General features: G+C 39.6%; 4 protein-coding genes and 1 long non-coding RNA gene across 9 annotated transcripts in view; 2 read left to right on the top strand and 3 right to left on the bottom strand.

Annotated features, from left to right (window-relative positions):
- Positions 1–19,501: 19,501 nt before the first annotated feature.
- LOC143885230 (uncharacterized) lies at positions 19,502–23,581 on the bottom strand. The gene is made up of 2 exons (XR_013253171.1): positions 22,946–23,581; positions 19,502–20,001 (listed from the first exon to the last, which is right to left on the bottom strand). It is a non-coding gene; the product is annotated as an uncharacterized LOC143885230 (long non-coding RNA).
- A 46,743-nt stretch (positions 23,582–70,324) lies between these two features.
- LOC143885229 (putative aldo-keto reductase 1) lies at positions 70,325–76,940 on the top strand. The gene is made up of 7 exons (XM_077389300.1): positions 70,325–70,481; positions 73,215–73,382; positions 73,764–73,967; positions 74,381–74,553; positions 74,822–74,918; positions 75,054–75,207; positions 76,613–76,940. The coding sequence occupies exons 1-7, from the start codon at positions 70,425–70,427 to the stop codon at positions 76,693–76,695; spliced, it is 936 nt and encodes a 311-aa protein (XP_077245415.1). The 5' UTR covers positions 70,325–70,424; the 3' UTR covers positions 76,696–76,940.
- A 748-nt stretch (positions 76,941–77,688) lies between these two features.
- Positions 77,689–101,969, bottom strand: LOC143885228 (putative aldo-keto reductase 1). 2 transcript variants are annotated; one of them, XM_077389297.1, is made up of 8 exons: positions 101,823–101,921; positions 97,629–97,658; positions 90,883–91,050; positions 90,301–90,504; positions 89,715–89,887; positions 88,336–88,432; positions 88,047–88,200; positions 77,689–78,107 (listed from the first exon to the last, which is right to left on the bottom strand). In XM_077389297.1, the coding sequence occupies exons 1-8, from the start codon at positions 101,877–101,879 to the stop codon at positions 77,929–77,931; spliced, it is 1,062 nt and encodes a 353-aa protein (XP_077245412.1). In that variant the 5' UTR covers positions 101,880–101,921; the 3' UTR covers positions 77,689–77,928. The 2 variants fall into 2 exon arrangements, with proteins under 2 accessions (XP_077245412.1, XP_077245413.1); XM_077389298.1 differs by lacking the exon at positions 97,629–97,658 and having other exon boundaries at positions 101,823–101,969.
- A 1,821-nt stretch (positions 101,970–103,790) lies between these two features.
- On the top strand, positions 103,791–135,903 carry LOC143885225 (2-oxoglutarate (2OG) and Fe(II)-dependent oxygenase superfamily protein). 3 transcript variants are annotated; one of them, XM_077389295.1, is made up of 15 exons: positions 103,791–103,950; positions 104,016–104,093; positions 106,801–106,884; positions 107,026–107,199; positions 110,771–110,839; positions 111,498–111,624; positions 112,341–112,413; positions 112,602–112,718; positions 117,330–117,449; positions 117,622–117,640; positions 118,697–118,778; positions 125,322–125,704; positions 131,981–132,096; positions 132,182–132,275; positions 135,620–135,903. In XM_077389295.1, the coding sequence occupies exons 1-15, from the start codon at positions 103,861–103,863 to the stop codon at positions 135,716–135,718; spliced, it is 1,725 nt and encodes a 574-aa protein (XP_077245410.1). In that variant the 5' UTR covers positions 103,791–103,860; the 3' UTR covers positions 135,719–135,903. The 3 variants fall into 3 exon arrangements, with proteins under 3 accessions (XP_077245410.1, XP_077245409.1, XP_077245411.1); XM_077389294.1 differs by having other exon boundaries at positions 112,599–112,718; XM_077389296.1 differs by lacking the exon at positions 107,026–107,199 and having other exon boundaries at positions 112,599–112,718.
- Positions 135,904–143,132: 7,229 nt separating this feature from the next.
- Positions 143,133–144,179, bottom strand: part of LOC143885224 (protein indeterminate-domain 12-like) — a 4,668-nt gene continuing 3,621 nt past the window's right edge. For both annotated transcript variants that reach the window (XM_077389292.1, XM_077389293.1), the window contains exon 3: positions 143,133–143,923. In XM_077389292.1, coding sequence (XP_077245407.1) covers positions 143,239–143,923 — 685 coding nt within the window. In that variant the 3' untranslated portion in view covers positions 143,133–143,238. The remainder of the gene's footprint in view (positions 143,924–144,179) is intronic.

Here is a 144,179-nt window from a genome sequence, read left to right as displayed (position 1 = left end):
CAGGAGTTTATCCTCTTATATAGGAGTTTACCCTTAGTGTTGTTGTCACTCCTCCTTGATTAGAGACTAACTCAGTCTTATTAGAGCTTTGCTTACTTAGGATCTTAGATCGTTTTCTCTGTTCTTGGGACACTAGTTTACGTGGTGTTGTTTGTCTCTTTGAGACACTAGTTGCTTATTCGGGGTTTTCCCTTTAGATTTAGGGCTTTGCCCTAGTTGTGGTTGTGTTTGCGTGTTCCCTTTAAGAGTGAAAGCATTTAAAAATCCAAAAAAAATATTGAAAAACTTTTTAAACTCAAAACATTAGAAATTTGAAATCCAAAAACATTGGAAAATCTTTTAAACTCAAAAATTTTGAAACATCTGAAAAGTGTTAAAGATTTTAGAAGCATACTGTAGACACCCCCATTTTGCTCCGCTTTATCTAACAAAGGATTTCATTAGTTTTCATCGTGATTGGGTCGGTTTCGTGAGTACTTTCATTCTCCAGGACAATTTTCGGCCATTTCCCTCGCTTTCCCTCGCTTTACATCCAATATTTCTCATCTTCCAAAGTTTTTTTTTCTTTCTTTTCATGAAAAATCAAGATTCCAAAATGTTGGAATTTGATAGGAGATGGGGACCACTCTGTATTTTTTAAAACTAAAATTCAGCCATGTAGGTGATGGCCCGCCAAATGGACAGTTAGGATCATCCCACAGAAATGATTTACGAGACACAACCAATTTGCGTTGTGTCCCCTCAATTTGGCTGTTTGGATCATCCTATGGGCATAATTTGGAAATGGATTCGAAGCGCTACAAATTTAGGTTGTAGCCCATCAACTGGACGATTTGGATCATCCTATGAAAATAATTGGTGGGGCACAGCCATTTCACATTGCGACCCATCGATTGGGCGGTTTAGATCGTCCATGGAAATGATCTTCTAGGAACAACTTATCCCGGCAAGTGGACTGTTTTGATCACCCAATGAATTGGGCATACAAATACTTTTTAATATATATATATATATATATATATATATATATATATATATATATATATATATGAGGAAACTGTTGGTGAGCTTAACCAAACTTATGGTGAGCTAGCTTGCCCAATCGCATGGGGGCCCACTTTGTTAGGATGATCCAAACCATTCATTTGAAAGTCCCTTACATAGATGGGGGGTGTACCAAAAATCAGCTCCATAGGATCATCCTAACCCCTCCATTTGTGGAGGACAAAAATGGACAGACACAAATCTGCCCCATTTTTGTCCTCCACAAATGGAGGGGTTAGGATGATCCTATGGAGCTGATTTTTGGTACACCCCCTATCTATGATAAGGCCTTGCAAATGAATGGTTTGGATCACTCCCCAAAATGTGGGACCCATGTGATTGGGCAAGCTAGCTCACCAACAGTTTCCTCTATATATATATATATATATGAGGAAAGTGTTTCTACTCGGCCGAGTAGAAAAGCTTATCTACTCCTCCCTTTAAAAAGTACAGTGGGCCCACACATTGTGGATGATCCAAAGCATTCATTTGATAGGTCTTATCATAGATAGGGTGTGCCCAAAAAATCAGCACCGAAGGGTCATCCTAGCCCTTCGTTTTGTTGGGCCTTGTAGAAACAGAATGGACGCATCTTACGTATATGTATATATACAAGATTGTGCAGCCTACACCATGGGATGACCCTAACCATCCACTTAATGGGAAAGAGTCCCAACCGTCTCTCTCTCTTCACCTTCCCCAGACTCTCTCTTTCTCTCTTATCCAAAAAGGCAACATCATGGTTGGAAACAAGGCATAAAAAAAGCAACATCAAAATAGAAGGGAAGAGCCCGGTTGGAAAGCATGCAACATTCAAAAAGATATCTTGAACTATCTTTCTCTAAAAGCGAAGAAAATCAAAAGGGCAACCAACTCTCTCTCTCTCTCTCTCTCTCTCTCTCTCCTTTTATTTTTGCCAACTTGCTTTCTCTCTCCTCATATGGTGGCCCCACACGATTTTCAACATTGGAAAGCGTGTGGCGTCATATATTTCCAGCCCCATGATTCCCAAAGACACCCCGCTTTGATGGTTTCCATAGAGTTCTAAAGGTGCACAAATTTGAAGAGATATATGTTGCCCAGTTTTCTAAAAATTGAAAAATCTTCTTTCCCCCTTTATAATGCACGTTTTTTAAGAAGGAGATTTGCTGAAAAAATTTGTTTCTAAAACTCAAGCATCTCATTGCCACTTTTAAGGTTACTATTTTTCCAAGAGGCATGCTTTTTTTTAGCAATGTTTACACTAAAAGATCTTTAAATATGTAGCAACAATCTAAGCCATCCAAAGGCATTGCTCAATATGGAAGGTGATCCTACCCGCACATGTCTCTAATCACTTCGGCAATTTCGGACATCCCAACTCCTATATAAATCGATGCATCCCTCCTCTTTGAAAAAAAAAAAAAAAAGGTTCTCAGCCCTCTCCCTCCCTCAAAAAAAATTCGTGCAATTCAACCCTAACTTTGGGTTGAGTTTGCCCAACCTCTTTCTCTTTGAAAACCCTCTACCACCATCAAAACCGATCATGAATTGCACTATCAAAAGGAATCAGGGAATCATTATTGAAAGATCATCGAGGAATCAAAAGACTATCGTCTAAAGATAAGGAGCGGACCATCTTCAAAGAGGTGGGCCAACTTTAAGTGTCTCTTAATTTGTTCTAAAGGAAAGCCATGTGAATTCTTTCAGTCCCTTCTTGAATTTTCAGATTTGAAGAGCTTCACAAGTTCAGATCTATGAATTTGCGAAGGTTCAAATTTCGAATCCTCAAGAATTGAAACCCTCCGTTAGTTTTGAAAATTTTATAAAATTTGAACAAAAGGGAAGGAATTTGCATGGAATTTAATATATCTTTTATCGTCTTCCCTTCATTCCTACCTAAATCCTTACTCGGCTTTCTTTAGACCCCAAAACCCTATTTGAAACCATTATGCCGCACCCTTACCCCTGCCTGAACCTATATGGTTAGTAGCTGTGAACCTAATCCTACCGAAGCCTCAACACCTGGGCCTGAGTTTCACTCGAGTCCAACCCAAACCCGCACCCCAAACTGGAACCCGAATCTTAAGCTTGAACCTCACCCGACCTAACCTGGCCCACGCCCAACCCAACCCCAAACGTAACCCAAACCTCCCACCCCTATGGTCATTCGGTCACACTCAATGGCCATGAGGTCATCCCATCTCCATACATCAATTACCACACCCATTTCCATCCAGACCTTATACCTCCATCCATGCTATCCATATCCATCCTTGACTATCCCATCCAGCCATATTTTTTCTCCACCCCTATAGTTTAGCCGAACCCCTTTTCCCCATGCCAAATTAATTCCCATAGCATTACACCCATACCAATTCCATTACCCCATAGCCATCATACCTCCTATAATCAACAGACTACTTCTTATTTAAATCCATCATGTCAACCCCAACCCATACCCCATTTTATGGCATTCGGCCATTGCACCCTATGGCAGCCAATTACATGCCCATCATAACCCTCAAACCATTACATGGCGATGTCCCATACCCCATTACCCAACCTAAATTAATCCAATAACTTAACCCCATCTATCATAACCTGAGCCAAAACCACCTTCTCTTCAACCCGATCCAACCCAAATGCAACCCGCCTTACTCAAGTTAACCCGATACAATCCCATCCAATCGGACCCAATCCGTCCCAACTCGGTTCAGCCCGAACCCGTAATCCGAATCCGAACCCGCACAACCACCCACAGTCCCAATCCCTAGCCCAGAACTGCAACCTGAACCTAATTTGACCCGGTCCAATCTGGACCTAACCCAACCCAGCCCGACTAGGACCGAGATTCAGCCCCAACCCAAGTCAAACCCAACCCGGTTCAACCCGAGTCAAGCCCGAACCCGCAACTCGTAACCCCAATTCACTTGGACCTCGCTTAAGCCGCGATCCGACCCGAGCTAAACCGGACCCACCAACTCCAACCCGAGTCAACTTGGATCACACCGGTTCAACCCTAATCCAAACCGGAACCCAAACATGAACCCGACCCAAATTCCAAACTAGAACTTGAGCCTACCCTCAACCAGACCCAAACCCAGTCCATCCATGCCCAAACTCATATAACCGACTCCACTTCATCATAGCCATAGCTACATGCCCATCCATGCCCTATTCTTATGCCTCCTCACCAAACAGATCCCATCTCCTTGGTCATTCCCATACCCTTCAATAAAATTACCTCATCAGATTTACACTACCCATTAATCCCATGACCGTAAACACATCAGCACCCCATACTCCCATCCGATAATGTGCATCCCATTCATAACCCATACACCATGTCTGCAATTATATCCCATCAGATCCCTCACCCATTTACACTGCACCTTATCCTATACACTAGCAGGACCCCATTTAAGCTCACCCGTTAAACCCCTCACAATAACCGAGCCTCACTTGCACCTTATCCAATGTATAAGTTAGCCCTCACCCCTTAGTTATAACCATATCCGTACATGCCTGTAACCCAATACTCATTAACCATGTACCTAATCCTCATGCTCAACCTACATGCCTTTGAATACCAAAACACATGCCAATCTCGCCTATGCACCCTATATCCCCAACCCGAGTTGCGCCCCTTTGACTCACTCGAGTCATGCACCTAATTCAGCCATGCTCGCCCTTGTCCAACCAATGTGCACCCCTTTAACCTCAGTGAGTCATACCTCTTTGACTCAACTGTGTCACGCACCGTTAGCCCTAATCAAGTTGCACCCCTAGACCCCAATCGAGTGGCACCCCTATGTCTGAATCTATTTGGCCAAATTTCACAAGTCCACCTCTTTCAAATTCCCAAAATGAAGTCCTTGTGACTCAATCCATGCTTCAAATCCAAATTCCCTATCCAAGTCTCCAATTCCCAATTCTAGCTTCTAAAGCTAATCCGAATCCCAATTCCAATTCTTAATCTCAACCACCCCAATGGAACTACGTGTGGCTTGATCCCCACCACGGGGTACGTAGGCAACTTGGCACTCCCAAGTTCAGTCGCACCTTTCCGTACCTTTCTCCATCCTTCTCGTTCCCCTACACCCTTCTTCATCCCTTCCATTCCCCTATTCACCCTTGCCTTAAACCTTTTTTGCATGTTAGATGTTTCCTTTTGCTTAGTTGCATGATTAGCTACATGTTTAGATCTCTTTAATTGTTCTTATCGTCTGCTTAAAATCACATGCTAGTTGTTTTGCTTTGCTCTTTGCATGTTTTAGTATTTTGCTTGCTAGTTGCTTTCTTTGCATGATTAGTTGTGTTTGTTAATTTGGAACTCAAAAGAATTCAAAAATCTTAAAGAATCTAAGAACTCATAATCATCTAAGATGGAAAATCCCAATCTCCCAAAACATAAAGTTCTAGCCTCTAAACGTAGAGATCACACTCTAGGTCCTCAAAATAGAATTCTTAGAATCCAAAGTTCACAAATATACTAAAAATGCAACTTAGGTCCATTGCATTAGATCTAGGTTCATATAGCATAGGTCACCTCACCTCAAATCAATCAATCTAATTCAACTCAAACCAAATCTCATCAATCTCATAATATGTCAAAAACACTCACATAGGCACATAGGCATGTAGTTGCATATAGGATGCACTCTTGGCCCGCATGAGTCTAAACTGTGAACGGCTAAAAAATTAGAATGCATCTAGGTTAATAAAGTTCACATTCACCCCCTTTGTTAAACCTAAATAATTAAAGCTTGTAAAAGTTAGGCAAGGTCGGTGCTGTACACTTCGTGCGGTACACCTTCCGACTTTGTAACCAGGTAACTTACCCAGAACTCAAAACGTAGACCAAATTAACAGAGTTAATCATGGGTCCTAGATCCCTAATCTAGGTGGCGACTCTGGTCAGTTGCTTCTTTTCTTGAAGTTAGGACTTTTATCCTAAATTTGTGGAAAAAGCAACCATATTCAAATCCAATGGACAAAGGCGCTATCATCATCATAAAAACCCACACCCTCGTGGGCCACCCCCTCCCGGACGGGATCCACACATACCAGAAAAGTTTGTTTTCTAACTACGTTGGCTTGATCCTCTTTCACGAGGTACGTGGTGCAGCTCAGGATTTTTATCCCAAGTCCAGCCAAATTTTATAAATAAACCTTTTAACCCTTGTAAAAGCACAAAAATCTTTTATAAATTATTTTCGAAATGATCTTCCTCTAGAGTTAGGAGTATGTCCTAGATAGAGTGTTTTGACTGTTATGTGTTTGTGTTAGAGTTAGGGGTTTGTCCTAGCTAGGAACGCCTCCATCCAGTCAGTTGGCGTTTCACATTGCCGACTGATGATTAGAATATGATGCGTTAGTTTGCCTACTGTTTTCCTTAGGAAGCACAGCCTAGTACACATAGGTTATAGGATACACCTGCATTATTTTAAGGCTAAAACCTTGCATTTAGTTAGGGCATATAGAGAGTCCTAAAATCTACAATCTACTTTAACCTAAATGATATCGCTCAACAAGCTTTAACAACAAGTTATAGTCCGGTCTTCTAGGTTGAGTTTACTTTAGTGGTCTAGATGTCTTAGGCATAATAGTTTAGAATAGGTGTGAAGAACTACGTGGCTTTGATTCCTGTAAGAGGCGGGGATACGTAAGCGGCTTCGGATGAATACTAGACCATCCAAAGATTCGGGCCAAAAAATTAGAGTCTTAGGGTTTGTCGTTAGTATTTTACGGTTTGTATTTGTGTTTATTTCATTCTTTTGATCATCTTTATCTCTTACACATCCTTACATGTTTACACACAAACTTATTTATAGTGTTAAGTTGTTTTCTTTATTGCTCTTTGCATATTTAGTTGTAGTGTGTTTATTCTTTTATTATTTTTCTTACTACTTATTCACCTGCTTAGCTGTAGCACTTACCTGCTTTGATTGCCAGTTAGCTGTAGCACTTTACTGCTTATCATATCTGTCATTTACTGCTTTTTAGATGTGATATGTTAGAATCTTATATTATATTAGGCGCTATGTGTTCACCCTAATTTATAGGCGCTATATGTTCGCCCTAATTTATAGGTACTATGTGTTCGCCCTAATGTATATAGGCGCTATGTGTTCGCCCTAAGTTCTATTTTATTCTTTTATCTGTCTAGTTACCTACACACTACCTTCAACTACAGTGGGGGCCCACATTGTTTGGGTGATCCAAACAATTCATTTGAATGGTCCTCACATAGATAGGGTGTCCACAAAAAATCAGATCCATAGGATCATCCCAACCCTACGATTTGTGGATGTAAAATGGACGTGTATAAACCTTCACAAATTAGTCCATTTTTTGCCTCCATAGTTTGAATGGTTAGGATGATCCTATGGATCTGGTTTTTTGTGGACACCCTATCTAAGTGAGGACCATTCAAATGAATTGTTTGGATCACCCAAACAATGTGGGCCCCCACTAGGGGTGTAAACGGATCGAATTCGAATCGGATATGACTATATCCGAATTCGATTACAGTGTACAGACCTTATACCTTTAGCTGTAGTATGCATGTGCTTGTCTACCAGAACTTAGACACCTATTAGGCATGCCACTCATAACCTAGCAATGCTTAGGTGACACACTTCTTTCATTTATTTTGTGCATGCTTATTATTTTATCCCCGGATCATGCATGTTTAGGTAGACGTCCACTCGGGGATATTTGTTCCCATTTCACATGATTTTCACTCAAAACTCTTCAAGGTTAATAATAAATGGCATAAGAGACCAGGTGCTAGCACTTGGGTGAGATGGGTGCCTAAACCCTTCCGAAATAGTAATCAGGCACGAACCCATTCATTTATGGTTATCCATGGTATACAGAGCATATTTGTTTATGGATACATGGCCGTATACCATAGATGACAACTCTGAGTTTATTTAGGTACGTCTCGAATCTGAACTTGTTCCCGAATCGAGAGGTATCTCATTCATTTTGTATCGCCACTCGTGCTATGCTGCGAAGGTGGCATCATTACGAGAGTTCCTTTGTAGAGCTCTCCTTCACATGTGGAGATCTTTGAGGATTGCAGGGGATCTCGTGTCCTCAGTACTCGTCCTTGGGATCGGGGTCCACAGGCTGGCGACTCTACTGAGGAGTTCTTGAAATATTGACTAACTCTGTAAGATATGCCATTTTTACTAATTTTGAAGAAATTTGGGCCAAAATCAAGTTAAATGGGAACTCTTTCGCTTAGAATCCAGGGGCACCAGATAGGTGCGTAAATAAAACGAGGGAATCACACACTGCACAACATGTATTCTCATATTCTTTATCTCTTTCATTCTTTTAATTTTATTATTGGCTCCACGGGGTATATACAATGCGTGCCAGATGGGATGTCATTACCCTGATGGTGCTGTTGAATCTATTTCAAAGCTATGCGCCGGTGCTGCTCCCGTAAACACTCGGTGCACTTGTGTTTACTGCAGCCGATGAGCAATGAAGCATACTATGTATAACCCTCGGTGCACTTGTGTTATACATTTAAAGTATGGATCATATGCATAGTGCCCGATAGATTGAGTTTGAAGCCCTACTTTATTTCATATATTATGTATATAAATATACTTGCTGACTTAGTGAAACCCAATTAGGAAGTGCATGTGTTTATATATATATATATATATATATATTGCATTCATATAGGGATGGACATGTGTTGCTTACACATGTGGAGCCTAGGGTTAGGAGCCTTGTCCCATTTGTAGACTAGGGTAGCTCATTTTACATGGCTACAGTGCAGTCTTAGTACACTCACTAGTCTGTCACGAGTCGAGACTTTCTTAACTCCGCTAGATTAGATTAGGTCTGGTGGCCCTGGTTAGTGTTTATTTATATGTATATAAATGTATGCCTAGTGTATTATTCTTAGATTAGGACCTATCTTTTCAAATAAGGTTTCTTTATCTATTTCAATCATACCGTTCTTTCAGACCTGGTCGATGACCCTTGCTCTTGCTTGGTCATCATCTAGATCACGGTCTACCCTGTCATCTTTATCATATGATTTATATCCGTTTTGTCGGCTATTAGATTAGGGCCTACTTTCTACTGAGGTTTTCTGGTCTATTATCACTAATTAGAGTTTGTTCACTATTTCAGTCTTGGATCTAGCCGATGGTTCTTGTTCACCACCTTTTATGACCATGGTCCATTTCTTGATTCATCGTTATCCGCTTCACTTAAAATCTGTGAACCTAATCACTCATTTGATAGCTATTAGACCAGGACTTGTCCATCAGTAAAGTTTTCGGGTCTAACTATTAGCTTTATTCTTTCACCCTCCAGTCCTCTAACCTGGTCAGTAATTTTCCTTAGTCGTTATCTTGGCCATGGTCTATGTTCTGCTTCTTGAGTGTACAGTTGTGTCATTCCTTTGTACATGTCTTATTTGCTGAGTCGATATACAGTTTTGTCATCTTCTTGTACATACCCTATTTGTTGAGTCAATCGTTTAGATAAGGACTCATTTTCAGTGGGTATTCCTGGTCTAATGCATCCTACTTACATTCTTTCGATATGGTGGGTGGCATTTCTTTTGCCATTGTTGTGACCATAGCCTGTCTTTTCATTCTCGGATTGTATAGATCTTTTGTGTATATCCTGTTTTGTCAATTGATTAGATTAGAATCCATTTCTAGTAGAGGATTCCTAGTTTAATCAATTATATTTACATTCTTTCAAATTCACCTGATTGATGGCCTGTACCTGTCGTTCTCATGGCCATAGTATATATTACCCTTCAATTGTATACACATTCTTTTGTTATGTCATAGATTCATATTGTGTATACATTACACATTCTTTTGTTGTGTCATAGGTTCATGTTGTGTATATGTTACTCTCTGATTGTGTACCCATTCTATTGTTTGTCATATATCTGTATTGTGTATATTACCCATTAGGATTAGATCCTGGCTTGTTTGTTTGGTTTGTCTTAGATCTGATCGATCGCTTGCCCGCTGTCTTTATGACCACAGTCTATAATTACCGATCTCCTTGATCATACAGTTATTGGTATCCATCGTCAGATTTAGATCTGGTCTATGACCTACTCCTGTCATTTTGTGGCCATGGTCTACCTTTCTGATCTATTGATCATCCTTAATCATTGATGAAAAATTATATGTCATCAATTGTATCCTTCCCATATGATTGATCGTTAAATTTATCCCTGTCATTTATTTATACTAAGTTATTTCCATTTTCTCATAATCTTATCCTATCTCTATGTTATGTTTAATCATGTCAAACAATGTATTGAAGGATTGGATAAGTGAGGCTACCAAAGCTCTTCCGCGTGAACATGAGAGGAGCATGGTTGATCGATTTATAAGCACATTCAATCATTTGAGCATATCCGGTGTGAATTGAAAATTTCTCCAAGCAGCTGCAAAACTTTGGGATCCCACCCTTCACATTTTTCGATTTGGTCCCTTTGAACTTTGTCCAATCTTCGAAGATTGGTGCGCCTTGTTAGAGATCCCACCTGAAGGACTCTCCTAATTCCCTCTTCTGTGAGCTATTCAAAAATGATACTGTTGACGCTCTACCTTGTTTCAAGGGCACAAACGTGGAAGTTTATGACCTCATTAAACTCTTTTCCAAAAACGTCAACCCTGCTAACTCCCATTTTTAGAATTGTAGGCGTAGCGCCTTAATCTTTGGAGTTCTTGCGCGTCATGTCATTCGTGGAGACTCCCGTGCTGCCCTGTTGGCTTTGCTTGGTGTAGTATATCAAATTAACGAATGAAGGAATCCTGTTCCTACTATGCTGGCATAAACCTTTTCTGGACTAGACCGCATTGACCATCAAAAGGTTCAAAATAGTTTCTATAGGTGTGTCAAATTGTTATACGTGTGGCTTTGTGAAAAACTCACTATCCTCCAGCCGCAAAGCCACGACAAGTACACCCTGAAGGATTTTCTGTCCAGGCGACCAATGGCCAACTAACCGCAATCCATTGATGAGTGGCGTAACTGGTTACAGCACGTGGAGTAAAATCAGTTTCATTGTGTGAGTCATTTTTGCTTACAAGTTATCACTAGCACTTACCCATATCGATTTGTGTATCTCATGGGTTTAGAAAAGTCAACTTTTATGCACCAATCGGTTTGCTTCATCAGATCAAGGGATATCCATGTCCTCTCGCAACTGTAACACCTCCTCCTTGTGAAAAGCTGTCTCATGATCTCATCAAGACCATTGTAGCTGCTTGGAGAAATAAGGTCGTGGAGAAGAGATTTGCCTTAATATCTAAGGTCCGAATTACCAGAAAAGCTCGCGGGCAAGAGAGCTTGGATTGGAGAGCTTTGATGATTCTTTTTCATGAAATTGTCATTTTAATTTCTTCAAATTTCATTGTAAATAGTTACTTTCATCCAATTGTTATCAAAGATTAATGTTTTGTTGATTGTAACTACAGTTTGACTTGGAAAAGTGTTCATGATTCTCTCTTATCTTTATTGGTACAGAATACTTTATCTCAATTGTTATCGTTTTAATTTAGTATGCTAATTTCCAACACAGGATACTAAAATCGAGCAAACATCGCTCCCTCAAGTGTCAGTCAAACTGCGTGGTCTAGACTCATTCATCAATTTGAACCGCTAACCTTACCTGAGCAATCTGCACCCTCTTTATCTGAGTCATCTGAATCCTTAGAATCTATCCAAATGGCTGAACCCAATGATGCGCTAGCTAAAATTCAAGAGATGATGATCAATCTCACCCGAGATATGGCCATTATGAAAGAAGAGATGGCCCAAATGAAAGCTCTGTCTCATGAAAAGGTCTCTACTTCTAGAGCACATGTAGTTCAACCCCCTTCCGTTATACCTGCAAATCCGAACCTTGCAAACTTGAACCGTCCTTTTATTCCACCAGTAGATGTCGACTTGGAAGAAGAGCAGTACGTTGAAGAATATTGCATTCCAGATCTTGCCAGGTATAATAAGGAGAAGCAGATAGCTGATCAATTGGAGAAATTGACAAAAGACATGGAAAGCTTGAAGCATCAAATACCAAAGCAGTTCGATATATCAGAGCACCTTGCCCCTGTGGTACCCTGATCCCGCGAGAGGGGTGTGGGGCGCGAGCCGCCGCTCTCTCTCTCTTGGTCTCTCGTATCCACGCGATTGGCGTGTGCATTTTATTATTGATTTGAATTAATCTTTCCTGTGAACTTGGGATCACTAAGGCAATCCGAATTCCACACGAAAGAGACTGACAGAGTCGCCACCTAGATGTGGGATCTAGGACCCGTAATTAACCAGAAATCTAGACTCGCTACCTGGTTACGAGAATGGAAGGTATGGGGAGTTATCCACCACATGCACCATTCTTGCCCGATAATCGGTCTTCGATTCCAAAAGCTAACTCTTTTAAATTTATTTTAAATGGCTCATTCAACTCTATGTTAATGTGCGAACTAAGTGACATGCATCCTATGATCTAATTTCAATGTGAATCCTAAATGTGTATCTTGATTTATTAATTTGTCTGGATTCAATCTAAGTGAAAGTTCTCCTAAAATTCTAATTTCATGGAAAGTCCTAAGTGATTTGATTAAGCATTTACAAGAAAAATAATATACAAAACACCACAATTTGTTGTGGTGCCGACTCGCGGGTGGTATGCCGTCAGACATCCAAGCTGCCTACGTACCCAAGCCTCACTGGGATCAGAGTCGACGTAGTTCGGTGCACCTAAGCTAAGCTACATATGCCTAACTCAACTAGGACACCGATCTAGACGGGATTGACTGTTTCAACAGTTTTAAGAGAAGTTATTTAATTCAAGTTGAGGATTTTATTATCTTAGGATTTCATCAAAGATGCTATATGATCCTATCTAAATGCAAGTTGTCCCTTAGACTAATGCAGGTTAGCCTACATCCTAGTTTACTAGGCTTGTCCTAGGGAAAAACTGGATGACTAGTGTAACTTGACCTATGGCACGGTTGCTATACATAGCAAGCGTCCGTGATGAGGCTGGACTCCTAACTCTAGGACTCCCTAAAACTTAGGACACAACACGACACGACACCATTGTTCCTAAATTGGGCTCTAAGGGTTCTTACGACGGAAACCATAATCCAATGGTTCCGAGAGACACGAGATGAATCGAGATGATGAATAGTGTGAGGGAATGGGAAAGATAGAGAAAGGTGCGACTGAACTTGGGAGTGCCAAATTGCCTACGTACCCCGTGATGGGGATCAAGCCACACGTAGTTCCACTGGGGAGGTTGCTTGGATTTTGGAAGACAGAATTGGTATTTGGATCTGGAATCGGGTTTGTATTTGAGCATTGGACTTGAGATTCAGAAACATTGATCTAGCAATGGGATTTTGGAATTGGGAATTTGCATCAAAGAATTGAGCATATAGGAATCATCAAGGGTTTGAATTTTCGGAATTCAAAGTGGGCGGGCTTATGAGATTTGGCCAAATGGATTCAGACATGCGACTCGGATTGTGTTGGGATATGACTTGGTTGGATTGGGTTAATGGTTAGGGTCAAGTGAGTCAGGTCTAAGTTAGGAGCAAACCCGAGACTAGCCATGGTCTAACTAGGAGGAAGCAGGGTACAAACCAGGGTGCGGACCAGGGTGCACCAGGGTGCGAACCAGCAGGGAACCAGGGTGCGAACCAGCAGGGAACCAGGGTGCGAACCAGCAGGGGAACCAGGGTGCAACCAGCAACGAACCTGGGTGCAACCAGGGTCTAACCAGAGTGCGAACCAGCAGGGAACCAGGGTGCGAACCAATATCGAACCAGGGTGCGAACCAGTAGGGAACCAGGGTGCAACCAGCAGGGAACCAGGGTGCAACCAGTAGGGAACCAGGGCGCAACCAGCAGGGAAGCAGGGTGCGAACCAGTAGGGAACCAGGGTGCGAACCAGTAGGGAACCAGGGTGCAACCAGCAGGGAACCAGGGTGCGAATCAGTAGGGAACCAGGGTGCAACCAGCATCGAACCTGGGTGCAACCAGCAGCGAACCTGGGTGCAACCAGGGTCTAACCAGAGGCTAACCAGGGGGAAAACAGACCCTACATGCTTCCTAACATGGTTTTTCTTTTAAAGTAAAAGATATGTATGAAAACAGACCCTACATAGAATTGAAATAAATGCCTACCTCTTTGGAAACCCACTTTGTGTTTGATTTTTCTTTGATGTTAATTCTTTGAAGATGATTCCTTGCTTGATAATGACTGCTTTTGATATATATCACCCAACGTATAAAATCACCCGATCCGGCAAGGATGGCCGAACCCTTGAAGAGATGAGGGAGAGGGATGAATTTTCTAAGAGAGGGGTTCTTTTTCTTCTCCTCTTGGATGGTGGGATGAGAGGGTATTTATAGGAGAATGGGATAGGAGGTTAGGTGAGGTTAGGTGGTTTTGGATGGTTAGGATGAGAGGATGAGGTTAGGTAAGGTTAGGTGGGGTTAGGTAAGGTTAGGTGAGGTTAGGTGAGGTTTGGATGGTTAGGATGAGAGGAGAGGTTAGGTGAGGTTAGGTGAGGTTTGGATGGTTAGGATGAGAGGAGAGGTTAGGTGGTTTTGGATGGTTAGACCCAGGTCAAGATCTGCCATTGATCTAACGATTTACGGAAATCGGGTCTCGGAATGGAATCAGGGTCCGGGCTATGAAGTGACCCTAGCTTATTTTGTCCCGATTGATGATCCGTAAAGTCAGATCAAGATATTAATGACCTAAAACATATAAATCAATGATAGAGGGGGTTCTCACATGGATTTAACACACTAATTTATTTGTTGATTAAAACAAAACAAAATGGGGTGTCTACAGATGCCCCTCTTTGGTAGAGATGACGTAGTCATTGAATACCAAAGTTAAAAATGACAGAACCATTTTGCGTAGCTTTAATCGACAAAGGACTCTCTAGACACAACGCACCTTACCATAATGCAAAACCTTAGATGAAACCCTAGAACTTGAATAATAAAAAAACTCGATGCGGCGCCGTTCACAAACGGGCAATTAGAGAATGAGATATCATTTTCGAATGGATTCTGAAGGGAAAGGACAAAGATCGCTCTCAAACAGTTTTTAGAAGGAGATGAGACGCCGCTCACAAGCGGGTTCAACGAGGATAAGAAGCATTCCCAAATGGACTTGGATAATGAGGCACCGTTCACAAACGGCCTCAAGGAGGATAGAAAACCATTCACAGATGGACTCGAGAAATGAGGCACCGTTCACAAACGGGCTCAAGGAGAAGACAAGACCATTCACAAATGGACTCGAGAAATGAGGCACCGTTCACAAACGGGCTCAAGGAGAAGACAAGACCATTCACAAATGGACTCGAGAAATGAGGCACCGTTCACAAACGGGCTCAAGGAGGACGATACCATTCACAAATGGATTCGAGAAAAGAGGCACCATTCACAAACGGACTCAAGGATAAGACAAGACCATTCACAAATGGACTCGAGAAATGGGGCACCATTCACAAACGGGCTCAAGGAGAAGACGAGACCATTCACAAATGGACTCGAGAAATGAGGCACCGTTCACAAACGGGTTCAAGGAGAAGACGAGACCATTCACAAATGGACTCGAGAAATGAGGCACCTTTCACAAGAGGGCTCAAAGAGGACATGAGACCATTCACAAATGGACTCAGAAAATGAGACACCGTTCACAAACGGGTTCAAGGAGAAGACGAGACCATTCACCAATGGACTAGAGAAATGAGGCACCATTCACAAACGGGCTCAAGGAGGACATGAGACCATTCACAAATGGACTCAAAAAATGAGACACCGTTCACAAACGGGTTCAAGAAGAAGACGAGACCATTCACAAATGGACTCGAGAAATGAGGCGGCCCCGTTCACAAACGGGCTCGAAGAATTTAGAGATTTTTTATGAACTTGAATTTGACGTAGGATTGGATTTTTTATTTTTTATTTAATTAAGGATTTGGATTTGATAATTTTTTTTATTTTTGGAAAATGAGGTACCGTCCGCAAATGGGCTCAAGGAGAAGATGAGACCATTCACAAATGGCCTCGAGAAAAGAGGCACCGTTCACAAACGGGCTCAAAGAGGACATGAGACCATTCACAAATGGACTCAGAGAATGAGAAACCTGTTCACAAACGGGTTCAAGGAGAAGACGAGACCATTCACAAATGGACTCGAGAAATGATGCACCTTTCACAAAAGGGCTCAAAGAGGACATGAGATTTTTCATGAACTTGAATTTGACGTAAGATTGGATTTGTTTGAATCGGGGATTGGATTTGATGAATTTTTTTTATTTTTGAGAAATGAGGTACCGTCCGCAAACGGGCTCAAGGAAAAGACGAGACCATTCACAAATGGCCTCGAGAAAAGAGGCACCGTTCACAAACGGGCTCAAAGAATTTAGAGGTTTTCATGAATTTGAATTCGACGTAGAATTGGATTTTTTTTTAATTAAGGATTTGGATTTGATAAATTTTTTTTATTTTTGGAAAATGAGGTACCGTCCGCAAACGGGCTCAAGGAGAAGATGAGACCATTCACAAATGGCCTCGAGAAAAGAGGCACCGTTCACAAACGGGCTCAAAGAGGACATGAGACCATTCACAAATGGACTCAGAGAATGAGAAACCTGTTCACAAACGGGTTCAGGGAGAAGACGAGACCATTCACAAATGGACTCGAGAAATGAGGCACCTTTCACAAAAGGGCTCAAAGAGGACATGAGATTTTTCATGAACTTGAATTTGACGTAAGATTGGATTTGTTTGAATCAGGGATTGGATTTGATGAATTTTTATTTTTGGGAAATGAGGTACCGTCAGCAAACGGGCTCAAGGAGAAGACGAGACCATTCACAAATGGCCTCGAGAAAAGAGGCACCGTTCACAAACGGGCTCGAAGAATTTAGAGGTTTTCATGAATTTGAATTTGACGTAGAATTGGATTTGATGAATTTTGGATTTTTTTTTTTTTTTTTTTTTTTTTGAACTCAATGAAATCGGGGACATTATAGATCGTGCCCAGTAAAGATATTGGAAACCAAGACTTTGACGAATGATGAGACGACCAACCTTATGAACGAAGAACCATTAGTAACAAGAATGGATTAGGAACACTTTTATGAAACTTCAACAAGATTTTTCTCAATGAGACTGTTGGTCTTGTCTTCTGGGGATTTTGATAACTGAAACCTTGAACAAGACATTTGAGATTGGTAATTTAGAACAATGGCTCTCTTGGATATAATCATGGAAAAGTGGGATTTGCCTCTTGACAGGTGTTTAGATAAACATTTATTGACCAGGATAGTGTTTAACAAACTGGAAGGAGATTCCGAATTTTAATGGTTCATCTTTCTGAGAAATTGGCTCAACCACCATTGCATCTGGGGCTCTTCCAAGCTTAAGGTGCCTTCCTGAGGTATGATCTTTTTACGGAAGCTGGGCTTTCTGATGTTTCTACTTCTGAACTCTTCTGAGTTGATCTTCTTTGAAATGTAGCTGTTTGACTAGATTCTTGAACCCTTTCAGGTATAATTGCAGGGAGCTGCCTAGGCCGGGCCTCCTTCACCAAGACAGTTACATCATTTGGACATAGGAACGACGATTGACTCTTTCTAAAGAGAAAACTTAGATGAAAGGCACTACTCAAAGGATTGAGCAGCCCTGAAGGAGTGAACTTAGAATGACAAAGATTGACTAACTACACTGACAGACACAGTAATGCTTCTGACTTAGTTAACGTTTTATTTGGTAAGTCTATCCTTTCGAGGAATGCTTTTTTTTTTTTTTGAAATAATAAACACTGGACTTCTTCCTTGAAACAGTAATGCCTCAAGAATTTAATTACGACCCCTAAGATTGCTTAGCTTCAATGCCCCCAGTTTTGAGGATATCACTTGAATTTGCTTGAACTTCAGTTGATCTTCAGTCTTGATACCGGCTGTAGCCTTCTTGTAATGATTCTCTTACCGTGACCAAGTCACCTCTTCGGGGTTTTTAACTTGGCGGACCGCGCTAACCTTAACTTTTGCCTGAACCACCTTTCTAGGTTTTCGATCCAGCAGGCTATCCCCTTAGCTTTTGCCTAAGCCTCCCTTTTGGGTTTTCAACTTAGCAGGGGAATGATCTTAAATTTTGCCTAGACCGCCCTTTCAGGTTTTCAGTCTAGCAGATCTTCAAACTCCGTTCTTTTTCTTATTCATCATTTTTTTTTATTGTGTCTCGGGATCTAGCTCATTAGTTCTGAACACCGGAAGGACTTTATAGGTAGGATAGGGTTTTTCAAAGAATGGCTTAAGGCTCAACAAAGATTTCGACCGAACCTGTGAACAGGTTGCCTCCATATCCCCATGTAGGAATTAGGACGTGTGTAGTTCAGGGCAAATGCCCCTAGTTTGAAAATAAATTGTTTGAAGGTTAATTGATTTTTCTTTTTTTCTTTTCTTTCTGGAATAATTATCTTCTCTTCTTTTGGAACTTGTCCCTCTTTTTTTTTTTGGAACGATTGATTTTTCTTTTTCTTTTTCTTTTGAATCGACCGAACTCGGTTTAACCGAGCTGCCTACGTACCCTAGTATAGGAATCAGGTCTCGCGTGTTCGGGGGGATGCCCCTAGTTTGATGGGTTTTCAAGAAAATTTTATTCAGGCTCGAAGGGTTTGCAAACCGGTATTCTTTTGACATTGGTTCTGATTTTGGGATTTATTCGGCCAAAGGGGGCCTTCCGATGTTCAGATTGACTAGAGTCCGTCTGGTACTGATTATTTTTTTCTTTTTTGTTTTGTTTTGTTTTTTTTTTTTTACGGAGTTTGACGGCATTTCCAGGTAAGAGATAATGGATCTTCTTCTTCCAAGATTCTAAAGTGTGCTTTCGACTTTCATAGAGCGAAACTTGTTCTTTGACATCCTCCATCTATGGATTCGTACTCTCGATATCTGATGATCACTTTTCATTGTTTGCTCTTGAACTTTTCATCTTGAATTTGTTGGCTTTTTGCTATGAATTTGAGAACCAAGGTCATTGATTGGAAATATGAAAGTTGTTTCCACTCTATGCCTCTTGTATAGCATATATCTTCTCACTTTCTTCATTTTCTTTGAGCTTTCCATCTATGTCTTGCCCCTGGTATCGGTTGTAGCTTTTCTAGACAATCTTCTTATTCTTGAAATAATTTTATCAATTCTTCACACTCTTTAGAGGGTAATGTATTTTCAATCGGCATTCACTGAATCAAAGTTTCAGTGCCAGTGTTTATCATTTCAATTTCATCTTTGAAAGGTTGGGATTGGCGCTCCTCCTCTCGTTCAAGTAATTGCTGTGACTCAAGTGGAGTTTCGTCAATTTTGTCCTCATTTGAAGAGGGAGTCTTATTTTAAGATCAGAAGCACACTTAAGAACAGACACAAGTGAACTTTTTGGAACTGACTGAAATTTTATTTAAAGAAAAGCTATTACATCAGACGACCTATCCTGAACATGCTCAGGATTCACAACTCTAAATAAGAAAGGGAAACAGAAGATAACTTGCCTGGACTAGGCATTGACCTTTAACTGTAAGACCGGACTCAACAATTATACTGACCATGATGACTGACTCAACATAAAATAGTAAGTGACTAAAACTTTAACTGCTGCAACTGTTTGGCGTTGAAGGCTCGGCGAAGGCTGGTTCGTTCTGAACATCATCATGGCTGATACTTTCAATTTTGGACAATGATGACTGATTCGCATAGGGAAATGCCCCTAGCTCAAGGATTCTGAGAGTGAACTCTGAAGGACTTAGCAAAATAATCTTGAAAAAGGTAGCCCCTAGAGGAGGAACAGACCAGGGGTACAAGCAAGATTGGATTATCTGGACCAGGCATGATCAGATCATGAGAACGCATAATCGAAAGATTGTGAGATTCTGCATCTGCCAGTTAGGGGATGGCATGAAGATACGATCGAATCGTATGACAGAAGAACGAAAGACGCACGATCAAAAGATTAGATGAGATAGCATAAGATTGCTTTCAACGGATAGATCATGAATGACTAATCCTATGAGATCTTTGGAAATGATGGGATTTATATCCTAACTCAAAGGGAATTTTTTTTTCACATATTTTATCAGTGTTACCTGAAGGCATCAACCCTAATCCTAATCTAGCGGAGTGGAGATAGGATCTCAACTCATGACTTTGTTTGTGTACCTAGGACCGATCGTAGCCATTGGAAGATGGACTACGGTCTAATCTAGACACAAATGGGTAGGATATCCTAAACTAGGCTCACACATGTGATGCACATGTGTTCGTATACTACATGCATGTGTGGGTTAATCTAGGGGTAAGGCCAAGAGTTCCCTTAGCGCGAATCCATGTTCGATATACTGTACCAGTGTCCGGCGTATCAGTACGTGAACAATAGATCCGTTTACGCACCATAAAGGTACTAGGCTAAGGGTGGAATGCTTCTCTAGCACAGAGGCACCAGGTGATGAAATCCCAGTCAACCATGCTAGATAACACTCCGGGTTCCTAAAATAGGACGTGTGTGAATGTGAGATGCAAGGGTTTAGATGCAAGTGATGTAAGTGTGTGCAATAAGTTCGCGCAATCTATGATGCCTTCAGGTTTTGTTAAATTAAGTTCGAGTAAAATGTGATGAGAGAAAATAAAACAAGACAAACTAATCTAACAAGTATAGAGTTTTTATGAGCCAGTTAAATTAAATTCAAATGAATTATCTTTTGAAATTTTAATGAAGTTAGGTGGTCCCCAGCAGAGTCGCCAGACTGTGGTACCCTGATCCCGCGAGAGGGGTGTGGGGCGCGAGCCGCCGCTCTCTCTCTCTTGGTCTCTCGTATCCACGCGATTGGCGTGTGCATTTTATTATTGATTTGAATTAATCTTTCCTGTGAACTTGGGATCACTAAGGCAATCCGAATTCCACACGAAAGAGACTGACAGAGTCGCCACCTAGATGTGGGATCTAGGACCCGTAATTAACCAGAAATCTAGACTCGCTACCTGGTTACGAGAATGGAAGGTATGGGGAGTTATCCACCACATGCACCATTCTTGCCCGATAATCGGTCTTCGATTCCAAAAGCTAACTCTTTTAAATTTATTTTAAATGGCTCATTCAACTCTATGTTAATGTGCGAACTAAGTGACATGCATCCTATGATCTAATTTCAATGTGAATCCTAAATGTGTATCTTGATTTATTAATTTGTCTGGATTCAATCTAAGTGAAAGTTCTCCTAAAATTCTAATTTCATGGAAAGTCCTAAGTGATTTGATTAAGCATTTACAAGAAAATTAATATACAAAACACCACAATTTGTTGTGGTGCCGACTCGCGGGTGGTATGCCGTCAGACATCCAAGCTGCCTACGTACCCAAGCCTCACTGGGATCAGAGTCGACGTAGTTCGGTGCACCTAAGCTAAGCTACATATGCCTAACTCAACTAGGACACCGATCTAGATGGGATTGACTGTTTCAACAGTTTTAAGAGAAGTTATTTAATTCAAGTTGAGGATTTTATTATCTTAGGATTTCATCAAAGATGCTATATGATCCTATCTAAATGCAAGTTGTCCCTTAGACTAATGCAGGTTAGCCTACATCCTAGTTTACTAGGCTTGTCCTAGGGAAAAACTGGATGACTAGTGTAACTTGACCTATGGCACGGTTGCTATACATAGCAAGCGTCCGTGATGAGGCTGGACTCCTAACTCTAGGACTCCCTAAAACTTAGGACACAACACGACACGACACCATTGTTCCTAAATTGGGCTCTAAGGGTTCTTACGACGGAAACCATAATCCAATGGTTCCGAGAGACACGAGATGAATCGAGATGATGAATAGTGTGAGGGAATGGGAAAGATAGAGAAAGGTGCGACTGAACTTGGGAGTGCCAAATTGCCTACGTACCCCGTGATGGGGATCAAGCCACACGTAGTTCCACTGGGGAGGTTGCTTGGATTTTGGAAGACAGAATTGGTATTTGGATCTGGAATCGGGTTTGTATTTGAGCATTGGACTTGAGATTCAGAAACATTGATCTAGCAATGGGATTTTGGAATTGGGAATTTGCATCAAAGAATTGAGCATATAGGAATCATCAAGGGTTTGAATTTTCGGAATTCAAAGTGGGCGGGCTTATGAGATTTGGCCAAATGGATTCAGACATGCGACTCGGATTGTGTTGGGATATGACTTGGTTGGATTGGGTTAATGGTTAGGGTCAAGTGAGTCAGGTCTAAGTTAGGAGCAAACCCGAGACTAGCCATGGTCTAACTAGGAGGAAGCAGGGTACAAACCAGGGTGCGGACCAGGGTGCACCAGGGTGCGAACCAGCAGGGAACCAGGGTGCGAACCAGCAGGGAACCAGGGTGCGAACCAGCAGGGGAACCAGGGTGCAACCAGCAACGAACCTGGGTGCAACCAGGGTCTAACCAGAGTGCGAACCAGCAGGGAACCAGGGTGCGAACCAATATCGAACCAGGGTGCGAACCAGTAGGGAACCAGGGTGCAACCAGCAGGGAACCAGGGTGCAACCAGTAGGGAACCAGGGCGCAACCAGCAGGGAAGCAGGGTGCGAACCAGTAGGGAACCAGGGTGCGAACCAGTAGGGAACCAGGGTGCAACCAGCAGGGAACCAGGGTGCGAATCAGTAGGGAACCAGGGTGCAACCAGCATCGAACCTGGGTGCAACCAGCAGCGAACCTGGGTGCAACCAGGGTCTAACCAGAGGCTAACCAGGGGGAAAACAGACCCTACATGCTTCCTAACATGGTTTTTCTTTTAAAGTAAAAGATATGTATGAAAACAGACCCTACATAGAATTGAAATAAATGCCTACCTCTTTGGAAACCCACTTTGTGTTTGATTTTTCTTTGATGTTAATTCTTTGAAGATGATTCCTTGCTTGATAATGACTGCTTTTGATATATATCACCCAACGTATAAAATCACCCGATCCGGCAAGGATGGCCGAACCCTTGAAGAGATGAGGGAGAGGGATGAATTTTCTAAGAGAGGGGTTCTTTTTCTTCTCCTCTTGGATGGTGGGATGAGAGGGTATTTATAGGAGAATGGGATAGGAGGTTAGGTGAGGTTAGGTGGTTTTGGATGGTTAGGATGAGAGGATGAGGTTAGGTAAGGTTAGGTGGGGTTAGGTAAGGTTAGGTGAGGTTAGGTGAGGTTTGGATGGTTAGGATGAGAGGAGAGGTTAGGTGAGGTTAGGTGAGGTTTGGATGGTTAGGATGAGAGGAGAGGTTAGGTGGTTTTGGATGGTTAGACCCAGGTCAAGATCTGCCATTGATCTAACGATTTACGGAAATCGGGTCTCGGAATGGAATCAGGGTCCGGGCTATGAAGTGACCCTAGCTTATTTTGTCCCGATTGATGATCCGTAAAGTCAGATCAAGATATTAATGACCTAAAACATATAAATCAATGATAGAGGGGGTTCTCACATGGATTTAACACACTAATTTATTTGTTGATTAAAACAAAACAAAATGGGGTGTCTACAGCCCCATAAATTCAAAACCCCCGATTATGACAAATATCATGGGACTGGGTGTCCCCGGAATCATATGAGGTGGTTTATTGAGCTGTCACAACAGTATGGGCTAGCTCCTGAGCAAATGGCCAGGGTCGTTCCAATGTCTCTTACTGGGGTTGCGAAGAAGTGGTTTCTGCGTCTGAAACTCGAAGAGGTGAAGACCTTGCAAAGCATCTCCAACAAATTTGTAGAGAAGTTTTTTATGGAGGAAGGAATAAGGTTACCAAAAGGGACCTTAAGCAGTTAAAGCAAGGTCCGCTGGAGACCTTTACATTTTTTATCCGTCGTTGGAGACGAAAGTCTGCACAGCTGAGCAAAAGGCTATCAGAAGAAGATCAGATCAAGGTGGTGATTAAGAGTTTGTCGCCGCAGTATTTCCATTTCATGTCCCCTCAGCATTATACCAACTTTGACCATTTGAATAAGACTGGGACGAGGATGAGGATGCAATAGCTAAGGGTCTGAGGGCCAGACTTCCATCGGACATTAGAGAAGGAAAGAGACCTATGGTCGTACAAAAAGAAGTAGACCAGGTGAACTATGTTCGATCGGCGGCCAAGACTGTAACGAAAGTGGCAAAGCCAGTGCCAGCACCAGTAGAGCAGAAACCTCAGAGGCACTTTGATCCACTCCCGTACCCTTTACCTATAATTCTGAAAAGGTTGATAAGGGATAAGAAAATTAGACTACCTGAAATTAGGCCAGTACCAGATCCGTTGCCCCCATACTGGAGATTAGACCAGTATTGTGAATACCATAGAAATTCGGGTCACCTCACTGAAAGATGTTTGGCTTTAAAGCATGCGCTCCAGACTATGTTAGAGAAGGGAAAACTTGAGGTGGAAATGCCCAATGTTACTCAGAATCCCCTTCCTAATCATCGTGCTACTCCTCCTACGACGAATGACATTTTTGTCGAGGAGCTAGTTTTTGACCCATCCGCTCTCATTTGTGCAATAACTTCTGATGAACCTTATATCCTAAGGTTTGACCCTGAGGAGATCGAAGAGATGGAAAGAGAAAGGTCTCATGCCTTCTTGATGAGTAGTAATGGTTTGGCAGAGGCGTCCTCTCGACCGTATGTCCTTCGATGCGAGGATGTTGATGCAGAAAAGGAAACTCCTTATGTTCTAAGGATTGATGATTTTGAGGAAGAAGAGAGAAATGAAACTCCATATGTTTTGAGAATAGATGCAGATGATATGCTTCTATTAGAAGATCAGTGTGACGAGCTTCGTCATGTTACAAGGGGTGGCCGTGTGTTCAAGCCCGCAGAGTTGAGAGCAGAAAATCCTGCAGAAGCAGTAAGAGTAGCCGAGAATCGAGGGCAGAATAGGCCGAGGCAGATGAGGAAGAAGATAATCTGTTGAAGCAGCTGAAGAAGACCCAAGCAAACGTTTCCATTTGGGGTCTACTTATGTCTTCGTCTAAGCACAGGAAGGTTGTACTCAGAGAGTTGAACGCTGCCCAGGTGTCAACTGAGATTACACCCGATGAATTGGTAAGCCTAGTCGCTGTGGCTAAGGCTTCCAAGGCAGTATCTTTCACAGATGATGATTTACTTCCAGAAGGAAGAGACCACACCTGTTCACTTAAAATCACTACAATCTGTAACAAGAAGAGGGTACCCGAAGTACTAGTCGACAATTGGTCTGCTCTGAATATTTGTCCACTGAGTACTGCCACGACTTTGGGCTTTGGGCCCGAAGATTTATTCCTTCAGAGCAAGGTGTATTAGCGTATGATGGCACCCGGTGAGATGTCATCGGAACCCTGGCCACTGAAATCCAGATAGGGGGAGAAGACTTCTACATAGAATTTCAAGTATTGGACATTAAAGCTTCTTTCTTGCTGTTATTGGGTCGACCTTGGCTGCATAAGGTCGAAGTTATCCCCTCTACCCTTCATCAAAATTTGAAGTTTATTCATAACAATAGGGTGGTGACTGTAAAGGGTGACCCAGATTTAGAGATTGGACAGATTTCACAGGAGCTTATAGCTGGGAAGGTAGCCGATGTCAGTTTGACAGGTTTTTCATTGGAGGTGTCGATCATATCCATAGAGGAGGCCATGGGTGAATAAGTTTTCTTCTTGACTAGTACCAACTCAAATGTAGTCAGAATGATTCGTAAACAAGGCTATATTCCAGGAGCAGGGCTGGGCAAGTATCACCAAGGCCCTACTGAGTGGCCTGAGTTTAGAACTTTCAATGGTCTTTTTGGCTTAGGATATGAGCCGACCGAGCAGGAGGTAAGAGAAATGAAGAAATATATGCTGAAGTGGACAGAATGTCGTCGCGGAGGACTAGCAGTGCTGATGGGGCAAATCAATCAGACCAGAAATGGTCGTTTCAGAAAGGAGGGGGCGGATTTTCCATTTTGTGGGTTTGCAGAACCATGGACCGATGATGTGACAGGACAGAGGCTTCTGGGCTTCGAAATTTTCTTTGACTTAGAATTAGCAGAAGAGCCAGTGAGTGCGCAGATTACAGAGGTAACACCGAAAACTGATTGGGCCAATGTTTTAGAGCCAGGCTGTCTGAATGGGATGTTTCAAACTGAATATCCAGTGGTAGCAATGGTTAGCAGTGAGACAGAAGCATCAACAAATTGCGTGATTAGCAGTGAAACCGAACCATCAGTGGTGGCAGTGATTGGCAGGGATGCATTCATTCTGAACTTCGCAGATTTAATCACCCCAGCCGAGGGACCTCTGACCAACTAAACCTCCCAGGTTTTACCTCAAGTAGTCTTTCAGTATAGTCCTGTTTTCTCAAAGAGTCAGTGGTTTTTAAGTATACATCTACTTCCGAGTCTGATATTGAGTTTGTTTATTCTAACGATTCTTTTGATGCAGGTACCATAGAAGTTGAATCTGGTTCCGGAGCCGGTGACGAGTCTCTTTCCAATAAAGTCGAGTCCAAGAGTACTTTAGATGATGAGTTTAGTTCTTCAACTGCACTTATGCCAGAGTTGGCTGAGTTTAATGTTGAGTTGTCTGTTGAGTCTGTGAATACATCATTAGAGTCTGTGAATACATCATTAGAGTCCAATATAATGCCTGCTGTGGGCTGTTCCATTCTTGATGTAATCAATTCTATGAATGAAATAAAAGACTCTTTTACATATGTTCCTGTTTCTGTTTTTCCTGTTTCCATTTCAAGTACTGAATCTGCTCTTAAAACTGATAACATTAATAATGATAATCAAGATTCCCCCTCAGATAAGGATGCCGACGAAACTCCCCTTGAAATCAAACATATGATTCAACAAGAGGAGAGTCGCCGAGCAAGACCACTCGAAGAGAAAATTGAAACTGTAAATATAGGTGACGAAACCTTAACTCGGGGAATACGAATTGGCAAAACTTTATCTCCCGAGGAGCGTAAGGAATTAATCACTTTACTTAAGGAATTCAAGGAGGTGTGCAAGCTCTGATTATGTAGTTTGTTTTACAGGCTCCATATGTCCCTGCACGATGTTCGCCATCGTGCTTTAATAAGGAGATGCGGAGTATACAGTTCCGGCAGTGCCCACTATGATGCTATAGGCAATACCTCTTTGAAGGACTTCATCCGCCTAGAAGAGAATCCCCTAGAAGAGGTTGTCATGTTGTAAGCCCAAGGGTCTATCCTCCTACCTTGTTTTGATGATTCTAAACTAAATTGATTATGTTTTTTAATACTAATCAATTTGCCTTGAAGTGTTATGTTAAGATAGATTAATCATGGAAGGAACCTACACACCACTTGGTCATGCTTGATGATGAACCAAACAAAGGACAAAGGAGCTAGAGCATACTTGGAAGAACCACATCGTGAAGGATCAACCAAGGAGAAGCCCAACACCATCATCTCAAGCAAGCACGCAAATGGAAGATCTATGAAGACCAAGACCAAAGAGAAGTGTAGCTACACTTAGATTCGTTGTACATCCTTTCTCTTTGGATTTCTAAGTCAAGGCAAGCTTTTTAAAAATATGTTTCCAAAAAGACTAACACTCCACGTATTAGAACTTAAATGGTTAAGTGAATGCTCGTGAGGTGGACCATCATATTTGGACCCTCATGACATTCCATTTATCCTGTTAAAATTGAGTTCCAAAAGCCCAAAATAAATCAGCAATAAATTCAGAATCTGCTGAATTTAGGCTTCTCGGAACTCCGAGATTTTTCTCGGAGCTCCGAGCTCGAAACTCCGAGAGTTCCCTCGGAACTTCGAGAAATGGTCCAGGGAGTATATTTTATACTCTGGACGATTTCTCGGAACTCCGAGAATTTTCTCGAAACTCTGAGAAATGGTCCAGGAAGTATTTTTCTAGCTTCTAGTCATTTTCACGGAACCCAGAGAATGTTCTCGGAACTCCAAGAATAGTTCTCGAAACTCCGAGAACGTCGCGATAGCAAAAAAAATAGCCGTTGGGTTTCAAATAGAAAATTGATTTTTAGGGTGTTTTTGTTATCTCCACCTCCAAACGCTCATATGTTCATGTGGGCTTATAAATACACTTTCAAGAGGTTCTTTTAACTCTCTTGAATGATTGAAAAACCATCTTAAGCATTTACAAAGACTTGCAACCCATTTTTGCTTAAGCTTTTATTTTTTCCAAACTTGCCTTGCACTTGCAAATCTTTTGAGTTTGGATTTAGGCTTCCATCTTATTATCTTTGAGAGCATTCAAGGAGACTTCATTGTGCATTAAGCCTTAGAGGAAGGCATTGCAATCTTCTTTCTTCATTGTAAAGGTGGCTAGGGCATCCTATTCTTAATACCCTAGGGAGAAGCGCTTAGAACTCGGCGAAGGAGAGTTGGTGTAAAGGTGGCAAGGGCATCATTATTTAATACCCTTGGGATTGTAATCGCCTCGGAGCCGGGCATCGTGAAGGTCTCAAATAGTGGAAATCCTTGAGGACGATCTCAAGAAGAGTGGAGTAGGGTTTTACCCGAATCACTATACATCAGTGTGTTTGTTTCTCCTTCTTGCACTTTCATTTTTATGTTTTGGTTGAATTCCTAGTTTTTATTTTTGATATTGTTGAAACTAACCAAAAACTAAGTAAGCAAAGAAATTTTAATTAGGTTTAATATTTGAATTTAAAACAAGGATAAATTTTTGTGAAAACCAATTCACCCCCTGATGGCGTCTGAATCCGGGTTTGCGATCGCGCGGTCGGTAGAGGGCCTCCGTGGGGTCTGTAGTCACAAATAAGAGGGGATCAGGGGGTCTGGGGTGGGTCCCGGACGACCACTTCGACACCCAAGTCAGATCCTTCGACCAATCAATATAAAGAACAGCGAGAGGGGAAGGGGTTTTAGTCAGGGTTACCAGGGCCAGTGCGCGAGATCTTTTCTGGGTGTGTGAGCGAGTGGGTCGGAGGGGAGTAGCAGGGAGAGTAGGATTGAGTTCCTAGCCTCCTCTGTTGTTGCCTCGCCTCTTTTTCCGGTGTTGTGGAGCGGAGAGTGGGGGAAGTCTTTTCTTTTAGAAAAAGGTGGATCCCCCCTCTTCGTCCTTTCCCTCCCTTTAAAAAGGGAGGTGTGCGGCCCTTTTCATCATTATGGAGAGAAAATCTTCTTTCGCGGGATTGGGCCGTCCCCCTGCCTCGCCGGCGCGTGTGGCTTTGGCGGTCATTTCCTTCCATAATTTGTGATGATGAGGCCTGGGCGGCGAGAGGGCGACACGTGTCATGATTGTGTGGTCTTTGCCGTTTTCCAACGCCTTTCTTCATGATGGTTGGGCTCTACTCGTGCATGGATGACATGTGGCGATATCTGGGAGCGTAGCCGTATTTGTGTCCCATCATAACTCCCCCTTACTCCTTTGGTCCATTGAGTGGGCCAAGGGAGTAACGTTTTGTTCGAGTGAAATCATGATGAGGACATTTACGAGGGCTCCGGGGTACGAGGAGACGTGCCGTTTTATCCGGTGGCCATCCCCGGGTTGGGGTGGAGCTGGGTGTGACGACCGCCCTTCCTGGCAACGAAGCTGAGTTGGAGGGCTATGATCGTAGGGCCCTTGGGGCTCAGTATTTTCAATGAACATCTTGCATAAGTACTGGGTGGCCGGTTTTCTATTTGTACGTTTCTCTCTGTGCTATTTTGAGATCGTACGTTGGAGATTTTCTGACAGGTTGCTTTTGCAGTCCCAGAGCTATGCCAGGAGGATGGTCCAGTGCCTGCTCGAGGATGAGGCTGAGATAAGTGCTTTTGAGGAGCGAAACCGGCAGCTAAGCGAGGACTTGGACAAAGCCCGGGCGGAGAGAGCGACCTTTGATGATACTGTTGCTCGACTTCGGGATGACCTCCGGACAACCATGGAGGGGAGAAGTCGTGCGGCGGACAAATTGGCGGTGGCTCGACGAACGCATGCCCGGGAACTGGCGGAGGCGCGGGAGGAATGGCGTGACTCAGTGGAGTTCCTTAAGGCCGCGGCCGCGTTCAGTGTGGACGTTGAGATCGATGCTTTTTCTGAATGCCGGCGGCGTGTTCTAGAGGTCGATCCTTCCTTCCCTCTTGACAAGCTGATGCACGAGTCTGAGGTCGATCCTTCGCCGGTACCGACGGAAGTAGTATAGTCGGCTGAGGAGGTGGTGGCTGTCTCGGTAGATCGTGTAGTCACTGAGACTTCTGAGGGGGCTTAGTAGTGTTTGGATGCCTTAGGAATTTTGCTCTTCCCTTTTTTTTTGGTCTTACTGTCGCATTTGGTCTGTAATAACATTTGAACTATCTTTCCCCCCCTTTTTTTTATATATATGATGTGCTGCGAGCTCTTTGCGCTTTTGGTATTGCTCTTTGAGTGCACCCCGTAGGGCTTCTTTTTGTGGAAGGACTATCTTCCCCTCGAGTGATCAGTTCGAGGTTAATGGGTCCCGCCTGCCCTTAAAGGGGAGGTCTTTTTTTCATGGGGAGCGTTTTAGGGTATTCTCGGGGGGATCGGCCCCGATGCTACCTCTGTCTCATTCCCTGTCTTTTGTTTTTCATGGGGAGCGTCTTAGGGTATTCTCGGGGTGGTTAACCCCGAGGTTACCTCTGTCTCACTCCATGTCTTCTTTCGGGTCCCTTATTTATCGTGGGCCTGAAAGTGGAGATACGCGCTGCTTTGGTAGAAATTCCTTTCTATTAATTTGTTGGGGAAAATACATCTTTGCTTCTAGAAACACAAAAAGGAAACAAAAACACTCGTCATAGTTTTAAAGGAAAACACGGAACTTACCCTATCTTTTTATCGGTAAAACTCTCGGAGGTTGTCCATGCTCCAACTTCGAGGGACTGGGGTCCCATCGAGGCGTTCTAGTTGGTAGGCCTCGGGGCGGAGTGCTCGAACGACCCTGTACGGTCCTTACCATTTAGGTGCGAGTTTTCCGGTGTTGTGGGGGTCGGATACCTCCGCACGCCGTAGACAAGGTCTCCGGGTTTAACCGAGCTCTTTTTTACCCGGGCGTTGTAGTACCGTGCCACCTTTTGCTGGTAGGAGGCTGTTCGGAGGAGGGCTTGCTCTCGTTTTTCAAGCACGAGATCGAGGGTGTTCCGGAGGAGCTCGGAATTTTCCTGTTCGTCATAATTCACGGGGCGGAAGCTGGGGAGGCCAACTTCTAGCGGAATGACCGCTTCGGCCCCGAAGGTTAAGCTAAAAGGGGATTCTCCAGTCGCGGTTCGCGGCGTCGTTCGATAGGCCCAGAGGACACTAGGTAGCGCTTCTACCCAGTTTTTCCCAACTTCTCCCAATCGCTTCTTGAGGCTCTGAAGCAAGATCCTGTTAGTTACCTCTACCTGCCCGTTGGCCTGCGGGTGCGCTACGGAGGCGAAACGGTGTTCGATGCTTAGGTTATCGCAGAATCTGCTAAACTCAGCACTTGCGAATTGGGGACCGTTGTACGTTACAAGTGTCTTCGGAATGCCAAAGCGGCAAACCACGTCATGATAGAAGAACTTCTCCGTCGCTTTTGAATTGGGTTTTACCACAGCTTTGACCTCGACCCATTTGGTGAAGTAGTCGATGGCGACGTACAACATTGTATGCCCCCCGGGGGCTTTTGGGAAGGGTCCAAGTAGATCCATGCCCCACATGGCGAAAGGCAAAGACCCTGCTATCGCGGTGTATGGTGTGGCCGGTTGGCGGGGGGTGGTCGCGAACCTTTGGCATGGGCCGCATTTTTTGACGAACTCCTTGGCGTCCCTGAGGATCATGGGCCAGAAGTAGCCGTGCCTCACGATTTTCTGAGCCAGAGTCCTGCCGCCTCCGTGGTCTCCGCAGATCCCTTCATGTACTTCTCGTAGTGCGTAGTCTGACTCGGAGGGCACCAGGCATCGGAGATACGGCCAAGTGTATGACCGTTTGTAGAGCCTGGGCCCGTGGACGACGTAGTGGGCGGCTCTTACGGTTAGGCGCTGGGTTTCCAGCTTATCTGTGGGCAGTATACCGTCTTTCAGGTATCGCATGATGGGGTCCATCCAGTTTGGTCCAGGTGGAATCTCCAAAACTTGCACATCGTCGATGCTGGGGTGGGGCAGTATTTCTGTGAGCACGGTACCGAAGTCATGGGTCTCTTCGGCAGCCATTTTTGACAATGCATCCGCTCAATTGTTCATGTCTCGCGGTACCTGGAGGATCTCTACCTCTCCCATTGCCTGCAGCTTGTCTTTTACCTTCTGGAGGTATCTCTTCATTCTGAGGCCTTTGGCTTCGTATATTCCGTTCACTTGGTTGACGACGAGCTGGGAGTCGCTATGGACTTTTAAGTTTCCCGCGCCGAGCTCCGCGGCTAGACTCAGTCCTGCCAGTAAGGCTTCGTATTCAGCCTCGTTGTTAGAGGCTTTGAAATCTAACCTGAGGGCGTATTCCAGTGTAAATCCTTCTGGGCCGTGGAGGACCACTCCCGCCCCGTGCCCTTTTTTGCCTGCTGAGCCGTCAACGTGCAGGGTCCAACGAATCTCGTTGCTTTGTTCCGCTGAGTCCGGCGCCACGTTGCTGCGAGCCGTCTGTTCGGTGGGGCTCTCGCCGCTCTCCATTGTCGCTGGTTCAGCGGCCAGGGCCGTGGGTTCTACTATAAAGTCAGTGAGGGCTTGGGATTTGATAGCTGGCCTCGGGCGGACTTGTATGTCGAACTCTCCCAACTCGACGGCCCAACTTACCATCCTACCCGAGGTCTCTGGTTTTTGGAGAATCTTCCTCAGGGGTTGGTCGGTCAGAAGCACAATGGGGTGGGCCTGGAAGTAGGGGCGGAGCTTTCGGGCGGCGCTGACGACTGCGAGGGCGAACTTTTCTATGTTTAGGTACCGGATTTCTGCACCATGGAGAGTCTTGCTCACGTAGTACACCGGGTGTTCCTTTTTGTCGCTTTGCTTGACCAACACCGCACTCACCGCCGTGGGGCTGACGGCCAGGTATAAAAATAGCTCTTCCCCCGGCTCGGGTTTGGCGAGTACGGGTGGTGTCTGAAGGTATTGCTTCAGGGAGTTGAAGGCCTCTTAGCAGGCCGGGGTCCATTCGAATTCCCGTATGTTTTTTAACTATTTGAAGAAGGGTTGGCACTTTTCTCCCGATTTGGGCATGAATCGACCAAGGGCCGTGATTCGTCCTGCGAGCCTCTGTACTTCTACCGCTGTTGTCGGGGGTTCCATGTCTAGGATGGCTTGGATGGGTTGGCCTCGATCCCTCTCTGGCTGACCATGAACCCCAAGAATTTTCCGGAAGTTACCCCGAAGGCGCATTTTGCAGGGTTTAGCTTCATTCGGGTTCGTCGTAGGGTGTTAAAAGTTTCCTGAAGGTCAAAGATGTGCTTGGAGGCTTCCAGACTTTTTACCAGCATATCGTTGACATACACCTCTACGTTCCTGCCGATTTGCGCCTGGAATAGCTTATTTACGAGCCGCTGGTAGGTGGCGCCCGCATTTTTTAAGCCGAAGGGCATAACAGTGTAACAGTAGACGCCCTGATCGGTGATAAACGCTGTTTTCGGGATGTCTGGCTCGTGCATTTTGACCTGATTGTAGCCTGAGAACGCATCCAAGAAGGTGAGAAGCTCGTGCCCGGATGTGGCGTCGATGAGTTGGTCTATGCGTGGTAGGGGATAGGGGTCCTTTGGGCAGGCCCGGTTTAGGTCTGTGAAGTCTATACAGGCCCGCCAGCCTCCGCTAGCTTTCTTGACCATGAGGACGTTTGACAGCCACTCGGGATACCAGATTTCTCTGATGAACCCGGCTTGTAGTAGTTTTTCCACTTCGGCCTTTATGTGAGTTTGACGCTCTATCGCGAAGTTCCTTTTTTTCTGCCGGACGGGTTTAAGGGTTGGGTTCACGTTTAACTTGTGAACGGCCAGTTCCTTGGGTATCCCGGGCATGTCCTTAGCGGACCATGCGAACATGTCTTTGTTCGTTCTGAGGAAGTTGATCATCTGGTCTCGCAGGGGGCCTTTTAGTAGGGAACTGATCCGGACGTGTCTCTCCGGCTGATCTTGGGCTATCGGGATGGAGTCTAGCTCCTCGGCGGGCTCTCCTCTGATTGTGCGGGCCCGCTGCCGGGAGTCTTCGCTATCGATCGTGAAATTTTCAGCCAGGGCATTGGTTCCTCTCAGGCTTGCTACGTAGCACTGGCGCGCTACCATTTGCTGTCCCCGGACCTCCCCTACTCCGGTTGGGGTGGGGAATTTCATTTTGAGGTAGTGGGTGGAGACTACTGCTCCCAAATCTCTAAGAGCGGGTCGCCCAATAATGGTGCTGTAAGTAAAAGGTATATCCACAACCAGGAAGGTGGTCAGGATGGTTTTTTGGAGGGGGTACGTCCCAAAGGTCACGGGTAAGTCGATCTTGCCGTCGACCCGTACGGAGGCACCGGAGAACCCGTAGATGGAATACTCTGCGGGTCCCAATCTTTCCCTGCCCAGTTACATTTCTTCGAAAGTGCCGAGGTGCAGCACGTTGACGGAGCTTCCTGTGTCGACTAGGATTTTTCCTATGTCGAAGTTGGCGACGACTAGCCTAATGATCAGTGCGTCGTCATGCGGGGCTTGTAGCCAGTCGAGGTCATCGTTGGAGAAAGTGATGATCTGGTCCTCACGGGGCGGATCTGTTCGGGCCTTTTTGGAAGGCATGTCCATGGAGAATACTCATTCCGCATATGCCCACCGACCGGCGGTTGTTGGCCCTCCCGCTGCCGGCCCGCCCGTGATGATATTGATTTTCCCGATAATGGTGGGCGGCTGTTCGCGGGCCTTCGGCTGCTCGGGGGGCTCCTCTTTCCGGGGGCGCTGATGGCAGTGCGTGTCGTGTCTGCTGCGGGATCGGCGTTTGCTTCGTGAGCGATGCCTGCTAGGAGATCGGTGTCGGCTTGTGGATCGGCGACGGTTGTTGGACCGTGTGGTACCCGGATCCCGCGAGAGGGGCGGGGCGCGAGCCGCCACGCGCTCTCTCTTTTGGTCTCTCGTATCCACGCGATTGGCGTGTGCATTTTAATGTTGATTTGAATTAATCTTTCCTGTGAACTTGGGATCACTAAGGCAATCCGAATTCCACACGAAAGAGACTGACAGAGTCGCCACCTAGATGTGGGATCTAGGACCCGTAATTAACCAGAAATCTAGACTCGCTACCTGGTTACGAGAATGGAAGGTATGGGGAGTTATCCGCCACATGCACCATTCCTGCCCGATAATCGGTCTTCGATTCCAAAAGCTAACTCTTTTAAATTTATTTTAAATGGCTCATTCAACTCTATGTTAATGTGCGAACTAAGTGACATGCATCATAGAATCTAATTTCAATGTGAATCCTAGATGTGTATCTTGATTTATTAATTTGTCTGGATTCAATCTAAGTGACAGTTCTCCTAGAATTCTAATTTCATGGAAAATCCTAAGTGATTTAATTAAGCATTTACAAGAAAATTAATATATAAAACACCACAATTTGTTGTGGTGCCGACTCGCGGGTGGTATGCCGTCAGACATCCAAGCTGCCTACGTACCCAAGCCTCACTGGGATCAGAGTCGACGTAGTTCGGTGCACCTAAGCTAAGTTACATATGCCTAACTCAACTAAGACACCGACCTAGACGGGATTGACTGTTTCAACAGTTTTAAGAGAAGTTATTTAATTCAAGTTGAGGATTTTATTATCTTAGGATTTCATCGAAGATGCTATATGATTCTTATCTAAATGCAAGTTGTCCCTTAGACTAATGCAGGTTAGCCTACATCCTAGTTTACTAGGCTTGTCCTATGGAAAAGATCGGGTGACTAGTGTAACTAAACCTATGGCACGGTTGCTATACATAGCAAACGTCCGTGATGAGGCTGGACTCCTGACTCTAGGACTCCCTAAAACCTAAGACTCCCTAAAACTTAGGACACGACACGACACGACACCAGTGTTCCTAAATTGGGCTCTAAGGGTTCCTAAAGGAATTTTGAATCCACCGGCTCTTGGGAATCTCGAATTCTTTTGGGTTTGTGGAAACTTTTAGAGTTTTCTTGAAGCTTTTATTATCTGAAGGTATTTAGTGTGTTTGGTAGCTTTTAAAGTTGGTTATTTAGAAGGTTTTAGTTTCATTTGAAATTTTTAGTGGTCTTTTGGTTAATGGCTTTTAACGGATTTTTATCAGTGGATTTTAAATGGGTGAATTTTAGTTTTGTTAATTTTAGGTTGGATGTACTTTAGATTAATGTCTTTCGATTTTGGTTTGGAAAATGACGTTAACACAACCAAGTTTTGACAATTGCACAAATTCGACAAACCATTGACCATTAAAAGATCTGACAAATGCAGCCCACTAAAACTGTCGTAACTCTTTAACCGCTTGGCCAAATTCAACGTACAAACATGCGTTGGAAAGATCTTTTATAGGGCTACAACTTTGTAGTTCTCCATTGTTTGTAAATCTGTGATTTAGAGGTTCGAATTTGTGTTGCAAACAAAAGGACAGCAACATTAAACTGGAAATGCCTAAAGGTGTGCCGCAACCATTTTGGACTTAACTTTTTAACCACTCGCCGTCTGATCTAGCACGAATACTCGTTGGAAACGGCACGAAAATATCTACGACTTTGTAGTTAACCATTTCCCACGATTCTGTTGTTTAGAGGTCGAAAAATCTGTTTAAAGTCTAACAGCTAGCACTATGACGGGAATGATATTGGCACCCCCATGTTTTCTTTTGATAGTTCTTATTTTTTTTAGTGATTAAAAGACGGTGAATATGAAAAATGGCTTGAATGGGCCTGAGATTAGATTCAAATGGGATGTTTGAAAAAGGGGTTGTTTTTATCTACTTGGCAAGGTGGGGTATGGATATTGGGTTCTTGAGATTGAGTGGGGGCTGTTGTTATCAAATTGGAGTGGGGGCTGTTGTTATCAATTGAAAGATGGAGATTTTGTAAGCCAAATTAAATGGGTTTTGATAATTCACGTAAAATTCAAGTTTTCTTTCTTGTAAATGTTCAAAATTTTTAATGAATTGTTTTCCCAAAAGAAATCTAAATTCCCTAACAAGCCAATGATTTCAAAATCCCATCACAAATAGGTTCTAATGACCCTATCACATTAATTATATTTAGCATAAGTGAGAACATGACCAAGGCCAAACTAGTACGAAATTAAACATGACATCAACCAAAATATACGCAAAACAACACTCAATCCTACAAATATAGAAAAGAAAATAAAATTCCAAAAGGCATACCTTTTTGTAGACGATATTCCATGCAAACTTATGGAGAAGAGGGATTTGGTCTAGAGAGAGGGCTTGAATTTTCTAAGAGAGGGGTTCTCTCCTCTTTTCTTCTCTTCTTTTTCTTTTGATGGTGGGATGAGAGGGTATTTATAGGAGAATGGGATAGGAGGTTAGGTGAGGTTAGGTGAGGTTAGGTAAGGTTAGGTGAGGTTAGGTAAGGTTAGGTGAGGTTAGGTGAGGTTAGGTGAGGTTTGGTGAGGTTTGGATGGTTATGATGAGAGGAGAGGTTAGGTGAGGTTAGGTGAGGTTTGGATGGTTAGGATGAGAGGAGAGGTTAGGTGGTTTTGGATGGTTAGACCCAGGTCATGATCTGCCACTGATCTAACGATTTACGGAAATCGGGTCTCGGAATAGAATCAGGGTCCGGGCTATGAAGTGACCCTAGCTTATTTTGTCCCGATTGATGATCCGTAAAGTCAGATCAAGATATTAATGACCTAAAACATATAAATCAATGATAGAGGGGGTTCTCACATGGATTTAACACACTAATTTATTTGTCGATTAAAACAAAACAAAATGGGGTGTCTACAGATGCCCCTCTTTGGTAGAGATGACGTAGTCATTGAATACCAAAGTTAAAAATGACAGAACCATTTTGCGTAGCTTTAATCGACAAAGGACTCTCTAGACACAACGCACCTTAACATAATGCAAAACCTTAGATGAAACCCTAGAACTTGAATAATAAAAAAAAAACTCGATGCGGCGCCGTTCACAAACGGGCAATTAGAGAATGAGATATCATTTTCGAATGGATTCTGAAGGAAAAGGACAAAGATCGCTCTCAAACAGTTTTTAGAAGGAGATGAGACGCCGCTCACAAGCGGGTTCAACGAGGATAAGAAGCATTCCCAAATGGACTTGGATAATGAGGCACCGTTCACAAACGGCCTCTAGGAGGATAGAAAACCATTCACAAATGGACTCGAGAAAAGAGGCACCGTTCACAAACGGGCTCAAGGAGAAGACAAGACCATTCACAAATGGACTCGAGAAATGAGGCACCGTTCACAAACGGGCTCAAGGAGGAAGATACCATTCACAAATGGATTCGAGAAAAGAGGCACCGTTCACAAACGGGCTCAAGGAGAAGACAAGACCATTCACAAATGGACTCGAGAAATGAGGCACCGTTCACAAACGGGCTCAAGGAGGACGATACCATTCACAAATGGATTCGAGAAAAGAGGCACCATTCACAAACGGGCTCAAGGATAAGACAAGACCATTCACAAATGGACTCGAGAAATGAGGCACCATTCAAAAACAGGCTCAAGGAGAAGACGAGACCATTCACAAATGGACTCGAGAAATGAGGCACCGTTCACAAACGGGCTCAAGGAGAAGACGAGACCATTCACAAATGGATTCGAGAAATGAGGCACCGTTCACAAACGGGCTCAAGGAGAAGACAAGACCATTCACAAATGGATTCGAGAAATGAGGCACCGTTCACAAACGGGCTCAAGGAGAAGACAAGACCATTCACAAATGGACTCGAGAAATGAGGCACCGTTCACAAACGGGCTCAAAGAGGACACGAGACCATTCACAAATGGACTCAGAAAATGAGGCACCGTTCACAAACGGGCTCAAGGAGAAGATGAGACCATTCACAAATGGACTCAGAGAATGAGACACCTGTTCACAAACGGGTTCGAAGAGAAGACGAGACCATTCACAAATGGACTCGAGAAATGAGGCACCGTTCACAAACGGGCTCGAAGAATTTAGGGATTTTTTTATGAACTTGAATTTGACGTAGGAATGGATTTTTATTTTTATTTTTTAATTAAGGATTTGGATTTGATAAATTTTTTTATTTTTGGAAAATGAGGTACCGTCCGCAAACGGGCTCAAGGAGAAGATGAGACCATTCACAAATGGCCTCGAGAAAAGAGGCACCGTTCACAAACGGGCTCAAAGAGGACATGAGACCATTCACAAATGGACTCAGAGAATGAGAAACCTGTTCACAAACGGGTTCAAGGAGAAGACGAGACCATCCCCAAATGGCCTCGAGAAAAGAGGCACCGTTCACAAACGGGCTCAAAGAGGGCATGAGATTTTTCATGAACTTGAATTTGACGTAAGATTGGATTTGTTTGAATCGGGGATTGGTTTTGATGAATTTTTTATTTTTGGGAAATGAGGTACCGTCCGCAAACGGGCTCAAGGAGAAGACGAGACCATTCACAAACGGCCTCGAGAAATGAGGCACCTTTCACAGAAGGGCTCAAAGAGGACATGAGATTTTTCATGAACTTGAATTTGACGTAAGATTGGATTTGTTTGAATCGGGGATTGGATTTGATGAATTTTTATTTTTGAGAAATGAGGCACCGTCCACAAACGGGCTCAAGGAGGACATGAGACCATTCATAAATGAACTCAGAAAATGAGGCACCGTTCACAAATGGGCTCAAAGAGGACATGAGATTTTTCATGAACTTGAATTTGACGTAAGATTGGATTTGTTTGAATCGGGGATTGGATTTGATGAATTTTTATTTTTGGGAAATGAGGTACCGTCCGCAAACGGGCTCAAGGAGAAGACGAGACCATTCACAAATGGGCTCGAGAAATGAGGCACCGTTCACAAACGGGCTCGACGACACAAGATAGCTTTGATTGATGAATTCAACAATGAAAAATTTAGAGATTTTTATGAATTTGAATTTGACGTAGGATTGGATTTTTTGAATTGGGGATTGGATTTGATGAATTTTTGATTTTTTGAGAAATGAGGCACCGTCCACAAACGGGCTCAAGGAGGACATGAGACCATTCATAAATGAACTCAGAAAATGAGGCACCGTTCACAAATGGGCTCAAGGAGAAGACGAAACCATTCACAATTGGACTCGAGAGATGAGGCACCGTTCACAAACGGGCTCAAGGAGAAGACGAGGCCATTTGCAAATGGGCTCGAGAAAAGAGGTACCGTTCACAAACGGGCTCGAAGAATTTAGAGATTTTCCATGAACTTGAATTTGACGTAAGATTGGATTTGATGAATTTTTTATTTTTTTGAACTCAATGAAATCGGGGATATTATGGATCGTGCCCGACAAAGATGTTGGAAACTAGGACTTTGACGAATGATGAAACGGCAAACCTTTGGAACGAAGAACCATTACTAGCAAGAATGGATTAGGAACATTTTTATGAAACTTCAACAAGATTTTTCTCAAAGAGACTGCTGGTCTTGTCTTCTGGGGATTTTGATAACTGAAACCTTGAACAAGACATTTGAGATTGGTAATTTAGAACAACGACTCTCTTGGATATTAACATGGAAAAGCGGGATCTGCTTCTTGACAGGTGTTTAGATAAACATTTCTTGACCAGGATAACTAACCGGAAGGGAATTATGAATTTGAATGGTTCATCTTTCTGAGAAATTGGCTCAACCACCATTGCATCTGAGGTTCTTCCAAGCTTAAGGTGCCTTCCTGGGGTATGATCTTTTTACGGAAGCTGGGCTTTCTGATGTTTCTACTTCTGAATTTTTCTGAGCTGATCTTCTTTGAAATGAAGTTGTTTGACTAAATTCTCGAGCTCTTTCAGGTATAATTGCAGGGAGCTGCCTAGGCCTGGCCTCCTTCACCAAGACAGTTACATCATTTGGACATAGGAACGACAATTGACTCTTTCTAAAGAGAAAACTTAGATGAAAGGCACTACTCAAAGGATTGAGCAGCCCTGAAGGAGTGAACTTAGAATAATAAAGATTGACTGACTATACTGACAAACATAGTGATGCTTCTGACTTAGTTAATGTTTTGTTTGGTAAGTCTATCCTTTCAAGGAATAGTTTTTCAATTGGTAAACACCGGACTTCTTCCTCGAAACAGTAATGCCTCAAGAATTTAATTACGACCCCTAAGATTGCTTAGCTTCAATGCCCCCAGTTTTGAGGATATCACTTGAATTTGCTTGAACTTCAGTTGATCTTCAGTCTTGATACCGGCTGTTGCCTTCTTATACTGATTCTCTTACCGTGACCAAGTCACCTCTTCAGGGTTTTTAACTTGGCGGACCGCGCTAGCCTTAACTTTTGCCTGAACCACCTTTCTAGGTTTTCGATCCAGCAGGCTATCCCCTTAGCTTTTGCCTAAGCCGCCCTTTCGGGTTTTCAACTTAGCAGGGGAATGATCTTAAATTTTGCCTAGACCGCCCTTTCAGGTTTTCAGTCTAGCAGATCTTCAAACTCCGTTATTTTTCTTATTCATCATCATTTCATTTTTTTATTGTATCTCAGGACCTAGCTCATTAGTTCTGAACACCAGAAGGACTTTTATAGGTAGGATAGGGCTTTTCAAAGAATGGCTTAAGGCTCAACAAAGATTTCGACCGAACCTGTGAACAGGTCGCCTACATATCCCAAGGTAGGAATCAGGTCGTGTGTAGTTCAGGGCGAATGCCCCTAGTTTGAAGATAAATTGTTTGATTTTTTTTTTCCTTTTTTCTTTTCTTTCTGGAACAATTAACTTCTCTTCTTTTGGAACTTGTCCCTCTCTTTTTTTTTTTTGAAAGGATTGAATTTCTTTTCCTTTTTGAATCGACCGAACTCGGTTCAACCGAGTTGCCTACGTACCCCAGTATAGGGATCAGGTCTCGCGTAGTTCGGGGAAATGCCCCAAGTTTGATGGGTTTTCAAGAAAATTTGATTTAGGCTCGAAGGGTTTGCAAATCGGTATTCTTTTGACATTGGGTTTTGATTTTGGGATTTAATCGGCCAAAGGAGGCCTTTCGATGTTCAGATTGGGAATCGATCTAGGTTACTAGAGTCCCTCTGGTACTGATTATTTTTTTTTCTCTTTTGTTTTTTTTTTTTTTCGCGGAGTTTGACGGCATTTCCAGGTAAGAGATAATGGATCTTCTTCTTTCAAGATTCTAATACGTGCTTTTGACTTTCATAGAGCGAAACTTGTTCTTTGACATCCTCCATCTATGGATTCGTACTCTCGATATCTGATGATCACTTTTCATTGTTTGCTTTTGAACTTTTCATCTTGAATTTGTTGGCTTTATGAATTTGAGAACCAAGGTCATTGATTGGAAATATGAAAGTTGTTTCCACTCTATGCCCCTTGTATAGCATATATCTTCTCACTTTCTTCATTTTCTTTGAGCTTTCCATCTATGTCTTGCCCCTGGTATCGGTTGTAGCTTTTCTAGACAATCTTCTTATTCTTGAAATAATTTTATCAATTCTTCACACTCTTTAGAGGGTAATGTATTTTCAATCGGCATTCACTGAATCAAAGTTTCAGTGCCAGTGTTTATCATTTCAATTTCATCTTTGAAAGGTTGGGATTGGCGCTCCTCCTCTCGTTCAAGTAATTGCTGTGACTCAAGTGGAGTTTCGTCAATTTTGTCCTCATTTGAGGAGGGAGTCTTATTTTAAGATCAGAAGCACACTTAAGAACAGACACAAGTGAACTTTTTGGAACTGACTGAAATTTTATTTAAAGAAAAGCTATTACATCAGACGACCTATCCTGAACATGCTCACGATTCACAACTCTAAATAAGAAAGAGAAACAGAAGATAACTTGCCTGGACTAGGCATTGACCTTTAACTGTAAGACCGGACTCAACAATTATACTGACCATGATGACTGACTCAACATAAAATAGTAAGTGACTAAAACTTTAACTGCTGCAACTGTTTGGCGTTGAAGGCTCGGCGAAGGCTGGTTCGTTCTGAACATCATCATGGCTGATACTTTCAATTTTGGACAATGATGACTGATTCGCATAGGGAAATGCCCCTAGCTCAATGATTCTGAGAGTGAACTCTGAAGGACTTAGCAAAATAATCTTGAAAAAGGTAGCCCCTAGAGGAGGAACAGACCAGGGGTACAAGCAAGATTGGATTATCTGGACCAGGCATGATCAGATCATGAGAACGCATAATCGAAAGATTGTGAGATTCTGCATCTGCCAGTTAGGGGATGGCATGAAGATACGATCGAATCGTATGACAGAAGAACGAAAGACGCACGATCAAAAGATTAGATGAGATAGCATAAGATTGCTTTCAACGGATAGATCATGAATGACTAATCCTATGAGATCTTTGAAAATTATGGGATTTATATCCTAACCCAAAGGGAAATTTATTTTTTTTTTCACATTTTATCAGTGTTACCTGAAGGCATCAACCCTAATCCTAATCTATCGGAGTGGAGAGAGAATCTCGACTCATGACTTTGTTCGTGTATCTAAGGACCGATCGTGACCATTGGAAGATGGACCACGGCCTAATCTAGACACCAATGGGTAGGATATCCTAAACTAGGCTCACACACATGATGCACATGTGTTCGTATACTACATGCATGTGTGGGTTAATCTAGGGGTAAGGCCAAGAGTTCCCTTAGCGCGAATCCCTGTTCGATATACTGTACCAGTGTCCGGCGTATCAGTACGTGAACAAGAGATCCGTTTACGTACCATAAAGGTACTAGGCTAAGGGTGGAATGCTTCTCTAGCACAGAGGCACCAGGTGATGAAATCCCAGTCAACCATGCTAGATAACACTCCGGGTTCCTAAAATAGGACGTGTGTGCACGTGAGATGCAAGAGTTTAGATGCAAGTGATGTAAGTGTGTGCAATATGTTTGCGCAATCTATGATGCCCTCAGGTTTTGTTAGGTTAAGTTCGAGTAAAATGTGATGAGAAAATAAAACAAGACAAACTAATCTAACAAGTATAGAGTTTTTATGAGCCAGTTAAATTAAATTCAAATGAATTATCTTTTGAAATTTTAATGAAGTTAGGTGGTCCCCAGCAGAGTCGCCAGACTGTGGTACCCGGATCCCGCGAGAGGGGCGGGGCGCGAGCCGCCACGCGCTCTCTCTTTTGGTCTCTCGTATCCACGCGATTGGCGTGTGCATTTTAATGTTGATTTGAATTAATCTTTCCTGTGAACTTGGGATCACTAAGGCAATCCGAATTCCACACGAAAGAGACTGACAGAGTCGCCACCTAGATGTGGGATCTAGGACCCGTAATTAACCAGAAATCTAGACTCGCTACCTGGTTACGAGAATGGAAGGTATGGGGAGTTATCCGCCACATGCACCATTCCTGCCCGATAATCGGTCTTCGATTCCAAAAGCTAACTCTTTTAAATTTATTTTAAATGGCTCATTCAACTCTATGTTAATGTGCGAACTAAGTGACATGCATCATAGAATCTAATTTCAATGTGAATCCTAGATGTGTATCTTGATTTATTAATTTGTCTGGATTCAATCTAAGTGACAGTTCTCCTAGAATTCTAATTTCATGGAAAATCCTAAGTGATTTAATTAAGCATTTACAAGAAAATTAATATATAAAACACCACAATTTGTTGTGGTGCCGACTCGCGGGTGGTATGCCGTCAGACATCCAAGCTGCCTACGTACCCAAGCCTCACTGGGATCAGAGTCGACGTAGTTCGGTGCACCTAAGCTAAGTTACATATGCCTAACTCAACTAAGACACCGACCTAGACGGGATTGACTGTTTCAACAGTTTTAAGAGAAGTTATTTAATTCAAGTTGAGGATTTTATTATCTTAGGATTTCATCGAAGATGCTATATGATTCTTATCTAAATGCAAGTTGTCCCTTAGACTAATGCAGGTTAGCCTACATCCTAGTTTACTAGGCTTGTCCTATGGAAAAGATCGGGTGACTAGTGTAACTAAACCTATGGCACGGTTGCTATACATAGCAAACGTCCGTGATGAGGCTGGACTCCTGACTCTAGGACTCCCTAAAACCTAAGACTCCCTAAAACTTAGGACACGACACGACACGACACCAGTGTTCCTAAATTGGGCTCTAAGGGTTCCTAAAGGAATTTTGAATCCACCGGCTCTTGGGAATCTCGAATTCTTTTGGGTTTGTGGAAACTTTTAGAGTTTTCTTGAAGCTTTTATTATCTGAAGGTATTTAGTGTGTTTGGTAGCTTTTAAAGTTGTTTATTTAGAAGGTTTTAGTTTCATTTGAAATTTTTAGTGGTCTTTTGGTTAATGGCTTTTAACGGATTTTTATCAGTGGATTTTAAATGGGTGAATTTTAGTTTTGTTAATTTTAGGTTGGATGTACTTTAGATTAATGTCTTTCGATTTTGGTTTGGAAAATGACGTTAACACAACCAAGTTTTGACAATTGCACAAATTCGACAAACCATTGACCATTAAAAGATCTGACAAATGCAGCCCACTAAAACTGTCGTAACTCTTTAACCGCTTGGCCAAATTCAACGTACAAACATGCGTTGGAAAGATCTTTTATAGGGCTACAACTTTGTAGTTCTCCATTGTTTGTAAATCTGTGATTTAGAGGTTCGAATTTGTGTTGCAAACAAAAGGACAGCAACATTAAACTGGAAATGCCTAAAGGTGTGCCGCAACCATTTTGGACTTAACTTTTTAACCACTCGCCGTCTGATCTAGCACGAATACTCGTTGGAAACGGCACGAAAATATCTACGACTTTGTAGTTAACCATTTCCCACGATTCTGTTGTTTAGAGGTCGAAAAATCTGTTTAAAGTCTAACAGCTAGCACTATGACGGGAATGATATTGGCACCCCCATGTTTTCTTTTGATAGTTCTTATTTTTTTTAGTGATTAAAAGACGGTGAATATGAAAAATGGCTTGAATGGGCCTGAGATTAGATTCAAATGGGATGTTTGAAAAAGGGGTTGTTTTTATCTACTTGGCAAGGTGGGGTATGGATATTGGGTTCTTGAGATTGAGTGGGGGCTGTTGTTATCAAATTGGAGTGGGGGCTGTTGTTATCAATTGAAAGATGGAGATTTTGTAAGCCAAATTAAATGGGTTTTGATAATTCACGTAAAATTCAAGTTTTCTTTCTTGTAAATGTTCAAAATTTTTAATGAATTGTTTTCCCAAAAGAAATCTAAATTCCCTAACAAGCCAATGATTTCAAAATCCCATCACAAATAGGTTCTAATGACCCTATCACATTAATTATATTTAGCATAAGTGAGAACATGACCAAGGCCAAACTAGTACGAAATTAAACATGACATCAACCAAAATATACGCAAAACAACACTCAATCCTACAAATATAGAAAAGAAAATAAAATTCCAAAAGGCATACCTTTTTGTAGACGATATTCCATGCAAACTTATGGAGAAGAGGGATTTGGTCTAGAGAGAGGGCTTGAATTTTCTAAGAGAGGGGTTCTCTCCTCTTTTCTTCTCTTCTTTTTCTTTTGATGGTGGGATGAGAGGGTATTTATAGGAGAATGGGATAGGAGGTTAGGTGAGGTTAGGTGAGGTTAGGTAAGGTTAGGTGAGGTTAGGTAAGGTTAGGTGAGGTTAGGTGAGGTTAGGTGAGGTTTGGTGAGGTTTGGATGGTTATGATGAGAGGAGAGGTTAGGTGAGGTTAGGTGAGGTTTGGATGGTTAGGATGAGAGGAGAGGTTAGGTGGTTTTGGATGGTTAGACCCAGGTCATGATCTGCCACTGATCTAACGATTTACGGAAATCGGGTCTCGGAATAGAATCAGGGTCCGGGCTATGAAGTGACCCTAGCTTATTTTGTCCCGATTGATGATCCGTAAAGTCAGATCAAGATATTAATGACCTAAAACATATAAATCAATGATAGAGGGGGTTCTCACATGGATTTAACACACTAATTTATTTGTCGATTAAAACAAAACAAAATGGGGTGTCTACAGACCGGTGTTTATCAGGTGACCGATGCCTACCTCTGGGCTCGTCGGTTGGAAGCTGGACCTCGTGCGAGCTTTTGTCAAGGCTCCTGAGATATTGATTTAGGTGCCCTTCTTCGGCCAGCTTTTCTAACTGGAGGCGGAGGTGGATGCAATGGTCAGTTTCGTGGCTGTGGTCCCCGTGGAATTCGCAGAATTTTCTGGCGGACCTCTTCTTTGGGTCGATGGCCATTCTCTTTGGGGGGGTCAGGAGACCCTGATCCCTGATAGATAGTAGAATGTGGGAGAGGGGAAACTTCAGTGGGGCGCTTCCCAGTCTCTCAAAGACGGGGACGGGGTTCCGGCCCGCCTGCCTCTCGTCCGCGCGTGGCCTTATGGCCCTTCGGCCGTCGTTTTTTCTCTCATCGGGGCCGGGCTGATTCTGCTCTCGGGCGCAGGCTTCTTCTGCTCGTACGAACTTATCAGCCTTGGATTCAAGTTCCTGCAGGTCCCATGGCGGCTTGAGGGTGAGATACAGCTTGAGATTCGGGTCGGTGGTGGCGTGCTTTAGCGTTGCGACCGTTATTTGGATGTCCATGTTAGAAAGCTGGGCCAATTCGGCATTGAATTTTAACATGAAGTCTCTTAGGGTCTCGTTTCTTCCCTGCCGGAGGGCTAGGAGGGCGTCTGCTGAATCATGGCGGAGGCAGTTATTGGCGAACCTTGCGCTGAACTTTCTTCCGAACTCGTGGAACGATGCGATGGAGTCGGGCTCCAATCTCATGTACCAGTCGTTAGCGGTTTTTCTTAGCAGGGAAGCGAAGGCTCTGCACATGAATCCGTCTGTCGCGCCCCGGAGCGTCATTACCCTTTTGAAGGTTTAGAGGAACTCGAGGGGGTCCGTGCTTCCATCGTACAGACCGAAGCGGGAGAGGTCTATGCCTGTTTCTGCGGGGGTTTTCAAGACCTCCGAGGTGAATGGGGATGCGGTTTCTCTTTCCCATTCGTTGAGGATGCCATGGGTGTAGGGCTTCTTCATTTCTAGTTTCACCTCTCGAATCTGCCTCTGCAGGTCGGCTATCGGATCCACGCTGAACGGTTGCGGTGAGGTTGCTACCTCTTCTACCCGAGCCAGGGGCGGTTCCTGCAGACGAGCTACCTGGACAGAGGGGTGCGGCTTAGCGTAGCCTGCTTCCCGCTGTCTCGCTGGTGTCCCCTGGCTGTGGGGGGCAAAGGGCTATTTGTTGATGGGGACGGCATTCGGCGAGTCGGTGCTCGCTTTCACCGGGGATGACGCTCCCCTAGCTGTTCCTCGTTGCCTTCGTCATAGGCTTCTGTCTGGTCCTGTGTTGTCAGGGGCCTCTCCGGGGCCGAAGGAGGCAAGCGTTGGAGTAGTTCTCGGCAAAGTTCGTTGAACATCTCCATGGTGGTGACCATCTGTGGCGTGCTAGATGAGGGCTGGTGTCGGCCCGAGAGTGGTGAGTTGGGCTCTCGGGAGCTTGAGGTGTTGGTTTGTGCGCGCTGAGCCAAACTCCGGGTTATTATCCCTGTTTCTCGTTGTTGGGTGTGGTTTCTCATCGCCATAAGGCGTTCAGTACTCGACGAGTCCCACGGATGGCGCCAATATGATGGCGTCTGAATCCGGGTTTGCGATCGCGCGGTCGGTAGAGGGCCTTCGCGGGGTCTGCGGTCACAAACAAGAGGGGGTCAAGGGGTCCGCGGTGGGTCCCGGACGACCACTTCGACACCCAATTCAGATCCTTCGACCAATCAATATAAAGAACAGCGAGAGGGAAGGGGTTTTAGTCAGGGTTACCAGGGCCAGTGCGCGAGATCTTTTCTGGGTGTGTGAGCGAGTGGGTCGGAGGGGACTAGCAGGGAGAGTAGGATTGAGTTCCTAGCCTCCTCTGTTGTTGCCTCGCCTCTTTTTCCGGTGTTGTGGAGCGGAGAGTGGGGGAGGTCTTTTCTTTTAGAAAAAGGTGGATCCCCCCTCTTCATCCTTTCCCTCCCTTTTTAAAGGGAGGTGTGCAGCCCTTTTCATCATTATGGAGAGAAAACCTTTTGCGGGATTGGGCCGTCCCCCTGCCTCGCCGGCGCGCGTGGCTTTGGCGGCCATTTCCTTCCATAATTTGTGATGATGAGGCCTGGGCGGCGAGACGGCGACACGTGTCAAGATTGTGTGGTCTTTACCGTTTTCCAACGCCTTTCTTCATGATGGTTGGGCTCTACTCATACATGGATGACATGTGGCGATATCTGGGAGCGTAGCCGTATTTGTGTCCCATCACCCCCCTCTTGGTTCCCTAGACCTATATTTCAATTGGTATCAAAGCCTTGTCTCTACTTTTCAAAACCCTAACCGGTCTAGAGAAAAGATCCTAAAATGGCAAACTACCCTCAATGCCAAGAAGGCTACTCAAACACTAGGCCACCTTATTTTGATGGAATAAATTTTGGATTTTGGAAAACTAAAATGAAAATCTTTTTAACCCAAGACTACCAAATTTGGAGAGCCATTCAAAATGGATATACCTTGCCTACCAGAAATCTAAATGAATGGACCGAAGCTGAACAACAAGCCTTAAACTATAATGCCAAAGTCATAAATTCTTTAATTTGTGCTTTGTCACTCGGAGAATTCAATAGAGTTTCAAACTTGAATTCGGCTAAAGAAATTTAGGACACCTTAGAAGTTACCCATGAAGGAACTAAACAAGTTAAGGAATCTAAAATGAATCACCTATTTAGGCAATTTGAACTCTCTCAAATGACACTCGATGAGACCATTGCCGATACACTAGATTCACTAACTTAGTCAATGGACTAAGGGAACTTGGGAAATAATTTTCAAATCAAGATTTAGTAACCAAAATCCTTAGATCCCTACCTCTATCATGGGAATCCAAAACCTCCGCAATCACCGAAGCCAAGGACATGAACACATTAAATCTAGATGAACTAATAGGGTCCTTGATAACTTATGAAATGATTTTCAAAACAAAAGCACCCGAAATTGAAAATAAAATGAAAAAAGGAAAATGTGTTGCTTTTACTTGTAATGTAGGTGATGACGAAGAAGCAAATAAGACATGGAAGATGAGGTAGCCTCCCTAACAAGAAGAATCAAGTTCTTGCAAAGGAATATGAGAAATATGAATAATAGAAAAGCCTATCCTCCATTCAAGAAGAAAGAAGAGCTCGGTGATGGATCGTCTCAACCCCGATGCTACGGATGCAAGAAACTTGGACACATTCGTCCGGATTGTCCACTCAATAATGAGCATACTCCAAACAATCGATTCAAGAGGAGAGAAGGCAAGAAATGAATGACTGTCACATGGGATGAAGACAATGAAAGCGAATGTGAGCCGGATGATGGAGAAGATTGCATGATTGCAAGGAATGTGTGCTTCATGTCTTCAACAAATGACAATCAAGAGGTAAGCACTTTAAATGATACTATTACTTTAAAAGAAATACTTGATTCCGTAAAAAATGCACATGATCAACTAGAAATTGAACTTGATAAAAATGCATCTCGTGAAAACTCTCTTTCTAGTTTGACAAAAGAATTTGGGTGGTTAAAAAGGATCATGATTTTCTACAAGAAGATAATCAAAAACTTAAATTTGAAATTCATGATTTGAATGCTACCATCAAGAATTTGAATGAAAGTAGACAAGAGCTATCAATTGAAAACAACAAACTAAAGCATGAAAATAGTGAATTATCACATGAATATAATAATTTGAAGAAACTATTTGAAAGGACGATCTTAAGAAGAGTGGAGTAGGGCTTTGCCCGAACCACTATATATCGGTGTGTCATCTCTTATTCTTGCACTTTCATTATTGTTTTTTGGTTTGGCATTTCATTGTGTCTTTAATTATATTTGCACTAACCACATATCTAATCAAGTGAAGAAAATTCAAATTAGGGTTCATAATTAATTTTCAAAAGGGCTAATTTAGTGTTAAAATCAATTCACCCCCCCTCTTGTCTATTTCACACTTTAAACCAAATTAAATAACTAATTGTTCATTACAACTAAAGCTACTGTCTAAATAACTGAAAATAATAAATCCTAAACTGTCACCCTTGCTCACTCCCAAGCCTGCGAAATCAAACATCTACTGTTCCCCACCTGTAACATAGAATGCGTGGAATGAGTTAATGCCCAGTGAAATGAACATGTCTACACTAATAACATAATACCAATTAATGAAAACATAGTAATTGGCAATGTATGTAATTCTGTAACTGGCATAACAATCTAGCTAGCAAAACTGTATAACTCGCATAACCATGCATAATTGTCTCTGTAACTGTATCTTTTAACTGTAATTGTGCCTAATGCCTAGTGTAGTGAGACTAGTACTGCTAGACTTCGTAGCCAACGGAACCTGCCTACTAACTCGTAGGAAGAGGAATCCCAACGATCTCGTACAGGATTTCACCCTCGAAAATACTGCGAAAGGTGATACTGCAGCTTGATCCGTGACTTTACTTCGACGATCTAGAAAAAGTCTCATACACTAGTAACCAAGCCTAACACTTCTCAAATGACATTAACTGTTGCATCCTCACTTGGACAACACCATGTCCTGATGCAAAACTGTGACTATAAAAGTCTAACTGGCACATACGTGCGTGTGGTAGATCCGAACTAGGAGTCGATACCATACTATGAATATTGACCCTCGCGTACACTAACATAGTCAATATCAATCAAAACATGCATAAACTTTGCATAATGAATCACTTTCAATAAATAGAATAACTGTTGTAGAACAAGTCTCCTCAACTGTGGTACTCGTGTGAATCGTTTCCCACGAACAAGATCTTTAAATCAGTTCATAGTATTACCTATAGTCCATATTAATCACCAATTAACATTTTGGATCAATATTTATGTCCTCCGGGGCAGATATGTGCCCTTAAAATTTATTGGAAAACCTCTAAAAAAAATCAACCCGTCCTGGTATGTTCGGGCGTCCGAGCCACCCCCTCGGGCGCCTCTGAGATTTTTCTCCTCTCGGATACCTCTCGGGTATTCGTATTCGGGTGCCCAACCCTTGCCCTTCGGGCGCCCGAACCTTGCGATTTGGGTGTTTCTAAAACCCGCGAGAACACAAGTTTTCTTCCGAATTTTCTACCCAAAAAACCCTTCTTTCTTATTCCTTTAAACATGTTAAATACCTTAACAAGTTATTTATTAATCTCTTTAATTGATTAAGGCATCTAACGCGAAATAACGCGAAGATCTTCGAGGAAAACCCAATTCTCCTCCACCCTAATCAATGGTTCTTCAATCGAAGAACATCAGGCTTGATTTAATCACCATAAATATACTATAATCTTTATTCTCAAGAGATTTGAATCTCTTTAGAGAGTAAAATAAAGCATAATCATATTTTAATTTTAATTGCATACCTCTTGGAAGATAGATTGCCATGCTTTTCTATGTTCCCTGCTTCTAAAAGCTCCACACAATTTCTCTTTAGGGTTAAAGTTCTAAAATCTCTAGCTTAAGTGTGTTTTTATAGACTCTTTGTTAGGAGTTCGAATTTAGCAGGCTTTTGGAAACCCTAACTTATTCTAATTAGGTAACTAATTTATTTCAATTAAATAAATAAATTTATTTTTGAGATGAAAATACCCCCTCCAAAAACGTCCAATGTTTTGGGGTATTTCATTCTCCCTTCCTTATAAAAATTTAGTCCGAGCAACTAAATGCATACCTGAGAATAAATACAGATGCTTCTCTCGCATTTCTTCCTCCAACTCCCATGTTGCCTCTCTTTCTGATTGGTTGCCCCATTTGACCTTGACATAGGGAATTGTGCGGCGCCTCAAGACTTGATCCTTTCGGTCTACTATTCTTTCTGGTCTTTCATCATAAATCAAATCTTACCTAAGATGAAGCGGGATTTGCTGAATAATATGACTCGGGTCTGAGACATACTTCCGAAGCATCGAAACATGGAACACATTATGAACACCCGCCATTGTTGGTGGTAAGGCGAGTCGGTAGGCAATTGTCTCGATCTTCTCAAGGATATCATATGGTCCAACAAATCTTGGACTCAACTTCCCTCGGATCCCAAACTTCATCACTCCTTTGGTAGGAGAGACTTTCATAAATACATGGTCACTGGGCTGAAATTCTAAATTCCGCCTCCTGGTATCAGCATAGCTTTTCTGTCTACTTTGAGCTATCTTAAGTCGCTCTCTGATTAGACGTATTTTCTTTTCCGCTTGCTGTACTAGTTCTGGACCCAAGATTGCTCTTTCCCCCACGTCATCCCAGCATATAGGAGACCTGCATTTCCTTCCGTACAACGCTGCATATGGTGCATCTGAATACTGGCCTGATAACAGTTGTTGTACGAAAACTCAATCAAAGGTAATTGTTTGTCCTAATTACCCTTGAAATCAATAGCACACGCCCTCAACATATCCTCGAGGGTCTGAATAGTTCTTTCTGATTGTCCGTCTGTCTGCGGATGATATGTTGTACTGAAATCCAACCTGGTACCTAAAGCTCTATGTAAGCTCTGCCAAAACTGTGACACAAATTTAAGATCTTTGTCTGACACGATCGACATTGGAACTCCATGTAACCTCACGATTTCGTCGACATACCATTCTGCCATCTGCTCTAGAGTAGTAACTCCCACTCCATAAGGTAAGAAATGGGCCGACTTTGTCAACCGGTCAACAATCACCCAAATTGCATCATTCTTCTGTAATGTCCGAGGTAGCCCTATCACGAAGTCCATCATGATACGCTCCCACTTCCACTCAGGGATAGGGAGTGGTTCTAACTCTCCTGCCGGCCTCTAGTGTTCAACTTTCACCTGCTGGCATACTAGGCACTACGCCACATACTGTGCTACCTCACGCTTCATATTGTTCCACCAGAAATTCTCTTTCAAATCTCTGTACATCTTGGTACCTCCAGGATGAATCGAATATCCTGAATTATAAGCTTCTTCCAGGATCTCTCTCTTTAAATCTGCATTGTTTGGCACACACACTTTGTTGCCAAACCTCAATGATCCGTCCTCATGAACTCTGAAATTTCTATGTGCTCCAGACTTTATTACTGCTCGAGTCTTCTAAAGTTGCTCATCACTTGCCTGTTTAGACTTTATCCTCTCTAGCAAAGTTGGTCGAACTCGAAGGTTTGTGAACTGAGTTCTTGGCTCAAACTGCATCATCATAAATTCTAGCTTTCTCAGATCATCTAAGATTTGTCTCTTATCTGTGATCAAAGCTGATAACTTCCCTTGTGATTTTCTGCTTAAAGCATCAGCAACCACATTCACCTTTCCTGAGTGATAATTGATCGTCAAGTCGTAGTCTTTTAGAAACTCTAGCCCTCTTCTTTGGCGCATGTTCAACTCTTTCTGAGTGAAAATGTACTTCAAACTTTTATGATCAGTAAACACCTCGCACTGCTCTCCATGGAGATAGTGTCTCCAAATCTTGAGTGCAAACACGACTGCAGCCAACTCTAAGTCATGAATGGGATAGTTTTGCTCGTATGGTCTCAACTGTCTGGATGCATATGCCACAACTCGGCCATGCTGCCACTCCTGGTTGCATTCACTGTATACGACAAAACCTCCACTACCTGATGGTATGGTAAGCACTGGAGCTGACACAAATCGATCCTTCAGTTTCTGAAAACTCTTCTCACATTTCTCTGTCCATGTAAACTTGGCACCCTTGTGAGTCAACTGCGTCAATGGAACTGCAATACTTGAAAACCCTTCCATGAATTTCCTATAGTAACCAGCCAATCCTAGAAAACTTCGTACTTCTGATACGTTGGTTGGCCGGTTCCATTCCACTACTGCCTGGATTTTCTGAGGATCTACGGATACATCGTCTTTGGAAATTACATGCCCAAGGAATGATACTTCTTCGAGCCAAAACTCGCATTTTTTTAACTTGGCATACAATTCCCGCCCTCTAAGGGTTTGTAGGACAATCCTTAAATGCTCTTCATGTTCTTCCTTCCCCTTAGAGTATATCAATATGTCGTCAATGAATACGACCACAAACTCATCTAAATGAGGTTTAAAGATTCTATTCATTAAATCCATAAAACCTGCTGGAGCGTTCGTCAACCCGAATGGCAATCCTAGAAATTCGTAATGGGCATAATGAGTTCTAAAAGAGGTCTTTGGCACACCCTCTGCCTTAATCGTCAATTGGTGATAACCAGATCGAAGGTCAATCTTTGAAAACACTTGCGCCCCTGGAGCTGATCGAACAGATCATCTATCCTTGGTAACGGATATTTATTCCTAATTGTCACCTTGTTCAACTCCCTGTAGTCTATGCAAAGTCGCATGCTACCATCTTTCTTTTTCACAAACAATATTGGTGCTCCCCAGGGCGACACGCTGGATCTTATGAACCCCTTATCTAACAAAATTAGATATTAGATATACATGTACTTATATACATATATCGATCCCCATGTTATCCCCACTCTCTCATCGAGTACGTGTTCTAGGTGTTTAGGGTCTCAAGGTTTCCAAACCTATGCTCTGATACCACAAAACTGTTTATGGTCTCTAGGTTTCCAAACCTATGCTCTGATACCACAAAACTGTTTATGGTCTCTAGGTTTCAAAACCTATGCTTTGATACCACAAAATTGTCATGCCCCAAACCGAGTTTTCGGTCTAGGCACACAACAGCGCCACATATTCATCAACCATGAATATGTAAGGCATTCACACTAGAACCATGCAATAAATAGAGCTACTAAAATTAACCAATTAAATATCTATCAGAGTAACCAATGCGGAAACTAAATATCCTTGTCCAACAGACTACATCACTTTAAAACAAATTGAATAACTAATTGTTCATTCCAACTAAAGCTACTATCTGAATAACTGAAAATAATAAATCCTAAACTGTCGCCCTTGCTCACTCCCAAGCCTGCGAAATCAAACATCTATTGTTCTCCACCTGTAACATAGAATGCGTGGAATGAGCTATGAAATAAACATGTCTACACTAATAACATAATACCAATTAATAAAAATAAAGTAATTGGCAATGCATGTACTTCTGTAACTGGCATAGCAATCTAGCTAGCAAAACTGTATAACTGGCATAACCATGCATAATTGTATCTATAACTGCGGTGTAGTGAGACTAGTACTGCTAGACTACGTAGCCAACGGAACCTACCTAGTAACTCGTGGGAAGCTGAATCCCAACGATCTCGTACGGGATTTCACCCTCAAAAATACCGCAAAAAGTGATACTGTGGCTTGATCCATGACTTTACCTCGACGGTCTAGAAAAAGTCTCATACCCTAGTAACCAAGCTTAACACTTCGTCTCAAAGGACATTAACTGTTGCATCCTCACTTGGACAACACCATGTCCTGATGCAAAACTGTGACTATAAAAGTCTAACTGGCACATACATGCCTGTGGTAGATCCGAACTAGGAGTCGATACCATACTATGAATATTGACCCTCGTGTACACTAACACAGTCAATATCAATCAAAACATTCATAAACTTTGCATAATTAATCACATTCAATAAGTAGAATAACTGTTGTAGAACAAGTCTACTCACCTGTGGTACTCGTGTGAATCGTTTCCCACGAACAAGATCTTTAAATCAGTGCGTAGTATCACCTACAGTCTATATTAATTACCAATTAATGTTTTGGATTAATATTTATGTCATCCGGGGTAGATCTGTGCCCTTAAAATTTATTTGAAAAACCTCTAAAAAAAATCAACCCTTCCTGGTGTGTTCGGGCATCCGAGCCACCCCCTCGGGCGCCTCTAAGATTTTTCTCCTCTCGAATACTTCTCGGGTATTCGTATTTGGGCGCCCGACCCTTGCCCTTCACGCATCCGAACCTTGCGATTTGGGTGTTTCTAAAACCCGCGAGAACACAAGTTTTCTTCCGAATTTTCTACTCGAAAACCCTTCTTTCTTATTCCTTTAAACATGTTAAATACTTTAACAAGTTATTTATTAATCTCTTTAATTGATTAAGGCATCTAACGCAAAAGAACGAGAAGATCTTCAAGGAAAAACCAATTCTCCTCCACCCTAATCAATGGTTCTTCAATCGAAGAACACAATGCTTAATTTAATCATCATAAATATACTATAATCTTTATTCTCAAGAGATTTGAATCTCTTTAGAGAGTAAAATAAAGCATAATCATATTTTAATTTTAATTGCATACCTCTTGGAAGATAGATTCCCAAGCTTTTCTCCGTTCCCTTCTTCTAAAAGCTCCACACAATTTCTCTTTAGGGTTAAAGTTCTAAAATATGTAGCTTAAGTGTGTTTTTATAGACTCTTTGTTAGGAGTCCTAATTTAGCAGGCTTTTGGAAACCCTAGCTTATTCTAATTAGGTAACTGATTTATTTTAATTAAATAAATAAAATTATTTTTCAGACGAAAATACCCCCTCTAAAAACGTCCAACGTTTTGGGGTATTTCAGCTTCCTAAAGTGTATGATCCTTTTTTTAAATGGACCATATCGTGGAACAATAAAAAAAAGGATAGTCACGTACAATCGTGGATGATTCAATTATTTCGACAGAGGATTCGATAGGAATGGTTTGGATAAATAGAATTCATGGTATCCTCCCCAATCTTTCTGATTTTCCTACGGATTGGATCAAAAAAAAATCTTGAATGAGGTATTCAACTCCAGGGATGAATCGAAAAAAATCTTTATTGGTTCTACCTCCTATTTTTTATGAAGAGAATGAATCTTTTTATCGAAGGATTAGAAAAACTCAGTCTGGATCTCCTGTGGGAATGGTTTGGAAGATCTAAAACCCAAAATAGTGGTATTTGCTAGCAACAACATAATGGAGGCGGTCAATCAATATAGATTGATTTGAAATTTGATTCAAATCCAATATAGCACCTATGGGTATTCAGCTATCTCTGATCGCTATGCATGCGATGAGGATGCAGCCTTTCCTATTTTTTTATGCAATTCTTAGATCGATACACTTCTTTTCCATTGTTTGATTTGATGAAAAGCTATTCATGTGCAATTCCAATCCCATTCTGTGAAACGCTATTCTGTTGGATACACCTTACAGCTTTCTACATCTCGTAGTTCTTGGTATGTGAAGATGCGTTGTTAGGTGCTCCATTTTCTCATTGAGGCCGAACCTACGGTACAGATATTTAGAAATAATAAAAAAGAAAATCAGAATTCATATAGTATTAATAATTATTAATATTAACTATTATAACATATTAATTAATAATTATTATTATTAATAGCTAATAGCTAAGATCCCAATAGTTTCCCGAATTCCTATTCACGCACTATTTCTGTTATATGAGCCCGCTTAGGTCAGAGGTTAGAGCATCGCATTTGTAATGCGATGGCCATCGGTTCGATGTTGATAGTCGGCTTTCTCCATTTGCCAAATAGCTATTAAATGATGACTTTGGTTTACTAGAGTCGTTGACATATTATTCCAGCTCGGTGGAATAAAATTCTTTTCCTCAAGATTCTCACGAGTAGAAATAAGGAATGAGGTAACTAGAAGGATTTTTTAAAATCCCCTCTTTTAGAGGGATCATCTAGAAAGTCAATGATTAATTCCTCCATTTGGTCAGTTGGTAGAGCCCCGCTTTTGAAATTGGGTCGTTGCGATTACGAGTTGGATGTCGAATTGTCCATGTGGTAATGATAGCGATGAGATTGATATTCAAATATTTCTTCTTAGAACGTGTTGATTTGACCCCAGAAGCTAGACCATCACCCAATAGCATGTTGCCGCCAAAAGCAGAACCCCATATTTCTTCCAGAGAATCTCCTAATTGTTCCAAAGCAACTAGAAAGAGATTCTTTAACCATAAAGAATTCAGTTCAAATGTAGGATACCTATCCAGAGTTTTCGCCTGCGGTACCGATCAAAAAGACTATCATAGCCACTGGACGACGAAATGGATTTTGGAATTTATTAACATTCTCCCAAAAAGGTACTACTGTCAATAATCCTGTTGGCACTGAAACCATTAAAAGAACACCCAATAACTTATTTAGTTCTACATTCCTTGCACTTATTATATACTTATAATACTTATAATAGATAGACTTATCATAAGATTTCTTTTATAACAGGTACAAATATTAAATCGAGGCACCTATTCTATGACAGATCTCAACTTACCCTCTATTTTTGTGCCTTTAGTGGGCCTAGTATTTCTGGCAATTGCAATGACGTCTTTATCTCTTTAGAAAGTTGATTTACAAGAAGTAAATCAACTTTATTTCATAGTAAATAAAAAAAAGATACTTATGTGAATAACACACTACTAAATGGACCATGGAACAGAGCAATACCAAACCTCTTGATATACCTCTGAAATGATTTCAATATTCCTTGGACATATAATAGTTCTGAATCGAATCCCTTTAGAAAGAAGATTGGATCGGTATTATTCTGGATACGGCAAAAACAATCTCTTAGATCTAATGTACTTATTCGATCTAATAAGTACCTTGTGTCAGAACTGAGAAATTCTATGGCTTGAATCTTTAGTATTCTCTTATTTATAAAGCAGAAAAAGTAATAAATATAGTGATATTTATATTCTTCGTCGCCGTAAATAGGAATATTGAAAATCGAATAGGATAAGTAATCGGTGGGAGAAGGACACAGACTCAATACAATTTGATCAATCCTTTTTTCTGTCGTCAAGGTGGAGAACTGAACCAAGAATTCTCTTCATCATAAATTGAATCACTGTTCGCAACCCAGGATTCTATTTTCTCATCAATCCAACCACCGTTCACATTTTTTTCTTTTTCTTATCAATGAATAGATCTCTTTACTTGTACGACTTAGATGTCTCATTGTACAGTCCCCATAGCAATGGGCCTCGATCGAGTGATGTGTTGCTTCTTTGGGAATCATAGCCAGGAAGAAGGATTGAATTGCACCTACTCACTACAAGAAATGTTATTTTTAGTGGCAGTCAGTTAGCAGTGGTCATAGAAATCGCTGCTAAAGGTATACCTATACGAGCGGTCTTTTAGTACCCCGCTGCTGTAATCTGATTTTATAAAAGACAAGAAAGCGTGCCCTAGGCCTCGCCCACAAACATATCCCGCGCAAGAACTTTTCCCCTTTCCCTTCTCAATCGTGCCCTAACCCTTTTCCTGAGAAATCGATCTTGCCCTCTTCCCTTTTCCGGCTACGTACTCCGGTGACAACCTCTGACCACCTCATATTTTCCTTTCCCTCTTTTCTGTTTACCCATTTTCTCCGACAAGCTCGTCCAGCAACAAACTCCGGCTACTTCCACCGGCAAGGTATGCCTCGTTCCTCTCTCTTTATCACTCATTTTTATTAGGGTTGTAACTGGTTTTACAGATTTTGTGTGAAATTTAGGGTTTTGTTTCTACTCTATTGATTTGGGTGAATCCATTTCCACTGAGCCAAATCCACATTTTTTTGGTGCTTATGCTCATGTTCTTGCTTTTCTCTCATGGATTCTGTTCTATGTGTAGATTTTGTTTGAAATATAGGGTTTTCCTTCCTATTCAATTCTATGTGTAGATTTTGTTTGAAATATAGGGTTGAATCCATCTCCACTCAGCCACATCTACTTGTTGTTTGCTTTTGCTCTTCTTCGTGCTTTTTTCTCGTTGATTCGGTTATATGTACAGATTTTGTATGAAAGCTAGGGTTTCTGTTCATATTCTACTACTTTGGTTGAGTCCATCTCCACTCAGCCGAATATACTTTTTTGTGCTTTTGCTGTTTTTCTTTATGTTTTTCTCAGGGAAATAAATTGTGTGTTCAGTATAGTTATTCTAGGAACTTTGTTGTATTTCTATGCTCAATTTGATAGCAACTGTGGACTGTATTTGGGATTATAAGTATTTAGTTTGGCAGTCGGCTTGCTTTATTATGAATAATCTTCACAAATATTTGACCACATGTCATTTGCACTTTCATGGCAGTCAGGTAGCTTTCAATGATCTCAGTGGTCAGATACCTGATCGTGTGTTCAATATTTTCACTTACAAGTAAGAGTGATTCTTCTTTGTACCATACACATAATATAGCAGCCTGTTAAAGCACCGTAAAAATCATTAAATGCTTTCTGATCATGTAAGATTTATCCTGTTTTAGTTTACCAATCGGGCTTACTTAATGAAGTTCACAGGTAACAAATTGAATTCTGGCATAAACTTTCCACACCCTTGTGCATCAAATTCTTCTAGTCAAGGTAATCTGAATAATTTATTTGTTAAAATCTTCAAAATGTTACTGGGAGAACATGTCATACCTTTTTTTGGTTGATATGATACAAAGCCAAAGATTGGGATTGTCATTGGAAGTATTACACACAAGCGTTACCATTGGGTTTTGCATGCGCATGCATTTGATTGGGCTTTTTTGTTTATGTATAGATGCGGTCATACTTTCTTGAATTGGTGCTTGTGTTTATTAAAGGAGTATTAGTATTCGTGTTCCCTCTTCATTTAAGGTAAAATACACTCTATCCTTTTCTTATATTATGGAAGCTGATTTTTAGAGGAACACACATGATGTTTCTATATGTTGGAAAATACAAGTTTAGATTTCAAAAGGTTTGCTAGATTTTTTCTAAAATAGAAACTAATGCTTTATTGATTTATTATAGCTTCTTTCGGAGATTTTAATCCACCTCTAAGCATTTCTTCCATGTCTTTATTTAGATGGAATTCTTAATGAGAAATTTAGTACTTGAGTTTGTGTTTCTTCATTTTTTGTCTGTTGGGGTGGGGGCAGAGGTGGGGAATTATAGGACTATGTGTGTTGGGGGAAGTAGGGACTTGTAGTAGTATGTGTGTGTTTGGGGGGGGAGGTGTTGTTAGGGACAATCATATCCAAGTTGACCAACTAACCACTTGAATGGTTTAGGTGAGGATCAAGTAAACTTTTACCATTCCATTCGTGTTCCTTCTTTGTCTTTCATTATATGAAAATGCTTGATTATGTTGATTTGTGATGATTTTGGTTGATTGGGTGGTACTACATATGTTGCTTGTATCCTCATCGAAAACTTCGGGACTATTTGTTGATATGTTGCTTGTATCCACATGTCTGGCATCCTAAGGGATATCCTAAACAGAAAACTCTGAGAGTAATTCAAGTATTTCTTAAAAGCCAACAAGTCTGTTTTACATGAAAATACATCCTTTTACTTTGACTTTTTCCAATTTTTGGTGCAACCCACAGATCCTCGCGAAAAATGAATAAAACTAAAGAACATTATTATTCATAGTTTCTATAATTAGCAAGTATATATACTAAAATATAATTTTGAAGGGCTTGCCAACTTTGAATGATTACAAGAATTTGTCCACTTGTTTCCTTCAACATTAGTGCTCATTGAGATATTTTCAACCTTTGACCCAATCTCGTATGATACTTTCTTAAACAAGCAATCACCCCAAAAGCTTAATCGGTTAGTTTTATTTATTATTTTTTGGTAGTAGGTAAGTTGGAATTGAAACCTTAGACCTCAAGGTTGAGATAAGAAGCGTCATCCATCTCATAAGGCATTTAGCGGACCGCTGTTGCATGAGAGACCAGACACATAGGCTCAGATTTTGTCTTATTCATTTAATTCATCTTATGTAACTGCTCTCTCATGCAACAGCCAGCCCGCTAAAGAGAGAGGAGTTCTCTGGTTCGTGTGCTGTTTTGAGAATTTGAGAAAAGGATTCGGGTAAAGGTTGGAGTTAAATCCCTTTGGAAGAGTAAGGTGTTTCACTCCTTTCAGTGACTTGAGTAGCTAAAACAAATTCCTCTTTCTTCCTAGTTTGTTTGTTTTTTTTCTACATTTTTCAGCATTTAGTTCCTCTGTCAGGTTTTTTTATTTCATTTCTGGTTCTACTATCAAGATCTATGCCACTATCTGGACTAGAGTAGCATTTCTGTTCCCCTTCAACTTCATTTCCTTCACTTCCTAATTCTAGCTAGATCAGCTACAACTATTCAATTTGTTTGGAAATCTACCACATCCTAACTCGTCAGAAACTAGTCTGAGAAGTAATGAGATCCAATCCTTAATTTCCAAGTGAACACAATCTTTAGTTTAGAACTACAGTTTATGTCATTTAGTAACGAGTCATCTGTTTTTCTTTTGTGAAGAAATTCCTAAAGCCTTCTTGAATCGTAGCTCCTGGAACAACATCAAGGTGCTGTTTTTTTTTCACTCTATACCACCAAATGGATTAGGAAAGTAGCATTTTTTTTCCTTTACTTCTCACTCTTCTCCAAATAGATTCATTCCTTTCTTTTAATGATAAAACTACTATTGTATCTTAATTCTCTAGAATGTCTTAAATCTAGTTGCCTTTAGTAGGATCATAGTTATCCTTACTCTGTTTTTCACACTTCTTCTTCTTAATAACCTCCTTAGCAGTTGGTTGTAGTGAAGGATTCTGCTCCTTTGGTCACCATCACCATGTATTGTATCAAAAGCACAGTTCTTTCCTACTAATTAAAAAAGGATATCTATTGCTTTTTCTTATATGGATTTTATCACGTATCTTTGTTGTAAGTTAAGGCATGTTTATCAAGAGCAACTTAGGTCCTTAGATCTTATGTAATCTCGTGGTTAAGATTAAGCATAATATTCCCATGTTTCACAGATTCTATTGAATGGGCGAAATACTCATGTCAGATTCTTTTGTAGAGTTATTGAATTATTTGTTATTCTTATGTACAAGATTCAAAGATAGCCTTATCTTCGATGAAATGATGGTGCATCTCTAGTTGGAATGGATCAAGATGTATTATTTGTAGTTCTTATGTATTTATGGTATTCATGTCTTAATGCAGGAGATTATTTCCTATTTATGTATGAACATGAATGCTTTCCCTATATATTTTTATGTTATCTAATATTATGATTTTTGGTATACAGGAGCGAGACGAACTTGTGGAAATATATGGGGGCATAGGATGTGATATTCATCCGATTGATAAATGTATGTGAGGAGTTTGTATCATCACGTGTACTCTCTCGGTTTATCTATTTGTATCATGTATGTCAAGACAGGGGAATATATGCAAGAAGTTTTTGTGTAGCAAATCACAAGAGGGAACATATATCCAAGGCTTTTTTGAAGTGATTGGATTACATTTTTGACTGGGCTATAGTTTTTGTTATTGTTTGTGAGTGTGTTGTGTGTATACAGGTTTTATGTATATTGTAAGGAAGTTTATATACAGGTTCTACTTTGTTGTATACCCATGTTTTGGAATTGCACGATTTAAATTTTTTTAAAAGAATATCACTTTTACTAGCGGTCATGACCGCTGGCATATCTCCCACAGCAGCTGTTATATATTCACCCTGCTATAACCAGGTTACACTTTTAGCAGCGATCATGACCATTGCTAAATAATAACAATCAGTAGCTATTATGACCGCTGCTAAAATCTACAGCGACAACATATTTAGGGGCGGTCTTGGAACCGCTACTAAAAGTATCAGCAGTGGTTTTGGGACTTTTAGCAACGGTTATGACCGCTGCCAAAGACCTTTTTTGTTGTAGTGATGGCATATTTTTAGGGTATTCTACACATAACAAAGCATATGTAGTGTTTAATAGAAGAACCCTAGTTGTAGAAGAATCCATGCATGTTACATTTGACGAGAGAGAGCCAACACCTCAGAAAATGCCACACGATGAGGATGAACCTATTGAAAGTCCTTTGCCTAAAAAGGGTGTACCTCCCCAAGAAGCAACAAGTGATACATTGCCTATTGTGGATGTTGAGGATGAAGAAAATGACTCATTACCTAGGGATAGGAGAATATAGGTAGATCATCCGGAATTCCAAATCTTAGGTGATGCAACATCGCTAGTAAGAACTAGATCATACTATAGAAGTGTGAGTAACAATTTGGCATTCCTATCCGAATTGGAACCTAAATCCATCAAGGAAGCCGAAAAGGATGAATATTGGTTGATGGCTATGCAAGAGGAATTGAATCAATTCGAAAGGAACAAGGTGTGGAGGTTAGTGCCTAGGCCTAGTGATCATCCAGTTATTGGCACAAGATGGGTGTATAGAAACAAAGTGGATGAAAATAGAATAATCACTAGGAATAAGGCTAGGCTTGTAGCCCAAGGGTACAATCAGGAGGAAGGGATAGATTATGATGAAACATTTGCTCATGTTGCCCGTATGGAAGCTATAGGACTGCTATAACTAAAACTAGTCATTACCTCAAAGAGGCGGATAAGGTGCAACAACCTAAAAGGCGGACAAGATCTCATAGTCCGCGAATACCTATAAGAGCACCAGCCTTGTCAACAAACTATTCGAAATACCTCGACTTTTTCAGAACAGGTCCGAGTCAAATTTCAATGATTCGAAACACTTCTTTTTACATTATACTATTTCAGAAACACACTTTTACCAAAAGTTTATTGTGATCTTTTTGTTCAAATAACAATTAAGGTGAAGCAGGGTTAGGAACAACGAATCTCTTTATGATAAACGGATCCATTTTGCAAGTTCAATTCGTTATTACGATGAGCCAGAGCATTAAGCTCACTCACAATCAACGGATCAAAAATCACTCCACCGCTTCGCCTAGCAGCACGTTGCTTATATTGCTCTCCCACAATCCCGAATTCCCAAGGTATCACATAATTACTTAGCTTAGGTACCTTATGAGTAGGCTCGGCAAAATCATGACGTTTGCTGTGAATCAAGTCTTTCAGTTTATGCATGCTCCTCGACAAGCACATCTACAAGCTGTCAAAAGAAGACTGATACTAAGAGAACTGTTTGCAATGGGTTCTTCTACCCAAAGAACTCCTATGCAAATTGGGCTGGAGATCCAGACACCAGAGGATCCGTCAGTGGGTCCCTTGGGAATTCTTCAAGCTCTAGCGGATGGGACCAAACAGCTTTTCAAAGAGGATCTCCCATCTAAAGGAGATATTCGTTTATTCAGTATCGGGCCATCCATAGCGATCAAATCAATTCTGCTAAGTTATTCAGTAATTCCTTTCGACTGAGGTTCAACCGTATGCGGAACACTTATTATATCGTGAAAGGTGGAATTCTCACTTGTTATATGAATTTGGTCTACCTAACCAGCGGCTTCTGTGAGATTCTCAGTTTCGCTAACGCTTAGTCTGGGTCTAAGCAGATGGGCATGAAGCGGTCCTTAGGAAACTAGGATAGGATGAATTCACTACAAGGAATTGGAGGAGAAATTTTATGTTATATGATTGTTATATTAAATATCCGCAAGTTCACGGGTCGCGTGTAGGCACGGGTCGAACTCAGGGAAGAGAAATCTAGTTTGTGAATCATATTCTTTTATCACTTAGAATATAAAATATGACATATGTTGCCTGGCATTTACTCAGGATTTCTGTGGACGTACCTCGGAGCCAACAATATCTATAAGTTTGAATTCTAAACAATCTAAGAATCGAACACAAATGAGATTGCGATTTGGAAATCTTAATTTAGGCAAAGTGCACCAAAGTTCTAATGATTTCTTTTAACTACTAATCTAATATAATTAGAAAACCAAAACTCTAAGGGCCTAAGTTAATTGAAAAATTGCAAAAGTAATTGAAAATTGTGTAAAGATCTTAATTCAATATAAAAGATTACTTAGGGTTAGAATCCACCATGGGTTTGGATTAGATTGATTAATTAAAACAACTCTTGAATTGGGTTGAAAATTCGATTAACTAGTCAACAAGTAATAAGATCAAAGGGATGTCATTTCTTATAAGTAATTAATCAAATTCACTCTCCAATTTACATTATATAGAACTTTATATTTGTTAATCAACAATCATTCATACGAAAGGGGAAAAGCCAATGGCATGAATGATTGGGATTTTTCAAACACATCCTACACAATTTTTTAATTGAGTAGATTGATTTAATTATAAATATTTCTCCTTCCCCATGGCTTCAACTAAACCCTAAGTAATTATAATTTAGTTATTCATGAAGAAGGGAAGAAAAAGAAAAATAAAAGAGATAGATGGGAGAAAGAGTGCCATAAAGAAAAGTAAAGTGATATGCTTTCACTAATTAAACTTGGGAAATGATATATCCGCCCCTTTTAATCACTAGGAACACCCCCTGTCAGTGCATCAGTGACTAAAGAGGGGCTGTTGTACTTATGTCGGAAGAATTCAATGCCCCTGATTGCCACAAACACTGACAGGGGGTGTTCCTAGTGATCAAAAGGGGCGGATATATCACTTCCCTTAAACTTAAGACAAATTACATAAATAAAATCAGAAAATTAAATAAAACAAAAATAAAAACTTATTCTTTTATCTTCTAAGCCTTGGACAAGCTTTTCTCCTTTCTTGTGTCACCCTTGATTGGAGTTGGAATGGCCTTGGAGGTAAAGGATGTGAGAGGAGAGAATTTTAGAGAGCAAGAGAGTAATGAGAGAGTATAAGAGAGTGTAGAGAATATAATGAGAGCCTTCACTTTTATATATAGTCTTCTTCCCCTCCTATTTTCAAAACCTAAGAAAAGACACAAACTGGAAAATTTTCTTGTATTTTTGGCAACCCCACCTGTAGTTGGTAATTTTTGAAACTCTACCATTTGTTTGTAACAACAAACTTGTTTTTTTCTTTTCTCACAATTTTAACAACTTAGTACTCTCTTTTGGTAAATGTTTGTTAACTTTTTCTTCTCCTTTCCTTGCTCTTACGTGGGCAAGAGGAGGGAATTTTGGTAACTCTTTGTATTCTTCATTGTAGGTCCCACCTATATAAGTGGTTGAAATTTTGGCAAGAGGACAAAATATCATGCTTGTATTGAATGGCAAGTGGGTCCCACTTATATATATATATATATATATATATATATATATATATATATATATATATATATATATATATTTGTGAGATTAGCAATGGGAAGTGATATTTACGCCCCTTTTCATCACCAGGGACACCCAGCGTCAGTGTATCAATGGCAAAAAGGGGGCTCATGTACTTTATGTCAGAAAAATCGAGAGGCTTTGATTGCAAAATACACTGGCAAATGGGTGTCCCTGGTGATAAAAGGGGCGTAAATATCATTTCCCTTAGCAATTGCTATTTTTAAAGCAAAGCAAAACGTGGGCTGCTGTGTAAGTTAAATAGAAAGTACTGTTTTTGCATATAAAAATGTGAGCTGCATATGTAAGTTTCCAAAAACAAGAGCCACCACACGTGGGCCCACGTGCACTTGAAAAAATGCACGCATTAGAAAGAAATTGCTATTTTCTTATGAGAAGGAACATGTGTGTATGAAAGTCGATTTATAAAGAGAATTCTAAAATTTTGGAATGATCCAGACCATCCAATGCAAATCAATTATGCCCAACAAATCCATTCCCAACAAATCCATTCCATCTGCTGATCCGAACTGTCCATTTTGTTGGATCAAAATGCAAATTAGTTGTTCCTTAAATTAATTTAGCGGGATGATCCAAACCCTCCAATTAATAAAATACGACATAAATTGGTTTCGCCCCCTTAAATTACTTTCGTGGCTTATCCAAATTGTTCATCTAATGGGCTACTATGAGAATTAGTTGTAATTCTCAACTCAGTTCTAGGAGATGATCCAAACGGTCCAATTGATGGGCCAAAATTGACTCCGTAAGATAATCCAAATCATCTAGCCAAATCCAAATTGTTTACTGCAAAATCCAAGCTTTGATTACTTTTCTTGAAATTTCTTCTTCTTAACTCCATTTTCCGTAAAAATCCGAAAGTAGCCCTGAAACACCAAAAACAAATAAAATACCTTAGTAGTACCGCTCCAAATATTAAAATTGCATGAATTATCGGGAATACTCACCACTATACCTAAATGCACACATTAAAATGTGCTCATCATTATACATGGTTATCCTTCTGATATCCGAATTTGATCCGTAACTTTCTATTTGTGAAAAAGAGAGGAAAGGTTAAGTGTTGGAAAAAAAAAGGAAAAGGGGTGCCTCAGTTTAGCATTCCTCAAATGATACCAAGGCAAGCTAGAAGAAAAAACATGCTGGAATATGTTACCCACCCCAAGAGGTGGTATTCTGATTCTACGTCGGTCAGAATTTTTTTTATTGGATTTGTTTGAATTAAAATTTATTTTAATTCGCTTTCTATTCTGTTTACAAGGGAATCATAACAGGATGCCCATTCCAATTCCTTATCCGGACAATCCAAACGCAGCCTTATTAAGCGTTGATCGTTGGGCCCCACTTCCACTTCTCTCTTTCCCTCGGTTGATGCGAGGGTACGTAGCAGGATCAAACATTCAAAGGGAAGTGCTATATTCACCCCCTTTTCTTATCTGGAACAGCCCCCTCGAGCATCTTTATGAGTTATGACCAAGGTTTTAAATTTCAGTTTTTAAATTGCCTGAAAAAATGAAATTTTGGAGGAAATAAAATACCATTTCGGGTTTATGTGATTTCGGTGTCGGTCTCCACCAAAATTTCAGTCCGAAATTTTGGATTTCGGTTGAAATTTAAAACCATGGTTATGACCAAAGTTTTAAATTTCAGTCTTGGGGGTAGTTTCAGTCCTCACCGAAACTGAAATGTCAGTTTTCTAGGCCGAAATTTTGATAATTCCGGCTGAAATTCTGCAAAGAATTAAATAAGGGAGATAATTTTTTCACCCCCCTTAGGATTATGCGCCTCCCTGTTGACGTGATTTTACATCAAAAAGCGTTAAAGTCTGCCACAGTTCAATTTAAAAGTGGGGAACATAATCCTACAGCGGTGAAAAAAGGGGGCTGATATCCCCCCAGACGGATAAAATCCCCCCTTTAACGGTTTATGTGACAGTGGTCAACAACTCTAAGATAAATTCACCCCTTTAACGTTTTTCTTTTGCCTTTAAAACCTAACGAATAACATTATGGGGGGATTTTATCCATCAGAGGGGGGAAATAAATATCATTTCCCGTGAAAAAATCATCTCCCTTAAATAATTAATATTTTATCCAACATTTCACCAATATTACCGAAATTTCGACCTAAATTTGGTAAATTTCGGCAATTTCAGTTTCTGTCCTGACTCCTGACCAAATTCCAATGGCCAAATTTAAAACCTTGGTTATGACTTATGACCACTCTTTTTCCTCTAGAGTGGGCTGTCCCAAGTAAGAAAAAGGGGCAGAATATCATTTACCATATTCAAATAAGAAACTCATCTTCTATACGGTAGACAAGCTTATATTGACCCGAAACAAAGAGTTGTGCCTAGAATATCAGAGCTAACTTTTGTTTTGATCGGGAGTCGATGGAGGACCCCAAACCTCAAATTCCAAGAGTGAAACTGGGGAATCAGGGATTAGAGGTAAGCGCTCTTCTTCTTAATAAATCAATACCCATCTCGATCTACTATCTAAGAAAAAAAAATCAAATGTTGTTTTGAAAGAAATGGTGTGTTTCTTTGCTAATTTCAAAAATTAAGTTTGATTTGAATGTTAGTCTGCTTGGAGACATTCGACTGTGTTTTTCCATACGGGAAAGAATTATTTTAGAAACAGTTAGAAGTGTGATCAAGTGTCTATATAGAGCAATCAATAACGGCCGGGTACTGATATTACACGTTGTTGAGAGTTGAAATAACCTATGAGAGAACTTTAAAATAAAGAGAGGGGATTTATATCAATTTCTCAGTGTATTTTATGCTTAAATATCTTCAGAACCACTAATGCTTGTTTTAGATTTTTTTTTTTTCCAAACATCCATCCTAATGTTGTATGTTTTAATTCTGGGCGCTGATATCCCCCCCCCCCCCCCCCCCGCGACGGTATTTGATTGAGAATACCCAACGACAACCTACTGGTTGAGCTCCAGCAGGAAGGGGAACAAGATCCCATGTCTGGTTCGATCGGATTGCACCCATTTCTAGATCCATAGCAGCTGGCCAGCCTGGATGTTGTAGAGCCTCCTGTAATGACCCCACACGAGGTTTGTGAATAAGTGATTGTCTGATAATAAACAAGGAAGATCTATCTTTCTGCAAAACAGGATCTATTGAACTCATAATTCATTAGATACTTTGGGATCTATTGAACTCATAATTCATTAGATACTTTGGGTCGATCAAGTGTCAGAACTCTAAGGAAAAATCATTATGGATGCTTCATGACCATATATAATGATAGATGAAACGGCCATCTATTTGTTGAACAGACCCCAGTATGGTAATGCATACAATAGCAATTGTAGAAACTCCATATAGTTGATCTTTTGCATCCGCTTCAACTCATGATGACTAATCAACCAATCTTTAGGTAAACAGTTTCTATCCAAATCCTTATTGATTATCTCATCACAGTGAAAATTTTCTTTTTTTATAAGTTTATTGAAGAAGTTCTATTTGCTCAATCGGTGACCCCCCCCCCCCTTTCTTCGTTTGTCCTTCTTACTAAACTGCGTCAAGAATGTGTTTTAGAGTGATAGCGTCATCCAAAAAATTTCATTGGCATTGATACTCTGTATATCATTCCCAAGACGTAAGGTGTTGTTTCTTATTGTTAGATATATGTAATAAGCATGAGGAACATATAGTCATTGTACTTGTCTTTATAATATAAATATCATAGTGAGGGGGAGCAAGTCTCCAACTCTTCTCATTCTCTCATTTCCACTCTAACACTTATACTTATCAGGTGGATAGAACTGGAAATTACATTAAGGCAACATCCACAAGGGTTTATATATGTTATGAATACGCTTACCTATTGGTGGAACATGCAAGTGACTGTCCCACGAGAAAGGGGTTTTTACTAAGTGGATTAAGTGAACAGAATTAGAAATAGAATGTATCAAACTTTGTTCGAAACATATCATTTGGACCATAACGGCTCTAGCTGCTTCAAGCATGTTTGTAGATTTTTATATGCCCTCTACCTGTTATGTTTATTCTTATTTGATAAACTCGCTTAAGAACTGTACGACCCCTCAAATAATCCAATTTATGTTTACAAACAATGCCGGGTAGAGATAAAATGATAATAGATTTGATCAAATTTGATCAACATAGGGTAAAACCCAAAACCAAAAGGAAAAACGTGTGATTATTCATTAACCTCCTCAAAATTGGATTAAATCTTCATATTTATAGGCCTGAAACTCCTTAAAACTCTAGCTTAATCCTAACTACTGGTATAAGATTAACTTTAGCCCTTAGATCAACCTAAATAAGCCTAACTTCTATTTTAAAGCATCCCAAAATAAAAATAGAAAGTATGAACACTATTCACATTTTCATTATATAGGCGCCACCAAACCTACTTAATCATTGCTTAAAAGATAAATAAAAATACTATAAATCATCATAAATTATTCTAAATATTTTGGTCAATTCTCAAGACAAACGGAAGCATGTAGAGCCCACTATGGATGTTAGCATGATGTTTTGATTACTTCCCAGATGTAACATATGGATTCTTTGCGAAGATGTGCTGGAGTCCACAAGTTTCTAGGATGGTCTTGGATTGTTGCTTGATAGATTTTAACATGGACCATCGGTGTAAAGTAGGGAGAAAATATGTTGGGAGAGCTCCTCATTTCCAAATCACCTCTGAGACTTTGAACTTGTGAGCATTCTTACTTGAGAGTAATCTAGGAACAACATCATTAAATAAAGAATGAGGTAACATAAACAAAATATTGCTATTTTGATTCCAAAAGTTACAAGAGTAGCAGAAACAGTTCAGTTGAAAATTTGATGTTGGCAATAGGCTAAGCGGTGGCTTAGATGCTTGAAAATGGTTTCTGAATAAAATCAATAACTATAAATGAGAGAATGTTCCTGAAGTCGAAGGATGGGCATGATAAATAGAAGAAGAAATTGGGAATTGAAGGAGAAAATCATTTAACGAAAATCTGTAAACACTTTAGGCAGAAAATAATTTAAACTGTCTATAACATAGTCTTAGAATTTACGACTATATTTCCATTTGGCTGCTTTTTTTATTCCAGGGTTTCTTTTTGTTGATACTATTTTCTTGAAATGTTCAAAAGAAATCTGTTTTTTCTTCCTATTCATTAACAATTTCTTCTTTTTTTTGTGCAGGTCTCGAAGCTGGGGTTTGGGTGTGTGGGCCTAACTGGTAGTGATCCTCTCCCTGATGAAGATGGGATTTCGATTATTAAGGAAGCTTTCCATAAAGGAATAACTTTCTTCGATACAGCAGATGTATATGGAGCCAATCCCAATGCCAATGAGATCCTCATTGGAAAGGTATTTCTTGCTGTCAAACCCAGAAAATGTCTTCCAAGTAGCTGATATTTTTCCTCTTTGCCACAAAAATACTACTTGTTCATGACTTTCTCATTAATTTGTTATCCTAATATTTCTTATATTTCAAAATATTCAAATGATGCTATTGCTAAATTTTTTTTCCTGAACGGTTCCATTGGTAAATATTACGTTGAGCTTCTTTTTATGTTCCTAAGAATTAATTTTTTCAGAGCCATGTAAATGAGGTAGTTTAGCTATAGTAATGGTTGGCTCCAATTGAACTATGGCTATTATGCTTCTCTCAAATGCAATAAGCTCACTTTTGGATCATGGGTTCTTTAGATATATCTCGGAAGTTAATAGTGAACTTAACACTTGCAGGCTTTGAAGCAATTGCCTCGGGAAAAAATCCAATTAGCAACAAAGTTTGGTATTGTCAAGATAGAACAAAATGGGTTGGTAGTTAAGGGTACACCTGAGTACGCACGTGCATGTTGTGAAGCTAGCCTTCAACGTCTTGATGTGGAGTATATCGATCTCTATTATCAGCACCGGGTGGACACATCAGTACCTATTGAGGACACTGTAAGTGATTTGACATTGTTCTTCCTATTGAAGTACTTATTTGGAAAGTTTGATTTGAATTGTTTAAAGACCATTGGTCTTGAGTCATGGATTTTCCTTAACTATCTTTCAAAACAAAAGATTTGTAATTGTGACTGTGAAACTACCAGTTACTCTAAAAGCTTAAGCTGTTGGAGAAGGGCGTTTCTAATCTTTAATACTTTTAACACTCCCCCTCTCCTGTGGCCCCTCTTTTGGGTTTGGCCATTGCATGCGGATTTTTGCTACCAAGGAGGTTTGAACCCAGGCATTTGCTCTGATACCGGTGAAACTACCAGTTACTCCAAAAGCTTAAGCTGTTGGAGAAGGGCGTTTCTAATATTTTATACTTTTAAAAGTGGCTAATTGAAACTGAAACTACTTTGATATGGTAGATTGAGGAACTCAAGAAGTTAGTGGAAGAGGGAAAGGTAAAGTATATTGGATTGTCGGAAGCCAGTCCGGAGACAATTAGGCGTGCTCATGCAGTTCATCCAATCACTGCCGTTCAAATGGAATGGTCTCTATGGAGTCGTGATATCGAGGAAGAGATAATACCTGTTTGCAGGTTTGTTTAATGTTCCTTTTTGCATCCCAGGATTTGAAAGAGCTCCACAATATTTTGTTATCATCGTTTAAAAACTAGATCAAGTTACTCGAATTTGATTGTGTCAATGTGGATCAATCAAGATTTGAGTCATTTGAGTTTTTGTTGGAAACCAGAAATGTCGACTCGAGCTTCTAATTACTCAATAATGAATCTTTTTATGAGTTAGTTCTAAAATACACAAGTGATGTACTTTGAATAAAAAGCACAAATACTTTTTGAAATGCAGGGAGCTTGGTATTAGCGTTGTTTCATACGGCCCTCTTGGTCGTGGATTTTTTGGTGGAAAAGCAATTGTGGAGAGTTTACCTGCAAATAGTGCCATGGTATGAACTAGCATTTTTGTGGGCATTTTCCTTTTCCAAATCATTCTTAGTTTCACTAAGATACGAAAGAAGGGTGTTTATGATATGGGTATACTTCATGATCAAATGAATATGCGGATTCATTTTCTTTGTTAGGCTTCACATCCTAGGTTCACTGGAGAGGACTTAGAGAAGAACAAGATCCTATATACTCGCCTATCAAACTTGGCTGCTAAGCACAGATGTACCCCGGCTCAACTAGCTCTAGCATGGGTTATCCATCAGGGGAATGGCGTGGTTCCTATCCCTGGTGAGTGGCTGTTCCATTTTCCTGTTATCCCGCGATTTATCATTATTAGTAGACCTTAAAGTTTTTGTTCATATGGGAAAATTAGTCTTTTAGAATCAAACAATATGTGATAGCTTGAGAGAATTAGATGTCAAAATAAGCCAAAAGTTAAAAGATTTCCAAAAGTTTAATGTAAATAAAACAAATTGTTTTCTCTGAAAATAATAACTGCAGGATCTGTTAGAGAATTTATGCAGAAAAATGGCAACTAATTATAAGTTCATCCATCGTATACACAGTGAATGCGGATAAATGCAGATTCTCCCTATACTTTCCTCGAGCACTTATTTATGAGTGCTTCTCTAAGACATAGCAAAATGCCATTTTAAATGGCATTTTTTTTTCAAACACGTTTCATAGGTTCACCATTTAATACTCCGTTTAAAACTTTTACACCAAAAATAAACTCTGTTTTTTTAGGCAAATGGTTAAAATGCATTTTAAACATATTAAACAAGTAAATGACAAAATTTTAAAGATATTAAATGCATTTTTTGTGCTTCCATTTATTTGACCGTTTTTTTGCTATGTTTTTTGGACCGATACCATATTAAATCCGAACTTTTCCCATCCTGTTTTTTTTTTTTTTTTCTCTGAATCACGTTTTGCTAACTAGGCTCTTAAGTATTTGGGTTAAGAAGCAAGGAATGTTGCCATGATTATAATGTGGGATGCTTGATCAGATACTTTTGTAATTTGATAATCTGGATTTGTTCTTGTTGGGAAAGTTGCCTTATTTCCCACCCATGTGGGCTGCTTCGGTGGGAAGGCAAAAATGAAATAGAAAGTGTCTTTTGGGGGCTTTGTAAAAACCTATAAAAAGGCATCTTGGTTGCACTCTTATGAGTGTGGAAATTTGAGAGAGAGTGGTAGAGAGAGAAAGAGAAAGAGAAAGAGAAAGAGAAAGAGAGAGAAAGAGAGTTTGTTCTTAGGTTTTTCTTGGGGTTTTTGCTTGGGTTTTCTCTTGGGTTACTCTCTTGTACGGTCTTGAGTTGAGAAGCAAGGAAAGGGTTGTGGGTTGCGGGTTTTGGGTTTTGGGTTTAATCTAGGGGAGTGATAAATCGACTCCCCAAATTGATAAATCGACTCCCCATGTGTCTATCTCTCTCCTCTTTCTCTCTCTAACCCCAGAAGACAGAGAAAGACACATGGGGAGTCGATTTATCACTGCCCTTAATCTATTGTAATACTTGTATATTGTTTTTCTCCTAGTAAGCTTGGCCGAACCACGTAAAATATTGGTGTTCATCTTGTGACTAGCTTGTTTATTTTACTTTCCATTTAATTTGTGCACGATCGGATCGGATTTGCCCAACGGATTTTCTCAACAGTTCTATTATCTAGTTTTGTGTATGACTTTTTCCAGGGACAACCAAGGTTAAGAACCTTGATGATAACATTGGCTCTGTGAAGGTGAAGCTTACAGAAGAAGATATACAAGAAATTTAAAATGCTGTGCCTATGAATGAGGTGGCAGGCCCTGGAATCTACCATATCTTCAATTCCTGGTCATGGAAGTTTGCAAATACACCTGCAAAAGACAGTAAGTTGTCAGCTTAAGAAAATTTAGATAGAGTATTTTATTGCCTGAGCAATATAATAAATTCACATTTCTCCTTATGTGAACTACTAAAATCACTTGGATTATTGGGGACTTTAATGTGGAATATGAAATCCTCATTTGTTGGTGATCAGTTTTTCTTGCGAAAATGAAATAATAGCTACTATCTAAAATGCGTTTTTATGCAATTTTATTATATAATAAATATTATAGTAGCAACTATAATATTATTCTGACTGCCCTTTAAATACTACACCACAAAATGCATCGGGCGTCTTGTCTTGTAAAAACATTGCAGCGTTGATACCATTTCCCAGTATCAGTGCCCCAAATTTATTCGAGAGAAGAACGAGGATAGAGAATTAAAGGAAGGTTCATCTAAACCAATGACCAAATTGCAGAAATTTTCACAAAAGCTGTAACCAATGGAAGACAGAAATTCTCTAAACACAAGTTGTCCAAGTCACATTGATAGTCAGCTTGAGGGAGAAGTATAAAGGAATGGCAGATAATAGTGTAATACTAGGCTTTTCTCATTGAGTTAATGGTTTATAAGGTGTGGAGTGCCATTATCAAATCAGTGATTGGGTAACATTTCCTCTTCTTTTAATTTGATTCTTCAATTGCTAGCAACCTTTGCCACATGGGAAAAAGATTAAAAAAATAAATAAGAAACCCACTTCCTAATCAGCTAGATTTATTTACAATAAGTTGCTACCATCTTTTTTTTTTTTTTTGTATTAATAAAACAAGGGAAAGAAAATCAAGAAAATACCGAGTTTAAAAGACGTAACGAGACAAGAAAATACACAGATGTCCCCTCAAGGGGAAGAAAATCAAATATTTTGAGGCTTCCTCTATCCACACCATCTCTACCGAGCGTATCAAGTTGCTACTATCTATTTATTATATAATAGAATTGCATAAAAACGCATTTTAGATAGTAGCTATTTCATTTTCGCAAGAAAAACTGATCACCAACAAATGAGGATTTCATATTCCACATTAAAGTCCCCAATAATCCAAGTGATTTTAGTAGTCCATATAAGGAGAAATGTGAATTTATTATATTGCTCAGGCAATAAAATACTCTATCTAAATTTTCTTGGGCTGACAACTTACTAAGTTTTTGCAGGTGAATTTGCAAAGTTCCATGAGCAGGTTAGGAAATTTTGGTAGATTCTACAGCCTGCCACCTCATTCACAGGCACAACATCAGAAATTTCTTGTATATCTTCTTCTGTAAGCTTCACCTTCACAGAGCCAATGTTATCATCAAGGTTCTTAACCTTGGTTGTCCCTGGAAAAAGTCATACACAAAACTAGATAAGAGAACTGTTGAGAAAATCCGCCCGGCAAATCTGTTCCGATCATGCATGCACAAATTAAACGGAAAGTAAAATAAAAAAGCAAGCCACAAGATGAACACCAATATTTTACGTGATTCGGCCAAGCCTACTCCACGGGCAAGAAACACAATCTTCCACTATGAGAAAAACAATATACAATGGATTAAACTAAAAAGTCACAACCCGCAACCCTTTCCTTGCTTCTCAACTCAAGACCGTACAAGAGAGAGCCCCAAGAAGAACCCAAGAAGAAAAAGAACCCAAGAATAAACTCTCTCTCTCTCTCTCTCTCTCTCTCTCTCTCTCTCATGTTTCCACACTCACAAGAGTGCAACCAAGATGCCTTTTTCTAGGTTTTTACAAAACCCCAAAAAAGACTTTCTATTTTACTTTTGCCTTCCCACTCAGGCAGCCCATGTGGATAAGAAATAACGCAACTTTCACAACAATCTCCACCTTAGATTATTTCCTAGCCACCTAAAGATTTTATGTTTATGTCGACACCGGTCCGCTGTGGCCGCAAACCACCATCGGCCTTCTGAAGTAACAGCTACACACCCTCGAATCATCATGGTTCTGATTCCTCCCGATTCAATCAACACGGTCAATGCACTTGCGTAGCTACCAATCTGTTGACTCACCCAGTCAACCTTGGGGAGGGATCTCGATCAATCCCCCCAAAGCAGGTATTGTCATCCTCTCACCATCGCCGCAAACTGGAAACCTATATCTGCACCAACTGCGAAAAAGACCCTATGCGCGCGCGCGTCGTTACCCTGTTTCCACGTAGCCATCGAGATCTTGGGAACACTAGTCATCGTGTCCCCGGCCAGATGATATAATCCGCGAAACTTCTCTCCTGTCATCGGAACCATATAGCCGCATGCGATTTTCATGACTCCACCAGCAACTGAAAACCTGCAACCCCTGGAGTCCAGCCGACCAAGTGATAGAAAAATCCTTCGCATCTTTGGGACATACGCCACACCACCCAAAGTATGAACCACTCCATTGAACATCTTGATCTTCACCGTTCCAACTCCCGTGACATCACAAGTAGACCCGTCACCCAAGGACACTACACCTGCCCTAGAACGTATCAAAATATTCCCTCCTAGAGCATACATGAACAGGGCACCCTAAATCTAAAATCCACTCATCATGAGGAGGAGTGTGATTACCTGTAGAGATTGTGAGAACATCTCCAACCACTTCGCTCTATTAATCTGTTACCTCCACCACAGCACTCGTAGCACCATTGTCTGCCTGGTCAGGTCGCATCGGACAATCCTGCTTGATCTAGCCATATTCCTTGCAACGGTAACATTGCACGCCCTTTTTGCCTACCCTGGATCTTGACCTGCCTTTTCCATATCCCTGCCAGGCGACCTTCCTTTTTTATTCCCACCATGAACAACCAACCCATGCTCTTCACTTTCACCAAGAACAGGTTTCTTCTGCATCTCATTCGATAAGAGCGGCGTCGTGACTTCCTCCAACTTTATTGTATCCTTACCATACAATAAAGTCGTCACCAAGTTGTCATACGAATCATGAAGCAAAGTAAAAAGCAAAAGAGCATTGTCTTCTTCCTTCAACTTTTCATCGACCTTATGGAGCTGATCCAGAAGCCCGTTGAACACCGTGATGTGTTCTAGAAGATTTATGCCTTCCGGCATCTTCAGCCTGTGCAATTGCCGTTTCAAATACAACCGGTTGGCCAAGCTTTTTGACATGTAAAGCTTTCCATCTTCTCCCATAACTGAGGCGTATCTTCTTCTATAACGTTAAACATAATGTTACATGCAAGACACAGTCGAATCGTTCTGATCGCCTTCGACTTAATGTCTTCCCACTCGGCATCTGTCATCTTCTCTGGCTTCACATCCTTTCCCTTCAACGCCTTAGTGAATCCCTGTTGAACTAGGATGTCCTTCACCCTCATTTGCCATAGGGTGAAACTGCCCTTTCCATCAAACTTGTCGATGTTGGATTGGGTAGAACTCGATTTTACCGCAATCTCATATTACTTCGGCGCTTCTTGTTGTAGCACTCCACCTCGAACAAGAATCTTTCTTGGACAATCTTTCTACTCCCAAAGACCGCTCTAATTGCGATCCAACCACAACACCCATGATCACTCCACCCGCCTCGACGATCGCTCCACTTGAGCTCTGATACCACTTGTTGAGAAAATCCGCGGGGCAAATCCAATCCGATCGGGCACAAATTAAACAGAAAGTAAAATAAATAAGCAAGCCACAAGCTAAACACCAATATTTTACGTGGTTCGGCCAAGCCTACTTTGAGAAAAACAATATACAAGGTTTACAATGGATTAAACCAAAAACCCACAACCCACAACCCACAACCCACAACCTGCAACCCTTCCCTTGCTTCTCATCTCAAGACCGTATAAGAGAGTAACCCAAGAGAAAACCCCAAGCGAAACCCCAAGAAGAAAAAGAACCCAAGAACAAACTCTCTCTCCTTTTCTCTATCCCTCCCTCTCTCTCTAACACGTTTCCACACTTATAAGAGTGCAACCAAGACGCCTTTTTATAGGTTGTTACAAATCCCCAAAAAAATACACTCTCTATTTCACTTATGCCTTCCCACCGAAGCAGCCCATGTGGGTGGGAACTAAGGCAACTTTTTCCAACAAGAACAAATCCAGATTATCAAATCACAAAGTATCTGATCAAGCTCTTAGAAAAGTGATGTGCAAATCTGTAATTTAGGATTCGAGAATACCTTATAACAAATTAATCTCACAACTTGAAGACAGAGATCAATAATACTATTTTCTGCAATAATAATCTGTAAAGGAAAAAAGAAATCGTTAGATCACTTATCGAGTTGAGGCACGAAGAATCTTCGCTGTCCTTAAGGCAAATCTCGCCCCCACTATGACGAATCAACGGTGCAGATGGGCGTCTCGGCGTATGCCTCCAGGATACAACAACTCTCGCTCCAGGGGTGTGCACTCACGCAGCCCGGATGCCTAAGAACTCGCTTATATTTGCCAAAAGCCTTGAGCAGAAAACCAGAGAGAAAACCAGAAAAGAGAAAGAGCAGAAGAAGAATCCGTCAAGGATGTCTTTCTGTTTTCTCTAAAACCGATTTATATAGAAAGATAATCGATACGTTAGGGTGAAACGTCGCACTCTTTTAGTGCGTGAGAGACGTTTTCCAAACGGTTACTAAACCACGATTAAGGAATCTCAAACGGTAAAAAAAGAGTTAAAACAAAAGTAAATAAATTCTTGACCTTTAAAAGGAAAAAATAAATAAATAAAAAGAAAAGCCTTAGGTCCACACGCGCAGCCGGCCGAGCCGCGCCGGGCCAAGCGGCGCGCGTGTGTGGTAAGATCAAAAGCCCACCGGACCCAAGTGGGCGATCCGTGCGCGTAGGATCCCCATGACCTCTTGCTTATTCACAAGGTTAAGAGAGTGAAAGTATATATATAGCCACTCTCATCCTCTCACACTTCCCATCTAGGACTAAAGTTTTCTCATGACTTTAGTCTTTTTGGAGGGAAGCCCAAAAGCATACATATAATGACTAAAAACACCCCATTGTAAGTTTGAATTACAAAAAGATTTTTTTCACATAAAAAGTCAACAATCCCCCACTAATTCAAAATTACAAGAAATAAATAAATCATAAATGTAAATAGATTTGATCAAGGCAAGATGTGTTATGCATCAGTAGAGGTGTCTTTTGGACTTGAACATTTACTTAGTGTAGGTATATCGAGTTTATCAAGTACTCGGTGAACATACATCTTGAACCAAGCACTTTTAGTAATAAACTGAGACAACATACCACACACACAACACAGAAGGCATAAGCAAGTTCATACGGTGTTGCACTTTTCGGCCATGTGCTATGTCCTGTTTTCATGAGCGCTCTAGAGAAATTAGCCCATTCTCATAGGAAGCGGCCACACTTCCACACTCATATAGGTGTATCTATGAGGAGTACCCTGTAACTACGCACCCCACTGACAATCAGCTAGTTAGCTAGTCAGCTATAGATAACATTAAGAGTCCTACAACTCATCCTCTTTTTGTTACAGATTGCACCCACACCATAATGATAGGCTTAGTGAACTTAATTCACATACAACTTGGTGCAAAACAGATCACTCAAATAACTTGTTTTTCACATTGAACCTGCTTCTCAGGATCTCCAGTCAGATAGGTTGGGTTCCTGTTATAGGTGATCTAAACAGTGGGCTTCAGCCCCATCCCCCTCGATGTGATCATGACTAAATTTTTATTTAGTCCTTTTGTAAGACAATCTGATATATTATCACTTGATCTTACATAATCAATGGTTATCACTCCATTCTTCAACAACTGTCTTATGGAGTTATGCCTCCGACGAATGTGTCGGGATTTACCATTATATACATTATTACCTGCTCTTCCAATAGCAGCTTGACAATCACAGTGGATTGTAATACCCGGTACTGGCTTAATCCAAAATGGAATATCAGTTAGAAGGTTTCTAAGCCATTCAGCTTCCTCACTTGCTTTCTCTAAAGCAATAAACTCAGATTCCATAGTTGATCTGGCTATACACGTTTGCTTGGTTGATTTCCAAGAAACTGCTGCACTTCCTAGAGTGAAAACATATCCATTCCTTGATTTGGTCTCAAATCCAGATACCCAATTTGCATCGTTGTACCCTTCTAGTACAACAGGATATTTAGTGAAATGCAAACCATAGTCTATGGTTCCTTTAAGATATTTCAATACTCTAATTAGAGCTTCCCAGTGATCACTACCAGGATTACTGGTATAGCTACTGAGTCTACCCACTGCATAGGTTATGTTTGGCCTAGTGCAGTTCATCAAATACATTAGACTCCCTATAACTCTAGAGTATTCAAGTGGATTTACTCCACTTCCTTTATTCTTACATAATCTTATACTAGAATCATATGGGGTAGCCACAGGTTTACAATCAAATTGATTAAACCTTCTAAGAATTTTTTCTACATAATGAGACTGAGATAAAATTATTTCTTCTAGGTTTCTTTTAATTTTGATACCCAGGATTACATCTGCCTTTCCCAGATCTTTCATATCAAAATTATTTGATAAAAATTTTTTAGTGCCTTTAATTACACTAATGTCTGTTCCGATGATTAACATATCATCTACATACAGACAAACAATAACACCACTATCCCCACTAAATTTGCTGTATACACACTTATCTGATTCATTTATTATGAATCCATCTGATAACATCACACTATCAAACTTCTCATGCCATTGTTTTGGGGCTTGTTTCAAACCATATAGAGATTTTATAAGTTTACACAACTTTTGCTCTTGGCCTTGGATTACAAAGCCTTCAGGTTGATCCATATAGATCTCCTCATCTAATTCACCATTCAGGAATGCAGTTTTGACATCCATTTGATGGATTTCCAGGTTATAGATTGCAGCTATGGCAATTAAAATTCTTATTGTAGTTATTCTGGTTACAGGTGAATAGGTGTCAAAGAAGTCCATTCCTTCTTTTTGCTTGAACCATTTAGCTACTAATCTAGCTTTATATTTATCTATAGTTCCATCAGTTTTTAATTTCTTCCTAAAGATCCACTTGCAACCAATAGGTTTGCAACCAGGAGGTAGATCTGTCAAGATCCATGTCCCAGTACTCAAAATGGAGTCTATTTCACTCTTGACAGCTTCTTTCCAGAATGAAGAATATGGAAGGGACATTGCCTCTTTATATGTCTTTGGATCTCCTTCTAGAAGATAGGCAATGAACTCTGGACCAAAATTTTTCTCTACTCTTGCCCTTTTACTTCTTCTAGGCTCTACTGATTCTTCAGACACTAGATGGTCTTTATCTATAGATTCAATAGGTCTTTTAAGTGTGTTCTCACTTAGACTAGTCTTATAAGGGAATAAGGTTTCGAAGAATTCAGCATCTCTGGATTCTATTATGGTGTTAGGTTGCATATCAACATGATCTGACATATAAATCAAGAACCTATATGCACTACTGTTTTGTGCATATCCAATGAATGCACAATCAACAGTCTTAGGACCTAACTTAGTACTCTTAGGATCTGGAATCCTAACTTTAGCTAAGCACCCCCACACTTTAAGGTATTTAAAATGTGGTTTTCTGTTCTTCCATAACTCGTAAGGAGTTTTGTCAGAATCATTAAAAGATATCTTGTTCATAATATAACAAGCAGAGAGAAGAGCCTCTCCCCATAAATTTTGAGGTAATCCTGAACTTCCTAACATAGAATTTACCATGTTCATTAGAGTTCTGTTTTTACGTTCAGCAACTCCATTTTGATGTGGAGAGTATGGTGCAGTAACTTGATGTATTATGCCTTGGTTTTCACAAAATTCACTAAAAGCATTAGAAGTGTATTCACCACCTCTATCAGATCTTAAAATTTTGATCTTCTTTTCTAACTAATTTTCTACTTCAGTTTTATATGTAATGAATTTATCAAAATATTCATTTTTATTTCTAATAAGATAAACAGTACAATATCTAGATAAATCATCTATAAATGTAATAAAATACCTTTTACCTCCTCTAGTTAAAACATTGTTTAAGTCACATACATTACTGTGAATTAAATTTAATAGTTCTGTTTTTCTTTCTTCTACTTTGTGAAAAGGCTTTTTAGAGTACTTTGATTGCACACATACTTCACATTTCTCTACTACTTGATCACTTTTAGGAATTAAACCTATGGTCATCATTTTCTTTAAAGATGCATAGTTAACATGACATAGTCTACCATGCCATAAACAAGAAGAATCAGTAATATAAGCAGAAGAAGATGAAGCTTTAGTCATAATGTTCTCAGTTACATTCAGTTTGAATAAACCTTCACTAGAGTAACCCTTTCCCACAAATTCACCACTTTTAGTGATTACACATTTATCAGCCTCAAAAACCAGTTTAAAACCTTTCTTGATCAGAAGTGACCCAGACACCAGATTCTTTCTTATATCTGGTACATGAAGGACATCACAGAGCTTCAGAACTTTTCCAGATGTAAGCTTCAACAGCACTGTTCCTTTACCCGTCACAACAGATGATGACGAGTTTCCCATGAAAAGCTGCTCTCCATCCCCTACAAGCTCGTAGGAAGAAAATACACTTCTGTCACTACAGATGTGTCTAGTGGCACCAGTGTCCACCCACCAGTTCTTCACGTTACTAACCAGGTTCACTTCAGATACTATGGCCGACAGGTATTGATCTTCAGCCACATTAGCCTGAGGCGCATTGTTTCCTTGAGGGTTTTTCTTCTTATCATTTTTTCGACAGTTTTTAGCATAGTGACCTGCTTTCCCACACACAAAGCAGTTACCCTTCCTTTTCTTGAAATCCTTATTATTTTTCTTGAAATGACCTTTTACTGATCCAGATGCAGGTTTAGAAGAAGTTTTCTTTCCAGATGAAGATTCAGTGAGATTTGCCTTAGAGTTAAACTCATAGGCCTTAGATTTCTGTTTTCTGAAACGATTTTCATCTTCAGTTCTAAGATAAACAAACAAGTCTTGAAGAGAAAAATCATTTCTGTCATGCAATAATGTGTCTTGGAATTTCTCCCATGAAGGTGGTAGTTTTTCAATAATTGCACCAATTTGGATCTGTTCTTCTATTTTGATCCCTCTAGCAAGAATGTCAGAAACAATCAATTGGATCTCATTCACTTGATCCATAATGGATTTTCCATCTACCATCTGATATCGAAAATATTTTCCAATTAGATATTTCTTAGAACCCGCTGCTTCGACTAGGTATTTCTTCTCTAGAGTTTCCCACAACACTTTTGCAGACTCAATTCTAAAAAATACATCAAACAATTGATTACTGAGACAACTCAGTATATGACCTTTACAGAGATAGTTATCACTTTTTCTTTTCTCAGTGAGATGAGTTCTAACAGGTTCTTCCTCATCAGGTGATGAATCAGGATCATTCAAGATATAGTCTAGGTTTAGAAAAGTCAGAAAGAATCGCATTTTTTCCTGCCATCTACCGAAATCCGATCCGTCAAATTTCTCTGGTCTTTCGGTTTGAGAAGCCATGATGATTAATTTTTAATAATCGAAATCCCAAAAATTACAGATCACAGATCGAAAGATTTGCCTTAAGATTGTTAGAAAAGTGATGTGCAAATCTGTAATTTAGGATTCGAAAATACCTTATAACAAATTAATCTCACAACTTGAAGACAGAGATCAATAATACTATTTTCTGCAATAATAATCTGTAAAGGAAAAAAGAAATTGTTAGATCACTTATCGAGTTGAGGCACGAAGAATCTTCGCTGTCCTTAAGGCAAATCTCGCCCCCACTATGACGAATCAACGGTGCAGATGGGCGTCTCGGCGTATGCCTCCAGGATACAACAACTCTCGCTCCAGGGGTGTGCACTCACGCAGCCCGGATGCCTAAGAACTCGCTTATATTTGCCAAAAGCCTTGAGCAGAAAACCAGAGAGAAAACCATAGAAGAGAAAGAGCAGAAGAAGAATCCGTCAAGGATGTCTTTCTGTTTTCTCTAAAACCGATTTATATAGAAAGGTAATCGACACGTTAGGGTGAAACGTCGCACTCTTTTAGTGCGTGAGAGACGTTTTCCAAACGGTCACTAAACCACGATTAAGGAATCTCAAACGGTAAAAAAAGAGTTAAAACAAAAATAAATAAATTCTTGACCGTTAAAAGGAAAAAATAAATAAAGAAAAAGAAAAGCTTAGGTCCACACGCGCGGCCGGCCGAGCCGCGCCGGGCCGGGCGGCGCGCGTGTGTGGTAAGATCAAAAGCCCACCGGATCCAAGTGGGCGATCCGTGCGCGTAGGATCCCATGACCTCTTGCTTATTCACAAGGTTAAGAGAGTGAAAGTATATATATGGCCACTCTCCTCCTCTCACACTTCTCATCCAGGACTAAAGTTTTCTCATGACTTTAGTCTTTTTGGAGGGAAGCCCAAAAGCATACATATAATGACTAAAAACACCCCATTGTAAGTTTGAATTACAAAAAGACTTTTTTCACATAAAAAGTCAACAATCATCCCACATTATAATCATGGCAACATTCCTTGCTTCTTAACCCAAATACTTAAGAGCCTAGTTAGTAAAACGTGATTCAGAAAAAAAAAAAAAAGGGGGGGGGGGGGGGGGGGGGGCTGGGAAAAGTTAGGATTTAATATGGTATTGGTCCAAAAAATTTAGCCAAAAAATGGTTAAATAAATGGAAGCACAAAAAATGCATTTAATATCTTTAAATTTTGTCATTTACAAAATATAGCGGGGGTAAATTTCGAAAGTCGGCCCAAAAAGTGTTTAATATGTTTAAAACGCATTTTAACCATTTGCCTAAAAACAGAGTTTAGTTTTGCTGTAAAAGTTTTAAACAGAGTATTAAATGGTGAACCTACGAAACACATTTAAAATTTTTTTGCTATGTCTTAGAGAACCACTCATAAATAAGTCCTCGAGGAAAGTATAGCGAGAATCTGCATTTATCCGCATTCACTGTGTATACGATGGATGAACTTATAATTAGTTGCCATTTTTCTGCATAAATTCTCTAACAGATCCTCCAGTTATTATTTTTAGAGATAACAATTTGTTTTATTTACATTAAACTTTTGGAAATCTTTTAACTTTGCTGGATTGTAAGTGATGGTAATTCTATAAAGCTATCCTTGTTTCACATCTAAGAGAAAAGGGCATTTTTTGACATATAATTCTCTGAAGCTATCACATATAGTTTAATTCTTAAAGATTAATTTTTCCATATGCACAAAAACTTTAAGGTCTGCTAATAATGATAAATCACGGGATAACAGGAAAATGGAACAGCCACTCACCAGGGATAGGAACCACGCCATTCCCCTGATGGAGAACCCATGCTAGAGCTAGTTGAGCCGGGGTACATCTGTGCTTAGCAGCCAAGTTTGATAGGCGAGTATATAGGATCTTGTTCTTGTCTAAGTTCTCTCCAGTGAACCTAGGATGTGAAGCCTAACAAAGAAAATGAATCCGCATATTCATTTGATCATGAAGAATACCCATATCATAAACACTCTTCTTTCGTATCTTAGTGAAACTAAGAATGATTTGGAAAAGGAAAATGCCCACAAAAATGCAAGTTCATACCAAGGAACTATTTGCAGGTAAACTCTCCACAATTGCTTTTCCACCAAAAAATCCACGACCAAGAGGGCAGTATGGAACAACGCCAATACCAAGCTCCCTGCATTTCAAAAAGTATTTGTGCTTTTTTATTCAAAGTACATCACTTGTGTATTTTAGAACTAACTCAAAAAAGAGAGAAAAAACCAACTGGGGAGATATTGAACGACTAATTGAGATATTTTAGAAATAAATCAAAAAAGAGAAAGAAAAAACCAAAAAACCCATGACCAAGAGGGCTGTATGGAACGATGCCAATAACAAGCTCCCTGTATCTCAAAAAGTATTTGTGCTTTTCTATACAAAGTGCATCACTCGTATTTTAGAACTAATTGATTTTGACTCCAAATTTCAGTTTTATGGTTCTACAGCAATCAATGGCTGGACTCAGAAGGCCAGACTCAAAACATAGTTTGGCAAACCGATGGTTTTATGGTTCTATAGCAATCATAACATAGGAAGAAATTGAGTAAAAATTCAAAAAATTAGATACAAAAAGAATTAATAAAGGAGAGATAAAAGAAGAGAAGATGCAATGAGGAAAAAGAAGAAAAAGAGGTTTATAAAAGTCAAGACAAAACCGAGGAAAAGAAAAGGAGGAGAATAGGAAGAGAAAAACAACGGAAGATAGAGAAAGAAGAGGTAAATGCAGAGAAAATACAACCAAATTGTGAGTACATAATTCTCACTTCATTTTGTTGAAAATTTCTCGTGATCTTTTCAGATTTTATCATAAATTTCTGGATGGGATGATTTTACAGCAATGATTTCAAACGTTGAATTACCATAACATTCATTGCTGTATTTGGCTAGAAAAAAAATCGCCAAGTAGTCCATCACAATAGTGTAAGTCAGCAAAGTAGATTGGACAAGGTAAGATTCCATGGTTCTATAGCAATTAAAACACAGTTTAACCAAAGGCTCAGTCAATACTGGGAAAAAAACCCAGTATTGACTGATTGTAAAAACCCAAATTTATCTACAATAAAAAATAAATTGGAAAAAAATTAAGATAAGTTAACGTACAAAGACAATAAAGGAGAGACGGAAGAAGAGAAGGCCCCATCAAATACCTTTGTTTAAACCGTCTGACATCTACTTAAATCACTTTTCCCCAAATAACTTTTACATTTTTTTTTGTATTTAAAACGATTCATTATTGAGTAATTATAAACTTGACTCGACACTTCTGGTTTCAAACAAAACCCGAATGACTCAAATCTTGATTGATCCACATTGACACAATCAAATTTGAGTAAGTTGATCGAGTTTTTAAACCATGATAACAAAATATTGTGGAGCTCATTCAAGTCACATGATGCAAAAAGGAACATTAAACAAACCTGCAAACAGGTATTATCTCTTCCTCGATATCACGAGTCCATAGAGACCATTCCATTTGAACGGCAGTGATTGGATGAACTGCATGAGCACGCCTAATTGTCTCTGGACTGGCTTCCGACAACCCAATATACTTTACTTTTCCCTCTTCCACTAACTTCTTGAGTTCCCCAATCTACCATATCAAAGTAGTTTCAGTTTCAATTAGCCACTTTTAAAAGTATAAAATATTGGAAACGCCCTTCTCCAACAGCTTAAGCTTTTGGAGTAACTGGTAGTTTCACCGGTAACAGAGCAAATGCCTGGGTTCAAACCTCCTTGGTAGCAAAAATCTGCATGCAATGGCCAAACCCAAAAGAGGGGCCACACGAGAGGGGGAGTGTTAAAAGTATAACAGATTAGAAACGTCCTTCTCCAACAGCTTAAGCTTTTGGAGTAACTGGTAGTTTCACAGTCACAATTACAAAGCTTTTGTTTTGAAAGATAGTTAAGGAAAATCCATGACTCAAGACCAATGGTCTTTAAACAATTCAAATCAAACTTTCCAAATAAGTACTTCAATAGGAAGAACAATGTCAACTCACTTACAGTGTCCTCAATAGGTACTGATGTGTCCACCCGGTGCTGGTAATAGAGATCGATATACTCCACATCAAGACGTTGAAGGCTAGCTTCACAACATGCACGTGCGTACTCAGGTGTACCCTTAACTACCAACCCATTTTGTTCTATCTTGACAATACCAAACTTTGTTGCTAATTGGATTTTTTCCCGAGGCAATTGCTTCAAAGCCTGCAAGTGTTAAGTTCACTATTAACTTCCGAGATATATCTAAAGAACCCATGATCCAAAAGTGAGCTTATTGCATTTGAGAGAAGCATAATAGCCATAGTTCAATTGGAGCCAACCATTACTATAGCTAAACTACCTCATTTACATAGCTCTGAAAAATTAAATCTTAGGAACATAAATAGAAGCTCAACGTAATATTTACCAATAGAGCCATTCAGAAAAAAAAATACCAATAGCATCATTTGAATATTTTGAAATACAAAAAATATTAGGATAACAAAGTAATGAGAAAGTCATGAACAAGTAGTATTTTTGTGGCAAAGAGGAAAAATATCAGCTACTAGGAAGACATTTTATGGGTTTGACAGCAAGAAATACCTTTCCAATGAGGATCTCATTGGCATTGGCTCCATATACATCTGCTGTATCGAAGAAAGTTATTCCTTTATGGAAAGCTTCCTTAATAATCGAAATTCCATCTTCATCAGGGAGAGGAGCATTATAGATACCAGTTAGGCCCATACACCCAAACCCCAGCTTTGAGACCTACACAAAAAAGAAATTAGTAATGAATAGGAAGAAAAAACAGATTTCTTTTGAACTTTTCAAGAAAATAGTATCAACAAAAAGAAACCCCGGAATTAAAAGAGCAGCCAAATGGAAATATGATCGTGAATACTAAGACTGTGTCATAGACAGTTTAAATGATTTTAACTTCAGTTTTGTCTATGTTGTAAGTTCTTTTTCTGCCTAAAGCGTTTCCAGATTTTCGTTAAATGACTTTTTGCTTCCTGCAGTCTGTAGACACCCAATTTTGTCAAAGTGGAACTAATGATAGGTTGTCGCGAGGAATAGTCTCATGAGGAGTCCCAGAGCACTATCCTTTCTCTCAATCTATTTCTAGGTTATTGAAATAGGAAAATACTTTTCAAAAATGATTTATATCCCAAAGATGCAACAAAAGCCTGTCTTTACATAGCACCCGCCTTTTACGGCACAGCTAAAAAGCCCGTTTTCACACGGCATTTCAGCCAAGAAGTTAACTTTGAGTAAAAAACATCCGTTTTTACTCAAAAACACTTCATGTCCCGAAAGCTAGCGATATTAGACTCATTTGAATCTCCCCGGAACGAGGAATCCAACGGACCTGACCGTGTGCGATTCGGAGTCCAAACGGAAGAGTTATGGCCCGTCGAAAATCACCAAAAAATGACAAAATATCACATTTTCCGAAATGTTGTCGACCTTCAGGTCCAATTTCGCAAGTTGCAAAATCCCCCCCCTCCCCCCCCCCCCCCCCCAGGATTCCTATAAATAGGGGGTAAGAGTAAAATCAGATTTTAACTTCAAAAGTTATTTTCAGATAGTTTTTTTTCTTGATTTTTAGTTTAAAAACCTTTTCTGATTTTTGGGAAACCCTAGTTTCTTTACTTTAGAAGAGAGAAAGTAGAGAAATTCTTAGGTAGCTCACATTGGGCGTCGGCACTCTGCCGAATTTCCGAAGTCTCGGAGCGACATCCTTCAAAATAGCGTCATTGTTCTGCCAAATTTCAAAGGACTTTGGGCTATTTTTCTATAATAATGCCGTTGTTCTGCCGAAATTCTGGCAAACTCGAAGTCACTTTGTCCAGATAGCGCCGTTGTTCTACAAAAATCCCACAAACTCGAGGCCCCGTCGTCCAAATAGCGCCGTTGTTCTGCCGATATCCCGGCAAACTCAAAGCTCCTTTCATACAAATAGCGTCGTTGTTCTGCCGAATTTTCGAAAGACACCAAGCTACATCGTCCAACTAACGCCGTTACGCTGCCGATTTCTTGGAAGAAGTCCTCGCACCTATTTTGGTAAAATTACATTTATTTTCCTGCTTTCTACGCTTCTGTTACAAAAAACCGGTGCAGGGTAGTTATGGGATTTAGGGTTCCTATTACCCTAGATCTTATAACGTAAATCCCTCTCCTCTCCTTATAAATAGGGCTACGTTCCCTCTCCTTATCCCGCCACTCTGTCTCCGATCCTACCATAGACAAAAGAGACAGAGACGAGAGCCCTGGTGCTCCACGGTGTTGGACAAACGGAGAGAATCACAAACCCAGAGTTTTCTTTCCCCTATGTATTGTCTTTTCCGTTTGATTTAGTTATCCTGATTGTGGTCAGCTGCGAGATCCTTCTGGGACTCATACCACAACATACGACTTCAATCCGGATAACGATCCGAACGCTTATTTTCTTTTCTTTGTAAATTCATTTTACATTCTGAAATTAAGCCCAATCCAAATAAAGGATAAAAAGAGAAGTTTTCAGATTAAATTCTTCAAAAATGCCAAATCAAGTCAAGAGACCGGGTTTATTCGAGCATGAGGGGTGCCTAACACCTTCCGCAAAAGTAACCATAACCCTTACCCAGATATCTGTAAGGACCATGTCTTACCAAACAGAGCAAAATTATAGGTTCTAGGCCCAGAGCAAGAGAACCCCTTTGGTTACTGCTCCTCCAATGAAACTCGGGTACCCATCCCAGTTTCATCAGAAGAGCAGACACGGGTCCTAGGCCCTAACCTAGGTGGCGACTCTGAGTTTCTCTTCCATGTGAAATCCGGACCACGATCCCGAGTTCATAAGAAACGCAGATCAACAAACACTCCCAGGAAAACCCGACGTGGTGATCCTCTGCCACCCCAGCGCACGCATGGGAAAAAACCAGCTCCCACAGACTGACGACTAGGGAAGATTAAAAATCAAAAAGGTTATAGCTCTAGATTGACTTGACTTGGCCGATTTTTAGAAAAATAATCAGAAAACTTGGCTTTTTCCGCCTTTATCAGGGTTAGCCTTAACCCTATGTAGCTCTCAGGGGCAATCGTAAGTTGCAAACACTTCGCAAGTTACAGATGCTCCTCACGAGCAAAATAAAACAAGTGTTAGGTTTACTTTCAGTACCATATGCTTGTTCTGCAAATTCACAAGAGATAATGCTCAAAATTGCCGCCAATTGCGCGAAAATGCCCCGGGAGGCACCTAAGCTTACCCATTTATTTTATGTCAAACACTGCACACACCACGTTTTGCATACCTACTACCATCGCGAGTAACTAGCGTTTGGTCCGGATGGGTGGTGTTTGGGATGTCATTACCCGGATTGATGTTTGTCATGGTTCCATTTGACGTGAAAGCACCACCTCTTTGCACGTCGCCCTTGTGGTCGCGTTAAAACGAAACTGTACTGAACTTCCCGCTACACCAAGGCCTCCTGGTAAGGGTTGTTCACGCATTTCGGCAAGAGGGACCTTCAAGCCTTCATCACAATACATAAGCCCAGCATATGCACGTAGATGTATACCATGCCCACATAGGGCATGCTGAGCTTAGAGTTAGGAAAAGCCAAAACCCGTTACACTTGAGAGATGTGAGCATATTCCCAAAATAAGAATACACTAAACCTTTGACCCACATAGGGCATGTTCAGCGAGTCTAGAAAGGTGTCCCCGGGTTGCCTCAAGTCTTGCTAGGGATTTCATCACCCTAGCCCGATGCACATCGGTTGCAGTTCATTTTTACCCAAAACTAAGGGGTTATTTCAAACCTTTTTATTTTGTCTAGAGTCATGGTTGCAAATCCATACCATCACTTTCCTTGGATAAGCAACCACAGGACCCTGGAGGAATGTCCATCTTACGATTAACACGCTTAACCAAAAGACTCACATTTTGGTCCCATCCTTTCAAATAAATGTCAGTGTTTCTCCCTGAAATTTTGACCCCTCATTCATCTTGTCTTGACCATCCTGGTCACAGCCTCTTTCGGCTCTATTGATTAATGAGTTTAAGACATGTCCTGACCATCCTTATGGTCAAAACGGCGGAGCTCTCCTCAAACAAATATATCTTTCCATATAAAGATAGACGTGTCTTGACCATCCCGGTCACAACCTCTTTCGGCTCTATTGTTTAAAGAGTCTAAACCCGTCTTGACCATCGTTATGGTCAAAGCTGCGAAGCCCTGCTCTGATAAGTCTATCTGTCCATATAAAGATAGACTTGTCCTGGTCGTAGCCTTCTTTGAACCTATCTTTTCATATAAAGATAGGCTTTTCCTGACTATCGTTATGGTCAAAGCGGTGAAGCTCTGCCCAAATAAACCTATCTTCCTGTATGAAGATAAGCCTGTCATGACCATTGTTATGGTCACAACGTCCGAGCTCTGCTCAAAACTAACTAATCTTTTCGGAACATTAGATTCGTCCAAACCATCATTATGGTCAAAGCATCGAAGCTCTGTCCAAATGACTCCATATGAGGATAGACCTGTCTTGACCATCGTCATGGTCACAACTCTCGACCCATGCTCAAATCAATCTGCATTTTCATGTAAAGACAAGCCTGTCCCGACCACTCTTCGTGGTCAAAGCATTTGGGCTTTGTTCAGATGAGTATATCCTCTCATGTGAGGATATGCCCAACTCAACCCTTGTCATTTCAGACCTCTGTCCCATTGTCATCTCAAACAGGGGTAGATCTTTCTCTAAGCCTTGATCAAATCCAATCTTTTTAGGGGTATTATCCAAATCACAGACCAGAGGGGCAGACTCTGTTCTCAACCCCTCGCCAGTCCAGGATCCGTCATTAATTGATTAACTTGTAAAACTTACAAAAACAATAAAAAACAAATGTTTTATCAAGTGGTTTACCGTTTGTTTTACCATATTTTCTGTTCTTTGTTGCATGTGTAGGTAGATCATGGACCCAGGTGATTTAATTGAATGGATGCAGCGATTCTATTCTCCCAAAAGTCTTAAACACCTCGAGTGGATGATTGATCCCAATGAAAAATTCATTCCTCTCTTACCTACAATCTTGGTAGATTAAGATTTCCTTAAGGCAGCTGCCACATTTTGGGACCCTCAGTATCATGTTTTTCATTTTGGCACAGAAGAGATGTGTCTAACTTTTGAAGAATTTTGCGTCTTGCTAAGGGTATCACCTGACGGACCTATGATTACGCCTACGCTCACAGGTCGATACCGTGCATTGGTCAAACAATTATGTTGCAGGGATCATCATGACCCTGCCACTTTTCAAAATCGTGATGGCATATTGACCAACTTCCTCATCCGCGCCTTTTCCAAGATGAAGACTTGGAAGATTCCATCTATCAGATGCACCGATATAGCGCTCTTTTGTTTTGTGTGTGTGCCTAGTGCCTCACTTCTCAAAATTCCGTTATAGCTTCTCCTAGTATCCTTAGCATTGTTGTCACATAGTTTGTCCCATCTAATTTGACAGTGGTCATCTATGGGAATGAACCATCTACAGAGACAGAGAAGAAGAAGCCAAAGGAGAGGGTGTCGCATGGACCCCATGGGTCACGCCGGTAGATGGATTCTCAATAACAAGATCCATAACGACAAACAAGAAGAGATAAAAGACAACCCTGACTATGTGGCTCAGAAAACAAAGATAAATGAAAAGAGGGAAAAACTAAATGAGGAAGAACACGCTAAACGCGGCTCCGACGAGAGCAGACACATGAAGTAAAACACAATAAGGCATCCATAGGGAACAAATACAAAGCCATGAACAAGAGAAAAGAAAAAAGGGATGATAGAATGTCAAACTAGTGCATTAGGGCACTAGGAAAAATAGAAAAAGTTGCCAAGGAATAGAAAATAAGGAGATCTAAATGATGGTTGGGGTTAGGGTTTTAAGAACAAGTAAGTCGAATAAGGTGGGGGCAGGGTTTTAGAACATGTGTTGGGTAGGATAGAGGGTGCGGTGTTGATTTGGGTAAGGGAGAGGCGATGCGGCACTGATTTGGGGTTAGAGGGGGCGGCACTATTCACGGTACTGTTCACTGGCACTATTCACGAGTACTGTTCACGGCACTATTCATGGTACCATTCATGGGTTAGGATTAGGGTTTGGAAAGGATGGATTGATGGATTTGGGGTGAGCTTAGGGCTGGGGTTAGAGTTAGGGTTAGGGTTTTAGAGTGGAATCGTCGATCTTCAATCTGGAGCTTCGCTTGGGTTTGTGGCAGCGACGGGGTGAGTTTGTCCTAGAGAGAGAGAGGTAGGAGCGGGATAAGAGGCGGAGGCAAGGAGAGGAGAGGCAGACGTGATCCTTAGGGCATCGTAACCCTAGGGCTCTGATACCATGTTAGAGTGGAAATGAGAGAACGAGAAGAGTCGGAGACTTGCTCCCCCTCACTATGATATTTATATTATAAAGACAAGTACAATGACTATATAGCCCTCAGGCTTATTACATATATCTAACAATAAGAAACAACACCTTATGTCTTGGGAATTATAAACAGAGTATTAATGGCAATGAAAATTTTTGGATGACGCTATCACTCTAAACGCATTCTTGATGCAGTTTAGTAAGAAGGACAAACAAAAAAAGCGAGGGGGGAGTCACCCATTGAGCAAATAGAACTTCTGCAATAAACTTATAAAAAAAGTAAAAGAAAAAAGAAAATTTTCACTGTGATGAGATAATCAATAAGGATTTGGATGGAAACCGTTTACCCAAAGATTGGCTGATTAGTCATCATGACTTGAAGTGGATGAAAAAGATCAATTGTATAGAGTTTCTACAATTGTTATTGTATGCATTACCATACCGGGGTCTGTTCAACAAATAGATGGCCATTTTATCTATCATTATCTATGGTCATGGAGCATCAATAATGATTTTTCCTCAGAGTTAGGACACTTGATCGACCCAAAATATATAATGAATTATGAGTTCAATAGATCCTGTTTCGCAAAAAGACGGATCTTCCTTGCGTATTATCAGACAATCACTTATTCACAAACCTCGTGTGGGGCTAATAGTTCTCCTTTCCCATCTCATGGAAAACATCCTAAAGAATTATCATGCTGAAAGTGGGATTTAACATGAAATAGACAATAAAGAGTAAGAACATAAGAATAGCAACTTGTATGGAATTGTCAAAGCCATTACATTACAATTAAATGCTCTCGCAAAATAATAGCCTCTATGGATTATCCACTTCTCTGCATCAACGAAAAACTCGTGCCTTCATATATATTTATTTTGTCAAGTTTTGAGGTGTTTTCGTTGTTCAAAACTTCAAATACACAAAGCTCTAGATGATAAACCTTGTCTTCGGGAACAGGCCAGCTCTTCAACTGAAAATGGAGGTTAATACATGAACATAAACTTGAGAGTAATGATGTTAATGAGAGATTGAGCACCAATCCAACACTAGAAGCCACATAATGACATAATGAAAGAATTGCTGACATTATCATTATATTCCAAATAAATGTTACAAACAAGTTATAGCTTGCAGTTTCCACTTCAAATGAATATTGCATAACAATACTCCAATTCAGATCACCATTATGCTCCAAATGAATGGTAAAAAGAATTACAACCTTGCAATTTTAACTTTCGTGAATTTAATCAATGAAATGGGAACCATTTGAAAAAAAAATCAATGAAATGGGAACTCTTGCTTGGAGAGTTATAATTGCAGAGTACCATTCTTCTCATGGAGTTTTAGACCATGTTTGGCAGCCATGAAATTTTTTCCCATAGAATGTAACTTTATCAGGTTGAGGAAGAGGGTTAACTTTATCAGGTTGAGGAAGAGGGGTTGCAAGTTTTAGACCATGCAGGGGAGAGAATATAGAAGGCGTGATTGAGAAGAGGGTGAGAAGTGGCTAAAATAAGGAAAAGAAAAACTCTATTCAAAATAGATTTATTAAAACTCTATTCAAAATAGATTTTTTTTTTACTTTTCGTATTTTTCAGTCACTTGGCATCATCTCCTCACTCATTCCCTCACAATTCTCTTCGTCTCCCACTCTCCCTATCCCTCTGCAACCATTTGTAATCTAATATTCCATGAAAAACAAAATTCAAGGCTGCCAAAAAGTGGCATTAGACAACTGCAACATATTTTTGTGCACACAGATTTCAAGCCATGCTTTGCCTACAAGCCACCCTTAAACTGACATAGAGGCAAATATACACATAACCACCAAAACTGAAAATTAATATCAGTTAGACAAAAAAGAAAATGAAAGACCCACAGGCCACAGTTTGCTTAATGTTGGTAGGAGACCGGGACCCTATGCTATAGATGAATTTCAAAGAAGTAATGTCTAACCACTCTAAAAAGTAAAAAGTAACTCCACTCGAAAAATCTGAAAACTTACCATCACCATCATCATAATCATTGTTGTTGCCAAAATTTGGATGGCTTTTACTGATTCATGTGCCCACATTCGCAATACAATAAACATATGTTACTGCGGAAAGTTTTCCTTTTATTGCGGAAACCGCATAAAGGCGCTTCAAGTGGAAAAAGTGTCAGCGAAGGGAAGGAGAAGATCTCTCATTCACGTCCAAAGCTGAAATGACAAAAATATTGCTCCTTTTTTACGTTTAAAATGGGGACTACGTAAAAGGGAAGGCTTTAGGCGGAAAATGTAAAAGGGCGTGTTTTGACATGTAAAGGGAGTTTATATACGAGAACCCTAATACACATCCTCTTGCACATGGAAAAAACGAAGGTTCTTCATCTCTTTATTTCTTGTTGTTGCCAATTGTTACGAACCCGAATCGGTTCGTAACAGATTTGATCTTTTAGAGGGAAGATCGGCCTCTTGATCCACTTTGAGGGAAGGATCAATCCTCCTTTATGCACAAAGACACTTTCTGTTACAAGTTCTTCATTTTTGACCAAAAGACCGTTACATGTTTTCCAAAAGACTGTTACATGTTATTTATAATAAGAAAACCAACTTACCACTTTCTCTAAAACTCCTATCAAAGATAATCTAGAAACCCTAGCCCTTACCTCTAAGAATCCTACCCAAACAAAACAACTAAAAGCACAAAATCAAAACTAATTTATTCCGTTCCAACTGGGACCCATTATGGAACGTAACATTCCACCCGCCTTGAAATCAACCTTGTCCGCAAGGTTGGAGATTAAGCACCGGCTAGTTGGTGAAAAATCAGATCCTGTACACTTTCCGAAAGTCTTTTTCCGTCCCCCCTCCTTTACTTCTTCTCTTTGTCTTGCAATTAGTCGCCATTTCGCATGTCATTGCCAAAGGTCACGACAGCTCCATCTTCAAACAGAACTCATCGTGTTGTTCATCAAAGCTTTTTCGTCGTGCCCTTTTGAAATGACTGAGATTTTTACGCACGGATGGTCGTAGATGAGGATCTTCTCGATGGCGTTGGGCATGTTGTGAGGAATGCCAGATCTTTCAACGATGACTTTTCGAACTCCTTTCTTCTGTGGCCTTTTCTCATTTCTTTCACTCTTCTCTCTCTCCCCCCCCCCCCCCCCCCCCCCCGCCTCTTTATTCTTTTCTTTTTCATCGTACAAGCCTTCTCGACCTTGCTCCCAATGAACTCTTCATTTAGCTTCTTCAGACATGGAGATTCTTCAAACTTCATGCCAAGCGAAAGTGCCATGGAAGCTAGTTGTCTTCTTATCACTCTCACTTTCTCCTCCCAATGATTCATTGCTCCTTCGATCTGCTTCAACCCGTGGTTGGGTCGTATTGCTCCTTCGATTTGCTTCAACCTGTGGTTGGATCGTGCAGCTTCGATACCACTTGTAATGAACCCAAATCGGTTCGTAACGGATTTGACCTTCTTAGAGGGAGGATCAGCCTCTTGATCCACTTTGAGAGAAGGATGAATCCTCCTTTGTGCACAAAGACATACTTTCTGTAACAAGTTTCCTCATTTTTTCCAAAAGACCGTTACATGTTTTCCAAAAGACCATTACATGTTATTTATAATAAGAAAACCAACTTACCACTTTCTCTGAAACTCCTATCAAAGCTAATCTAGAGACCCTAGCCCTTATCTCTAAGAATCCTACCCAAACCAAACAACTAAGAAATCAATCTCTAAAAGCACAAAACAAAAACTAATTTATTTCATTCCATGGGACCCATTATGGCACACCAATGTTAATGAAGAAGATCATTCCCGTGGACGTACGCTATTGTTGAATCATGTTAAATTTGTTGTCTCTTTGCGTGGTTTATTTTTGCTTCTTTCTCAAGTACTCTTTCTTTCATTTAAGCCATATTTCTCTATTTTTTGCAACTGTTTCTTCTCTACTGGGGCTATTTTGCCCAACATTTGGCATCAGACCTGCATGTTGTTTAGATTGGTGTAGATGAGTCTTTATCTTGTTGTAGATATGTCGGCTGGAAAAAGTACAACCAAATTTGAGATTCCAAGATTTGATCATGATTTTAAATTTCTCATAAATTTCCTCGAAGTGTGCCTGTTTCCATCCACACCGGAATGAAATTTCAATGAATTCCTTCCACGCCATTATTTTTTTCTAAATTTTGACAAAATTTCCCAAAATTTGACAAAAAATCCTGAAATTCGACTGAAATGGTCAGAACAAAAAAAGTGGAAAGATGTCATGATTTACATCATATAAAGCTAGCCATAATCGCCTGCAAATAGAAAAAACATTGGAAGTCAAAGAAGCACATTTCTTCCTTATAATTATGTAGAATTGACATAGAGTTGGGGTCCTTGGAGGGGAGATTGGTCATTGTACTTTCTTATACTTCATTACATTATACTTCTTTATTGACTTAACTGTTCCAAATAGGTCCGACAATGCATGCTAATAGGTGTTTAAATGGCTTTCTTGCTTATATGATGGCTTCTAAGTATGCATTCCTACTTATTTTATCATTTCCCCGTGTTTCATCTTAAAATTTTCATCATTTGCATATGTTTCCATATGTTTCCGTGATTTTACAAGATTTCCACCGAAATTTCCATTGGAACCGAAATATTTCTGTTGCCGTGCCAGCTGAAACCAAAACCAAAACCGAAACGAAATTTAAAACCTTGAGTTTGAAGTCACAAACTTTGCATTGTGGAAATTGAAAATGCATGTTGTGTTAGTCAAGGATGGTGTTGTTGCTCTTTTGGGGAAAGAGAAGAAACCAACAAGGATGAAGGATTGTGAGTTTGATGAGAAAGACCAAATTGCATATGCAAATTTGCTTCTAAAGTAATAAGAATCGTCAGCATGTACAGTAATGAGGCTATTTTCAAGGGTGATTAACTGTTCTTTCATGTCAAGACAATCCTGTTTTTTGATAGATGAAAAACATATAACATACAACATTAGGATGGATGCTTGGAAAAAAAAATCTAAAACAAGCAGACTAACATTCAAATCAAACTTTTTGAAATTAGCAAAGAAAAACACACCATTTCTTTCAGAACAACATTTGATTTTTTCCTTTGATGGGTATTAATTTATTAAGAAGAAGAGCACTTACCTCTAGTCCCTGATTTCCCAATTTCACTCTTGGAATTTGAGGTTTGGGGTCCTCCATCGTTTCCCGATCAAAACAAAAGTCAGCTCTATCTCGGCTCTGATAGAACAAAAGTACGCACAGCCCTTTGTTTCGGGTCAGTATAATGACTTGTCTACCTACCAATACATGTATTATATGGTTTAGGGAAATGTTATCAGCACTACTGTATTTTGATGAGGGCACTCCTCACTGTATTAAAAGTATGGTATGTCACTCTCCATAGGATGATCCAAACCGTCCATTAGATGGGCCAGAGCCTAAATAGGTTGTGTCCCAAAAAATATTTTCATAGGTTGATCCTAACCCACCAATCTATAGACGGTTAGGATCAACCCTCTAACATTCAGATCGGAGGGTTAGGATCAACCTATGGTAATGATTTTTGGGGAATGACCTATTAAGCATGTGGCCCATCTAATGGATGGTTTGGATCATCCTATGGTGCGGGCCATACCGTACTTTTAATAAAGTGAGGAGTGCCCTCATCAAAATATAACATTTCCCGTTTGGGTTATTTCTATGTGTACAGGAGTTGAATTTCGTATTTGAATATTGTGAATGAAATTTTGCCACTTTTTCTTACTTGGGACAGCCCCCTCTAGAGGAGAAAGAGTGGTAATAACCAAGGTCTTAATTATCGGCCGTTGGATTTCAGTAAGCATAGAAACCGCAATTGCCGAAATTTACCAAACTGTGGTCGAAATTTCGTTAACTATTAATTATTTAAGGGAGATGATTTTTTCACCACCCCCCCCCCCCCCCCCCCGGATTATGTGCCCCCTGCTAAAGTGAATAGTGGCAGACTTTAACGTTTTTTTATGTCAAATCAAGTCAAAAGGAGGGTGAAAAAATTATCTCCTTTTTTTAATTCTTTACATAATTTCAGCCGAAATTACTGAAATTTCGGCCCAGAAAACTGACATTTCGAGCCCTTCCACCGAATTCCGGCTGAAATTTGTGTTTGCGTGAGCGCGGAACCTACCCGAAAACCGAAATTTAAAACCTTGGTCATAACTCATAAAGACATCATGTTATGATTCCCTTGTAAAGGGAATAGAAAGCGAATTAAAATAAAATTTTAATTCAAACAGATCCAATAATTTTTTTTTTCTGGCGGAGGTAGAATAAGAATACTACCTCTTTGTGTGGGTAACATATTCCGGCATGTTTTTCCTTTTAGGTTGTGCCCTCAAAGTCATTTTTCATAGGATGATCACAACCCTCCGATCTATAGAAGTTTCCATAATATACACTTCCACTATAGATCGGAGGGCTAGGATCATCACAACCTATTTATGTTGTGGCAAATCAAATGGAATGGCTGGATCACCCAATGGTGCAAGCAGTAGAATACTTTTTTAAAAATACCGGATTATACAGGCTTACAGGACATAAATAGGTTAATAATATTGGCACTGCCATGTTTTTATAATTGCACTAACTCATCTCGTCTTTTATTATTTAAACAGGTGGCACTACCTTGTTTTTGTAATTGCACTAACTCAACTCGTGTTTTATTATTAAAAAAGCTGTCAAGACCAAGGTTTTAAATTTCGGACCCCACTGAAATCGGAAATTTCGAGCCGAAATTTGGTACTTGTGTTCGAAATTTCAAGCCACAATTTTGTAACAATTTTTTTAATTTTTTTTTTTAAAAAAAAGCCATTTTCTCGAAATTTCAGAACGAAATTGTTGAAATTTCCAAAAATTGGTAAAGGCCGAAATACGAAATTTCAGTCCGAAATCGGCCGAAATATAAAGCCATGGTCAAGACTCTAAGACTCAAAAACTAGTTCGCAAGGGATCGAGCCTCTTGGCCTTCAACCTTGAGGTCTGAGTTTTGATCCCAGTTTACCGATTAAAAAAGAAAAGACAAGCTAGGTTTGTACAATTATTAAAACATGGTAGTGCCAATATCAGTAGCCTATAAATATCAGTTGTGCAAGGAAAACTATATATAGTCAGAGCTCCAAAGCACCGAATAAAACCAGACTGAAAAATGCAATCAGAACTGAAAATCAATCGTTCCGAACACGTCCCTTCTGCTGAAGATTTCTCATCCCAGATTGAATCCAAGAACGTACCTGCGGTAAATTACGAAACCCTAATTTTGCTCATTCTTTCTTTATCCAACATTTTTTTCTTCCATTGAAGGTCCTTCAAGGCTGCATCAATGACTGGAAAGCTTGCTCCAAGTGGAATCCCTCCAATGGAGGTCTAGACTATTTACAAGTAATCATCATTCAATAACTTATCTGCTTTTGAGTTTTTGTCTGTCTTTGAGCTCTGTGTTCTATTGAATTGCACTAGGGTTTAGTTTGAAGACATACATTTCACCTTTTTAAAGTTCATGTTGCTGTTGTTTCATTTTTCTTGTTGTGTCAGTAGCCTTTTTTATTCTCTGATCTATAGACTGATTTTATCCAACTTCTCTATAGCTGATAGTTATGCTATAATCTTAAGAAAAAGTAGGAACTCAACATTTAGGGCTTGTTTGGTTGTACAAAAGTCTAGATGGCTTATGCTTGGCATTTGGGTGCCACATCAGCAAAACCCCCTCGTTAATGTGTCCATTCTTCCCTCCACTTTTGGCTGGTTTAGGATGATCCTATGGACCTGATTTTTTTGTACACACGCTATCTGTGTAAGGGCCTTTCAAATGAATGCTTTGGATCGCCCCAAAAATGTGGGCCCACATGAGTTTTTGACACTCGAGCTCAGAAACAGTTTTCCCATTGTGTCTTCGCTACGTTCTACTTAGCGCAACGGCTTTCTTTTCTCAATCAAATATAATTCTAATTCACGTTATTTGCCCTCCCCCTATAGCTCAACTAACAACAACAGCAACCATCAACCATTCAGACTGAAGCGATCAAACGGATGCAGCAAGACAAGATAAAGCAGTTGATGCATGTCCACGACACCCACCTATTGCTTGCGATTGCTTTCCTATTTCTACTAAGAAAATATCCTATTCTGATTCCTATTTCTACTCCTACTCCAGCTGCTATTTCTCGTAGCAATTGCTTGGAAAACAAAAACCTATTCCTGTTCCCGTTACTGTTATTCTGATTCCTAATACGATGGCTTTACTATTCATACTTGCTTGGTCACCAGAGGGGCTAGTCTTCTCACTTCCCGTTTCCCGCTTCGCTTCCCGCTCTGGCAACCTTGGTTTGAACCTCCATGGATGGCACGATTCCCCTGTAAGCTATCTGATGGTGTTGAAGGCATCACCCTTGATACTTAGTTTGGAAGGGCTTTAGCTAGGTATTAGCTCAATACCATTCCCGGCAGATTTGATCTCTGCTTTGGCTGCATCACTCTCACCATGAAGGCCTGCAAATGGCAACACAACCCTTCCATTGGATGAGAAACCGTCTCTTCAATGGGATATATTGGAACCACACTTTAGATGTCTGGAGGGCAGGTGGAGAGAGTGCTCGAGACTAATAGCTCTCCAATAATTAATAAAGACATGTAAGCATATGATTGTTACCATTCAAAAAAAAAGAAGCATATGTTATCAAAAGCAAGGACCTTCGATGCCTCTTACAAAACTCTAACTATAGCCTAGTCAATAATGCAACCTATAAATATTGTTCCTCTTACCATTAAAAATGTGGCCATCCCTTTCTTTCGGAACAATCTAAAGGGCAGATGGGAAGAGTATTTTCCACACTGGTTAACCTCTTATTACCAAACTACAACTTAAACAACTAAAGCAAACTCCAATGAAATAATAGAGCGGGGCCCAATTTGTGAGACATGGATTCCTTTTCCTTTGAGTAGCCTTTGATATTTTTCACCCCTTTTTCTCATGCCTTGGTTATTCTCTTGGGTCTTTAATGTTTACGGGAGGATGTACTCACCTGGGTATGTATTTGGGTTTCCACCTCATGGAGTTCTAACAGTGCAGACTGTAAATCTGGGAGTTGGCCACAACTAATGATGTTAGCACGAGCTTTCTCAAACTCCCGTCGAAGATGCATGAGAAAATGCATAAATATTGTCCATTATTGGACTTTAAAAAATTCTTTGTATGGGTATGCAGAAAGATTTTGGCAGGACAACATATCCTGTTAAGTTCATGTTTACATAAAACTGGAATAATAGGATTGAATATCTTTATCGGCTTGTGAAAACTGAGATAATTTACCCCACACTCTAAAGAGATGTGCTTGATTAGCTCGTTGGTAAATTTCCCTGAAATAATCCCACATCTCTTGGCATGTCAGGTAAGGGGTTAAGGCAATGGATGGCTCAAACAAATTTAATGTCCAAGTGATAATGCGAGTGTTATTCACCCTCCATCGAGTGAGTTCTTTGTCAGATGTGCTCTTGATCATAGTGCCATCAAGCATACCCAATCAGCCTTTTCTTCAACAAAAATGCGGAAATAAAACTCCCAAAGCGAGTAGTTTGTTCCATTGAACTTAACTGAGAAGTATTTATCAGCCATATTGAAGATGAGAAGAGATCATCTGAAAAACTGTAACCAAGTTCGAAACCAACTTCAAGGCTAGAAGAACTAAAGCATACTGAGTTTGACGAGAGATAATTTTTTTTTTTGAAAGGGCAAATAGATAATATACTAATAAACGAGACCGAGGAAGTCTCGAAGGGATTACAGGAAAGCAACAAAAATAAACATAAACATAAACTGTACATATATCATGAAACTGGAATCTTGACGAGGGATAAATTAATCTTAAAATTATCTTAAATGCTGGATCCGTAATTTCTTAATATCATAAGTTTATTAGTCTGAATGATCAAATTGTTGTTGTTGGAACTAAAGAGCGGTGCTACCAACATGTGCTTGTTGCCTGTTGGATCTCAATTCTTTCTTTGAAGCTCTTGTTTACTCTCTTTTAATGTTTTCTTGGATTTAACTTCAAACTTGGTACCATAAGACATGATGTCATGTAAAATGCAGGAACGAGTAGGGTCCTCTGTTGTGGAGGCTATGCTGTCGAGAGCTGCACCGGTCTTCTATGGGGATATTAGAAGTCATGAGAGGGTAAGCGCTTTGTATATTGTATCATAATATCTGCAGAAATGGGGTTATCTAACACTCTTTATTCATTTGAATTTTCAATTTCCCCGGTCTCGAGTCTCAAATTAATTACCTTTATTCGTATGTTGAACCTTTGGATGGTAGGTTACTTTGCCATTCTCCACCTTCGTTACTTATTGCAAATCATGTCTTCAACTTACAAGCGATATTCGTGGTGTTTGCGTTGAATCAGAAGGGTGTGGGAGTGGGATGACACCGGCTGCTTCAAATGAATCCTGTTTGACACCGGGTGATGGTCATCAAGTTTACTTAGCCCAGGTCATACCATGGAAGCATTTTTGTGTTAATGGTTCTCTGTTTGCTTTGTAAATATCTCCCCTCATTGCTCGTATTAATGTGGGAACTTAGAGGTAAAATGGAGTTAGTCCTAGACATTTCCAAAATCGGTATCTGGGGAAATTTGATCATGCATATAACAGTGAATTTGAAAATTTGATTGAGCTGGTGCCTCTACATCTGGCTCATTTATTCCATGTCTAAGAAATTCTTCATGTATCACCTAACTTTACAGCCTTAAATCATGTATATTAACTACAAATGACTGATAAAAAAAAGGTTACAGCGTATAGGATGGCATTTGAATTTTTTTATGTCCCAAGGAGTAGATGAAAATATTGATAGAAACCAGCATGCTCTATGTTCAATAATATTCACTAGTTTGACCAAGAACTCAGTATGTAATATAAATTTCTTTTTCAGCAGGAAATTTAGTACAGATATATTGAATGAAATCAATTTTGGATCAGAAAAGAATTGTTTATGGAGATCCAATGTAGTTCTTGTTGTCTCGGCATTGAAATAAACTGGTGAATCCTAGACCAGTCTGTTAAAATTGTTTCATAAATAATGATCCAGAACTGGTACAATTGGAAGTAATTGAAGTGTTGCATGTCCACTATCGACACTTTCAGTCTCGAATCCTTTACTGACACCTAAGTTGTGAAAAATGTCAAAGTATGCTATATAATATATTGGTACCATTCAAAAAAGAAGAAGAATATAATGTATTGGTCAGTAGGAAAGACACTTGGTTGACTAAATGATTTACAGTTATAAAAAACTGTATGGGAAGCACACAAGTACTATAATTTATTATCAATTGGTACCAGAATATTGATATCACATGTTTTCCTGTTTTGCTAACTATACCTGAAAACATGATTCAAAGTGGAGCCAGACCATATCCAGTCATTGAGCATCACAACAAATGCGTTACTGAATGGATTTTCTAGCAAGGCTTTATTCCACCTCAAATTGAGCCTGATATGAATAATATATATATATATATATATATATATATATATATATATATATATATATATATTTGTTGTACTTTATTCTGTGAAAACTAGATTATGGCATTAATAACATAATTTCTAATTAGATGCTTTATCTTTAATATGTTTTTTAATCAAGCAGAATGGAAATATAATAAAAAGAGATAAAAACAAGCCAATTCTAGATTAGGACATCAGCCTAAGCTCCAACTATATATGTAAGACTGAAATCCAAATACCTACAGAAGTACATGCAAAAGCCATAGCAGAAAGCTTGAGATGGAAAACCCTATTAAATCTGATGCAGGCAGTACCAAAATAAGCGAAAAATAAATCCTACACTCCTAATGGGATTAAAGACTATAGGAATTCTTAGGGCTGAATCTAAAGGCTAGAGGCACCTACGAGCGTCGAGAACCACTAAGGCTGATTTATTGCGAATTTATTTTGCAGACATCAGCAATATCAAGGCTTAAAACAGCAATAAGAGATGAAAAAATTAATAATTAGCAATTAAATAAACCTTGCACAAAGTACTCAGCAGTTAGAAGACCTTTTAAGTAACTAGTTAAGGGCAAAATTAGGCTAAAACGGGGTTTTAGGTGTGAGACCACGTAAAATAATTAAAACAGTTCCAAAAACCTATGAAATAAACCTTATTTTGATGAGAAATCGGCAACAATCCAATGAAAAACAATAATAAACTTCTGCAGCAACAAAACAGGGTAAAATCGGTTCAATTTAGGCCAATAGAGCATTTTGGTAATTTGGACAGATCTGTAATTTTCGGGATTTAGGGCTGGTGGTTCGTAGGGTATGATGTAAAAGATGAAAAGAAAACCAATTTTAGGCCTAGGGTTCAGTTTTGACATCCGTTGAACCATCAATTTCCAAGAAAACGTGTTCTAGGGTTGAAAATGGTGCGAATTTTCAATTATTTGCAAAAAGAGTTTGAACGTCTGGATCTTGGATGCTTTGGCTGAGGTTTAGTTCCAAATAAAGTCCTTCAGAGTTTTAAGATGAGATCATAAACGATGTAGGAGATATTTGGATTTTGGATTTTTGTATTTTAGGATTCAATAACACAAAAAAATTGAAGAATTAATGACTTACTCGTTTATGGCTGATTTGACAGGAGAATAGAAGTGAGAAGCTTAGAGGGGATTGAGAAAAGTGGCTCCAAGCCACCAAGAAGAAAGAAGAGAAGAAGTTCTAAACTTCAATAGCTTCTTTTTCAAAAACGTTAATTCCTTATTCAATATTCAAAAGTCCCTTACATTGTTTTCATTAGATGTATTTATAAGAAAAGAAACCCTAGAAGATAACCTAAGACCTAAGCAACTAATCTCAACCATTCATCTAATCCAAAGCAAACTAAATAAAGTTAAAAATTTACCTAAAATAGTAATACCGTAATAGACCTATACCATTTCCTAAAAACTCTCATAACTTACTCAAATCACATCCAAATAATGTGATCTTTGGCCCATTATATAGGTAATTGAAAAACCTTTCTAATAATACACCAAACAGATGAGATTTGATGCCTAAAAAGTAAGGTACGAATAAAATGACAAAAATAGAAAATAAATAAAAAAACAACTAAAAGAAAAACATCAACATAGAGTGGACACCCAATACACATGTCATGTGGCATGTGGCACAGCACGTGGTATATGTAGCATGTGTGAACGTCCTTCTCTCATGCAAAAATCAGTCCTTCTCCTTCCCACGATTCTTTCTTCGCTTGTAAACTTTGAATCCTCCTCCTTCGTTGATGTCCCCATCAAAATCCCTTTTGGAACTATGGTAAATATCATAGATTATTTAAAAAGTGAAAAACATGCTGTGTTACTTAATGCTTTGCATGTGAGGGTCATGCCATACAAGTCTCAATTATCATTCCTTACATCCCATATTTCATGAGTTCATATTGATTCGAGAGTCTAACTCTATCATATTCCCGAATTGGGATCAAGTATCATGCAAGACTCTTCATTTCTATCCAAACTAACCTTTCCATTTGTATTCAAAAGCATTAGTATTCCTGTTAGATCTTTAGGACTTGCATTTTTTTTGAATGGTAGGACTTTTATGGTTTGGTAGTGTGATTTTGTAATACTCTTTTTTTATTTTTTTTTTATTTTTTATTTCTAAGAGAGTTAGAATGTCAGACTCCCTTTTCCTTGACGGTACTGATTGATCGCTTGTGTGTAAGTTTGTTGCCCTTTTGCTTAATATTTTTAAAGGACAGTGTGAATCATGGGTCATGGAAATTTCATTAGTTTTTTATTAGTTTATATTGCATGTAGGATAATGTCCGAAGTAACTTTTCTGTCTGGTCTTTGCGTATGGATAGTATTTCTTGATATTTGTAAATGAAATCTATGGCTCTTCTCTTTTTCTATGTTATTTATGATGCATTTTGTATGCTCCTGGTAACACCATTACTTGATTTTGCTATGTCATCCATGCATTTGAGGCTAAGTAATTTGCTGGAAGTATGGTAATGAACTTTGATAAGTTAAATAAAAAGGAATTTGATTATGCAGGTTCCAATTTTGAATATTGAGAACAAAGAAAGCTCTTCCTTGGAAACTTTACTAGAGGACATTCGAAAGGTTTGAGTATTTCTTGTTTTTGTTTTCAGACTTGTGGGTATCTTTTTAGTAACTCGTCAGCTTTCCAACCAAAAAAGAAAAAATAGAAATGAAAATGGAAATGAAAGCAGAACCTTTTAAATATGTTACATTCTATAAAACTAGTATACTTCAAAATGGGTGGAGTATCCGACTTGATAGGATACGATATGGATAAAGGTGCGGGGCATGTCTCAGATACAACTGATCTATATCTTCATTTTTGGCTTTTTTTCAATTATTGGCTTTTTTTTTCAATTCTTTGTAGACAAAAGAAAGATGACCTTATGAGCATAAATGCTTCTTTGTTCTTTTTATATTCCTCATCACAAAGTAAAATGAGAATCCTAAGGTGTAAATGCTTCTTTATTGTTTCTATATTCCTAATCATAAATGGAATGAATATCCTAAGGTGGGGGTGGGGGAGATGAAGGGATGTATACTCTGTTTGCACGCCCTACATGTGAGGAAAGACCACATGCGTGGTCTGGTGCAAGTGCAGGGCCCACAGCCCGCGACGCACTTTGTGGGGTCGGAAGGGATGGACTCTGGTTGCACGCCTTGCATGAGGGACAGACCTGACATCCCTCCCGTGATGTATTTTTTTGATATTCTGGCTAATCTTTGTTTGATAATGCAGCCCACATTTTTGGAAACAAAACAATTAGCATCTATCAATTTATGGATGAACAGTGCTCGATCTAGATCTAGTACTCACTATGATCCACATCATAATCTTCTATGTGTAGTTGCTGGATGCAAACAAGGTATGTTGTTATTGCTCTAGTATCATACCTATTTATCTTTCTTTTTAAATGTAAATTAGAAGGTTTGCCATTTATCATTGTAGCTTCCCTTCAATTTTCTTTTATTGGAAAGTGGTGTGAAAATACCATATTATCTCTACCTTATTGCTTGCCCTATGCTTGTATTCTCACCTTTCAAGTGAAGATGCTCTAAGTAAACTGAACTTGATTACTTTTTGACCTTTTTAGAACCATTACTTTGTCATCAACTCTGCAAGTTAGAACGCATACATTCTTGAGTATATATTGCATTTTTATCTTATTATTTATGGAGATTTTATACTGTGTAAGCCCTTATAGTTCCTTATTTTTCAAAAACTACCGTACAGACCACACTATAGGATGATCCAATCTGTCCATATGATGGGCCATAACGTAAATAGGTTGTGCCCCAAAAGTCATTTCCATAGGATGATCCTAGCCCTCCGATCTATAGAGGTTTCCATAATATTCAGTTCATCTATAGATCGGAGGGTTGGGATCATCCTATGAAAATGATTTTTTGGGCACAACCTATTTACGTTATGGCCCATCATATGGACGGTTCGGATCATCCTATAGTTTGGTCCGTACAGCACTTTTTGAAGAATAAGGGACTGTAAGGGCTTACACCGATCTATGTTCCTGAAGTTATCAGCCTTACTCATCATTATTGATAAAGTTATGTTGCTTCTCAGTTGTTTTATGGCCCCCCTCTGCGAGTTCTTTTCTGTACCCAATGCCTATATATGGAGAGGCTTCCAACCATAGGTATGCTTATGCTTCTTATTTTAAGTATCAGGAAACTCGTAAAACTTCTAGGACTTCTCATTCTTGTTGGTCTGTTTACCCTTTTATAAATGTAACTAGAGACTAGAAAATTTTTTGTGTCTCATTATCCTTGTATGTTTTGTATACTATTAATATCTGATTCCTAATTTTCAATTTTCTCTTAGCAGTGCCCTTGACATAGACAGGCCTGATATTTCAATTTATTCAAGGGCTAAACACTCAATGGATTATTCTCAAAAAGTCATTCTGCATACTGGCGATGCACTTTTTATTCCAGAAGGCTGGTACGGTCTTAGTTCTGTGGATGGATGCTTTTGACTAGTTTCATGGATGCTTTCTCTCTTCATATGCTGTAGTGTAATTGAAGAAGACTTTGAAGTTATTTCTTTAAATCTTCAGTTGAGTTGTAATGGTCCAAGCAATATGGTATCCAATTCCAAATAGACAATTTCGTCATTAGATTGTCTCACCACTGAACACGGAGGATCCAGCTAATGACGAAATATGAAAGAAGGTGTTCTCAACGAAGCTGGACAACTGTTACCATGGAAGTAGGCATTCCTTTCTTAACCAACACATAACTAGGAGAGTACTACCTTCTAAACAAAACTTCACCAGAAGTTGCTTTGTGACTGGCTCGGCTCTTTACTATAGTTTTAAATTTTCACCGAAGCTGACACAAACGATTGACTTGTTTCTGTTTCCATCCCCATCGAAATACACGCACATATTTTAAAAATGGTAGATCTGTTATTAATAAAAGAAAGGAACGAGCCCGACCGAGGGGGGTTAGAACTATAGAATAAATAATATATATCATACCAAAAGTGTATTAGTGGTATAATATCATTGTGTTGCATAATTTTATTTTTATGAATCGCATGTGAAATGTACTGTATGTATTATGTATAAATATTTATTTGAATTACATATGCAATGGTAACGCCTTTCTCCAACAGCTTAAGCTTTTAGAGAAGTTGGTAAGTTAACATGGTATTAGAGCCAAAGGTCTCGAGTTCAAACCTACCGGATAGCAAAAATCCACATGCGATGGTCGGCCCAAAGTGGGACAACATGTGTCAAGAGTTTGCCAAGTGGGCCACACGTGCGGGGGAGTGTTAAAGTGTAAAAGATAAATAACGCATTTCTTCAACAGCTTAAGCTTTTGGAGAACTTGGTAAGTTAACAGTATTAAATTATCGGACATGCGGGACATTGCATGTCACTAGGTGGTCGATGTTGCTGAACCACTATGGATGGCTGTCTTGATTATATGATGGTTTTTATGAGTATATTTGTGCTTATTCTCGCATTTCCTGAAGTTTCATCTTAAAATTCTATCACATATTTTCAATACATTCCTCAATTTTACAAGATTTTTGTATCGCCCCGGCGACTGTGTAGATATTGTCCAGTTTTAGGCCGCAGCCCTCCCCGGTTTCCGTAGAAAATGCGTCTACACAGGGAAGGTGGGGTCTACACATATAGCCCATGAACTTTCTCTCTCCGCTTTCGATGTGGGACTATTACAATCCACCGCCCTTAAAGGGCCCAGCGTCCTCGTTGGCACACCGTACTACAGGAGATACGGCTTTCATACCACAACTGTAACGACCCATTCTGACGAGTCGTTATGAGTAACTCAACCTATCAAAATTACCACAATTTTTTTTCTTTTAAAATAGACCTTAGCAACATAAACCTGTCATCCACAAATCTTATTCCAAACAAATTTTAGTCTTAACAACGGATAATTAAAACCATGAATAGTCTGAAACTAAACATAACTCAAAGTCTTAAAAACAAATAGAATGAAACTACACTAGCTCTATAGAAAAGACTTAGGGAAATCGACGGATATTGTCGCCTCCCACTTCATCAATTATTCTTCGACCCACTCTTTGGACTCAAGTTTCCTCATCTACGAACGCTCCCTCTTCCACGTTTTCTATACCTGAAGGGGAAAAATGGGTTACACAATAGTTTGTGATAGAGACAATACCAGTATTGGATACCAATCAGATTTAAATAAATGTTCAACAAAAACAAGGATAGATAATAGAAATGAATGCTGAGCAGAGTCATGCTGGAAACAGTAAATCCATAAGGAACACAAGAATTAAGTAAGGACAGTTAAAACTATAAGAATGTGATATGAATCGAGCTATATCATCATAAATCAATCTAAAATTTATTTACTATATTAATGGTTTATCATTATTGAAATATCTTTTAACCCAAGGCACTCCAGCTCCCATTAGCTTGTTATCTTTGTCCATAGATCATACCGCCTGGAGACTTATAGTCTTCATAGGATTCCAACATCAACAAGGGGGTTGCGCGACCCTCCCAAGTTGTAATTTTATTGATTTATCTTTTCTTATTATCCGGGGATGGCTTTACGGCCAACCATCACCCTTCCCCATTTACGTCTTCATTTCTTCTTTCTTTATTTTATTCTTTATCTTCTTAATCTTTCCATATATTTAAATGAGGGTGGTTATTGGGTTCATTTCTTATTGAGCACTATAATTTCTAAATGACATATGCTTGAACAGTTAAAACAAGTTTAACGAAAAGTAAATAACAGCAGTGCTAAGAAATAACTAACATCTAACACCATACACAAATCTCCATCACCATTGAATTCATTGAATAACCATATTAATAAGGTATAGCTATCACCTGCCTTAGCTTTTGAATGAGGCGAATGATCAGTCCCTACTAGTAAGAAAAGGGGAGCGGTTCTGAAGTCAAATCAATAAGTGCAATAGAGTCAATTTATTTCGGTCTAGGCTGTTTTAAACATTCACACATTTTTCTTTAGCAGGTGTAGCCCTTGACTTTGGGGTCAACAGGGTAATTGCATGATACAACTGCTGCCCTGATTTGGCATGCGATTGTACCCACAAAAGCACAAGTTGCAACCCTGTTTGCTGGTTAATAACCACACATATACATAAGGGCACAATAAAACATCCTATGTGCTGACCCAAACAAACCAGTGATTGATTAGGCAATTTATTTGCCATATATAGGTACATAAGGACATCTATATATATATATATATATATATATATATATATATATATATATATATGTGTGTGTGTGTGTGTGTGTGTGTGTGTGTGTGGTGTTAGGTGTTAGTTATTTCCTAGTACCGCTGTTATTTACTTTTCGTTAAACTTGTTTTAACTGTTCAAATATATGTCATTTAGAAATTGTAGTGCTCAATAAGAAATTAACTCAATAACCACCCTCATTTAAGTATATAGAAAGATTAAGAAGATAAATAATAAAATAAAGAAAGAAGAAATGAAGACGTAAATGGGGAAGGGTGATGGGAGGCCGTAGAGCCTTCCTCGGATAATAAGAAAAGATAAATCAATAAAAATACAACTTGGGAGGGTCGCGCAACCCCCTTGTTGATGTTGGAATCCTATAAAGACTATAAGTCTCTAAGCGGTAATATCTATCGGAAACCGTCTCCATGGAACGGACCGTGTGGGCAAAGACAACAAACTAATAGGAGCTGTAGTGTCTTGGGTTAAAAGTATTTCAATAATGATAAACCAGAAATGTAGTAAATAAATTTTAAATTGATTTATGTTCATATAACTCGATTCCTTTCCCATTCTTATAGTTTTAATTGTCCTTGATTCTTGTGTGCCTTATGGATTTACTGTTTCCATCATGACTCTACTCAGCATTCATTTCTATTATTTACCCTTGTTTTTGTTGATTGTAACCTATACACATTTATTTAAATCTGTTGTATTGATTGGTATCCAATACTGGTATTGTCTCTATCACAAATTGCTGTGTAACCAATTTCCCCCCTCCAGGTATGGAGAACATGGAAGAGGGAGTGTTTGTAGATGAGGAAACTTGAATCCAAAAGTGGGTCGAAGAATAATTGATGAAGTGGGAAGCGACGATATTCGTCGATTTCCCCGAGTCTTTTCTTTAGAGCTAGTGAACTTTCGTTCGATTTGTTTTTAGGACTTTGAGTTATGTTGAATTTCAGACTATTCATGGTTTTAATTATTCGTTGTTAAGACTAAATTTGTTTGAAATAAGATTTGTGGATGACAGGTTTATGGTGCTAAGTTCTGTTTTAAAAGAAAAAAAATTATGGTAATTTTGAAGGTTGATTTGCTCGTAGCGACCCGTCAGATTGGGTCGTTACAATTTCCACCATAATTTCCATCCGAAACCGAAACGTTTCCGTTTCCATGGTGACCAAAATTAAAATTTAAAACCTTGCTTTCTACGATTAGGTGAGGACTTCAGCATCAATTGTCTGTGAGAATGTGTGCTGCAGCAGCAAAACCAGGATTGTGTCAACCGCCTCATTCAAAAATATGCTGCCACTGCTGGCATGAAAAGTTCTTTCGTCCACTTGCCATGTATTTTCTACTCACATCAGAATTGAGCTTAGGTCCATCCTGGCGTGCACAAATATTCCCTTGAGCTCTGGTTGATTTACCTACTTAATCTCTTTGCAAAGAGCATGAGCACTTTTTGATCCACTGAACATATGTAACGGTGTGATTGATGTGGCGGAAGTCTGAAAGATAATAAGGAAAATTCATTATGGGGTAACTTGGTAACTATACATTGAGAAAGGGAAGATAAGTCTCTTCACTACTAACACAAGTAATGTGCTATATTCGTCTGTTTGCATGTGAGATTCCATGCGTTGCGATGAGGTTTTAGTTGCAATTGTGAAAATTGAAGGGCTTAGCAATCAAACTAACTTGAAATCTTATCAACATTGTCATAACAATGAGCTTTCTGGCCTGACCATGAATCTCTTGATTTTAGACATCAGCTTCCTTCTAAATTAACCTTTTGTTTTCCCTAAAGGCACTGTCATATGTTGTCTGTAACAGGTTTCATCAAGTGGATAGTGATGATTTGACCATTGCAATAAACTTCTGGTGGGAGTCCAACACAATGTCTAGCATGTTAGAACACATGGATGCGTATTATTTGCGCATAATATTACGGAGGTTTCTGAATCTGTGGCTCTTTTTTTTTCCTTTAGAATGCTTTTTACGCAATGTCTAGTGACTTTGCATATTTTTCTCTGTCAACATCATGTGTTTCTCTAACTTCTCTGGTTTGTTTTCCTTTTCTGTTCCATGTTTGAATTTCCCGTCAAATCATTGATCCATTGAAAAGATTGGTAGAGAAGGAAATGGTATGTACCCTCTCAATCAGAGCTGTCATTTACGGTAGATAAGATAATGTTGACTACTTTTTAAGAAATTCGTTGGAACTGTTTCTTTTATATTAGCTAATTTGAAGCTGTATAAAATGCCCAATTTTCATAACTCAGTTGGTCCATTTCGTATCTCTTCTAAGTAGGGGTGTAATTCGGGCCGGGTTGGGTCAGGTTGTGGCCACGCTAGACCAACCCGAGGATCCAAAACCTCAACCCTAATGTGACCCAAACTGAGCCTCGGGCTAGGGAGGGTCAACCCTAACCCAACCATGGCCTTTAAATCTCTCAACCCTAGCCCCACTAGATTTTCCAAATCGGGTTGGGTTATGCCGGGTTGGCAGGTTGGTCCAGGGCAAAAACAGAAAAAAATACAAAAAATAAGATTTGGAAATCATGGTAAATTAGGGGGGACGTGGTCGGATCAGGTTTCCCAAGGCCTCAACCCTAACCAACCCAAAATTAAATTGGGTTGGCTTTTCCTAACCCTAACCCAACCCAACTGAGCCGAAATCAGGTCGAACCCGTCTGATTCGGGCTGAGCCTGACCCAACTTGCACCCCCACATCCAAGGGTGTGAAACTTTTTGTTTAGCCTCATTGAGCCAAACTTGCACCCTTTGCTTACTTCACTATTTTTTGAAGATTATGAAAGACAGTTTAGTTTGTAAAAAAAATGCCTAGTCTTTTCTTGAGTCATATTTCCCCAATTGATGACCAACCTATAAGTAAATATACTGCCACTGCCAGCAGTTCCCTGCGGATACAATTCTGATATAAACCGAATTTTCCAAATTCTTGTAAATTTACCGTGAACCTACCAAGTGTAAATATCTTCTGAACTACAATAGACAGCAACTTTACCATAGGTGGTTTCTGGCTTCATGTTTTCTTTTTATAGGAGATTCCATGATGCTTTATATGTTGATTTGTCAGGCTTCCTTCTTGATATTGTTAATTATAGATAAGATTCTTGCATCGGAAGGAGATTTTTTGAAATATGTAGGGGTTTCTTCTTCCTTTGAAAATAGGACAGAACCAAATGTTACACTGGACTGCAGTGGATGATAGGAAAGCTGGAGAAGATAGGGATGAGCAGCCAAACAATGAAGTAGCAGGTTAGTTTTCGTGGTGTGCATATTTTGAAGTGCATTATTCACATGGGAGAGTTGCCATATCTTTTTTGTAGGGTTTTAAATGTCAGTTTTAGTATGCATGTCGATTGTTGTGGAAATGAAAATATGTTGGTTATTGTTGGATATTTCGGTGGAAATATTGTAAATTTATAAAGACCACCCTTCGATCTTTCTTATTGACCTTTATAAAAATCTAAATTTTTGGCTTGTAGTGTTCAAATTAATGGTCAAGACCACCCTTTCGATCTTCCTTATTGACTTTTATAAAAATCTAAATTTTTGGCTTATAGTGTTCAAATTAATGGTCAAGATCATCGATCCATCTTGGATCGATATCGAATCTTGAATTTGGACCTTTATCTTCCCTCGATTACCTTAGATCGGATGATCTATGGATCAAGGGTTCTTATTTAAAGAAATTAGAACTTTAAAATGATAAATAACTTTCCTTGAAAAAAAAAATTTCACGAATAATAGCAAAGTTTGGAAAAAATAAGGCGAATTGGTGGAAATTGGGAAGTAGCCCACGTTTTCCCATGAAGGGGGAAATGTGCGCACGTTTCCCCAAGTTGGGTGGGTCCACCTATTTATCTTAAATATTTAAAGAGATCTCTCAAAAATCTTAATGAATATATTAAGGGCTAATAAAAGCGTAAAATATACTTAATAAGGAAAGAAAGATATGCAAGTCAAAAGGATAAGCATAGAAAGAGATAAAATAGGATCGAAATTAACTAAATTAGGGAAAATAGCAAGATTTTCCCCCTTTCTTGAAAACCGTGCGCACAACTCTTCCTCTTGAGTTGTGCACAACTTTCTTGTGGACCACTTGCATACTATTTTGAAAATAAAAAACCTAAACAAGTTACCTATATTATGGGTTTCTAATTAGCAACAAATAAGGAAGTAACACCTAAGAAAGAGAATAATAAAAGAAACAAACCACAAAAATCAAAGACCTAGCAAAGTGACCACGTTTTTCCAGGGAAAAACGTGCGCACAAAATCTTCTCTCCCTCCCGTGCTTGTAGAATAGTTGAGAAAAAGAGAGAAAGAGGAAAAAAAAGAAAGAGGAAGAGAAGAGAAAAAAGAGAGCGATCTAACCGTTCCAACTTCGATCCACTTCAAGTAAGTGCCCTATTTTCATAACCTAAAGAATTCTAAGAAATTTAAAATAAAGGATCATAGGGTTGTACCCATTGATCAAAATCTAGAACTTTAGGGTTATCTTTCAAAAAAAAAACATCTGAAAATTTTGGATTGGATTATACAAGTGAGTATTGTGTAAACAAATCTGGAATTTTGTGGATTTACGGCTATATGTGTCATATAAATAAAAATAATATGATATTAATATTAAATCTGAAATTTGTTTAAATCAACTCTCATACATATAAATATGAGTATTAAATCTGAAATTTCAAGTACCAATTTAATTTAAATAGGTCCATATTTTGATAAGATCTATCAAATGTACACACACACACACACACACACAGATAATTTTGGACTAACTTTTATATCTATAAGAATTGGTATTAAATCTGGAATTTAATGTTAGTTGAATATATAGGGAGATATAGTTTGATCTTCGTGGAGAAAACAACATTTAAACTTAATAAGCGTATATATATATATATATATATATATATATATATATATATATATATATATATATGAGGAAAATGAGTGTGCGGTCGACCGCATATAAGGTTATCTGCGGTCGAGGGCCCAAACACATGGGTCCCACATTTTTTGTGGTGATCAAAACCATTCATTTGCAAGGCCCCATCATAGATAGGGTGTGCACAAAAAATCAGCTCCATTGGATCATCCTAACGCCTCCAAAAGTGAAGGGCAAAAATGGGCAGATTTGTGGCAAACGATGTCTGTCCATTTTGCCCTCCACTTTTGGATGGGTTAGGATGATCCTATGGAGCTGATTTTTTGTACACACCCTATCTATGTAAGGGCCTTGCAAATAAATGCTTTGGATCATCCTAACAATGTGGGCCCACATGAGTTTTGGGCCCTAGACCGCACCTAAGCTTAGTGCGGTCAAGCGCACAATCTTATTCCTCTATATATATATATATATATATATATATATATATATATATATATATATATATATTATACGGTCGAGCGTACGCTAATTTCCTCTATATATATATATATATAGAGGAAATTAGCGTACGCTCGACCGTATAATCATTTTCCTCTATATATATATATATATATATATATATATATATATATATATTTTGATGACGTAGGATGTCCCCACCCCCTTCGGGAGTAGGACTAGTCCCTACGGATACACGCAACGACCCACTCACCACGTGCATTAGGTAAGTCGGGGGCGGGATTTGAATAAGCGTATGTGTGTGTGTGTGTATGAAATTTTAGTGTAACTTTTATGCTTATAAAAATTTGTATTACATCTGAAATTTTTGGGATAAGTGTTGTATGTATAAATTTTAGTATTAAATCTGAAATTTCAGCACTTTTCCCCGGGATTGTATTTATCCTACTTCAGATGATTTAGAGCTGTATGATGTACACCTCATTTCCTTGGGATTGTAGTTCAATCGGTCAGAGCACCGCCCTGTCAAGGCGGAAGCTGCGGGTTCAAGCCCCGTCAATCCCGAACTAGGATCTGATAAATCCATCAACTCATCTCTCCATTTTCTGTGAAGAGGGGGGACAAGGAGCAGGATCTAATTCCTGGCGGAGGGATCCTTATTTCTTTCGTTTTTCGTTTCGAATTTCTCATCGGAGAAATATGGGAGTTTCAATTACTTCAACTAGTATCGATTGATGGGGGAGAGACATATGTAGAGTGATCGGCAGTATCATATCACCCTATTCTGGATTCCAAGAATGGAGACCATACCGGTCTGGCTTTTTCGATGACTCCTGATCAATAGAATGGGATAGGGTACTTATATGTTTCCTAGGAGCACATACACAAATTGCATTCGTTTATTGTACGATACACAATTAACATAGTTACTTCGGCAGCGACAGAGAGTACTTTTCAAATTAAACCAACCTCCCCTTTTAGCTCCAATTTTGTGTAACCTCAATTACTAATTGAAAACCATTTTTCTATCTCATTCAAATTGCATACTGAATCTTTGATGGATGTGTCCCAGTCCAATCCAAGGAAAGAGATACTAATAAAAGATCAAACGAAGATCCGCCCCTTCTGTTCTAGAGAAGGAATTAATAATCTTTTTCTTTTTTTCTTCATATTTTTTTAAATGGGTCCCATCGAAGAAAGAACAAAATCAATAAATAAATAAAAATATATATAGTACATTTTTTGGAATATTAGATCTTTGCTACCGAGACCAATCTTTATCACACTTCTCTGTCTTCCAAGAAGATTAGATCATCACAAAACTTCGCTTAGAATTTAATTCATTCCTTTTTCCATCTCACTCCTACTGTTTGGGTCTGTGACCAATGGAACACTGATGGGGTGATACCTCATCAGATGATTGTATAAGGAAGACGATTATAGAAAAGAAAGAGTGGAAAAGTAGGATAAATTCAATGGGATTCTTGATTGGATCAGGAATCCCATTTTTTATTCGGTAGTGGAGATTGAAGTTCATGAGTTCCGATGACTTGTTTTGTCATCGTTTTAATTTCAAGTTTATGAATTACTTCATTTTAGGACTTATATTTTACTTTCAGACTAGTTAAACTTATTTGGGTTTGATTTGGAATAAGATTTTTGTTTGTGGTAGGTTTAAGAATGTTATTATTTAGTTTATCTTCTCCCTTTAAAAAAAAATTTTCATGATGGTTTTTCAGTTGTCCTTTTTGTTTGCAGCGGCTCAATTGTTTCGGGTCGTTACAAAATTCATAAAAACGTATGGAAACATATGCAAATGATGAAAATTTATTATGAAACTTTGAGATATGCTAGAATAAGCATAAATCCACCCTTTGAAACCATCTCATAAGCAAGGCAACCCTCCATGTTGGCTTGACAACATCAAACATTTAGTGATATGCGCACATGTCCACAATAGTAAGGTTCATTCTAAACCCAAAATGTATACAAGTACAAAAACGTAGAAAACATAAAAAATATTTTTTTGAATAGTAGCAAGAATATATTGATAACCAAATGGGCGACAGAGTGTCGACAATCCAATATATTGTGTCTGCAAAAATCACCAAAGTGTGGACAATCCAAGCCCCTCCAAGAGTTGGTGTTTTCGGATGGGCGGCTTGCCTTGGGAGGTCAGACAATGGACTTCTCGAGAAAAAGGAAGATGGTTATTGTCAATCGTTGTGCTTTATGTGTGGCGGCAGGAGAATCATCGAGCCATCTTCTACTACATTGTAGAGTGGCGAGGGAGATGTGGGGCAAGTTATTCAGCCGGTTCAGAATCCATTGGGTTTTTCCTGAATCAATCACGGAGACGGAGCTCTTGCAATATTGGTCTCCGGTCCCTAGTAGAAAAAAGGGAAAATCTTGTGGGATGTCTCCTCCTTAGCTTCAACCTGGGTCTTATGGAAGGAAAGAAATGCGAGAATATTTAAGAGACACGCGAGAAGCTCTGAATTTCTTTTCATTAAAGCGATAGCCCTTACCATATCATGGGTGAAATCTCTCCCAGATTTAGGATTTGTATCGGCGTATGACCTATGGGAAGGATGGAAGGAAATTTGTATGAGCACGGAAAGGAAGCAAAAGGCTGAACAAAAATGGGAACCTCCGCCTGTAGGCTATCTTAAGCTAAACTTCGATGGTTCTAGCTCAGGAAACCCGGGCCAGCCGGAATAGGAGTAGGGGTGCTTAGAAATGATCAAGGAAATGTTGTTTGGGCCTTCGCGAGTCCTATTGGGATAGCGGATGCTTCGCAAGCTGAGGTTAGAGCTGCTCATCAATGTATTAAGTTATTGGCTTCAAAGGGGGTTGATAGCGTGGTGGTAGAGGGAGATTCCTTAAACGTCACCAAATGGCTTCGAGGATCCCAAAAGAACTCGTGGAGGATTGATAGATACTTTGACGAGGTCTTCGATGGCTCTATCCTTTAAGCATGTCCAACGATCGGCAAACGAGGTGACCGACAACTTGGCTAAATTGGGGGTGTCGAAAGAAGCCTTGGCCCTTTTTTATTCTCTCCCGTCATAATCTCTCTATGTTATTGTTGCTTTTATCTTTAATGTATCTCTTTCTCTTTGTAGTTTCACCATCTTAGTCTCTTTTTTATTAAAAATTGGCGATCATTCAAAAAAAAAAAAAAACCCAAAGGGGCAACAAAGACTGTCAACCCAAAAGATACAAGAGGATTAAAGACAACCAAGGATACAGGAAAAACATATAAGAAAGGCTCCACATCAAGGAGGCAAAAAGTCAAACCACTACAACACCTGTCTGTCTACTCCTTCCCTGGCTAACCGATCTGCCTTACTATTTGTCGTTCTTCTTATTAAAGTATAAAAGATAAATAACGCCTTTCTCCAACAGCTTAAGCTTTTGGAGAAGTTGGTAAGTTAACATTGTATCATAGCCAAAGGTCTCGAGTTCAAACCTCCCGGATAGCAAAAATCCACATGCGATAGTCAGCCCAAAGTGGGACCACATGTGCCACGTGTTTGCCAAGTGGGCCAGACGTGTGGGCGAGTGTTAAAGTATAAGAGATGAATAATGCCTTTCTCCAACAGCTTAAGCTTTTGAAGAGGTTGGTAAGTTGACACTTCTAACATGGGAAAAAGTAACAGATGATTCCTCGATGTTGTCCATGATCTCATCAAAGAACGAGCGAACCTCCAAGGCGGGACCAAAGCTCCCCGAAGCCATCGGATAGTATTAAGAGAATCTCCCTCCACTATTACTCTATCTAGAGTTTCCTTATCCAACCGAAGAATGCCTTGGTGAACGGCTCTAACCTCGGATTCACTAGCATAAGCTAATCCGATAGGACGTGAGAACGCCCAAATAACATCTCCCCTTTGGTCCCTAAGGACACCTCCCATACCACCTGGACCTGGATTGCCAATTCTGGAACCATCAAAATTCAATTTCAACAGCCCAACCCAAGCGCCCGGGGCTGCCAAACTTGAACAATATAGGGGGCCGGAGATCAACACAGAGATCAACACAGACAAATCTTTTGCCAGCCTTTCCATAATTCAAAAGCCGAAACAAAACGGAATAAAGAGACATTTCACCCAAGCTATAGTCAAGGAAACATAAAATATATGAATCTTTATTTAGCATCTGAAACTTTTAGGGAAAGAAATGCCTTTGTCATGAAAATTGATTCTTCAAAGCAGAATATGCCTGTGACTTCTGAAAATATGTACTTCTATGCTCAGATAACAATTACATTTATCTTCACTCATCAATTTACAGGGTTTACAGTCAAATAAAATTTTCGAGTTTTTTTGCATTTTTCAACAACTGTGCATATCTGTTCTGATTATTAGGCATAATTCTCTGTTGGTAAATCAGCCTGCTAGCAATGCTGAATTACTATATCTTAATTATTTCTATCAGGCTCTCATGAACCTTACTCCGATGATCTGGCGTGCGGCGACTTTTCAAAAGTGAAGAACCAAAGGCATGGTATATTGCCGAACCAGCTAGAACCTCTTGCACTCCAGGCTCTTCATGAACTGGTTTCTTTAGTTAATGACAATATCAATGATGCTGGTCAAAGTCAACCAGATCAGTTTGATGCTGGTCAAAGTCAACCAGAGCAGTTTGATGCTTGTCAAAGTCAACCAGAGCAGGTTACCTCCATGAACGGTTCAGTGGTGAAACACGAAAAAAAGCAGGCTATGAAAGCCAAGACATTTTTTTTGGAAGATGATCCAGTTGCTAACATACTTTGGAACCTTAAGCCTCTTATGCTTCAAAATGTCTTGCTTACAATGGTGGTAGGTCCATATTCTCCTTTCATATCTTTGTATTATTAAACATTAGTTTACATGTTTAAGTATGGAAGGTGATTTAACTGTGTGGAACCTAGACATGCCATTCATTATGTAACATTTTTTTGGCTAAACTGTAAATTAGGCAACTTTTCTTATACTCTTGGTGTCAATGTAAGCGGCTTATGCTTCAAATGTCTTGCTCATCATGGTGCTAGATTCAAACTCTCCTTTAATGAGTATCCCATGTATAATTGGACCTGATTTTACTTATCCAGTAGGCAAGGTAATTTATTTTTCAGAACCTATACATTGACTATAATTACGTAACAGTTTTAGGTTAAAACATTCCCGGTGTTAATTTAATCTCCCCTGATATCTATTTGTAGAAAAAAACACAAAAACTCTCTTTTATTTAAGCTGTCTTGTTGGATCCCTTCTTAAACAAATCATTCAACTGCCTAATAACCTAAATTTATGGGGTTAGTAATTTTCGTTTTAGCCCTAACAATTTTCTTTTGTAACCTGTACTGCTACAGAGATATTTGTTTTGTGTAACGACCATCATTTTTAATCCAAATTACTATTATTATTGTTATTATTATCATCATCATTATTATGATTATAATTATTATGGTTGTTAGTATTACCTTAATATTGATAAAGGTACCCCATTCGAATAACGTGTAGGGCCACTAAATTCTAGTCAATCTAAACCCCAAACAAATTAATCTAGGGCCTAAATGTAATAATACATAAAGGAGAGGATAATTATTGAAGTTGTTAGAAAATCAAATTTCCACCCAAAATTGGGATGGGCACGCACACTCCCAACTTGGGAGGGTGCGCATGCATGGGTGGGCCCCACTTAAAGGTTTTAAATAATTTTAATTTATTTCTAACTTTAAAAGGGGTGTTTTTAAAACACATAGGGATACTTACCTTAGTGGTAGAGTTTAATTAGAAAGCAACTACTAAAAACCCTAAATCGAGTAGCAAAGGAAAGGAAGAATATATATATAGGGAAAAGTGAGTATGAGTGGCCCCTCATATAGACCTGGCAAAGAGTGACCCGGCCTGCCCGTAATTTCCGGGTCCGGGTCCACTATATGTGACCCGTTTCTAAGATGGCCCGAGGGTCAACCCGGCCCGTAAAAACTGGGCTGGTCCGGGTGGACCCACTGGTGCTCGTAAAAATGTCATATAGAGTCGGGTTTTTTTCTTTTTGGGGCGTAATTTCCTTTGTGAAATTTTTCTCTACCGTTTCTACTCAGAAAAGAAAAGGGTAAGGTTGGGTTTTTTTTACTTTTTCTCTTGTCGAGAAAAGAATCCCATTTCTTTCGACTTTCGAGCGACAGAGGGTTTCAAACCATAGCAACGTTTCTCCACCCACCATCTTCTCCGATGACCCTACACCGTTTCTCCGGCTACGCAAGAACGTTTCTCTGGCGACTAAGATAACATCCTCCCTCCCTCCTCTCTCTCCTCCCCTTTCTTTTTTTTTCTTTTTTTCTTTCCAATTTTTAGATTTGTCTGTTAGATCTATTTGTTTTGTTTCACAATCGTGTTTTAGACCTGAAAAATTGATGAAATTTAGGGTTTTTAGATCATATATAGCATGTGATTGATGAGGTTTTTGGATTTTTATCAACTTTTCTCATCTTGATGTTGATTTGTTTGATGGATTTTGATTTCATTTTTGTTTAGATTTGTGTTTAGATCTATAGAATTAGGTCTTCAAATCAATTTCCTTTGATTAGGGACAATTTGTGTTTAGATATGTAGATTAGGGCAAAAAACAGCAAAAAGAAAAAAAACAGCAAAAAGTTTTTTAAGAAAAAACCGGGTGACCCGCGGGTCGACCCGTCCCGTGCGGGCCGGGTGGGGGTCCAAGATTCATGACCCATAAATTTTACGGGTCATTTTTTACCCGGCCCATGCGGGCCGGACCTGTACGGGTCGGGTCAAACCCAGCCCGGCCCACGCGTTTGCCAGGTATACCCTCATATAATCTTATATGAGGTGATGGCTAGAAAGACGGTGGTGGGCCCACATTTTTGGGGTGATCACCATTCATTTGATAGGCCCTAACATAGATAGGGTGTGCCCAAAAAATCAGCTCCATAGGATCATCCCAACCCTTCGAACTGGGGAGGTGAAAATGGGCAGTTATAAATTATGGATTAGCATACTCCTTGCTAATAACCTACTTTCATACAAACCCAAAGAACCCATACTATTTTCATACTCCTTGCCTTTGTTCTTTAAGTCCTTTTCATACTCCTTGCCAGCTATGGGTTTTTTCTAAGTTCTGGATTAGCATAGTATGCAGCAAAGAACCCATAGCTGTAAATCCCAGTTATAGCGGTAAATCCTGGTTTAGCATATGGATCTGTACTTCAATATCTGTCCAAGTAGTCATATGGACTTTTTTTAAACTAAGGTGAAGAATGTTAGGGAGAAGAGATGGAGGGATTTCATATGGAACTGGTTGGGGTGTTCACTAGGTGACATCTAGTTATAAGGAGGAAACAGTTAGGGCTGATGTGTTTGCGGTTAATGGTTGTTTGTGCAAAACAAAACACCAGTACCTGGAATGTACTTTGAAAGGTGGTTAATTTTAATGAGTAGACCTGAAGTATGTTTTCTTTTTAGTGATTAATTTTGATTAATGTTTCTAGGTTAGATATCCGGTTTACTTGTTGAGTTTCTGCTTTTTACTTAATGGATTTGTTGGGGCTATCCATTGTTGAGGTCGACGCAAATGGGTTAATTGCGATTGATGATACATTGTCGCAAGCTGGTGGGTTATGTGTAGTTGATGGGAGTAGATTAGTGTTGGTTGATGAGGAATGTCAGGAGGCTTTATTTGGAGTTGGTAATGATGAGGGCTGTAGTGGTGGTTTGGAGACACCTATTAAGGATGATTGTGGAAGCATAGGAGCTAACAAACCGTTTGAAGGGAAGCTTTTTGATAACTATGATGCTGCATACGATTTCTATAATTTTTATGCTTTGGCTACAGGTTTTGGAATACGGAAATGCAGGACCAATAAGTCGATGAAGATAGGGGAAGCTATACGGAAGAGTTATGTTTATGATAGAAGGATGGAAAAACGAGAATGACGAGAGACAGATTGATAAGGAAGTGAAGAGGTGTCGGACTGTAAGAGGGGTATGAAGCAAACATGGAGATCAAGTTGACAAGAGATGAGAAGTGGGAAGTGAGAAGTTTTGTTGAGGGAGAGGGAGAGAGTGGGTTTTGATCATCCAGAAACAGAGAGAGAGAGAGAGAGAGAGAGAGAGAGAGAGAGAGAGAGAGAGAGAGATGGAGAGAGGCATACCTGCTCTTGATTTGCAGGGGACCCGAACAAAAGAGGAGAGGAAGATGACGGCGTTTTTTGGAAGCTTGAGGGAAGGATGTCTTAAAACGGAAGCAAAAATCGAGAAAATACTGATGCTTATTTTTTCTTTGATTCTCTGAATTAGAATACCACCCCTCTAGGCGGGTATCGATTAGCGCCCAATATTCCCTTCTTTTTTCCGCTCGGAGTCGAGCGCGGTCTCTCATTCTATTACACAAATGAAACCAAACAGCGGAATCGCCTAAATCGGTTTCAGATACCGATACCGATTTTCGATTTCGGCGAACCAAACGCACTCTCAGGGAGTCTCTGGGAAGAGATCCTAAAGGGACATTTACAGAGTCTCTAAAAAGAGATTCGAAAGGGATTTTCTTCTTTCTCCTGAAGGAGAAAGGTTTTCTTGAAACCGTCGTTGTTATCTTTTGGGGGGAAACCACTGTCTTTATCATTTTTCTCCCAGAGGAGAAAGGTCTTCTTCTTCGGATTAAATCTGCAAAAGAAAGAGAGAAGGAAAAAGAAATTGTTAGGCAGTAATCTTTTCCCATCTTTCTCTCTTCTCCTTCATCTTTTTCTCCTTTCGTGCAGCCTTTTTCTCCAAAAGATCCTATCCATTTGCTAAAGGATCTTCCCTCTATTTATAAAATTCTCTTGAAGTGGTTGGCCACTGCCTCCACTTTTCTGTTTTGAAAAGTGGATGACTCACTTTTTTCTTCGCGAGAGTTATTTTATATCGTAAAATTTAGGGATTTCTTTTCCCTTAGTTGTGTGCTCCTTTTTTTTGTTTTTTTTTCTTTATCTTTATATTTATCCTTTTTACTTTAGGGAATAACGTGATGCGTAACCAACCCTTTTCTCTATCTTCTTATATTACTGAGAGATTTTACCATTATCCCCTTTTTATTAAAATTTCGAGTCCTATAGTCTATTAGACTGAGTTTTAGTTTGAGTTATATTTACAGTTTTACTTCAATTCATGAACATGATTAGTAGGATTTATTAATTGATGTAATAGACCTTTAAATCTCTTAACTTACCAACTTCTCCAAAAGCTTAAGCTGTTGGAGAAAGGAGTTATTTATCTTTTTATACTTTAACACTCCCCCGCACGTGTGGCCCACCTGGCAAACACGTGGCACATGAGGCCCCACTTTAGGCCGACCAACGCATGTGGATTTTTGCTATCCGGGAGGTTTGAACTCGAGACCTATGGCTCTGATACCATCTTAACTTACCAACTTCTCCAAAAGCTTAAGCCGTTGGAGAAAGGTGTTATTTATCTTTTTATACTTTAACAAAATCAATGGAATAAGATTGCTCATTTATTTTCTTTATCTCATGAATTGTCGTTTCAAAAAAAAATCCTTGAGGTTTTACTTGTCTCTTCCCGTAGCGACCCGATGCAGATTTGGGTTGTTACATTTTGCAAGGTAAAAATATGCTAAGAATTAGTCAACGGTTAAGGGGTCATTTGGATGGGGCGACTTTTGCAGCAAGCGACTTCTTCTGTTTTGGGTTCCCAGTTTCTACGAAACTGATTTCCTTTGAATTCAATTTACTTGGTTTTCATTGAAATTGAAGTCCACTTGAAACCCTAAGAAATTGATTTCAAAGATTTTTCATCGTACTTTTTAAACCTCCATCTCTCATCACCCCTCATAGAATTCTAGTCTGGGGTGCTCTACAAGTGGAATAATTTTTTTTTTTTGTAGCAGTCAGGGGCGGAGCCAGAAATTTACACTTGGGGGGCCGGACTAATTTACACTTTGCCTCCATTGGTCATTGGGGGGCCCGCTTACTACAGTCAACAAATTACATTAGGGATTTTGCATTACAATAGGGATTTTGCAAGTCATTGGGGGGCCGGGGCCACGCCTGGGCTATATGTGCCTCTTCCCCTGGTGGCAGTGAAGATAGAAAAACACAATGCGTAACCACAGAGATGGATTTGGTTTTCATCATTCCCAGAGAACTCTCGGATATGTAGAAACACCGAGCTCCCTAACAGCAGCCCCAGCTTTCACCTTGTTTCAGGGCCATATAGCTTCTCTTTCCTTGGGTTAGGGTTTCTTTCTTCTTCAACTTATCTGAAGTTTCTTGAAGGGATCAATTTTCACCCTTTCAGAAGACAGCCTTCAGTTGGATGATTATAAATTTCTTCAAATTAATATAGAGCTTCTCCTTTCAATCGAGGCTTGTTAGGGAGCTTTCTATATTCAATTGTGGAACCATTTATATAACTTTCCACGAGCATATAATGACTGCACCAAGGTGCGAGCTATCAGGTGCTGTGACCACACATGTCATGTCTCATTTTTAATGTTATTAGGGAGCTTTCTACATAACAGGTGTCATGCAGTTGGTGACACTCTCTGCCATGCCATTTAACACTTCTCTAGCATATGGCACTTCAGAGCATGCCACTTTCCATGGAAATAGTGAATTCTTGGTTCATCATATTATATGCCTGAATCACAAATGTCCCAAAGCAACCTCTTTTGATAAAGGAGGAACTGGCCACTGTACCATCTCACCAAAAAAGAAAAAGGAAAAAGGAACTAGTCACCCTCTATGGGACCGTCTTCTGTTTATAGTAGTACATTTAGAAACTGGTAAATTTTACTATATTTGGTTTGTATTGTTTTAGCTTTCTAATTTGATTATTATACCATTGCATCTCTTTTTAAGTTTAGTTCTCTGTAACAATTACAAAGTGATACCATTCCAAAAAAAAAAAAAAAAAAACAAGAATATAAGGGAAAAAACAATTACAAAGTGATTAATATCCCCCACTTTAAGGAAAGCTTGTAATCACCTTGTTTGTTTGCGTGAGTGTTGGATTCTCCATGGTTATTATTTCCACCCTTGTGTTTACAAATGGGGAACTGATTGAAACCTTGCTCTGTACTACTCTTTGCAGCATAACTTTCCAAGAACATTGGAGGCTCTTATCATGCATATGCTTTCACCAGCTGGGGCAGAAGTTCTTACGCGAAAGTTTGATGAGATGGATCAGCAAAACAAAAAACAAGACCAGTACGTAACTAAACCCTTATTCGTATTTTGGTTCTTTGTCAAAGTTAGGTATGTCCCAAAATCTATCATTCATTATCATTTGCAGGGCCGAGTTCTACCGGCTATTCTATAGTGTATTTAATGATCAGTTCGCTGCAATGGATGCAATTTTGCATGGCAAAGAGTCTTTCTCTTTCCAGGTACTTTCCATCTGTTGAATGGGTTGTTTCTTTGGGAAAAATATCTACTATGTTAGCTTGGGTGGATGTAAACATGCATGTCTATTGCATTAACCACTAAAAGGTTGGTCTTTTTCCCTTATATTCTTGAAATGTGCATATTACAGAGTGACTGGAGATTATCCATGATACCTGAAAATTTACATTAGCCTTCATCATCTTTGCATATATGATTCACTATGGTATAAAATACACTGTGATGCTTCTTAAACAGAACTTATATATTATAGCTTATAGGCTATGTTGCATTTATACAAGTACGAGTTCTGGAGTCGAACATTGTACAACTTTGGTACAATGTTCTACATAAAATATGATTCATTGTTTCGCTATTATATATCAATAAAAAAATTTCAATATTCAATGTTTATATTTGAAATATTTTTTATATTTGAGGTTTAGTTATATTACTTGTAATGTAGGGTTAGTGTTCTAATAAAAAAATTATTTTATATATTTGAGGTTTATTTATATTACTTGTAATGTAGGGGTAGTGTTCTAATAAAATGGAAGTGAAAAGTCATTAGTGTTCATGACTTTTCTCTTTTCCATCCTCGCATACTTCCCCTTGTCTTTTCAAGCTTTATTCTTTATTCGTTCTATTCTCATATTTTGACATGGTATCAGAGCTTTGATCCCTTTGATCCTCGAGCAATTTTTCTCTCTCAATATTTTTTTTAATAGTAATTGCATTACAACAACAACATCATCATGGGGAAGTCACAATTCGATATCACATCTCCGACAACTTCGAATTGGGCAAGCCTGTCTACTTCGCTATGGGCAGATTGCCTCACATGCTATAACCTCAATGTCATGACCCTCTATTTTTATTTATTTTTTTGAAAAGTAACAATTTCATTCCAATAATCAAGAACTTACAAAGCGACGGGGTCAAGACGTCCCCCCCAGTACAAAGAAGTAGATCATTGAAATCAATCCGAGAATAAAGATGTTACAGATAGACAAGTGCGATAGGGATTAGGACCCCCCAACTACCACCACCCACAACCCTTCAAATAACACCCAAGTGTCGGCGAGATGGGTCCCATCTTTCGCCAGACCGTCCACCATAGCATTTGCGGATCGTCGCATATGGCGAATAGTCGGATTGATGATGCAAGTCAGATCGCTTATCTCATCCAACGTGGATGCAAGCCAACACGGTCCCGAGATGGCCTACAATGAATAAGGAGATGGCCAACGAATTCCGCATCAAGAATGCAAAGGGCACAATGAACCTGGACATAAAACGCCATTTCAAAAAGGAAAAAAGAAAAAGAAAAAACAGCTAGAGTCCCAAACACCTTGGAAGTGGCTTAGAATCACCAACAGTCAACATCTTCTATCTCTGAGACCTCGTACTATCTTCAAGTAGCCCCTACAACATTTTGAAATATTATCCCCGGCCAATCACCACAATCCAGGACAAAAACTAATAGAGATCCTTTTCCAAAGGGAATAAATAATAGGACGAAAATTTTAGGGAGGAGAAAATCCCAAAAACTTCCTTGATAGATCTCGAAATCACACGTGATAAAAATATCAATTTTCGAGAAAACTCCTTGGCCAAAATATCGTAGATATCTTTCTCAAAAATCTCCCTAGAGAAACTTGCAAAGCCCTAGACCCAAAACTGAATTTTTTTTATTTTTTTTTAATTTCCAAAGAAACCTCCACAAAAACTCGATAAATCCCTTCAAACAATTATGGAAAAATACACATAAATCACTTAATATATATGTGATCTAGATTTTAGGTTTTGTCAGCCCGAAGGTGAGGGCGTATGACTACTGACGTTAGTTGTACCACCCTAGTTCTTGAACCTCTGATAACAAGTTATGATTTTGCATGTGAACAAATCAATAACGGAGTGTAGAAGAGACGAAAAGGGTGAAGAGAGGAGAGGAAGAGAGTTCACGGCTTTCGAAGTAAAAGTCCTTCAACTACTTGTGTTTATTATACAAACAATAGAAATAAGAGTTCACTATTCACCTGAATAGTGACAATTCATATGTGATGGTTCCCATATAATGTGAAATATATGAAGGATAAAACAAAAATCTGATAGAACAATAGATTCAAAGCTAGATTAGTTGCGTAGGGGTATAGCCAACAACTTGGTCTTGAGTATAAGGAAACTTTAAGTCATGTAGGTGTAAGGTCACTATAATGAGATTAGTGCCGGCATTAGCTATCATCTTTGGGTGGAAGCTTAAGCAGATGAAGGTGAAAAATGTGTTCTACATGGATATCTCAAAAAGTGTAAATGAAGCAGCCAGAGGATTTGAGGAAGTAGAGACTGGTGCGCTGTGTTTAAAAAAGCAGCTGCGGCACGGAATGCGGCCGAGGAAAATTCTAGTCAACTCAGCACGACGCGGCTGAGTACTCGGTTGACGCAGTCATAATTCCGGAGAGTCAAAAGGAGTTTTTATTAACTCTGTAGGGAAAAATGAAGAACACGGATGCGGCTCAATGCGGAAGGCGGCCAAGGTAAAAGGGAGTCGAGTCGATGAGAACGCGGGGGAGTTTTAAAACTGCGATATGAAGAGGCTTGATTCAGCCTATCAAACCAAGCTCTAGGGCCTTGCTTCAGCCCATAGATGGCTTTCCTAAGATTACAGGCATGCGCACCCATAGTTTCAAAAGTATAGTTTTCGAAGTGGGAAGTGAGTGCGAGAAGCGACTGGTTTAGAAAAGAGAAAATACGGGAAGCGAAATCTCCACGGAGGTAAAGAAACGTGCATGAAGCATCATTGAAGTCAACTTAAAGCATGTAATAAGCCTCATTGGAAGCGTACAAGAACCGTATAGAAATGGATAGAGTTATAGTAGGTTGGAGAGGAAGGGTTAATAGAAGTTAGGAATCACAAGTAGTAAAGAGAACTTAACGACTGATAATAATTATAAGGTTTAGAGATTTATAGTTTTACCTGTTTTATTTATGTAGATTCATTGTCAATATTTTGGAAAAAGATCCCCATAAGTTTTATTTGAAGCTTAACGAGGAGAATTTGTGTTTGAAATGCACTCCTTCAGCATGATCACAAGGTGAAACTCTTTTAGAAAAAAATAACCACCCAAATAGAAAAAGTATTCTTAATTAAGTGGAAACGTGTTGGAAGCACGTTTCTCCTAAAAATTGAAAATTGAGTAGAATTTAGCTTATGAAGCAAGCTGCCCACCTTACTAAGAAGCTTCCAGTGACTATGGTCTCAAGTATGGATGCTTTGTCAAAGTTTTTATCTGTCTTAAATACATTATGCTGAACCCAGGGCGTCAATTTTGGATTTTACCCATTACAGGCATTCAGGAATGTATTGGATCAGTACTTGGGAGTAAACTCTGATCCAGCCCAACACTCTAGTGGTAGAAATCTTATGGGTCCTACTCCAACTACATGAACACAGAGCAGTATATCAATGGGTACTCTGAATCAAGGTATTTAATAATCCTTCAGTTTTGTAGAATATAATGATTATTGCCTCTTGTTTGTAATATTTGAGTAAGTTGAGTACTGTCAAATCTGGCATTCGATTATAGTGCAATTATACTACTTTGATTATGAGGAATGAGGAATGCTTCATTAGGGCATGGCCTACAATGAGATGCAGCCACTGTGGCATTGTGGGTCCTACCAATGATTGATCTGAACCGTCCACTTGATAAACCTTGGTTTGTATCTCATATGTCATCCGATTCCAACACCTAGAAAACACATTATTCGATGTTAGGATTGCATGATTGGAGTGATTTTTTGGCCCTAAGATATCCGAAGCAAGGCCTCTCAAATGTACGGATGGGATTACACCAAGGTGGACCCACTATGCCACAGTGGGTCTGCCACAGGCCTCTCATAAATACACCACGCCCTCTGGGAAGAAAAGGGGGCAAATATCTCTCTTCCATTTGGTGGGTTCCCCCTATCATAAATACACCCTGTAGTTGTAGGTCCCATTGATTGCACCAATGAGAAGGGCAGCCCATAATTTAGGTTTGGGATCGGACAGTTACCTATCTGGGTTCAAATAATGCTAGTGAGACAGTCACTGCCCAAATTTATTTTGGGCATCCATGGCCTTAGATAGCACTTGCTGTGTGTTCAGAACCGTTGATCTGAGGGGCCCCATTAGGAGATGCTTTTTGTTAGAACGGCTAAGATCATCTAATTTATAGGCATGGCAGAGGGCTATTCTTGTCAAAATCAATTTTGAAAGTGTTCCTCAAGGTCCCGTTTGGATGTAGTGTACATAATATAAAAGTAGAAGGAAAGGAAAACTGATTTCCCTTCCTTTCCCTCTCGGTTCCAGAGGAAAGCCAAACAGTTAAAAATGGCTTGCATTGTTAGAAAAAGGAAAATATGCCAATTTTCTTTGATTTTCCTTATTTTTGGTGACCCGAAGTTCTTCCTCATGGAATTATCTAGGTAAATGCTAAAGTGCTAAGAAGAAGGTCACTTTTACACTCCTTACTAGAATAAAATTAGGCCCTAGATCCATGGGTCCGAATGGAAACCATTGTGGGGCCACACATTTGATCTGATAACCTAGGCCGTTGATTTATAGTCTCTTTTAGTAATTCACCAAGAAATATAGATTGTCTTATATCTTAACTAATTTGGTGTTTATTCATGACGGGACTGTGACTATGTCCTTGCCCTCATGATGTCCTGCAAGATCAACGGTCTTGATTTCACTTGGCCCCCCTTATGCCTCCTTGGAAGACTCAAAAATTGTCTTTCACCGTGGATCATAAAAGTGACTGGTCATTCTCAATGCTACGAGGAAAGACAATGAAGCCAGATAAGTTTCTTCTAGGAATTATGATTTAATTATAAGAGATGGCTAGGGAATTTCGCAGAAAGGCTATTCGCGGCTGTCTTTTGCATGAGAGAACAGCCACACGGGCTCATTTTTTAGCAGGTTTTGTCTTATTCATTTATTTATCTGAAGTGTCTGTTCTCTCGTGCAAAAGTCAGCTGCAAAATGCATGTCCGCGAATAGCAAATCCCTAATTATATGTTTACCTGAGGTAGTTTCACCTCCATGGCACACGTGGCCCATAAATCAGCCGTTCTTTATTTTGTGAAGGGCTGAGATTAATCTCATTAAAATTCATGCTTTCTAATCTTATCCCTTCACAAAATAGGGAATAGCGGATTTATGGGCGTCCTAAATCTAAGTATATTACCTTTATGGAAAGGCTACTGATATTTGCACCACCAAACTCAGCTTGTCTGTTATAACCTTTAACAACTATTTAAATAGTAAAAAGACAAGTTGAGTGAGTGCAATTAATTATCAAAACATTTTTTTTTTTGATGGGTAATTATCAAAACATGGTAGTAACAATATCAGTAGCCTTAATAAATAAACTATTAATGGGAGAAAGCAAGGGATATATGAGTCATTATGAGAAGAGGAGATGGGCTCATAAGTCTTTAGATGTTTAAAATGATTAAGAAAGTGGTCTTAGTTGTTTGAAAAGGTAGCGATGAAGGCATGGGAATTTGCAGGGAGGTAAAGCTAAAAAAGCAAGGGGTTTGATAGTGGTTACTGGTTTGGTCAGGAAGAAAGAGGGAGATTCCTGATATATGGTAGACAAAATGGGTTGGGTAAAAATCTAAGTTGGAGGCCCGAGAAGAGGAGCTTTTAGTTTGTCCCCTTGTGCAGAAAGAAAGGTTCTTTTTTAGGAGGCAAATGGCATGTATTGTACCATAACCCTGCAACTACCCTCTACTTTCTAAAAGCTGAATATCCCATAAAACCCACATCTCTTTAATAAAATCCTCTCTCTCTCTCTCTCTCTCTCTCTCTCTCTCGCTGAATATCCCATAAAACCCACATCTCTTTAATAAAATCCTCTCTCTCTCTCTCTCTCTCTCTCTCTCTCTCTCTCTCTCTCTCTCTCTCTCTCTCTCTCTCTGTCTCTAATGCTGAATATTCCACAAACCCATATCTCTTAAATAAAATCCTCTCTCTCTCTCTCTCTCCAATGCCTTTTATTGATTTCTGTTGTTGAAGTTGCTTATATTCAATTTATATGTGGGTTCCTTTGATGACATTTACTTGTTAAACTTTTCTTGTTTCCATATGGGTATAATGTTCAATTTATGAAATTAAGTTTTGATTGATTAGAAGAGGGTAAATACCAAAAGATAGTAATAACTAGAGGGGGTTTTTATGGCTTCTCTTTTATACTAAAAGGGACTGTCCGAAGTAAAAAAAATGGGCGAACGTATCATTTCAATTCTTTTTAATTGTTCATCCCATCGTGTGTTAGAATCAGTTTTCTTTTTTCCTATTCTGCTAATTTAGATTGTCTTCTTTATTTAGATTATTACCCTATTTAAGATTTCTTTATTTTCCTTTTCACATTCTGCTGATTTATGTTCCCTTATTTTGTTTTCCCTAATTTTTATATAATGAATGAGCCATATGGCTATTCATCAAGGAATAATCAAATTAAGTGCAGTTTGCATCTTGGAGGTCGAGTTTGCTCGAATTAACTTATTGGAGGCCGGAGTTTCTTCGAATTAACTCACTATTTTCCCTTTTTCTATCATCTTTATCTTTATTCTCTTACGATAGAACGGTGTTATATCATCTTGATTTTTGGGCAAATGGAAGATCCAATGTGGGACCCACTAACGGAGAGGCGGGATTGAACAAAAAGTGGACCCCACCACATATCATTACACTGATGATGATGCAAGTAGAGACGTAAGCTGGGTATTTTGGTCATTTTGATGTGGGGTATATATGTGAGAATTCTGTGAAAAAACAATGGCAGTTTGGTAAAATAGAGTTTCCAGATCCCAACCTCTTTGCTCGAGCGTGCACGGAATTTAAGAAAGCACACCCCCACAAAAAAGACATCTCAGAATATACTTTCTCTCTCTATTCAAAGTTTCTAAGCATCTTTTCTTAGCCGTTGACATTTTTCTTATTCTTTTTTTTTCCCCTTTTTCTTTTGCCATTTCTACTTGGGATTAGAGAGAGAAAGACCCGGACCACCATGGCACAATTGACTTAGCCACCTTTGTAGTCACTCTATACCAGGTTTTACAGCCCCTTCATCCCTATCCCTTTCCTTTATAAAAGCTTCCATTTCTTTGTTTAATAATTTCTCTTAAAAATACACAAAAAGAAGAAAATTAAATAAAAAAACCTTTTGGGTCCCACATGTAGACTTGTATTTATAAATCTAGAATGTTGATCTTGTGGACATCATGAGCTAATAAGGCATAAATATTAGTTTTGAAAGAAAAATTAAGAGAATTAATTATTATCTTCAACATATTGAGAGCAGATTATCTTTTCTTGCTTATAGACAAAACCGAAAAAATGATAAAAAAAAAAGAAGTTTTGTTTTAAGGTTATTTGGGTCTCTATTTACTTTTACTTCGATTTGGATTGAAGCCATATTGTGAATAGGGGTGTCAACGGATCCACTTCGGATTGGATTCATTTATGTCTCACGATCCATTCAAATTCCTTATCGATCAGTCGAATTGGATTTGGAGTGTTCTTCGAATCCTACTTTCCATGCCTCGGTCACGATCGGTTTTAAATCCAATTTGTCCATCAGAGTATCATAGTATGTCCCATTTACATTATACACAGTTGAAATTCTCACAGGTGGGTGTGGACGAGCGCGAGCTGGTATTAGGGATTTAGGGTTGAGATTAGAGGAGGAGAAGAGGGTGACTCAAGACCTAAGAGAGATGAATGATAAAAAAAAACTACTGAAAATAGGAATTATTTGAAAAAATGCAGATGTTATATTTTTACTAAAATACTCCTGAAATAACACTTAAAGTTAATTAATCTTTGGATTGGCATTCAGATTAATTTTTCGGATAGAAAATCCTATCTTGAACTAGCTTTACGTGAAAGGAAATTTTGCTTATAAATTCCTAATCTTCAAAATTTGTCCCAATTAGTCATTGGAAATATCAAATAAAAGGTTTATTTTTTAAATAATATTTACAAAAAATCTATAAATAATGTAACAAAAAGGCCCTTCAATCACTTCTAAAATCATGATTTTTTTGCCTAAAGCTAATTGACCTTATTATTTCTCTTAATAAAAATACTATATTCTTAAAGGAATTCAAAAAAGGGGATTGGAGGGGTAAAATGGTCAGTGCGCTTAGAGTTGCTCGGAGGGTACTTTTGTCATATTCCAAGGAATATTTGTGGGGACAATTGTGAGTAATGGGGGAGAATGAGAGACTTCAGGAGGTGAGAGTGAGGGGAGCATGAAAATCTCCTAAAAATTAGGAAAACAAAAAACCAATTCTAAATAGGTATTTTATTAATTAATTTTAAGGATTTTCTACTTTCCCTCCCCACTTCCTCTCACACAATTGGGCTTACAAATATTCTATGGAATAAATTTTCCAGGATGAAAAATATGGCTCTAATGTATTTATTTTCTAGGGATTTGTATGTAAACATCCCTAGTCCAAAAGGGTTGGTAATGGGAACCGTTGTTTCAAAATGCTAATGCAGGTCAAAATGCACAAAGCAAATCCTAGTTGACTCGGAATGACATGGTCAAGTACTCAGTTGATGCTTCTGAGTACTCGATTGATGTTGTCATGACTCGAGAGAGTCAAAGGAGCTTTGATGAACTCTATAGGGCAAAACACAGACTCAAACAAGAATGTGGCAAAGGTAAAGAGGAGTCGAATCATAGGAGTCATGACGTCGCGGGAGAGTTTAAAAACAATGATCGGAACCATCCATCAATTGGTGTTCAAAAGGGGTGGCTAAATATTACCCTAATCTCTGACCAATGGCTTTGTCCCATAGATTATTAACCTCTACCCATATTCAATCTATTGATTAGATGGCTAGGATCATAAACTATAGTCCAACCATGATCGTTGATGAGGTTGATCCAATGGATGTGGCATAATCTAAAAGTCACAAGACAAGATGTTCAGAACCAAACTTTTTCAGAAGCATTTGAAATATCCAAACATTAGTCGGATGGTTAGAATCATTGGTTTGGTGTGAAGTTTTTGCTTTTTAGGCCCATGAAAGTGAGTCGGAGTTGAGTCAACTCGACCTGAAAGTGAGTTGAGTCTACTATTCTGAACTCGCTATGGACCAGGATCCTTTGTCTACGTCATTTTAGCAGACAGAGACAGAGACGTCAACATGGTGTGCGAATTATTACATTGCATGCATGTGAACTTTTGACGCACATCCATTTTTTTGCAAGGTACGAGCTAATCCATGCATGCATGTGTTGATGAATGACATGAAATGCACTAGCAGATACATGGATCCATATCGTCATCTAATCATGCACCATCATGTGTACACCTGGTCCCACATTTTCACGCTATTTAGGTAAGGATCGGAGTGCATGTACATGTCGCCATTATAGTACATATATATGATGCCCATGCATGCACACATACATGCATGACTCATGAAGTGTGGATGGATGAGAGACAAGAAGCGACCACGACGGAAAAGTCAAGAACATACGTACAAATCTCTCTCTATCTCTGAAAAGGGTCACGAGAGAAGAGAAGAAAACCTGTGAAAACTCTCTCTCTCTCTCTCTCTCTATATATCTCTGAAAAAGGTCACGAGAGAAGAGAAGAAAACTTGTGAAAACCCTCTCTCTATGTACTCTCTGACTTTTCTACTCCCTACCTTAAAATAACAGATGGGGCCACATTGTTTGGGTGTTCCAAAGCATTCATTTGATGCGCCCTCACATAGATAGGGTGTGCCCAAAAAATCAGCTCGATAGGATCATCCTAACCCTATGAACTGTGGAGGCAAAAAATGGACAGCTTTGTGCAGGTTTATACACGTCCATTTTTGCCTCACAGTTCATAGGGTTAGGATGATCTATCGAGCTGATTTTTTGGGCACACCCTATCTATGTGAGGGCTCATCAAATGAATGCTTTGGATCACCCAAACAATGTGGCCCCAACTGTTATTTTAAGGCACGGAGTACCTTCTCTTTTCTCAAGTATGGAAGGGTGAAAAACAAGAAGAAGTCACGAGGGAAGAATAAAACTTGGATTCAGATCTGTTTGAAGGAAGTTCCTCCAGACCTTAGCTAATAGTGTAATAGTAAGGGGTGAGGAAATATCAAATCCTTTTGAAAATAAAAAAAGTAGCCATGGATTTGATATTTCCACACCGCCTGCTATTAGAGAGGATACTGGAGGAACTTCCTCCAAACTGTTGTGAAGACAAGTTTTGTTCACGAGGGAAGAGGCAAGAAAACATGTAGAAACTCTCTCTCTCACACACACACACACAACAATAAAGTCTAGGACGACTAAAAAGATGGGATCAAGAGAGAAAAGTCAAGAAAACATGTATAAATTCTCTTGTAAATTATTTGCTCTTGAAACCCAAATCACATCAAAATCAAATTCAATACACCATGATATCCCATTATTTTTCATTGTTCTCATGTGTTTTTTTTGTTTGGAATTTAACTAAATAGTGTATGACTACCTACCTATTCTATTCAGCAAAGAAATTGCAACAATTAATGTCCCTTTCTTTACCAACAAAATACCATCCACAAAACTTTAGACACACTTTCGGTGAAACTTAGTATAATCCTACCAACATTATCCTTTGAAAATTGATGAAAGCAAGCACACATTTTAGCCAAAATATAATAATATTAACTTCACAGGAATATTTTTCTCAATTACTACAACAATGCCACTTCTTCTTTATGGATAAAAAAAAAAAAAAAAAAAAAAAACCCACTAACTAGCAACTACCCAATAAGCAAAAAAGAAGAAGAAGAAGAAGAAAAGAAGTACTCTAAAAGCATTTATTCACTCATTTCTCTATTTCAGAAGAAAAAACCGGGAAAATTCAAGTAATTTTAACTAATAATATTATAATTTAAGTATGAAATTTGCTTTAATAGTCTCCCCATGAGGTGGTGGCTGTTTCATCAAGAGCGGAGGATGGCGGAAGAAATCCAAGTCCAAAGGCAGAGGATTGTGCTTTTGGCTGCGAGTGATATTCAAAATTTAGGCCCAGAAGCTCCCTAACATTTACATTCCCTTCTGATCCTCCTGCAGAACCCAGAAAATCCCTTGTCAGTCCATCGTTGTTCTTCTGCCACGTGGCAATATTTGCCGGCGGGAACCCCAATTCCGCCGAGATTCCGGCACCCATGTGAGTAACTGCACCACCACTGCCAAAATCACTCATTTCTAAGCGAGTGACAGTAGCAGTAGTAGAAGAAGTTGGCATGTGACCCATATTAGCAGCCTTCTGAAGGAGGGAAGTTGCTGACAAGTTAGGGTTTGGGGGTGGGATCCACTGATTTTGTGTGGTGGTGATGGGTTCTTGGAAGAATGGAGAAGGGGAATGGAGGGTGGGGATTTGGTGGTGAGGTTTGATGGGTGGGTCCCACATGAAGGAGATGGGGGGATTATTAGGGTTTGGGAAGTGGGTTTGGAGTGAAGAGAAAAGAGGAGGAGAAGGATTTGGTGGGAGGTTTTGGAAAGTAGGAGAAGGGTGTGTCATGGTAGAGAATCTTGCACTTTCTTCAGCCAAGGCATCACAGAAGGCTCTGTGTGTCACAAAACTATCTTTCCTGTGTTCATCATATATATACATTAGAGACTGTCATAGGGATGGTGGCTGAAAAACTACAAATGGAAAAGACAACAACCACATGAGAGAATCAGAAAAAAATAAATAAATAATTCAAACATATAGAGAGGCTTCAATATAAGAAAGATGTGTTAGTATATGTGTTGGTATAAGAAATAGGCTGTTGAAGCATAAGTGATTAAATAACACCATCTCTATCAGCTTAATTAAACTTTCGGTGTAATTGGTTGTTTCAC

The sequence above is a fragment of the Tasmannia lanceolata genome, unplaced genomic scaffold (genome assembly GCF_043159265.1).
Source record: "Tasmannia lanceolata isolate RefF3 unplaced genomic scaffold, GAP_Taslan_0.1 ptg000008l, whole genome shotgun sequence".
In the NCBI taxonomy this organism is placed as follows: Eukaryota; Viridiplantae; Streptophyta; class Magnoliopsida; order Canellales; family Winteraceae; genus Tasmannia; species Tasmannia lanceolata.
This window is presented reverse-complemented; position numbering and strand designations above follow the sequence as displayed.

What these genes read in the sequence shown, in the direction of transcription:
- LOC143885229 (XM_077389300.1), top strand. Translation starts at nt 70,425, where the DNA reads ATGGAGGACCCCAAACCTCAAATTCCAAGAGTGAAACTGGGGAATCAG. An exon ending in TGGGGAATCAGGGATTAGAG is followed by an intron (nt 70,482 to 73,214) that starts GTAAGCGCTCTT and finishes TTTTTTGTGCAG; the next exon opens with GTCTCGAAGCTGGGGTTTGG. An exon ending in TACCTGCAAATAGTGCCATG is followed by an intron (nt 74,919 to 75,053) that starts GTATGAACTAGC and finishes TTTCTTTGTTAG; the next exon opens with GCTTCACATCCTAGGTTCAC.
- LOC143885228 (XM_077389297.1), bottom strand. Translation starts at nt 101,879, where the DNA reads ATGGAGGACCCCAAACCTCAAATTCCAAGAGTGAAATTGGGAAATCAG. An exon ending in TGGGAAATCAGGGACTAGAG is followed by an intron (nt 97,659 to 101,822) that starts GTAAGTGCTCTT and finishes CTCCATTTTCAG; the next exon opens with TTGAAGAGCTGGCCTGTTCC. An exon ending in GAGATAATACCTGTTTGCAG is followed by an intron (nt 88,433 to 89,714) that starts GTTTGTTTAATG and finishes TTTGAAATGCAG; the next exon opens with GGAGCTTGGTATTGGCGTTG.
- LOC143885225 (XM_077389294.1), top strand. Translation starts at nt 103,861, where the DNA reads ATGCAATCAGAACTGAAAATCAATCGTTCCGAACACGTCCCTTCTGCT. An exon ending in CTTTTTATTCCAGAAGGCTG is followed by an intron (nt 112,719 to 117,329) that starts GTACGGTCTTAG and finishes TGTCTGTAACAG; the next exon opens with GTTTCATCAAGTGGATAGTG. An exon ending in GCCAAACAATGAAGTAGCAG is followed by an intron (nt 118,779 to 125,321) that starts GTTAGTTTTCGT and finishes TATTTCTATCAG; the next exon opens with GCTCTCATGAACCTTACTCC.